The following is a 144,179-nucleotide window of genomic DNA, read 5'->3' as shown; positions in this document are numbered from 1 at the left end:
CAAATTTTATTTAATAATTAATAAAATTAAATTAAATTTTACTTATTAAAAATAATTATTATTACTTTCAATTTATGAGCCAATAAAATATTGTATTTTTTGTGTGTTGCGTAATAATTTTTTATTAAAAATTCAATAAATTTGATTTTAAACTATTGTAAAAGGTGATTAAATTAGCAATAGTAATAAATATGTTTTTGAAAATTCTAAAGAGCAGAAAAAAAATAGAGGGGAAAAAAGAATTAATTAGTGTTTGTATAGAGATTATATTTAACAGAAATGAAAGCGAGTATGTGAGTTTGAGACATTTTCCAATTAAATATTCATCTAAATCTTTAAGTTGAATCAAAGACAATTTTTGACATTTTATATATGTATCTTATGTTTTAATTCTTGTACTTAATAGAATTTCATTGAGTAATTAAAAGTGATATATTGACATTTTGATCAATACCTCCAAACTTTTCTAAGGTTTTTAAAAGTTAAATTTGAATATCACGTGACTTTCTAGAATATCAATAAACATTTACAGAATATATAAAAGTTTAGATTGAATACCTATAGATTTTTAAACTTCACAAAAGTCATTAAAAGTTAACAACTATTACGAGCTTAATGTGTTTAATTTTCTATAATTCACTTGTAATGATTATTTTTCGGGAGATCCATGAGCTCCCGAAAAACAGTGGGCATTGGGAGCGACTATGGCAGTCCAAGGGTTACCCGCAGCATAATAGTAAGAAGCAAACAATGTCAGCTGCAAAATTTTAGTTATTTAATTCTCTATAATTTACTTGTAATGGCTGTTCTTTTTTTAGATTATGGAACTCACTGTCATTATCTTTCAGGTGCGATGAGTAAATTCCAGATTAATGCAGCAGTTTACAAATCACATTATCTAAGTAAAACGTATTGGACAAACCATGTGCAACAGACTTGTCCAACTAAGTGTTTGTAGATGGTATCGAATTCGCGATCATTAACCAAATACTTACTCCACTAACTCAGACACTCCTGAAACCGGTCTTGTCGATGTTGCCCTGACCATTCTCTAGCTGCTAATTGGCAATTATTTTTCAGCTTTTTAAATAAATAAAATTTATGAAAACTTATGTATTGTCTCACATTTAAAAGCAATTGACTAATCATGGTTCGTTTTTTTACATTTTAAAATGATTTCACCTTTATTCAAATTTATTTGAGCCCAAATTTATACTACTGTCTATCTTCATTGTTGCCGCCCACATCTCTCCTGCCGACCCTGAAATTTAAATGGTACAACTCATATTTCTTGAAAATAAAATTTGTTATGATGAATATTAGATTTCATCTTTTTTTTTCAAAGAAAGTGTTGGGTGTTTATATTCATGAATAAAAAAAGGGATTCAAAATATTTTTCTTAAAGAAATAAGAATATTTATTTAAAAATATACATATAACAAAGAATAAGAATGTACCAAAATAAGCATTAGGGTTGATGGAATATATTATATATCATATGAAAGTTTATTATTCAAATGGAAAAAAATTTGACGATTTGGACAATAAATCTCATTATGTCGGAAAATTAAGGATCATTGGATGAATCAAAACAAAAATAAAATAAGATTAGAACATATAAAAAGAAATAATTGCATTAAAAATCATAACGACGTGAATCTTGAGAGCATAAATGTTTACAATGAGTTATATTCTAACTTGAATGGTATAACTCATATCTATTTATTTATATGGTGAGTTATTCAAATTTAAGTTATTTTTTTATGTGTGTTTGGTGAATACGGATAAACAGCAGAGTCCGAATACAAATATGTTAGTATGATATATTTCTATTTAGTTAAATAGTGAGGCATTCAAATTTAAGTTATTTTTGTTATAATGTTATTGTTTTTTTTTATGGAATGATGAATTTTCAAATTTTTTTTGTAATACAGGGAAAAACGTTTTCAAATGAGAAAAACTAGTGTTTTTGGGACTGGATAAAAACTCATGCTAAAGTGGATGGATATAAATGCATTCAAGTGGTTATAAAAGATATGAGTAAGTCTCATGTGAGACCGTCTCACGGATCATAATCTGTGAGACCGTGAGACGGGTCAACCCTACCCATATTCACAATAAAAAGTAATACTCTTAGCATAAAAAGTAATACTTTTTCATGGGTGACCCAAATAAGAGATCCGTCTCACAAATACGACCCGTGAGACCGTCTCACACAAGTTTTTGCCAAAAGATATTAAGCTGAGTGACGATAATTAATGTTAGTTGGAAAATTGAAGGCTAGACCAGTTTAATTTAGTTTGTTTGAAGACTTTCGTAAGTGTTGGTGTCTTATATTTGCGCAAATTATCTATGTCGATTGAATGCAAACTCGATTTTTATCCATGTCGATTGAAAGTATTTAGTGCAATTCATTTTTGATATAGCTTACTAGTTTCTTGAGTTGGTGGTTTTTTTTGTCAAAGAATGTGAATAAATTTTTGGCACATTACAAAAAAAAAATGTGTTTGGCACATTTGCTGGTGGGTTTTAACAAGGGTCCTTTCATCAGTATTGCAGCAGAAGACTTCTTATGTTTACAGAAAACTGATATGGACAAAAGTTTTAGCTAAAACTCCGAGAAGTTGTTCATTGGATAATTTGTATTCAGAATAATAATGAGATTTTTTTATTTTCAAATTACTAACCGATTGTTTGAACCTAAGTCTACTACCAAAATGCTCCATTGTTGCTAATGATTGTATGAAACATTAATTATAATAATTCCTATCTTCCACTAATTTTTCAAACAAATTTACATTTCATTTATCTCATTTTTGACCTATCATTCATCGAAAATCCAAAAAAACAAAAACAAAAAGTGAGTGCCACAAAAACAGTCATATTCGACAATAGTATGGGCATCAATAATTTCATGCTCATTCAATTATCACGATCATGTCCCTAAAAAATATAATTTTTTATGAGAAATCATTTTGTAAAAACGTTTAATTTTCTTGACAAAATATCTTACTTGTGATGAATGATGACTCCCAAATTGATACGAGAATAAATTCATCATATCACTTGCATAGAAGTTTGTATTGTCTTTCTGCAATTCAAATACAAAAATAAATATATGATATAATACACATTTTTCTGAAATAGTAAAAATGAAAGAAAACTCGATTACCATTTGATTTGAATACTGGAAAAAATGTTGATTGTGCCAAATTGAGATGGAAATTGAGGATATATATGCACACCGATATTGTGATAGTGAGACATTTTAATGTTGTCGTGATGATATATATTTACTTTCTTGTATGTTGATGGCATCTTGTGAACTTTGCTCCTTTCTTTTGGCTCTTTTTTTACGCCTGGCAAATACAAGAAAATTACAAACTTAAAAGTATATTAACTATATAGCAAGTATATGAAATGAAAAATTACTTTAGAATTTAGTTTTTCCCTTTTCTTTTCTTTTGTTTATCTTAGTATCCCAATATCGTGTGGTATTTGCACTTGTAACTCCTTTTGCTTTAGCAGTAAGTGGGTTACATACACATACTTTATTCATGTAACCATTACTTGTAATATCATCACATGATGTCTCATCATCTACACTCAAATTCTGGACAAGATGAGAGATTTCATCTTTTGCGATGTCAACCAATCTATATATTATTTTCTCGCATTCTCATGAGGTTTTCTTAGTTGAGTTAGATCATACATCGATCTCATTATTTGGTTGACAAACATCATCTCAGATACATGATCACCACCACCACCACTGCAACTTTCTTCAAAATCATATTTAACTCAATTTCTTATATTTTTCATCCACCTTTTCAAAATATAACTGTTGAGAAAAACAGTGACATCCATACATATGAACATCATCAAAGCATGCTTACACAAAATCCCCATTATCTCAAACTTATGACAACTACATTCATGACTCTGCTCATTGAACACCACGTGTCTAACCCTCGATTTTCATCATGAGATTTTACTTTGACCTCAATCCAATTCCAATCATTGCCAAAACAAGATGGTGGTTCAAAAAATTTGCAATTCAAAGAATTAACCAATTAAATTTCAAATAACTAGTATATGGAGATCGTGTAAACCTCAGCAGCATTAATCAACAATGGATGATTTTTCAAAATCTGTGCAGGCTCACCATGACGACAACGAGTATCCTATGTCTTTTTCTTATTCCGCCAATTATTTTGAATTTTTGCATAATTCATCACAAATTCATAAAAAGAACTCATTTTGTTCCATTCTTTTTTCAAAGTCATATATGTGACCTCACTCCTTGAAGTAGCCAAAAGTCCCGCACTAAACCTTCCATTACTAAAGGCAGTAGGCCATTTTCTCTGAGTCTGTACATCTCATTCAACCATCTATGATCATCCAAATTATATGTATCAATCATATATTCCACGTGGCCTCAAATTCATCTTCAGATTCACAATAAGTCATGCATTTATGCCATAGTTGTTTAAAAGCTGAATCTTTATTTGAACTCCCAAAGTGTGAAGGAGCATTTTGATTTATATGCCACTTACATAAACAATATGTGAATGTGGAAAAACTATTTTGATGGCATTCATAATGGCTTGACATTGATCTGAAAAAGTAGTTTGATGTTGCTTTCTGACCGACGATTTCGGTTGGGAGTAAATCTAGCAAGCGGACTAGGTCAAGTTATAGTAAATGGATGATGAGTCCAAGTATCGATCTCACATAGACTAATATTTAATTACTAGAATTTTTATCACTTAACTTAAGTTAGATAAAATAAAATAAAAAGATGGTATGTGATTATTAATCTAAATTATTAAATAAAATAATTGCAACTAAAAACGAGGGATTCAAATATCAAGGAGAGATTCAAATTCAAATAAATAATTAAGACATATAACGGTACCAAACTCTACTATGTTGACACGTGTTACAATTAAGTTAATTATTTAATTCTTGACAATCATGGTGAAATCTTCAATTTTATTTATTAAACGATTCCTCGAATTAATAAATATATTTAATCTAACAGTCCAATTATTTCTAATTGAATAATTAGATCTAAATGCATTAAATCTTCGTGGAATTTCAATTTTCACCTAAAACCGCACACTGAAATCGAATACCATTTCTAATTAGTTTAACCATGTGTTGATGACGTCTTTGTTGCTATATTTAACCAATCATCTTTCGATTCGTGATTAATTAACAAACATGTAAATAGTTGATCAGACTATTAACAAGAAATATTAAAACAACATCAATAACTAATTAAAGTTAAGAAAAATAATATATTGAAAATAAATCAAATATCATACAAAGTTTTGTTTGGTCCTGTCGTGGTCTTAGTCTAAAGAGAATTATTCCATAAAATCAAAACAAAGGTGAAAACGCATATTTAAGTTCATAGAAGGAAACAAAATTAAGAATGAGTGAAAGGAATTCTCGGTGATTTGTGGCGTGTGTTGAGGAATTTCTCATGCTTTTATCTCTGTCTTCCTCCATGTTGATGTCTTCATTGTAGACTTCTGTTCACTTCTTCCACGTAGTCCTTTGTTCTCTTCCTTCCCTGCTATTCACTTCTTCCACGTCTCTGCCCTCCTCTTTCTGCTCCCTTCTGTTCACTTATGTTCTCTTTCCTTTCTTCTCTTTCCTTTCTGTTATGCTATCTTCCTTCTCTCTCCTTTCTTCTCTCTGCTCTACCTCTCTCTTCTTTTCTCTCACTGTTCACGTCTTTGTCCTCCTCTTTCTTTGGTTCTCTGCCTCTCTCTCTCCTCACGTCTCTTCCGTACTGTTTTTTTTTCTTTTTTTGTGCCTCCTCTCTATTCTACCTTCACGCCTCCTTTTAATGGGCCCAATCCTTCAAATCTCTAAAGTCCATGTTAAGACAACAGATGTAGATAAAATTGTAGATTTTATTTTCAAATGTGAGATTTTATTTTTGTCAAGATCTACATAGATTTTTTCCAAAACTTCAATATTATCAAGGAATAAAATATAAAATATTTATTTTCTTTCTTTTGGTATTTTGCTTCCTTTGAAATCTTGTAAAATCCTCTTATCTCCAAAATTAGTCATTTTTTCTTTTTTATTCAAATCTACAATCATTATAAAATTAATTCAGATAAACACATATTTAGGGATAAAAATTCTAGATAAGAACTGTGGGGACCCGGACGCTAATCAAGTTCTTAATCATCATTGGGACTAATTAATCACTTATAAAACAGGGTCTAATTTTTTTTTAAAAAAAGTGCGGAACGTAGTGAAATTAAAACATATATACATATCAGTATATAAAATACAAGTCCTGTATTACAACACATTTATTCAAACTAGGGTTTGACAACTACTATCAAGTGTTCAACCCTATCTCTAGTCCAAGTCCGGTGCCACCACTCTAATCACGATCTCTCTCTTCATCTCCTGGACCCTTATCCTGTCCCACCTGTTGTCAAGTACACATACAGACAAGACAACAGTCGGATAAACCGGTGAGAATATACTCCCAGTATAAATCAACGAAACATGCAATCATATAAACAGAATAAAGCATGTAATCAGGTAACAGATATATGTAACAAAGTCTGAAACATAATCCATATCAAACTGTCGACAATACTTGTAGCTACATCATTCAGACTAGACTCAATCCTAGTCTAGGGATCCCGATTCCAGAAGTTGGCATGCGTATATCGACTAGCAGTAATAGAAAAGACTCCAGTTCTATCCACGCCGATATGGTATCGATCAACAGTAATAGAAAAGTCTTCTGTCCACACAAATGGAACATTCTTCTGAGTCAACTGTGTAATCGGTTTGGCAATACTCGAAAAATCTTTAATAAATCGGCGATAATATCCTGCCAAACCCATAAAGCTGCGTATCTCTGGTACCGATTGTTAGGATCGGTTATTGACTAAGGAGTGTTTAGAAGGGGGGGTTGAATAAACACTTCTAGGAATTTAAATGTTTTTCGAAAAAGGTAGTTCAGTTTTGTTACAAACTGAACTAAGTATCCCGTCGGTCAATATCAATCAGTTAAACTGAATAAGCAGTTGCGGAAAATAAACTGATTGAAAGATAGAATATCTAACTGGAAATAAAAAGCTGAAGTAAAGATAACACAATATGTTTCTGGATGTTCGGAGAATTGAATAACTCCTACGTCACCCCTTCTATCACAAGGATAGGATGTTCACTAAAAGACTTTGATCGAGTACAACGCTTGTACAGACCCACTTCAGTTAGGACTTATCTATTGCCTAAACTGAAACTCTTAGTATAATACAATGATCTCTGTAAGTAACTGGACTTAGCACTTATTGAATTATCAATATTTCAGAGTGCTAGTTTGCTCAATGTGTAGCCTTGATTGCTACGAATAGATCTAATAAGTGTGAGCTGAGATTTTGACAGAGTAATGGCAAGTTTGAGATTGGTCAATCGTATCACTGTCAACTGCTCTTTAGTCATATTTATAGATTTATCTTTCAACGGTAATTTCGAATTCTCGTATCCGTTGATTGCCACCTTATCATTTCTTGGACAAAGTTCTTGATTGCCGCTTCATCATTTATTGTAAGACGGCGTATTAATCTCAATAGCCGAAATACGTTTTTCTATGCAGTGCGGCTTTCCATATTCAGTTGCTGTCTGATATGTCTTTTTGTCTGTTGAATGATCTTTCCCGAGGTATCTTCAGTTGAGAAGCTTTAATGTTTTCGGCTGAATGTTTTAACTGATCAGTTCTCAACTGATCAGTTTGTGTCAACTGATTTTAGTTGAATGTTCAGCTGCCGAATATGCTTTCATGTATTAGTTGATTTTAAGTTTTGTCAAACTCCAGAATTTAGTTTCCAACAATTTCCTCCTTTATGGTGTTTGACAAAACCAAGAGATTTAACTCAGCTCTTTGTTGATAATAGATTATGCAACTGAATCATAAGATAGCAGAATTCCTTGTAGATAATATAAATTCTGAGAGAATAACATCAGTTGGAGAAAATAACATCAGTTGATAATAATCTGATTCATTCAGATAATTCTTTAACTGTTTCCCCCTTTTTGTCAAATACCTCCATTTTGTCCGATAGCTTTTTAACGTGAAGAGAAAGAATTTTGACATCTGATGTGATGCTTGAGGCAATAGTGGTGAAGGAGGTCTGTAGTAACTCCATTTGCTTTGAAACAAAGGTTTTCAGTCGCTGAAATCTTTGACTGTTTACATCTTGATCTGTAGATAAGGAATCGAGTAACCCCTGCTTTGTTTGATCCATAGTTTTGACAAGGGAGTCCATTTTGACTCTAAGAGCATTCATTTTCTCTAAGTTGGACTCATTTAGATGATCCAATTTTAGAGTATGAGATAGTTGCGTGTTCTGAATTTTAGAGATGGTAGAGATCATTTGCTCCATATTATTCTGTAAATGCTGAACTTCTTCCAGAATAAGATCAATATCTGAAGAATTTTGAGGAGGAGATTGGTAGGATGATCCTGCTTCTTTGGTGATGTGTTCAGAAACGACTAATGTGTGGTCAGTTGAGACTGGATCATCAACATTTTGAATCGAAACATCAGTTTCAATTATTTCTCCTTGAACTGTAAGTGGAGGAGATGAATTCTGTTCAGCAGAATGATTGGTCTTAAGAATAACAGATGGTGGAGAATTGAGCACCGGTTCCTGTAGCGGAGGATCTTGACAAGCAAGATGATCGTCTGTTGAAGTATTCATGTCAGCAGATGAAGCTTGCTGAATTGGTTCTTTTGCAGAGATAGGAGCCTCTTCATCGGTTTGATCAACTGGATGATCAATTTTGTCATTTGTAGATTTACTCAAGTGAGAATCCTGAACGATTACTGAAATGATCTCATCGATGTGAGCAAAGGAAAGCTCAGCTTCGGTGTATAGTTGTTGTTCAGTAGGAGGTGACTGAAGCTTTTCTAGAACTGGTACGTCAGTTGTAACAAGAGCCAGTTCAGACGATGGTTGCTGCTGTTCAGTGAGTGATTCGTCATCTTCGTTTTCATCATCAGTGTCTGAATTTCCTTGATGAATGACTAATTCCTGATCCATTTCCCAAAATTTAATCTGAGATAGCAACCCAACCAAATCAGAATCTAGCTGAGTGATCACTGCTTGATCAGCATAGGCAGTTGGATTTGTGGGAATATAGTTGTCCTTCAATTTGCTGATAATATGAGCCAACTTCTTTGCTCTCACTTGATCAAATAAGTAGGTTTTCCTTTCCATAGCCAGAGTAATGGAGGCTGCTTTTACTGTCTTCAGAACATAATCTTCCAGTTTAATAAATTTATTCAGTTGAGATTTGTTCTTCAGTTTCTTGGCAAAAATTTCAGTTCGGTAGGCCCTCCAATCATCATAGGCCTGAATTTTTGAAGCTGCAAAATCATTAACCTTTGCCCAAACAAGGTCAATGTGGGTTTGAATCGGATTTGTTGGTCGAGGTTTTTCAATCATCTTCCCCTTTCCTTTGTCAGAACTCATGAGGTGTGGAATTTCTAACCCAGTTCGAGTTGAATCCACCATTTCTACAAACTTGATGCCTTTTGGGCGTGCGGGTGTGACACCAATTGGCCGAGATATCTGAGTTAAGGGAGCTTTGGCCCTAACTGATTCCCTCTTTGTGCTAGCTGAATCGTCAGGTGGAATGATGTTCAAGGGAACAGCTTCTATCGGTTGCTGACTCTCAGTAGTCATTGACTGATCAGCAGCAATGGTGACTTCAATAACCGACCTCACTCTTTGAGTTCTTGTTCTCTTGACAATCTGAGGTGATGGAGTTCTCTCTGAATCAGTTGTACTCAGAATCAATTTTCTTTTAGTAATCTTTCGTTGAGGTAGAGTTTTGACTTTCTTCTCTGATTTTGTAGTCGCCTGATCAATTCCAATCTCCTTCTTAATCTTGACGAATTTGGCAGGAGAAATGTCCAGGTTGATTTTTGGTGGCATAGTGTTCTTTGCATTGAACACCTTGAATTTCGATAATCTTTCAGAATCAGCATCCACTAAACCTTTTACTTTCAAAAGATAACTGATTTGTACGGCAAAACCCTTGGATTGTTTTGACGACAAAAACATATTCTTCAGTATGTTGAAGATGAGCCGTTTCCAGTTGAATTTTTGATCAGTCATAATAGCAGTAATGGCTTGAAACTTTTCCAATGTAAGGGCAGCAAATGATCCTGCTTTTTCTAAGAGCCCTTTAGCAATTATATCAGCAAGCAACTGAATTTCATGTTTCAGTTCCTTCTTAGGATCGGAAACTTTAATTTTCCGTCCATCAGCAGATAAAAGGATTTGCATTTCATCAATATCAGATGCTTTGACATCCGAAAGTTGTGCTAATCCGTCACAAGGTAAAGAGAATAATTCCCCAAAAGAATCTTCAGATATATTCAGCGACTGATCATTGACAGTAGAATTTATGATACCTTCTGAGTCAACCTTGCCAGAGGAATAGAAATCTTGAAGTTCTTTTGGATATATATCCTGCGATGATTGTCCCAGAAATGTTCTCAGTCCAGCATTTTCGAGTTTTTGAAACACCTTTTTGACCTCATCATCTCCGAAAGATAAAATGGATCCAAAATTGATTGTCATAGAATTAAGCATGTAAGCGGGAATCTGAGTCGTCATTTCGTACTGGGTGATTTGCTGAAAGAGAAATTTAGAGAAGATATTTGTTCTTACTTTCGGCAGTTTGTGAATAATCAAAAAGTAGAACTGAAATGAAGCGGGCAATTGTACATATGTTCGTGACTATTCAAATTTTTGGACACGTGTCAGTCCGTAAATAATTTGTGTTTTTAAAAAAATAGTGTACGCGTGCCATGTGTGTGCAATTTTGAGCGGTTAAAAACGTGTACACGTTGTAAACTTAAATTCATCATGATTTAGCAGATAGTCACGTCATTTGATTTGGAATATAATATGTTTAATTTATTAACTTTGATGAGAAGATTAGTAGAATTTTCAACTGAACGATCAGTTAGGAAAAACTGAGTCCTTTCAGTTAGGAATTCACTAACAACTGTCTTCTCAGTTAATCTCTTAAACCATCATTCCCCCTAAATAAATGCATTAAAGAAAAATGACGGCAATAGACAGTAATGATTAAAGACGAGTATAGTGCTTGACATATCAAACGTCACAGAGAGAAGTGTCCTTTCGTTTTCCTTGTCCTGGCCTATAAATAAGACTGAAAAGTTAGTCACAAGTATAAGCAGAAAACTTTTAAGAAGAAATGGCAGGAGCAAGTAGTTCAAGCGTCGTTCCAGTTTCACTTGAGGCACAAAAAGCTGCGATAGAAGACAAGGTCTTCTATGCTAGTCTTCCCTACTGGGAAGAGTTACAAGAGCTAGAGCTCCTGTACAACTCAGGAAGGGTCACCACCTTTAGGCGGATGGCCCAGTTGAGAGAAGTGCGAGAGCACTTAAAAATTTCTGCAGAGGTGGATGCCTTCAAGGAGGGCCACCTTTATGAATTGATGTTGCGTAAGGAGTTGGAGACTCTTAACAGCATCGCATCTTCACATAGTTTCTGCAAAACTTCTTCCTCAGCACTAGCTGTTTGGATGAACATGTGGATAGCTAGTGTGAAGGAAACTTATGATCATGTAATCCTGTCAAATATTTATGGATGAATGAAATATTTATTTTGATTAATGTGTCATTTTATTTTGCTTTTGTGCACAATGATCTGTGATGAGATATAAACACTTAAACGCTAACTGATATCAGTTGTGATAAACAAATAAACTGATAAAGGATTAATTTTAATAAGTTGGTTATAAGATTCAAACTAATATGAGTTATTAATGATTAACTTATAACTTAAAGTCCTTGGTAAATAGGAAAGACATATTTAATGATTTAAAACTCTTCGGCTTCTTCATTTTCCTATAAATAGTGATCACAATGTGATATATTATCAGTAAAACTTTCAATATGTCTGATTCTGATACAGGCAGTAGCACTCATGTCCATGTGACTGATCAGTCAGCCCCTCGTTTAGCTGATATTAAAAGAAAAATGGAGAAATATGTCTTTCAAAAGGTATTGACAACCTGGGAAAAGATTCAAGAGTTGAAGAATGTGAGTGACAGTGGTGTCATTCCTACTCGTGCTCAGGAAAGGAGAGCACTGAAATATCTTGCTCGTTTTGAGGTTAGCCATGTTAGAGAGTTGGTTGAAGATAAATGTCTTTTAGAGGCACTGCTGTGGAAGGAGTGGCATGTTGTTGATAAGATTTCGAAGTCTAGGGCATTTGCCAGAGTTCGAATATATGAGTTGAATGATTGGGTTAGAGCATGGCTAGATACAGTTGGATCTATGATTTCTTCTGTAAATTGGGAACGTTGGTATTCTTAATGAAATATTATTCTTAATTTGTTGTGTTCTTATTTTCTGTATTTAATTCTGTTGAAGAAGTTATATTTTTAATAATATCTAAGATAAATCAATTAAACCAAGAATGTTTCGAAAATAAGAAAACTTAGCCTCTGGTAGTGGTTTTGTGAAGATGTCTGCTGCTTGTTGTTCCGTTGAGACATACTCCAATATGATGTTCTTCTTCAGTGCATGATCCCTGATGAAGTGATGTCTGACATCTATGTGCTTGGTTCTGGAGTGAAGAACTGGATTATATGTTATAGCGATTGTACTTGTGTTGTCACAGAATATCGGTGACTCCTTTGCATCAACACCATAATCTTTCAGTTGTTGCTGAATCCAAAGCAGTTGGGCACAGCAGCTTCCAGCAGCAAGATATTCTGCTTCAGTTGTGGAAGTTGCTATGGATGTTTGCTTTTTACTGAACCAAGAGATCAGTCTGTCTCCTAGAAACTGACATGATCCACTTGTGCTTTTCCGATCAAGCTTGTATCCTGCATAATCTGCATCTGAATAGCCAACTAAATTGAAAGATGAGTCTTTTGAGTACCATAATCCAACATTTTGCGTGCCTTTAAGATATCTCAAAATACGTTTGGCAGCAGAAAAATGTGATTGCTTAGGATTAGCTTGAAATCTTGCACATATACATACAACAAACATAATATCAGGACGACTAGCAGTTAGGTACAATAAAGAACCTATTAAACCTCTGTAAAGTGTCGTCTCAACTGATATTCCCCCTTGATCAGTGTCTAATTTAACTGATGAGCTCATTGGAGTACTTGCTGTTGAACAAGATTCCATGCCAAATTTCTTCAGTAATTCCTTGGTATATTTGGTTTGGCTGATAAATGTTCCTGAGTCCAGTTGTTTCACTTGTAAACCAAGAAAGAATGTCAGCTCACCCATCATGCTCATTTCGAACTTTTCCTGCATCAACTTAGTAAATTTCTTGCATAATTTGGGGTTAGTTGACCCAAATATAATATCATCAACGTAAATTTGAACAAGTAAGATATGATCATTTTTCGAGAATTTAAACAAAGTCTTATCAACTGATCCAACAGTAAAATCATGATCAGTTAGAAATTTTGATAAGGTTTCATACCAAGCCCGTGGAGCTTGTTTGAGACCATATAATGCTTTGTTCAAATGATAAACGTGATTAGGAAAATTATGATTGACAAAACCTGGAGGTTGTTCAACGTAAACTTCTTCTTGCAATTGGCCATTTAGAAATGCACTTTTCACATCCATTTGATAGACTTTAAAGTTCTTGAAGGATGCATAGGCAAGAAATATTCTGATTGCCTCCAGTCTTGCAACTGGTGCAAATGTCTCATCATAATCGATCCCTTCTTCTTGTCTATAGCCTTGTGTTACGAGCCTTGCTTTGTTGCGCACAACTGAACCGTCTTCGTTCAGTTTGTTCCTGTATACCCACTTTGTACCTATAACAGTTTTAGAAGCTGGTCTTGGAACTAAGTTCCAGACATTGTTATGAACAAACTGATTTAGCTCTTCTTGCATTGCATTAATCCAATTAGGATCAGCAAGAGCTTCGTCAGTTTTCTTTGGTTCGATTTGAGATACAAAAGCTGAATGAATAAATAAATTGAGCATCTGATTTCTTGTTCTTACTGGATCAGATGGGTTACCTATTACCAGTTCTGGAGGATGTGATTTCTTCCATCTAAATTCAGCGTTGGGTGCTTCACAGCCAGCAAATTCTTCATTAGGTAACTGAATGTTCTCAGTTTCAGTTGGAGCTGATTCAGTTGATAATTGATTTCCATTAGTTTGCTCCATTAACTGATTGTCAAGATTTGCTTCCAATTCAGCTGGTTGATCCAATATCTCAGGTTCAGGTGTAAGAAAAATATTCTGATTATTACAACTTTCGTCTGAGTCATCATCTTCCAGACTGATATCTGTAAATCGATCAGCTAGCTCAACTTGATCAGTTGGCTTATCGATTAGTGAAGTTTCATCAAAGTTAACATGTGCAGATTCTTCAACATTCAAGGTTTTCTTATTAAATACTCTGTAAGCTATGCTAACTGATGAATATCCAAGGAATATTCCTTCTGCTGATTTGACATCGAATGCTTTTAGATAATTTTTACCATTGTTATGAATAAACATCTACAGCCAAATATTTTGAAGTAAGTGATTATGCTTTTTCTTCCATGCCAGATCTCATATGGTGTTTTCTTGTGATTTTTATTATCATTGATCAGTTCTGAGTGTAGCATGCAGTGTTTACTGATTCTGTCCAAAATCTTTGAGAAATACCTGAATCAGCAAGCATCGTTCTAGCAGATTCCTTAAGAGTCCGATTCCTTCTCTCAGCTACACCGTTTTGCTGAGGTGTTCTTGCTGCTGAGAATTCATGCTTGATTTCAGTATTTTCTAAAAAGTTTGAAAGTGTTTGATTGATGAATTCAGTTCCTCGATCAGATCTGATTCGATCAATACCAACTGATTTTTCATTGAAAAGTCTTTTGAAGAGTTTAATCAGTTGTGCAGCAGTATGGTCTTTGGATTTGAGAAATATAACCCAAGTAAATCTTGAAAAGTCATCTACGACCACCAAAGTGTATTTCATTCCCCCTAAGCTCATGACTGGTATTGGACCAAAGAGATCCATGTGCAATAATTCTAAGCATCGGGATGAAGATTTACAGCCTTTGTTTTTGAAAGAGGATCGAACTTGTTTTCCATACTGACATGCTGAACAAAGTTTTTCTTTTGAAAAATTTATTTTGGGCAAACCAGTTACAAGTTCATGCTTACTCAGATAGGCAAGAGATTTAAAGTTTAAATGATTTAACCGTTTATGCCACAACCAGTTTTGAGATGATTTAGACGCAATAAAGCATACTGGTGTATAGGGTTGATCATTCCAGCTGACTTTGTAAGTGTTTCCACACCTTTTGCCAGCTAGAATAATCTCTTCAGTTGAGTTTTTGACTGAACAAGAGTGTTTGTCAAACTGAACTGAGAATCCATTATCGCATAACTGACTAATGCTTATCAGATTATACTTAAGATTTTCGACTAATAAAATATCATTAATGGTGAAGTTACCATGGATAAGCTTACCCTTACCCACAGTTTTACCTTTGGAATTATCTCCAAAACTGATGTTTGGACCATTGTATTTAACCAGTTGAGACAATAAGTTTGAATCTCCTGTCATGTGTCGTGAACATCCACTGTCCAGATATCATATTGATCCAATGCTTGTTCCTATTGCCTGTAATTAAACACAAAATAAGATTTTGGTACCCTTTTCTATTTGGGTCCAAAGTGATTAGTCCTTTAGGAATCCAGACTTGAATCAGTCTAACTGACCGTCCTGTTGCTGTATTCCATATGGTCCTTCCCTGTTGTGTGTGCTTGGTGTATGGTGTGTGGATGATACAACATGTGTTTTGTTCTTTTTCAACTGATTGTTCAGCCGATATCTTTTCTGAATTGGCTTACAGTTGTAGTAGTTTGAGTAGCCATATGAATGTTTTCTGCTGAGATTTTTTGGTTGCTGATTCCATGAGTCAGTCTTACCCTTGGATTATATCCAATTCCACATCTCATGCCTTTAATCATATTCTGATATGGCTGTTCAATCAGTTTGCTCGACTCTTCTTGATTTTGTACCATAACTGATTTTACAAAGTGAATATATTTCCCTTTATTCATATTCAGTTTGGTTGAATATCTTGGGAAGACAAATCATCTTTACTACAGAATCCTAAACCAGTTTTATCATCAACTGATTTCTGAGAATTCTGTATATTAGTTAAAGCTTTAGATGATTTGTTCCAAACTTGAATGAGCTCATTGAGCTTTGTATTTTCAAGCGACATTTTTTGAATCATTGATTGATTCCTGCTTCTTTCATCAGTGAGTTCAGCAATCTCCCTTCTCAGACTCAACATTTCAACTGATTCATCAGTTTTGTTTTATTGTCTTTGGGATCATCTTGCTTTGCTCTGAGTTTTTCAAATGATAAAGCAAGCTTTTGATACTCATTGACCATGTCATGAAGAGTTGAGATGAGTTCTTCTCGTGTAAAATCAATAGAGCCTAAAATCAAATACCTGCTCGCAGCTTGATTGAATCTTCTATGTTATCTGCCATTAGACATGTTACTTCTTCCTCATCCTCACTTGAACTGCAAGAACTTTCTGGATCTGACTCTTCGCTGTCAGTTTCTGCCCATTTGGCTTGCTGTCTTCAGCTAGGAATACTTCATGTTTCTTCTTGTAAGGCTTCTTTTCGTCCTTAGATCTTCTTTGTGCTCATACATCTTCTTCTTTCTTTCAGTTGAAGTTTGATTATCCTTTTTAGGCTTTGGACAGTTGGCAATAAAGTGACCGGATTTGCCACAGTTGAAACATACATTAGACTCTTCTCTGGAGTTGTTTCTTTGATAATTCTTCTGAAAATTTCCTTGATTTTTCCTCATGAATCTTCCAAATTTCTTAATGAATAGAGACATGGCATCATTGCTTAGCTGATCAGCATTTTTCTCAACTGAACCAGTTGATTCATTTCTAACAGCAGTCAAGGCAGTTAGTTGCTGCTGGAGTAGATGGTTTCTCCTTCTCGAGTTGAAGTTCAAACTCATATGCTTTTAGATCTGCAAATAAATCATGAAGTTCAACTTTGTTAAGATCTTTGGATTCCCTCATTGCCATAGTTTTGACATCCATTCTTTGGGAAGTCCTCTGATTACTACTTCAACGCTACTTCTTTATTTGTATAACACTTTTCCAAGTGCATTTAGTTCATTGATGATACATCTTGTTCTTTCATCATACTCATCCATTGTTTCTCCCATCTCCATTCTGATGTTGTCGAACTTCTGCATGGCAACTAAAAGTTTGTTTTCTTTTGTTTGATCATTTCCTTCACAAAGTTGAATTAACTTCTCCCAAATTTCTTTGGCGGTTTTGCACATTTTGATCGTACTGAACGTGACTTTGTCCCAGTGTCTTATACAATATGTCTTTTGCAACATTGTCTAGATTTGCCTTTCTTTTGTCCTCTGTAGTCCACTCATCTCGAGGCTTTTCAATTCGGTGAGGTGCCCCTTCAGTAATAGCAACAGCTGTGTTTGCTTTCAAAATTTTCATGGGTCCGTCAGTTATGACATACCACATGTCATCGTCTTGTGCAGCTAGATGAGCCTGCATTCTGATTTTCCAATCATCAAAATCTTCCCTGGGAGAACATTGGAATCTATTGAATGAAGACATAGTGATTAGATTGAGGATAGATAATCTTTGACAGGATATGCCTTGCTCTATGATACCACTTGTTAGGATCGGTTATTGACTAAGGAGTGTTTAGAAAGGGGGGGTTGAATAAACACTTCTAGGAATTTAAATGTTTTTCGAAAAAGAGTAGTTCAGTTTTGTTACAAACTGAACTAAGTATCATCCCGTCGGTCAATATCAATCAGTTAAACTGAATAAGCAGTTGTGGAAAATAAACTGATTGAAAGATAGAATTATCTAACTGGAAATAAAAAGCTGAAGTAAAGATAACACAATATGTTTCTGGATGTTCGGAGAATTGAATAACTACCTACGTCACCCCCTTCTATCACAAGGATAGGATGTTCACTAAAAGACTTTGATCGAGTACAACGCTTGTACAGACCCACTTCAGTTAGGACTTATCTATTGCCTGAACTGAAACTCTTAGTATAATACAATGATCTCTGGTAAGTAACGGACTTAGCACTTATTGAATTATCAATATTTCAGAGTGCTAGTTTGCTCAATGTGTAGCCTTGATTGCTACGAATAGATCTAATAAGTGTGAGCTGAGATTTGACAGAGTAATGGCAGTTTGAGATTGGTCAATCGTATCACTGTCAACTGCTCTTTAGTCATATTTATAGATTTATCTTCAAACGGTAATTTCGGAATTCTCGTATCCGTTGATTGCCACCTTATCATTTCTTGGACAAAGTTCTTGATTGCCGCTTCATCATTTAATTGTAAGACGGCGTATTAATCTCAATAGCCCGAAATACGTTTTCTATGCAGTGCGGCTTTCCATATTCAGTTGCCTTGTCTAGATATGTCTTTTTTGTCTGTTGAATGATCTTTCCCGAGGTAATCTTCAGTTGAGAAGCTTTAATGTTTTCGGCTGAATGTTTAACTGATCAGTTCTCAACTGATCAGTTTGTGTCAACTGATTTTAGTTGAATGTTCAGCTGCCGAATATGCTTTCATGTATTAGTTGATTTTATGTTTTGTCAAACTCCAGAATTTAGTTTCCAACACCGATGTTGGTCTCAGCCAAGAAATCACTGCCTCAACCTTACTAGGATCAACAGATATACCGTCTCCGGATATAATATGTCCCAGAAATACCACCTGTTTCAACCAGAACTCGCATTTCGACAGTTTAGCATATAATTTCTCCGCCCTCAAAATTCTCAACACAGTCCTCAGATGATTAGCATGCTCAATCATATTCTTTGAATAAATCAATATCATCAATGAATATGATAACAAAATCATCCAGATATTTCTGAAAGACGCGGTTCATCAATCCCATAAATACCGTCGGTGCATTCGTCAAACCAAAAGGCATGACAATAAATTCATAGTGTCCATACCTGGTTCTGAATGCTGTCTTAGAGATATCAGAGTCCCTGACTCTCAGTTGATGGTATCCAGATCTCAGATCGATCTTGGAATACACTGAAGAACCCTGCAACTGGTCAAAAAAATCATCAATACGAGGCAAGGGATATTATTCTTTACCGTTGTCTTGTTCAGTTGCCGATAGTCGATACAAAGTCTCATCGACCCGTCTTTCTCCTCACGAACAGTATGGAGCACCCCAAGGAGATACACTCGGTCTGCATATAATCCCTTGGCCAGTAAATCCTCCAACTGTTCTTCAACTCTTTCAACTTCGATCGGTGCCATTCGGGTATGGAGCTCTCGAAATCGTAAACTGTTCCTGGCATCAATCTATGCTGAAGTCTATCTCTCGATCGGAGGCAATCACAGGAATCTCTTCTGGAAAGACATCAGCAAATTCACACCACCACTGGCAAATCCGCCAACAGATGGGCTCGATTTCAGTTAATCAACGTGAAATATACCAGGAATCCAATCCGCTCCCTTTCTGCAATAATTCGAGTCATATTCATTGCAGGATAACAAAGGAATTCTAGGCACGAGAACCCTTACCATAAATTTCCCACTCCTCAGCCATTTCAGGTCTGAATCGATCTATCTTGTGGAAGCAATCGACTGTAGCTCGGTACTTGGTCAACATATCGATACCGACAATACAATCAAAGTCAGATATTCCAAGCACAATACAGTCTAACTCAATCTTATGCCCATCGTACTGCAGTATACAAAATTTCACAGACTTCACTGATATCAAACCTGTCCCTAACGGAGACGAGACAGATACTACAGTAGCTAAAGACTCAATAGGCAAAGAATGCATCAAAGCAAATCGCTCAGATATGAACGTATGGGATGCACCAGTATCAATCAATACATATGCAGGATAACCAGAAATAAACAGTTACCTGCCACCACACGTCATCAGGTGCATCCTGTGCCTGCTCCTCAGGCAAAGCAAAAACTCTGGCCTGCTGTCTCGGAGGCTGGCTCACTGTCTGGCCCCCTCCTGGCCTCTGCTGTGACTGAGTAGGCGATGCTGGCTGAAAAGTATGAACGGCAGAGGGTCGTCTACCTGCCTGAGCCACTGATCCCGATGACTCAGCTGCCTGTGATCCCTGGGCACCTCTCTGTGGACACACTCGAGCAAATGTCCATGCTGTTTACAGATGCGGCAGTTGCCGAACACTCCTCTGCATTGTTCAGTGGAATGCTTCCCTCCACAAGTGCTACAGTATGGTCCTGTGTAACTCTGCTGGCCCTGACTAGTCTGTCTAGAGCCACTCGAACTAGAGGAGCTACTCACTCAGCTTTCTTGAATTTCTTCCCCTTAGCCTTCAGGAAGTCTTTCTTCCCACTTCCACTACCACTTTCAAATCGAGGAAATGGTGGAGGCATCTGTGAACTCGGTGCTGAAGGCACAAACGAAACTTCTCTCTGTCTCATCAGACCGGCTTCGGCTCCCTTAGCTCGGTTCAAGGCATCGGTAAAATTGTTTGGCCTTCCGGTATTCACCAGGGTAAAGATTTCAGGATTTAGACCATTTATGAACTGGTCTGCAACGGCCTCATCATGTTCAGCTACATGGGGAGCAAATCGGAGCAATGTAGAGAACTTAGCCACATAGTCTTCAATGTTTAACTGGCCCTGTCTCAAGTTTGCAAATTCGGCTCCCTTGTCCTTCTTATAAGATACTGGAAAGAACCGTAGATAAAATTCAGTCTTAAACACATTCCAGGTAATGGCCGTACCTCATTGTTCCAATGCCCGTCTAGTCGTGATCCACCAGTGTTTAGCAACGTCGTGCAACTGGTGTCCGATCAGTTTCACCCTCTTTTCCTCCGTATATTCCAAAGATTCATACATCGATTCAATATCGTCCAACCAACTTTCACATTCCACGGAATTCTCCGTACCTTTCAAAGTCGGTGGATGGAAGGACTGAAATCTTTTCAACAATTTCTCCATGGGAGTAGCTGACACATCCATAGGAGGATTCGATGTACTCCCCTGTTCTGGTATCCTTCTCGGAGGCATATCTAAAATCAAAGAGGTTAGCAATCCCAACAAGAAAACAATCCATCCCTTAACCAAATATTACCTGTACTCCACTAACTCAGACACCCTGAAACCGGTCCTTGTCGTGTTGCCCTGTACCCGTCTCTCGGTGCTATTTGGCAATTTTTTTCAGCTTTTAAATAAATAAAATTTATGAAAACCTTATGTATTGTCTCACATTTAAAAGCAATTGACTAATCATCGTTCGTTTTTTTACATTTTAAAATAAAGATTTACTTTATTCAAATTATTTGCGCCCAGCAATTTTATCTACTGTTCTATCTTCATTGTTGCCGCACCATCTCTCCTGCCGCCCTGAAATTTAAATGGTACAACTCAGATTCTTGAAAAAATAACATTGTTATGTGAATATTAGATTTCATCTTTTTTGTTCCAACAGAAAGTGTTGGGTGTTATATTCATAATAAACAAAAAGGATTCAAAATATTTCTTAAAGAATAAGAATATTTCATTTAAAAATATAACAATAACAAGTAAATACAGAATGTACCGAAGAGATAGGTGGGTATGTGGAATCCCTCTTCTCTTCTTAATTATCTTCATTGAAAGTTTATTATTCAAATGCAAAACAATTTGCGATTTGGACATATAATCTCATTAATTACGGAAAATTAGGATCATGGTGAATCAAACAAAATAAAATAAGATTTTAGACATTATACAAAGAGAAATAATTGCATTAAAAATCATAACACGTGAATTTGCAGAGCAAATGTTTACATGCGTTTATTCATAACTTGAATGGTATAACTCATAATCTACTTTATTTATGGTGAGTTTTCAAATTTAAGTTATTTTTTTATGTGTGTTTGGTGCAACTACGGATAAACAGCACCGAGTCTCCGTACAATATGTTAGTATGATATATTTCTATTTTAGTTAACTAGTGAGGCATTCAATTTAGTTATTTTTGTCTATAATGTTATTGTTTTTTTTATGGAATGATGAATTTCAAATTTTTTTTTTGTAATAAGGGATAATACGTTTCAAATGAGAACAACTAGTGTTTTGTTGGGACTGGATAAAAACTCATGCTACCAAGTGGATGGCATATAATGCATTTCAGTGGTTATAAAGTATAGTAAGTCTCATGTTGAGACCGTCTCACGGATCATACATCTGTGAGAGCCGTTGGAGAGGGCATCCCATACCCTATTCACAATAAAAAGTAATACTCTAGCCACAAAAAGTAATCTCTTTTTCTGGGCTGACCCAAATAAAGAGTCGTCTCACCATACGACCCGTAGCCGCTCCACAAGTTTTTGCCAAATAGCTATTAAGCTGAGTGACGATGAATTAATGTTAGTTGGACAATATGAAAGCTTAGACCAGTTTAATTAGTTGTTTTGAAGCCTTCGTACGTGTTTTATTGTCTTATATTTGCGGCAACATTATCTATGTCGATTGAAGCAAACTCGATTTTATTTCCATGTCGGATTGAAAGTTTTAGTGCAATCATTTTTGCTATCTAGCTACTAGTTTCTTGCGTGTGGGGTTGGTTGATTTCAAAGAATGGTTAACTAAATTTTTGGCACAGTACAAAAAACAAACTGGGTTGGCACATGGGTTTGTGGGGTTTTAAACAGAGGGCCGTTGTCATCAGTATTGCAGCAGAAGAGCGGCATGGACAGAAAATGATATGGACAAAAGTTTGAGCTTAAAACTCCGAGAAGTGTTCATTGGCAATGTGGGGGTATTCAGACATAATAAGTGAGAGTTGGTCTATTTCAAGACTACCGATGTGTTGAACCTAAGGCGACGACACAAATTTGCCTCACATGGGTTGCGTGATAGTGATTTGTATGAAACATAATTTGATATTCTATCTTCCACTGAATGTTTCAAACAACTTTTACATTTCATTATCTCATTTGCCTATCTCATCGAAAAGCAAAAAAACAAAAACAAAAATGAGTGCCACAAAAACGTCAATATTCGACATCGTTAATGGGCATCAATAATTTACAGCTCATCAATTATCACGATCATGTCCCTACAAAATTATAATTTTTTATGCATAAATCCATTTTGTTAAAAACTTAATTTCTTGACAAAATATCTTAACTTGTGATGAATGATGACTCCAATTTATACGGAATAAATTCCTCATAATCACTTGCATAGAAGTTGTATTGTCTTCTGCAATTCCAAATACAAAATAATAATCTTATGATAATCACATTTTTCTGAAATAGTAAAATGAAAGAAAAACTCGATTACCATTGATTGAATAACTGGAAAAAATGTTGATTGTGCCAAATTGAGATGGAATTGAGAATAATGCCCAACCGCATATTGTGATATGAGACATTTTAATGTTGTCTATGCTATAATATTTACTTTCTTGTATGTTGAGCATCTGTGAACTTTGCTCCTTTCTTTTGCTCTTTTTTTAAACGCCTGGCAATACAAGAAATTACAAACTTAAAATATATTAACTTTATAGCAAGTATATTAATGAAAATTACCTTTAGAATTTGTTTTCCCTTTTTTCTTGCTTTTGTTTATCTTAGTATCACCAAGTATCGTGTGGTATTTGCACTTGTAACTCTTTTGCTTTAGCAGTTAAGTTGGGTTTAGCATACACCATACTTTCATTCATGTAACCATTACTTGTAATATCATCACATGATGTCTCATCAAGCCTACCTCAATTCTTGGACCAAGATGATAGATTCATCTTTTGCGAATGTCAACCAATCTCATTATTATTTTCTCGCATTCTCATGAGGTTTTCTTAGTTGAGTTTAGATCCATACCTGATCTCATTATTGGTTTGACAAACATCATCTCAGATACATGATCACACCACCCACTGCAACTTTCTTCAAATCATATTAACCTCAATTTCTTTATATTTTTCTCCACACCTTTTCAAATATACCTGTTGAGGAAAACATGACATCCATACATATGAACATATCATCAAAGCATGCTTACACAAAATCCCCATTATCTCAAACTATGACAACCTACATTCATTGACTCTTGCTCATTGAACACCACTGTCTAAACCCTCGATTTTTCATCATGAGATTTTACTGGAACCTCATCCACATTCCCATCATGCCATAACAGATGGTGGTTCAAAAATTGCAATTCAAAGAATTAACCATAAATTTCAAATAACTAGTATATGGAGCTCGTGTAAACTCGCAGCATTCATTACTCAACACTGGATGATTTTTCACAATCTGTCTGCAGCCACCATGACGACAACGAGTATCTATGTTCTTTTATTCTTTCCGCCAATTATTTTGGAATTTTTGACCTAACTTCATTCACAAATTCATAAAAAGACACTCACTTGTTTTCCAGTTCTTTTTTCAATCCCATATATGTGACCTCACATCCTTGAGTAGCCAAAGTCCCCGCACTAAACCTTCCATTACTAAAGGCAGTAGGCCCTTTCTCTGAGTCTGTACTCTCACTTCAACTCATCTATTGATCATCCAAATATATTGTATCAATCATATATTCCAACGTGGCCTCAAATTCACTTCATTCACAATAAGTCATGCATTTATCCAATTATTTAGTTTAAAAAGCTAAATCTTATTTGGAACTCCCAAAGTGTGAGGAGCATTTTGATTTTATGCCCACTTACCATAACACAATATGTGAATGTGGAACACTATTTGATGTGCCATCCTAATGGTTGACATTGATCTGAAAAAGTAGTTTTTGCATGTTGCTTTCTGACCGACGATTTCGGTGGGAGTATAATCTAGCAATGCGGACTAGTGTCACGTTTTAGTAATGGATGATGAGTCCAAGTATCGCTCTCACATAGACTAATATTTAAATTACTAGAATTTTTATCACTTGAACTTAAGTTGATAAAATAAATAAAAAGATGGTTGTGATCTCATTAATCTAAATTATAAATAAATATTGCAACTAACCAACAAACGCGGGATTCAAATATCAAGGAGAGGATTCAATTCAATAAATAATTAAGACATCATACGGTACCAACTTCTATTGTTGACCCGTGTACAATTAAGTTTCATTATTTATTTAATTCTGACAATCATGGTGAATCTTCAATTTTATTTATTAAACGATTCTCCTCGAATTAATAAATATATTTAATCTAACAGTCCATTATTTCTAATGAATAATTAATCTAAATGCATTTAAATCTTCGTGGAATTTCAATTTTCACCTAAAACCCAGAACTGAAATCGAAATAACCATTTCTAATTAGTTTTAACCATTGTGGTTTGAGACGTCTTTGTTGCTATCTTTAACCACATCATCTTTCTCCGATTCGGAATTAATTAACAACATGTAAATAGTTAATCCAGCCTATTACAAGAAAATATTAACAAACAACATCAATACACTAATTAAAGTTAATAAGAAAAAAATATATGAAATAAAATCAAATATCCATACAAATCTTTTTGTTGGTCTGTCGTGGTCTAGCTAAAGAGGAATTATTCCATAAAATCAAACAAAGGTGAAAACGCATTTTAAGTTCATAGAAGGAAACAAATAAGAATGAGTGAAAGGAATTCTCCGGTGATTTGTGGCGTGTGTGAGGAATCTCTTCTCATGATTTTAATCTCTGTCTCCTCACAGTTGTGTCGTCATTGTAGACTTCTGTTCACTTCTTCACGTACGTACTTGTCTTACCTTACCCTGGTATTCTCCTTTTCACGTCTCTGCCCTCTCTTTCTGCTCCTTCTGTCACTTTGTCTCTTTCCTTTCTTTTACTCTTTCTTTCTGTTATCTTCTTCCTTCTCGGTCTCTCCTTTCTTCTTCTCTTGTCTCTACTCTCTCTTTCTTTTCTCTCACTGTTCACGTCTTGTCCTCCTCTTCTTTGGTTCTCTGCCTCTCTCTCTCCTCACGTCTCTTCCGTACTGTTTTTTTTTTTTGTTTTGGTGCCTCCCTCTCTATCATACCTTCACGCTCTCTTTAATTGGCCCAATCCTCAAATCTCTAAAGTCCATGTTAAGACAAACAGATGTAGATAAAATTGTAGATTTATTTTCACAATGTGAGATTTTATTTTTGTCAAGATCTACATAGTTTTTTCCAAAACTTCACATTAACGGAATAAAATATAAATATTTATTTTCTTTCTTTTGGTATTGGCTTCTTGAAATCTTGTAAATCCTCTTATCCTCCAATTATATCATTTTTTTTTTTTTTCAAATCTACAATCATTATAAAAATTAATTCAGATAAACACATATTTAGGGATACAAATCTAGTTAAGAACTGTGGGGACCCGGCGTAATCAAGTTCTTAATCATTATGTGGGACTAATTAATCACTTATAAACAGGGGTCTATATTTTTTTTTAAAAAAAGTGCGTAACGTAGTGTACAATTAAAACATATATACATATCCAGTATATAAAATCCAAAGTCCTGTTTACAACAACATTTATTTCAAACTAGGTTTGACAACTACTATCAATGTTAACCCATCTCTAGTCCAAGTCCGGTTGCCAACCACTCTAATCACTATTCTCTTCTCTCATCTCTGGCCCTTATCCTGTCCCAACCTGTTGTAAGTAACACATACGACAAGACACGTCGATAAAACCGGTTGAGAATATACTCACAGTATAAAATCAACGAAAAATGGCACATCCATAAACAGAATAAAGATGTGTAATCAGGTAACAGATATATGTAACAAAGTCTGAAACATCATCCATATCCAAACTGTCGACAATCCTAGACTAATCATTCAACTAGACTCAATCCTAGTCTAGGATCCCGATTACAGAAGTTGAATGCGTATACGGACTCAGCAGTAATAGAAAAGACCCATTCTTCAACGCACGCCGATATGGTATCGATCTAACATGTAATCAGAACAAGTCCTTTCGTCCACACACAACTGGAAATTTTCTTCTGGTCAAACTGTGATCGTGTTTGGCATACTCGAAAAACTCCTTAATAAATCGCGATAATATCCTGCCAAACCCCATAAAGCTGCGTTATCTCTGGTACCGATTGTTAGATCGGTTATTGACTCAGGAGTTTTTAAAGGGGGTTTGAATAACACTTCTAGGAATTTTAAATGTTTTTTCAAAAGGTAGTTCAGTTTTTGTTACAAACTGAACTAAGTACCGCGTCGGGTCCAATCAATCATTAAAACTGAATAAGCAGTTGCGGAAAATAAATCTGATTGAAAGATAGCATATCTAACTGGAAAAAAAAAGCTGAAGTAAAGATACCAAATGTTCTGGATTTCGGAGAATTGAATAACTCCTACGTCTCACCCCTTCATCCAAGGATAGGATGTTCACTAAAAGACTTGGATCGAGTACAACAAGTCGTGTACAGACCCACTTCCAGTTTGGACTTATCTATTGCGAACTGAAATCTTCAGTATAATACAATGATCTCTGTAAGTAAAGGAACCTTAACTTATTGAATTTATCCCCATATTTCAGAGCGCTTAGTTTGCTTCAATGTGTGACCTTGATTGCTACGAATAGATCTAAATAAGTGTGGAGCTGGATTTTGACAGAGTTAAATGGCAAGTTGAGATTGGTCAATCGTATTCACTGTCCACTGCTCTTTAGTAATATTTATAGATTTATCTTTCAACGTGTAATTTCGGAATTCTCGTATCCGTTGATTGCCACCTTATCATTTCTTGGACAAAGTTCTTGCTTGCCGCTTCAGCATTTCTTGTAAGAGGGTATTATCTCAATAGCCGAATATACGTTTTTTCTTGCCAGTGCGGCTTTCCATCTTCAGTTGACTGTCTGATATGTCTTTTCGCTGTTAATGATCTTCCGAGGTATCTTCAGTGTGATTCAGCTTTAAGTTGGTTCTGGCTGAATGTTTAAACCTGGACAGTTTCTCACTGATCAGTGTTGGTGTCAACTGATTTGTTAGTTGAATGTTCAGCTCGCCGACTATGCTTTCATGTATTAGTTGATTTTTAAGTTTTGTCAACATCCAGAATTTAGTTTCCAACATTTCCCTTTTGGTGTTTGAACCAAAACCAAGAAGATTAAACTCACTCTTTGTTTAATAATAGAATTATGCAAGTGAATCATAAGATAGCAGAAATTCCTTGTTAGATAATATAAATTCTGAGAGAATAACATCAGTTGGCAGAAATACCTCAGTTGATAATAATCTGATTCATTCAGATAATTCTTACTGTTTCCCCCTTTGTTGTCACATACCTCCATTTGTCCGATAGCTTTTTAACGTGAAGGAAAAGAATTTGACATCTGATGTGATGCTTGAGGCATAGTGGTAAGGAGTTCTTGTGTAGTAACTCCATTGCTTTGAAACAAAGTTTTTCAGTCGCTGTAAATCTTGCTGTTTACATTCTTGATCGTAATAAGGAATCGAGTAACACCCTGCGCTTTGTTGATCCATAGTTTTGCACAAGGGAGTCCATTTTGACTCTAAGAGCATTCATTTCTCTAAGTTGACTCACTTAGATGATCCATTTTAGAGTATGAGATAGTTGCTGTTCTGAATTTTAGGATGGTCGAGATCATTGCTCACTTATTTGTAAGCTGCGACTTCTTCCATAATAAGATCATATCTGAAGAATTATTGCAGGAGGGATGTAGGATGATCCTTGCTTCTTTGGTGTGCTTGTTTCCGAACACGACTATGTAGTGGTCAGTGAGACGGATTCATCAACTTTGAATCGAAACACTCAGTTTTCAATTATTTCCTCCTTGAACGTAAGTGGAGGAGATGACATCTGTTCAGCAGATGATTGGTCTTAAGAATAAAAATGGTGGGAGAATTGAGCACCGGTTCTGTAGCGGCAGGATTTGACAAGCAAGATGATCGTCTGTTGAAGAGTATTCATGTCAGCAGATGAAGCTTGTGCAATTGTTCTTTTTGTCAGAGATAGAGCCTCTTCAATGGTTTGATCAACTGGATGACTCAATTTTGTATTGTAGATTTAATCAGTGAGCATCTAGAACGATTACTTGAAATGATCCATCTATGTGAGCAAAAGGAAGCTCAGCTTCGGTGTAATATTGTTTTGTTTCAGTAGGGGTGATGAAGCTTTTCTAGACTGGTACGTCCGTGTAACAAGAGCCGTTCAGACGTGGCTGCTGCTGTTTTCAGTGACGTGATTCGTCATCTTCGTTTCATCAATCATCAGTGTCTGAATTTCCTTGATGAATGACTATTCCTGATCATTTCCGTCAAATTTAATCTGAGATAGCAACCCAACCAAATCAAATCTAGACTGGAGTGATCACTGCTTGATCAGCATAGCAGTTGGGATTTGTGGCATATAGTTGTCCTTCCCAAGTTTGCTGATAATATGAGCCACTTCTTTGCTCTCCTACTTGCATACAAATAAGTAGGTTTCCTTTCCATAGCAGAGTTATGTGAGGCTGCTTTAACTGTCTTCAGACATAATCTTCCAGTTTAATAATTTATTCATTGAGATTTGTCTTTCAAACCGTTTCTGGCAAAAATTTCGTTCGGTAGGCCCTCCAATCATCATGGCCTGAATTTTTGAAGCTGCTCAAATCATTACCTTGCCCAAACAAGGTCAATGTGGGTTGAATCGGATTTGGATTTGTGGTCTAGTGTTTTTTCAATCATCTTCCCCTTTTCCTTTGTCAGAACTCATGAGGTGTGTGAATTTTCTAACACCTAGTTCGAGTTGATCCACCATTTCTACAAACTTGATGCCTTTTGGGCGTGCGGGTGTGACACATTGGGCCGAGATATCTGAGTAAGGAAGCTTTGCGCCTAACTGATTCCCTCTTTGTGCTAGCTGAATCGTCGGTTGCGATGATGTTCAAGGGAACAGCTCTTATCGGTTGCTGACTCTCGATTAGTCATTGACTGATCAGCAGCAATGGTGACTTCAATAACCGACCTCACTTCTTTGAGTTTGTTCTCTTGCAATCTGAGGTGATGGAGTTCTCTCTGATCAGTTGTACTAATCAATTTTCTTTTCGTAATCTTCGTTGAGGTTCAGAGTTTCTTTCTTCTTCTCGTATTGTTGTAGTCGCCTGATCAACTCCAATCTCCTTTTAATCTGACGAATGTGGGCAGGAGAAATGTCCAGGTTGATTTTTGGTGGCATAGTGTTCTTTGCATTGAACACCTTGAATTTCGATAATCTTTCAGATCAGCAGCCACTAACCCTTTTTACTTTCAAGATAACTGCTTTTGTACGGCAAAACGCCTTGGATTGTTTTGACGACCAAAAATATTCTTCAGTTAATGTTGAAGATGAGCCGTTTTCCAGTTGACATTTTTGATCAGTCATAATATGCGTAAGGGCTTGAAACTTTTCCAATGTAAGGGCAGAGCAAATGAATCCTGCTTTTTTAATAGCCCTTTAGCAAATTATATCAGCAAGCAACTGATTTCAGTTTCAGTTTCTTCTTAGGATCGGAAACTTTAATTTCGCCGTCCAATCAGCAGATAAAGGGATTTGCATTTCATCAATATCAGATGTTGACATCCGAAAGTTGGCTAATCCGTCACAAGGTACAGGAATATTTCCTCCCCAAAGCATCTTCATATATATTCAAGCGACTTGATCATTGGACCTAGTAGAATTTATGATCCTTCTGAGTCAACCTGCCAGATGGGAATAGAAATCTTGAAGTTCTTTTGTGATATATATCCGGCGATGATTGTCCCGAGAAATGTCTCAGTCCAGCATTTCGATTTTGAACCAAACCTTTTGTACCTCATCATCTCCGACAGATAAAATGGATCCAAACATTGATTGTCATAGAATTAAGCATGTATGCGGGAATCCTGAGTCGTCACTTTCGTACTGGGGATTTGCTGAAGAGAAATGTTCAGAAGATATTTCTATTGTTCTTACTTTCGGCAGTTTGATACTAATCAAAAGTAGAAACTGAAATGAAAGCGGGCATTGTACATATGTTCGTGACTATTCAAAATTTTGGGACCGTGTCAGTCGAATAATTGTGTGTTTTTACAAAAATGTGTACGCGTGCCATGTGTGCAATTTGAAGCGGTTAAAACGTGTACCGTTGTATGTACATATAATTCATCCTGATTTAGCATATAGTCACGGTCATTTGGATTTGGAATATAATATGTTTAATTTTTAACTTTGATGAGAAGATTAGTAGAATTTTCAACTGACGATCATTTAGGAAACAACGAGTACTCTTGCAGTTAGGAATTCACTAACAACGTCTTCTCAGTTTCATCTCTCTTAAACCATTCATTCCCCTAAATAAATGCATTAAAGAAACATGACGGAATAGACAGTAATGATTAAAGACAGTATAAGTGCTTGGACATATCAAAGTCACACGGATGAAGTGTTCTTTCGTTTCTTCGTCCCTGGCCTATAATAAGACTGAAAAGTTAGTCACAAGTCATCAGCAGAAACTTTTAGAAGAAATGGCACGGAGCAGTGTTCCAGCGGTCGTTCCAGTTTTCACTTGAGGCACAAAAAGTCTTGCGATAGAAGACAAGGTCTGTCTATGCTAGTCTTCCCTACTGGGGAGAGTTACAGGAGCTAGAAGCTCCTGTACCACTCAGGACGAGGGTCAACCCCTTTAGGCGGATGGCCCAGTTGAGTGAGAGAGTGCGAGAGACACTTATTTTTTTACAAATTTTGCAGCAGAGGTGTGATGCCCTTCAAGGAGGGCCACCTTTACCTATGAATGATGTTGCGTAAGGGAGTTGGAGGACTCTTACAGATCGCATCTTCAACATAGTTTCTGCAAAACTTCTTCCTCGCACTAGCTGTTTGGATGAACATGTGGGATAGCTAGTGTGAGGAAACGTTATGATCATGTAATCCTGTCAATATTTTACTGGATGAATGAAATATTTTATTTTAGTTGCATTTATTTTGCTTTTGTGCACAATGATCTGTGTGAGAATAAACACTTAACACGCTAACTGATATCTTGTGTAAACAAATAAAACTGATAAAGATTAATTTTTAAATAAGTTGGTTATAAGATTCAAACTAAATGAGTGTATTAATGATTAACTTATAACTTAAATAAGTCCTTGGTACATCGGAAAGACATCATTTAATGATTTTAAAAACTCTCCGCTTCTGTCCATTTCCTCTAAATATGATCACACTGGATTCATTATCAGTAAATCTTTCAATATGTTGATTCTGATACAGGCAGTAGCAGATCTCCGTCCCTGTGACTGATCAGTCAGCCCCTCGTTTAGCTGATTAAAAGAAAATGGAAATAATGTCTTTCAAAAGGTATTGACCACCTGGGCAACAGATTCAAGGTTGAGACAGTGAGTGACAGTGGTGTCATTCCTACTCGTCTCGGAAAAGGGAGACACTGAAATATCTTGCTCGTTTTGAGGTTAGCCATGTTAGAGAGTTGGTGAAAGATAATGTCTTTTAGAAGGCACTGGTGGAATGGAGTGGCATGTGTTGATAAGATTTCGAAGTTCTAGGGCATTTGCCAGAGTTCGAATCTATGAGTGAATGATTGGTGTTAGAGCATGCGCCGAGATACAGTTGGATACTATGATTTCTTCTGTAAATGGGACCGTTGGTATTCTTATGAAATATTATTTTAATTTGGTTTGTGTCTTATTTCTTGATTCTACTGTTGCAAGAAGTTATATTTTTAATATATCTAAGAATAAATCAATTCAACACCAAGAATGTTCGGACAAATAAGCAAACTTAGCCTCTGGTTAGTGGTTTGTGACAGATGTCTGTGCTGGTCTGTTCCGTGAGACATTACTTACCCAATTGATGTTCTTTCTTCATGCATGTCCTGATGAAGTGATGTCTGACATCTTGGCTTGGTTCTGGAAGTGAAGACTGGATTATATGTTGATGAGCGCTTGTACTTGTGTTGTCAAAGCATATCGGTGACTCCTTGCATCAACACATATCCTTCAGTTGTGACTGAATCCAAAGCAGTCGTGACAAGCAAGTTCCGAGCGCAAGATATTCTGCTTCAGTTGTGTGAAGTTGCTATGATGTTGGCTTTTTCTGAACCAAGAGATCAAGTTGTCTCCTAAACTGACATGATCCACTTGTGCTTTCCGATCAAGCTTGCATCCTCGATAATCTGCATCTGAATAGCCAACTAAATTTAAAATTGCAAGATGAGTCTTTTGACTACCATATCCAACATTTTGTCGTGCCTTTAAGATAATCTCAAAATACGTTTGGGGCGCAGAAAAATGTATTGCTTGAGGTAGCTTGAATCTTGCACCTATACATACAACAAACAAATATCAGGACGAGCTTGCAGTTCAGTACAATAAAGAACCTATTAACCCTGGTAAAGTGGTCGTCTCACTGATATTTCCCCCTTGATCAGGTCTAATTTACTGATGAGCTCATTGGAGTACTTGCCTGTTGAACAGATTCCATGCCAATTTTTCAGTAATTCCTTGGTATATTTGGTTTGGCTGATAAATGTCCTGAGTCCCGTGTGTTCACTTGTAAAAACCAAGAAAGCAATGTCAGCTCACCCACCATGCTCATTTCGGCAATTTTCCTCATCAAACTTAGTCAAATTCTTGCATAATTTGGGGTTAGTTACCCAAATATATACATCACAACGTAAATTTGAACACAGTAAGATATGATCCATTTTTTCGAGAATTTTAACCAACGTTCTACAACTGATCCAACCGTAAAATATGATCAGTTAGAAATTGTATCAGGTTTCATACCAGCCCGTGAGCTTGTTTGAGACCATATAATGCTTTGTTCAAATTAATAACGTGATTAGGAAAATTATGCTTGACAAAAACCTGGAGGTTGTTCAACGCGACTCTTCTTGCTCAATTGGCCATTAGAACTGCACTTTTCACATTCCCATTTGATAGACTTTAAATTCTTGAAGGATGCATAGGGCAAAATATTTGATTGCCTCAGTCTTGCAAGGTGTCAAATGTCATCATAATCGATCCCTTCTTCTTGTCTATAGCCTTGTGCTACGCGAGCCTTGCTTTGTTGCGGCACATGAACCGTCTTCGTTCATTTGTTCCTGTTATACTCCACTTTGTACCATAACAGTTTTTCCCTGAAGAAGCTGGTCTTGGAACTAAGTTCCAACATTGTTATGAACAAACTTGATTTAGCTTGCTCTTCTTGCCATTCATTAATCCAATTGATCAGCAAGAGCTTCGTCAGTTTCTTTTGTTCGATTTGAGATAACAAAAGTGAGATGAATAAATAAATTGGCATCTGATCTTGTTCTTACTGGATCAGATGGGTTCTACTATGCAGTTCTGGAGATGTGATTTCTTCCATCTAACATTCACGCGTTTGGGTGCTTCACTTCACAGCCACCAATTCTTCTTAGGTACTGAATGTTCTCAGTTTCAGTTGGAGCTGATTCAGTTGATAATTGGATTTTCCATTAGTTTTGCTCGCATTAACTGATTGTCAAGATTTGCTTCCAATTCAGCTGGTTGATCCAATATCTCAGTCTCAGGTGTAAGAAAATCTTCCTGATTATTCACTCTTCGTTGAGTCAATCATTTCCAGACTATATCTGTAAATCGATCCTCTAGACTCAACCTTGATCAGTTGATGCTTATCGTTTAGGGGAAGTTTATCAAAGTTAACTGTTGCAGATTCTCAAATCTCAAGGTTTTCTTTATTAAATACTCTGTAAGCTATGCTAACTGTGCAAATTCAAGGAATATTCCTTCTGCTGATTGACATCGATGCTTTTAGATAATTTTTTACCATTGTATTGAATAAAACATATCACGTCCAAATATTTGAAGTTAAGTGATTATGCTTTTTTCTTCCATGCAGATCTCATAGGTGTTTTCTTTGTGATTTTATCTTATCATTGATCAGTTCTGAGTGTAAGCATGCAGTGTTTACTGATTCTCGTCCAACAATCATTTGAGAATACTGAATCAGCCAAGCATCGTTCTAGCAGATTCTCTAAAGAGTCCGATTCTTCTCTCAGCTACAGTTTGTCTGAGGTGTTCTTGCTGCTGAGAATTCATCATGCTTGAGTTTCAGTATTTTCTAAAAAGTTTGAAAGTTGTTTGATTGATGAATTCAGTTCCCCGATCAGATCTGATTCGATCAATACCAACGATTTTTCATGAAAGTCTTTGAAAGTGTTTAATATCAGTGTTGCAGCAGTATGGTCTTTGGATTTGAGAATATACCCAAGTAAATCTGAAAGTCATTGCTCGACCACCAAAGTGTATTTCATTCCCCCTAAGCTATGACTGGTATTAAGGTAGACCAAGGATCCATGTCATATTCTAAGCATGGGATGACAGATTTACCCTTTGCATTTGTGTGAAAGAGGATCGAACTTGGTTTTTCCATACTGACATGGCTGAACAAAGTTTTCTTTGAAAAATTTATTTTGGGCAACCGTTACAAGTTCATGGCTTACTCAGATAGGCAAGAGATTTAAAGTTTAATGATTTACACGTTTATGCCACAACCCAGTTTGAGTGATTTAGACGCGAATAAAGCCTAATGGTGTATAGGGTTTGATCATTCCAGCTGACTTTGGTTAAGTGTTTCCCCTTTTGCAGCTAGAATAATCTCTTCAGTGAGTTTTTGACTGACAAGCGTGTTTGTCAAATGAACTGGAGAATCCATTATCGTCATAACTGCTATGCTTATCAATTATACTTAAGATTTTCGACTATATATTCATTAATGTGAGTTCCCTGGATAAGCTTACCCTACCCCAGTTTAACCTTTGGACTTATCTCCAAAATGATGTTTGCCCATGTGTATTTAACGCAGTTGGACAATAAGTTTTGAATCTCTGTCAATGTGTCGGAACATCACTGTCCAGATATCATATTGAATCAATGACTTGTTCCTATTGCCTGTAATTAAACACAAAATAAGATTTTGGTACCTTTTCTATTGGTCCAAAGTTATTAGTCCTTAGGAATCCAGATTGAATCAGCTCCTAACTGACCGTCTGTTGCTGTTTATTCCATTATGGTCCTTCCCCGTTTCTTGTGTTCTGTGTCGTGGTGTGTGGTGATACAACATGTGTTTTGTTCTTTTCAACTGATTGTTCATCGCATTCCTTTTCATGAATTGGCTCATTGTAGTAGTTTGAGTAGCATATGATGTTTCTTTCGCTGAGCATTTTTTGGTTGCTTGGATCCATGAGTCTACTTACCCTGTTGGATTAACCTATCCCATTCCACATCTCATGCCTTTTAAATCCTATTCTGATATGGCTGTTCACTCAGTTGCTCGACTTTCGATTTGTACCAAACTGATCTTTACAAGTGAATATATTTTTCCCTTATTATATCAGTTGGTTGAACTATCTTGGGAGAGACAAATCATCTTTCACTACAAAGAACAACTAAACAGTTCTTTCAATCAAGATTCTGAGAATTCTGTATCATAGTTAAAGCTTAGATTGATTTGTTCCAAACTTGAATGAGCCATGAGCCTTTGTATTTTCACGCGACATGTTTTTGAAATCCATTGATTGATTCCGCTTCTTTATCACGTGAGTCAGCAATCTCCCTCTCAGATCACATTTCAATGATTGCATCATGTTTTTGTTTTATTGTCTTTGGATCATCTTGCTTTGCTCTAGTTTTCAAACGTAAAGCAAGCTTTTGATACTCATGACCATGTCTATGACGAGTTGAGATGAGTTTCTTTCCGTGTAAACTCAATATAGCCTAAAATCAAATACCTGCTCGCAGCTTGATGATTTTCTAATGTTATCTGCCATTAGACATGTTACTTCTCTTCTCTCCTCATCTTTGAACTGCAAGAACTTTCGATCTCCTCTTCGCTGTCGGTTTCTTGCCCATTGGCTTTGCTGTCTTCAGCTGGAATTACTTCATTTCTTCTTGTAAGGCTTCTTTTCGTCCTTAGATCTTCTTTGGTGCTCATACATCTCTTCTTTCTTTCAGTGAAGTTGATTATTCCTTTGTTAGGCTTTGGACATTTGGCCATAAAGTGACCGGGATTGATTTGCCCACAGTTGAACATACCTTAGACTCTTCTCTGGAGTGTTTCTTTGATAATTCTTCTGAAAATTTCCTTGATTTTTTCCTCATGAATCTTCCAAATTTCTTACTAGAATAGAGACATGGCAGCATTGCTTAGCTGACTCAGCATTTTTCTCACGGAACCAGTTGATTCATTTCTAACCAGCAGTCAAGGCAGTAGTTGCTGCTGGAGTAGATGGCTTTCTCCTTTCTCGGTTGAGTTCACAGCATTGCTTTTAGATCTGCAAATACAATTCATACGTTCAAACTTTGTTAAGATCTTTGATTCCCTCATTGCCATAGTTTTTTGACATCCCATCTTGGGAGTCCTCTGATTACTTCTTCAACCGCTACTTCTTTATTTGTTACAACTTTTCCACAGTGCATTTAGCTTGTCATTGATTGATACAAAAGCTTGTTCTTTCATCCATACTCATCCATTGTTTTCCCATCTCCATTCTGTTTGTTGTCGAACTTCACATCCATGGCAACAACAGTTGTGTTTCTTTTGTTTGATCATTTCCTTCACAAGTATGATTAACTTCTCCCAAATTTCTTTTGCGGTTTGCAACATTTTGATCGTACTGAACGGTGACTTTGTCCCGTGTCTATTATACAATATTCTTTTGTCAAACATGTCTAGATTTGCCTTTCTTTTGTCCTCTGTAGTTCCACCTCTCGAGGGTTTTTCAATTCGTTGAGGTTGCCCACTTCAGTATCGCAACGCTTGTTGTTTGCTTTCAAAATTTTCATGGTCGTCAGTTATGACATACCACATGTCATCGTCTTGTGCAGCTATGATGAGCCGCATCTGATTTTCCAACATCAAAATCTTCCCGGAGGAAACATTGAATCTATTGAATGAAGACATAGTGATTAGTTGAGGATATAATCTTTGACAGGATATGCCTTGCTCTGATACCACTTGTAGGATCGGTTATTTGACTAACGGAGTGTTAGAAAGGGGAGGTTGAATAAACACTTCTAGGAATTAATTAAAGTTTTTCGAAAAAGAGTAGTTTCAGTTTTTGTTACAAACTGAACTAAGATCCCCGTCGGTCAATTCAATCAGTTAAAACTTAATAAGCAGTGCGGAAAATAAACTGATTGCAAGATAGAATATTAACTGGAAATAAAAGCTGAAGTAAAGATAACACCAATATGTTTCTGGATTGTCGAGAAGAATGTGAATAACTCCTACGTCACTCCCCTTCTATCACAAGGATAGCTGGATTCCTAAAAGACTTTGATGAGTACCAACGCTTGTACAGACCCACTTCAGTTAGGACTTATTCTCATTGGCCTGAACTGAAACTCTTAGTATAATACACATGATCTCTGGTAAGTAACTGGACTTATCACTTATTGAATTATCAATTTTCAGAGTGCTAGTTTGCTCAATGTGTAAGCCTTGATTGCTACGATAGATCTAATAAGTGTGGCTGAGATTTGACAGAGTAATGGCAGTGTGTAGATTGGTCAATCGTTCACTGTCAACTGCTACTTTGTCATTTTATAATTTATCTTTAAACGTAAATTTCGGAATTCTCGTATCCGTTGATTGCCACTCTTACATTTCTTGGACAACAGTTCGTGATTGCCGCTTCATCATTAATTTGTAGACGGCGTATTAATCTCAATAGTCCCGAATACGTGTTCTATGCAGTGGGCTTTCCATATAGTCCGTCTTTGATCGTAGTTCTTTTTTTGTCTGTTGAATGATCTTGTCCCGACGGTATCTTCAGTTTGAGAAGCTTTATGTTTTCTGGCTGACATTTTAACTTGATCATTCCTCAACTGATTCAGTTTGTGTCAACTGATTTAGTGAATGTTCAGCTTCCGAATATGCTTTCTGTATAGTTATGAATAGATAATCAAATTTAAAATAATTTCATTCATTTTAATACTTTTTTTTATTGAAAATATATCTAACAACAAAATAAATCAGAAAATTATTTATTCCTAAATATAAAATAAGTACATTAAAATATTTCAATTAATTTAACTTTATAAAATTTAAATATATTTATTCCTAAATACGTTGAAATATTTACAAATAATGTGACTTTATAAAATTTAATATATTTATTCCATGTTGGTTATATTTAAATGTGTGTGTGAGTGTTTGTTCGTAAATGTTGTAAAAATTTGTTATGAACACACACTATATATATTAGCGACCATTTGTGCACATTGTGTGGAAATATGTCGTATTTTCTGTGTTAAATGTTTTGTTAATTTTAATTTAATGCTTTCTTATATAGCAAATTTTATATTAGAAAATATAATTATGTAAAAATCCAAAAGTTTGGATAAAAATTTTAACAAAAATATTTTAGTTGTAAACCTTCATGATAGCCAATGAAGCTTTTACTGACAGAACTCCTCACGGCTCACACCTAGTTGTGGAGTACATGTCTCTCCGGATTTCGAACACAGACTTCTGTACATGCCATAAATACTTGGATTAAAGAGGCATGATTTCAATTGAGCTATCATGGGGGAGTACTTATGGCTTGGACATAAGTCTTGAGTTCGAAACCTAGAGAGACACGTATCCACGGGTCTATCTTTTTTGGGTCCTGCAATCACAACCTTCATGATAGTCTATAGCTCTTATTACTCCAGAACTCCCCACACCTGGTTGTGGAGTACGTGTCTCCCCAGGTTTCGAACCCAGATTTCTGTCCAGATCGTAAATACTTGGATTAAAGAGATCTGATGCCAATTGAGCTAAATAAATTCGCATGAGCTATCACGAGGGCCCCTCTTTTAGGTCCATCAATCACAGCCCTCATGAGTCTCAATTGATATCAGTTCTCTTTAATCCAAGTACTTATGACATGGACGGAAGTCTTGGGTTCGAGACAGGGAGGCACATGCTCTGCAGCCAGGTGTAAGGAGTTTTGTGAGTAAAGTCGCATGGGCTACTACACGAGGTATGTGATTGCAGGACCCAAAAAGGATACACAATGAGCCTTACATTAGTAGTTTTGAAAGGAAAACATAAATTACTAAAATAGATTTTTATAATATTTTTCATTAATAAAATAGAGTATTTTTATAATTCACAATAACCCGATCTCAAAATCAATAGTATAGATATATTCAAATCATATATATGAATTTTGAGTTATGAGTGAGTCTCATGTGAGACCGTCTCACGGATCTTAATCTGTGAGACAGGTCAACCCTACTCATATTCACAATAAAAAGTAATACTCTTAGCATAAAAAATACTTTTTCATGGATATTAATCCAAATAAGAGATCCGTCTCACAAATATGGTCCGTGAGACCGTCTCATATAAGTTTTTGCCTGAGTTATAATCAAAATTAAGTTACGGATTAGCTAGAATTATACAAAATTTTAAAACATCAAATTTTATTTAATAATTAATAAAATTAAATTAAATTTTACTTATTAAAAATAATTATTATTACTTTCAATTTATGAGCCAATAAAATATTGTATTTTTTGTGTGTTGCGTATAATTTTTTATTAAAAATTCAATAAATTTGATTTTAAACTATTGTAAAAGGTGATTAAATTAGCAATAGTAATAAATATGTTTTTGAAATTCTAAAGAGCAGAAAAAAAAGAGGGGAAAAAAAGAATTAATTAGTGTTTGTATAGAGATTATATTTAACAGAAATGAAAGCGAGTATGTGAGTTTGAGACATTTTCCAATTAAATATTCATCTAAATCTTTAAGTTGAATCAAAGACAATTTTGACATTTTAATATGTATCTTATGTTTTAATTCTTGTACTTAATAGAATTTCATTGAGTAATTAAAAGTGATATATTGACATTTTGATCAATACCTCCAAACTTTTCTAAGGTTTTTAAAAGTTAAATTTGAATATCACGTGACTTTCTAGAATATCAATAAACATTTACAGAATATATAAAAGTTTAGATTGAATACCTATAGATTTTTAAACTTCACAAAGTCATTAAAAGTTAACAACTATTACGAGCTTAATGTGTTTAATTTTCTATAATTCACTTGTAATGATTATTTTTCGGGAGATCCATGAGCTCCCGAAAACAGTGGGCATTGGGAGCGACTATGGCAGTCCAAGGGTTACCCCGCAGCATAATAGTAAGAAGCAAACAATGTCAGCTGCAAAATTTTAGTGTATTTAATTCTCTATAATTTACTTGTAATGGCTGTTCTTTTTTTAGATTATGGAACTCACTGTCATTATCTTTCAGGTGCGATGAGTAAATTCCAGATTAATGCAGCAGTTTACAAATCACATTATCTAAGTAAAACGTATGGACAAACCATGTGCAACAGACTTGTCCAACTAAGTGTTTGTAGATGGTATCGATTCGCGATCATTAACCAAATACTTACTTACTCCACTAACTCAGACACTCCTGAAACCGGTCTTGTCGATGTTGCCCTGACCATTCTCTAGCTGCTAATTGGCAATTATTTTTCAGCTTTTTAAATAAATAAAATTTATGAAAACTTATGTATTGTCTCACATTAAAGCAATTGACTAATCATGGTTCGTTTTTTTACATTTTAAAATGATTTCACCTTTATTCAAATTTATTTGAGCCCAATTTATACTACTGTCTATCTTCATTGTTGCCGCCCATCTCTCCTGCCGACCCTGAAATTTAAATGGTACAACTCATATTTCTTGAAAATAAAATTTGTTATGATGAATATTAGATTTCATCTTTTTTTTCAAAGAAAGTGTTGGGTGTTTATATTCATGAATAAAAAGGATTCAAATATTTCTTAAAGAATAAGAATATTTATTTAAAAATATACATATAACAAAGAATAAGAATGTACCAAAAAATTAGGGTTGATGGAATATTATATATCATATGAAAGTTTATTATTCAAATGGAAAAAAATTTGACGATTTGGACAATAAATCTCATTATGTCGGAAAATTAAGGATCATTGGATGAATCAAACAAAAATAAAATAAGATTAGAACATATAAAAAGAAATAATTGCATTAAAAATCATAACGACGTGAATCTGAGAGCATAAATGTTTACAATGAGTTATATTCTAACTTGAATGGTATAACTCATATCTATTTATTTATAGGTGAGTTATTCAAATTTAAGTTATTTTTTTATGTGTGTTTGGTGAATACGGATAAACAGCAGAGTCCGAATACAATATGTTAGTATGATATATTTCTATTTAGTTAAATAGTGAGGCATTCAAATTTAAGTTATTTTTGTTATAATGTTATTGTTTTTTTTTATGGAATGATGAATTTCAAATTTTTTTTGTAATACAGGGAAAACGTTTTCAAATGAGAAAACTAGTGTTTTTGGGACTGGATAAAAACTCATGCTAAAGTGGATGGATATAAATGCATTCAAGTGGTTATAAAAGATATGAGTAAGTCTCATGTGAGACCGTCTCACGGATCATAATCTGTGAGACCGTGAGACGGGTCAACCCTACCCATATTCACAATAAAAAGTAATACTCTTAGCATAAAAAGTAATACTTTTTCATGGGTGACCCAAATAAGAGATCCGTCTCACAAATACGACCCGTGAGACCGTCTCACACACAGTTTTTGCCAAAAGATATTAAGCTGAGTGACGATAATTAATGTTAGTTGGAAAATTGAAGGCTAGACCAGTTTAATTTAGTTTGTTTGAAGACTTTCGTAAGTGTTTTGTCTTATATTTGCGCAAATTATCTATGTCGATTGAATGCAAACTCGATTTTTCCATGTCGATTGAAAGTATTTAGTGCAATTCATTTTTGATATAGCTTACTAGTTTCTTGAGTTGGTGGTTTTTTTGTCAAAGAATGTGAATAAATTTTTGGCACATTACAAAAAAAAAATGTGTTTGGCACATTTGCTGGTGGGTTTTAACAAGGGTCCTTTCATCAGTATTGCAGCAGAAGACTTCTTATGTTTACAGAAAACTGATATGGACAAAAGTTTTAGCTAAAACTCCGAGAAGTGTTCATTGGATAATTTGTATTCAGAATAATAATGAGATTTTTTTATTTTCAAATTACTAACCGATTGTTGAACCTAAGTCTACTACCAAAATGCTCAATTGTTGCTAATGATTGTATGAAACATTAATTATAATAATTCCTATCTTCCACTAATTTTTCAAACAAATTTACATTTCATTTATCTCATTTTTGACCTATCATTCATCGAAAATCCAAAAAAACAAAAACAAAAAGTGAGTGCCACAAAAACAGTCATATTCGACAATAGTATGGGCATCAATAATTTCATGCTCATTCAATTATCACGATCATGTCCCTAAAAAATATAATTTTTTATGAGAAATCATTTTGTAAAAACGTTTAATTTTCTTGACAAAATATCTTACTTGTGATGAATGATGACTCCCAAATGATACGAGAATAAATTCATCATATCACTTGCATAGAAGTTTGTATTGTCTTTCTGCAATTCAAATACAAAAATAAATATTATATAATACACATTTTTCTGAAATAGTAAAATGAAAGAAAACTCGATTACCATTTGATTTGAATACTGGAAAAAATGTTGATTGTGCCAAATTGAGATGGAAATTGAGGATATATATGCACACCGATATTGTGATAGTGAGACATTTTAATGTTGTCGTGATGATATATATTTACTTTCTTGTATGTTGATGGCATCTTGTGAACTTTGCTCCTTTCTTTTGGCTCTTTTTTTACGCCTGGCAAATACAAGAAAATTACAAACTTAAAAGTATATTAACTATATAGCAAGTATATGAAATGAAAATTACTTTAGAATTTAGTTTTTCCCTTTTCTTTTCTTTTGTTTATCTTAGTATCCCAATATCGTGTGGTATTTGCACTTGTAACTCCTTTTGCTTTAGCAGTAAGTGGGTTACATACACATACTTTATTCATGTAACCATTACTTGTAATATCATCACATGATGTCTCATCATCTACACTCAAATTCTGGACAAGATGAGAGATTTCATCTTTTGCGATGTCAACCAATCTATATATTATTTTCTCGCATTCTCATGAGGTTTTCTTAGTTGAGTTAGATCATACATCGATCTCATTATTTGGTTGACAAACATCATCTCAGATACATGATCACCACCACCACCACTGCAACTTTCTTCAAAATCATATTTAACTCAATTTCTTATATTTTTCATCCACCTTTTCAAAATATAACTGTTGAGAAAAACAGTGACATCCATACATATGAACATCATCAAAGCATGCTTACACAAAATCCCCATTATCTCAAACTTATGACAACTACATTCATGACTCTGCTCATTGAACACCACGTGTCTAACCCTCGATTTTTCATCATGAGATTTTACTTTGACCTCAATCCAATTCCAATCATTGCCAAAACAAGATGGTGGTTCAAAAAATTTGCAATTCAAAGAATTAACCAATTAAATTTCAAATAACTAGTATATGGAGATCGTGTAAACCTCAGCAGCATTAATCAACAATGGATGATTTTTCAAAATCTGTGCAGGCTCACCATGACGACAACGAGTATCCTATGTCTTTTTCTTATTCCGCCAATTATTTTGAATTTTTGCATAATTCATCACAAATTCATAAAAAGAACTCATTTTGTTCCATTCTTTTTTCAAAGTCATATATGTGACCTCACTCCTTGAAGTAGCCAAAAGTCCCCGCACTAAACCTTCCATTACTAAAGGCAGTAGGCCATTTTCTCTGAGTCTGTACATCTCATTCAACCATCTATGATCATCCAAATTATTGTATCAATCATATATTCCACGTGGCCTCAAATTCATCTTCAGATTCACAATAAGTCATGCATTTATGCCATAGTTGTTTAAAAGCTGAATCTTTATTTGAACTCCCAAAGTGTGAAGGAGCATTTTGATTTATATGCCACTTACATAAACAATATGTGAATGTGGAAAAACTATTTTGATGGCATTCATAATGGCTTGACATTGATCTGAAAAGTAGTTTGATGTTGCTTTCTGACCGACGATTTCGGTTGGGAGTAAATCTAGCAAGCGGACTAGGTCAAGTTAGTAAATGGATGATGAGTCCAAGTATCGATCTCACATAGACTAATATTTAATTACTAGAATTTTTATCACTTAACTTAAGTTAGATAAAATAAAATAAAAAGATGGTATGTGATTATTAATCTAAATTATAAATAAAATAATTGCAACTAAAAACGAGGGATTCAAATATCAAGGAGAGATTCAAATTCAAATAAATAATTAAGACATATAACGGTACCAAACTCTACTATGTTGACACGTGTTACAATTAAGTTAATTATTTAATTCTTGACAATCATGGTGAAATCTTCAATTTTATTTATTAAACGATTCCTCGAATTAATAAATATATTAATCTAACAGTCCAATTATTTCTAATTGAATAATTAGATCTAAATGCATTAAATCTTCGTGGAATTTCAATTTTCACCTAAAACCGCACACTGAAATCGAATACCATTTCTAATTAGTTTAACCATGTGTTGATGACGTCTTTGTTGCTATATTTAACCAATCATCTTTCGATTCGTGATTAATTAACAACATGTAAATAGTTAATCAGACTATTAACAAGAAATATTAAAACAACATCAATAACTAATTAAAGTTAAGAAAAATAATATATTGAAAATAAATCAAATATCATACAAAGTTTTTTTGGTCCTGTCGTGGTCTTAGTCTAAAGAGAATTATTCCATAAAATCAAAACAAAGGTGAAAACGCATATTTAAGTTCATAGAAGGAAACAAAATTAAGAATGAGTGAAAGGAATTCTCGGTGATTTGTGGCGTGTGTTGAGGAATTTCTCATGCTTTTATCTCTGTCTTCCTCCATGTTGATGTCTTCATTGTATGACTTCTGTTCACTTCTTCCACGTAGTCCTTTGTTCTCTTCCTTCCCTGCTATTCACTTCTTCCACGTCTCTGCCCTCCTCTTTCTGCTCCCTTCTGTTCCTTATGTTCTCTTTCCTTTCTTCTCTTTCCTTTCTGTTATGCTATCTTCCTTCTCTCTCCTTTCTTCTCTCTGCTCTACCTCTCTCTTCTTTTCTCTCACTGTTCACGTCTTTGTCCTCCTCTTTCTTTGGTTCTCTGCCTCTCTCTCTCCTCACGTCTCTTCCGTACTGTTTTTTTTTTCTTTTTTTGTGCCTCCTCTCTATTCTACCTTCACGCCTCCTTTTAATGGGCCCAATCCTTCAAATCTCTAAAGTCCATGTTAAGACAACAGATGTAGATAAAATTGTAGATTTTATTTTCAAATGTGAGATTTTATTTTTGTCAAGATCTACATAGATTTTTTCCAAAACTTCAATATTATCAAGGAATAAAATATAAAATATTTATTTTCTTTCTTTTGGTATTTTGCTTCCTTTGAAATCTTGTAAAATCCTCTTATCTCCAAAATTAGTCATTTTTTCTTTTTTATTCAAATCTACAATCATTATAAAATTAATTCAGATAAACACATATTTAGGGATAAAAATTCTAGATAAGAACTGTGGGGACCCGGACGCTAATCAAGTTCTTAATCATTATTGGGACTAATTAATCACTTATAAAACAGGGTCTAATTTTTTTTTAAAAAAAGTGCGGAACGTAGTGAAATTAAAACATATATACATATCAGTATATAAAATACAAGTCCTGTATTACAACACATTTATTCAAACTAGGGTTTGACAACTACTATCAAGTGTTCAACCCTATCTCTAGTCCAAGTCCGGTGCCACCACTCTAATCACGATCTCTCTCTTCATCTCCTGGACCCTTATCCTGTCCCACCTGTTGTCAAGTACACATACAGACAAGACAACAGTCGGATAAACCGGTGAGAATATACTCCCAGTATAAATCAACGAAACATGCAATCATATAAACAGAATAAAGCATGTAATCAGGTAACAGATATATGTAACAAAGTCTGAAACATAATCCATATCAAACTGTCGACAATACTCGTAGCTACATCATTCAGACTAGACTCAATCCTAGTCTAGGGATCCCGATTCCAGAAGTTGGCATGCGTATATCGACTAGCAGTAATAGAAAAGACTCCAGTTCTATCCACGCCGATATGGTATCGATCAACAGTAATAGAAAAGTCTTCTGTCCACACAAATGGAACATTCTTCTGAGTCAACTGTGTAATCGGTTTGGCAATACTCGAAAAATCTTTAATAAATCGGCGATAATATCCTGCCAAACCCATAAAGCTGCGTATCTCTGGTACCGATTGTTAGGATCGGTTATTGACTAAGGAGTGTTTAGAAGGGGGGGGGGGTTGAATAAACACTTCTAGGAATTTAAATGTTTTTCGAAAAAGGTAGTTCAGTTTTGTTACAAACTGAACTAAGTATCCCGTCGGTCAATATCAATCAGTTAAACTGAATAAGCAGTTGCGGAAAATAAACTGATTGAAAGATAGAATATCTAACTGGAAATAAAAAGCTGAAGTAAAGATAACACAATATGTTTCTGGATGTTCGGAGAATTGAATAACTCCTACGTCACCCCTTCTATCACAAGGATAGGATGTTCACTAAAAGACTTTGATCGAGTACAACGCTTGTACAGACCCACTTCAGTTAGGACTTATCTATTGCCTGAACTGAAACTCTTAGTATAATACAATGATCTCTGTAAGTAACTGGACTTAGCACTTATTGAATTATCAATATTTCAGAGTGCTAGTTTGCTCAATGTGTAGCCTTGATTGCTACGAATAGATCTAATAAGTGTGAGCTGAGATTTTGACAGAGTAATGGCAAGTTTGAGATTGGTCAATCGTATCACTGTCAACTGCTCTTTAGTCATATTTATAGATTTATCTTTCAACGGTAATTTCGAATTCTCGTATCCGTTGATTGCCACCTTATCATTTCTTGGACAAAGTTCTTGATTGCCGCTTCATCATTTATTGTAAGACGGCGTATTAATCTCAATAGCCGAAATACGTTTTTCTATGCAGTGCGGCTTTCCATATTCAGTTGCTGTCTGATATGTCTTTTTGTCTGTTGAATGATCTTTCCCGAGGTATCTTCAGTTGAGAAGCTTTAATGTTTTCGGCTGAATGTTTTAACTGATCAGTTCTCAACTGATCAGTTTGTGTCAACTGATTTTAGTTGAATGTTCAGCTGCCGAATATGCTTTCATGTATTAGTTGATTTTAAGTTTTGTCAAACTCCAGAATTTAGTTTCCAACAATTTCCTCCTTTATGGTGTTTGACAAAACCAAGAGATTTAACTCAGCTCTTTGTTGATAATAGATTATGCAACTGAATCATAAGATAGCAGAATTCCTTGTAGATAATATAAATTCTGAGAGAATAACATCAGTTGGAGAAAATAACATCAGTTGATAATAATCTGATTCATTCAGATAATTCTTTAACTGTTTCCCCCTTTTTGTCAAATACCTCCATTTTGTCCGATAGCTTTTTAACGTGAAGAGAAAGAATTTTGACATCTGATGTGATGCTTGAGGCAATAGTGGTGAAGGAGGTCTGTAGTAACTCCATTTGCTTTGAAACAAAGGTTTTCAGTCGCTGAAATCTTTGACTGTTTACATCTTGATCTGTAGATAAGGAATCGAGTAACCCCTGCTTTGTTTGATCCATAGTTTTGACAAGGGAGTCCATTTTGACTCTAAGAGCATTCATTTTCTCTAAGTTGGACTCATTTAGATGATCCAATTTTAGAGTATGAGATAGTTGCGTGTTCTGAATTTTAGAGATGGTAGAGATCATTTGCTCCATATTATTCTGTAAATGCTGAACTTCTTCCAGAATAAGATCAATATCTGAAGAATTTTGAGGAGGAGATTGGTAGGATGATCCTGCTTCTTTGGTGATGTGTTCAGAAACGACTAATGTGTGGTCAGTTGAGACTGGATCATCAACATTTTGAATCGAAACATCAGTTTCAATTATTTCTCCTTGAACTGTAAGTGGAGGAGATGAATTCTGTTCAGCAGAATGATTGGTCTTAAGAATAACAGATGGTGGAGAATTGAGCACCGGTTCCTGTAGCGGAGGATCTTGACAAGCAAGATGATCGTCTGTTGAAGTATTCATGTCAGCAGATGAAGCTTGCTGAATTGGTTCTTTTGCAGAGATAGGAGCCTCTTCATCGGTTTGATCAACTGGATGATCAATTTTGTCATTTGTAGATTTACTCAAGTGAGAATCCTGAACGATTACTGAAATGATCTCATCGATGTGAGCAAAGGAAAGCTCAGCTTCGGTGTATAGTTGTTGTTCAGTAGGAGGTGACTGAAGCTTTTCTAGAACTGGTACGTCAGTTGTAACAAGAGCCAGTTCAGACGATGGTTGCTGCTGTTCAGTGAGTGATTCGTCATCTTCGTTTTCATCATCAGTGTCTGAATTTCCTTGATGAATGACTAATTCCTGATCCATTTCCCAAAATTTAATCTGAGATAGCAACCCAACCAAATCAGAATCTAGCTGAGTGATCACTGCTTGATCAGCATAGGCAGTTGGATTTGTGGGAATATAGTTGTCCTTCAATTTGCTGATAATATGAGCCAACTTCTTTGCTCTCACTTGATCAAATAAGTAGGTTTTCCTTTCCATAGCCAGAGTAATGGAGGCTGCTTTTACTGTCTTCAGAACATAATCTTCCAGTTTAATAAATTTATTCAGTTGAGATTTGTTCTTCAGTTTCTTGGCAAAAATTTCAGTTCGGTAGGCCCTCCAATCATCATAGGCCTGAATTTTTGAAGCTGCAAAATCATTAACCTTTGCCCAAACAAGGTCAATGTGGGTTTGAATCGGATTTGTTGGTCGAGGTTTTTCAATCATCTTCCCCTTTCCTTTGTCAGAACTCATGAGGTGTGGAATTTCTAACCCAGTTCGAGTTGAATCCACCATTTCTACAAACTTGATGCCTTTTGGGCGTGCGGGTGTGACACCAATTGGCCGAGATATCTGAGTTAAGGGAGCTTTGGCCCTAACTGATTCCCTCTTTGTGCTAGCTGAATCGTCAGGTGGAATGATGTTCAAGGGAACAGCTTCTATCGGTTGCTGACTCTCAGTAGTCATTGACTGATCAGCAGCAATGGTGACTTCAATAACCGACCTCACTCTTTGAGTTCTTGTTCTCTTGACAATCTGAGGTGATGGAGTTCTCTCTGAATCAGTTGTACTCAGAATCAATTTTCTTTTAGTAATCTTTCGTTGAGGTAGAGTTTTGACTTTCTTCTCTGATTTTGTAGTCGCCTGATCAATTCCAATCTCCTTCTTAATCTTGACGAATTTGGCAGGAGAAATGTCCAGGTTGATTTTTGGTGGCATAGTGTTCTTTGCATTGAACACCTTGAATTTCGATAATCTTTCAGAATCAGCATCCACTAAACCTTTTACTTTCAAAAGATAACTGATTTGTACGGCAAAACCCTTGGATTGTTTTGACGACAAAAACATATTCTTCAGTATGTTGAAGATGAGCCGTTTCCAGTTGAATTTTTGATCAGTCATAATAGCAGTAATGGCTTGAAACTTTTCCAATGTAAGGGCAGCAAATGATCCTGCTTTTTCTAAGAGCCCTTTAGCAATTATATCAGCAAGCAACTGAATTTCATGTTTCAGTTCCTTCTTAGGATCGGAAACTTTAATTTTCCGTCCATCAGCAGATAAAAGGATTTGCATTTCATCAATATCAGATGCTTTGACATCCGAAAGTTGTGCTAATCCGTCACAAGGTAAAGAGAATAATTCCCCAAAAGAATCTTCAGATATATTCAGCGACTGATCATTGACAGTAGAATTTATGATACCTTCTGAGTCAACCTTGCCAGAGGAATAGAAATCTTGAAGTTCTTTTGGATATATATCCTGCGATGATTGTCCCAGAAATGTTCTCAGTCCAGCATTTTCGAGTTTTTGAAACACCTTTTTGACCTCATCATCTCCGAAAGATAAAATGGATCCAAAATTGATTGTCATAGAATTAAGCATGTAAGCGGGAATCTGAGTCGTCATTTCGTACTGGGTGATTTGCTGAAAGAGAAATTTAGAGAAGATATTTGTTCTTACTTTCGGCAGTTTGTGAATAATCAAAAAGTAGAACTGAAATGAAGCGGGCAATTGTACATATGTTCGTGACTATTCAAATTTTTGGACACGTGTCAGTCCGTAAATAATTTGTGTTTTTAAAAAAATAGTGTACGCGTGCCATGTGTGTGCAATTTTGAGCGGTTAAAAACGTGTACACGTTGTAAACTTAAATTCATCATGATTTAGCAGATAGTCACGTCATTTGATTTGGAATATAATATGTTTAATTTATTAACTTTGATGAGAAGATTAGTAGAATTTTCAACTGAACGATCAGTTAGGAAAAACTGAGTCCTTTCAGTTAGGAATTCACTAACAACTGTCTTCTCAGTTAATCTCTTAAACCATCATTCCCCCTAAATAAATGCATTAAAGAAAAATGACGGCAATAGACAGTAATGATTAAAGACGAGTATAGTGCTTGACATATCAAACGTCACAGAGAGAAGTGTCCTTTCGTTTTCCTTGTCCTGGCCTATAAATAAGACTGAAAAGTTAGTCACAAGTATCAGCAGAAAACTTTTAAGAAGAAATGGCAGGAGCAAGTAGTTCAAGCGTCGTTCCAGTTTCACTTGAGGCACAAAAAGCTGCGATAGAAGACAAGGTCTTCTATGCTAGTCTTCCCTACTGGGAAGAGTTACAGGAGCTAGAGCTCCTGTACAACTCAGGAAGGGTCACCACCTTTAGGCGGATGGCCCAGTTGAGAGAAGTGCGAGAGCACTTAAAAATTTCTGCAGAGGTGGATGCCTTCAAGGAGGGCCACCTTTATGAATTGATGTTGCGTAAGGAGTTGGAGACTCTTAACAGCATCGCATCTTCACATAGTTTCTGCAAAACTTCTTCCTCAGCACTAGCTGTTTGGATGAACATGTGGATAGCTAGTGTGAAGGAAACTTATGATCATGTAATCCTGTCAAATATTTATGGATGAATGAAATATTTATTTTGATTAATGTGTCATTTTATTTTGCTTTTGTGCACAATGATCTGTGATGAGATATAAACACTTAAACGCTAACTGATATCAGTTGTGATAAACAAATAAACTGATAAAGGATTAATTTTAATAAGTTGGTTATAAGATTCAAACTAATATGAGTTATTAATGATTAACTTATAACTTAAAGTCCTTGGTAAATAGGAAAGACATATTTAATGATTTAAAACTCTTCGGCTTCTTCATTTTCCTATAAATAGTGATCACAATGTGATATATTATCAGTAAAACTTTCAATATGTCTGATTCTGATACAGGCAGTAGCACTCATGTCCATGTGACTGATCAGTCAGCCCCTCGTTTAGCTGATATTAAAAGAAAAATGGAGAAATATGTCTTTCAAAAGGTATTGACAACCTGGGAAAAGATTCAAGAGTTGAAGAATGTGAGTGACAGTGGTGTCATTCCTACTCGTGCTCAGGAAAGGAGAGCACTGAAATATCTTGCTCGTTTTGAGGTTAGCCATGTTAGAGAGTTGGTTGAAGATAAATGTCTTTTAGAGGCACTGCTGTGGAAGGAGTGGCATGTTGTTGATAAGATTTCGAAGTCTAGGGCATTTGCCAGAGTTCGAATATATGAGTTGAATGATTGGGTTAGAGCATGGCTAGATACAGTTGGATCTATGATTTCTTCTGTAAATTGGGAACGTTGGTATTCTTAATGAAATATTATTCTTAATTTGTTGTGTTCTTATTTTCTGTATTTAATTCTGTTGAAGAAGTTATATTTTTAATAATATCTAAGATAAATCAATTAAACCAAGAATGTTTCGAAAATAAGAAAACTTAGCCTCTGGTAGTGGTTTTGTGAAGATGTCTGCTGCTTGTTGTTCCGTTGAGACATACTCCAATATGATGTTCTTCTTCAGTGCATGATCCCTGATGAAGTGATGTCTGACATCTATGTGCTTGGTTCTGGAGTGAAGAACTGGATTATATGTTATAGCGATTGTACTTGTGTTGTCACAGAATATCGGTGACTCCTTTGCATCAACACCATAATCTTTCAGTTGTTGCTGAATCCAAAGCAGTTGGGCACAGCAGCTTCCAGCAGCAAGATATTCTGCTTCAGTTGTGGAAGTTGCTATGGATGTTTGCTTTTTACTGAACCAAGAGATCAGTCTGTCTCCTAGAAACTGACATGATCCACTTGTGCTTTTCCGATCAAGCTTGCATCCTGCATAATCTGCATCTGAATAGCCAACTAAATTGAAAGATGAGTCTTTTGAGTACCATAATCCAACATTTTGCGTGCCTTTAAGATATCTCAAAATACGTTTGGCAGCAGAAAAATGTGATTGCTTAGGATTAGCTTGAAATCTTGCACATATACATACAACAAACATAATATCAGGACGACTAGCAGTTAGGTACAATAAAGAACCTATTAAACCTCTGTAAAGTGTCGTCTCAACTGATATTCCCCCTTGATCAGTGTCTAATTTAACTGATGAGCTCATTGGAGTACTTGCTGTTGAACAAGATTCCATGCCAAATTTCTTCAGTAATTCCTTGGTATATTTGGTTTGGCTGATAAATGTTCCTGAGTCCAGTTGTTTCACTTGTAAACCAAGAAAGAATGTCAGCTCACCCATCATGCTCATTTCGAACTTTTCCTGCATCAACTTAGCAAATTTCTTGCATAATTTGGGGTTAGTTGACCCAAATATAATATCATCAACGTAAATTTGAACAAGTAAGATATGATCATTTTTCGAGAATTTAAACAAAGTCTTATCAACTGATCCAACAGTAAAATCATGATCAGTTAGAAATTTTGATAAGGTTTCATACCAAGCCCGTGGAGCTTGTTTGAGACCATATAATGCTTTGTTCAAATGATAAACGTGATTAGGAAAATTATGATTGACAAAACCTGGAGGTTGTTCAACGTAAACTTCTTCTTGCAATTGGCCATTTAGAAATGCACTTTTCACATCCATTTGATAGACTTTAAAGTTCTTGAAGGATGCATAGGCAAGAAATATTCTGATTGCCTCCAGTCTTGCAACTGGTGCAAATGTCTCATCATAATCGATCCCTTCTTCTTGTCTATAGCCTTGTGCTACGAGCCTTGCTTTGTTGCGCACAACTGAACCGTCTTCGTTCAGTTTGTTCCTGTATACCCACTTTGTACCTATAACAGTTTTAGAAGCTGGTCTTGGAACTAAGTTCCAGACATTGTTATGAACAAACTGATTTAGCTCTTCTTGCATTGCATTAATCCAATTAGGATCAGCAAGAGCTTCGTCAGTTTTCTTTGGTTCGATTTGAGATACAAAAGCTGAATGAATAAATAAATTGAGCATCTGATTTCTTGTTCTTACTGGATCAGATGGGTTACCTATTACCAGTTCTGGAGGATGTGATTTCTTCCATCTAAATTCAGCGTTGGGTGCTTCACAGCCAGCAAATTCTTCATTAGGTAACTGAATGTTCTCAGTTTCAGTTGGAGCTGATTCAGTTGATAATTGATTTCCATTAGTTTGCTCCATTAACTGATTGTCAAGATTTGCTTCCAATTCAGCTGGTTGATCCAATATCTCAGGTTCAGGTGTAAGAAAAATATTCTGATTATTACAACTTTCGTCTGAGTCATCATCTTCCAGACTGATATCTGTAAATCGATCAGCTAGCTCAACTTGATCAGTTGGCTTATCGATTAGTGAAGTTTCATCAAAGTTAACATGTGCAGATTCTTCAACATTCAAGGTTTTCTTATTAAATACTCTGTAAGCTATGCTAACTGATGAATATCCAAGGAATATTCCTTCTGCTGATTTGACATCGAATGCTTTTAGATAATTTTTACCATTGTTATGAATAAAACATCTACAGCCAAATATTTTGAAGTAAGTGATTATGCTTTTTCTTCCATGCCAGATCTCATATGGTGTTTTCTTGTGATTTTTATTATCATTGATCAGTTCTGAGTGTAGCATGCAGTGTTTACTGATTCTGTCCAAAATCTTTGAGAAATACCTGAATCAGCAAGCATCGTTCTAGCAGATTCCTTAAGAGTCCGATTCCTTCTCTCAGCTACACCGTTTTGCTGAGGTGTTCTTGCTGCTGAGAATTCATGCTTGATTTCAGTATTTTCTAAAAAGTTTGAAAGTGTTTGATTGATGAATTCAGTTCCTCGATCAGATCTGATTCGATCAATACCAACTGATTTTTCATTGAAAAGTCTTTTGAAGAGTTTAATCAGTTGTGCAGCAGTATGGTCTTTGGATTTGAGAAATATAACCCAAGTAAATCTTGAAAAGTCATCTACGACCACCAAAGTGTATTTCATTCCCCCTAAGCTCATGACTGGTATTGGACCAAAGAGATCCATGTGCAATAATTCTAAGCATCGGGATGAAGATTTACAGCCTTTGTTTTTGAAAGAGGATCGAACTTGTTTTCCATACTGACATGCTGAACAAAGTTTTTCTTTTGAAAAATTTATTTTGGGCAAACCAGTTACAAGTTCATGCTTACTCAGATAGGCAAGAGATTTAAAGTTTAAATGATTTAACCGTTTATGCCACAACCAGTTTTGAGATGATTTAGACGCAATAAAGCATACTGGTGTATAGGGTTGATCATTCCAGCTGACTTTGTAAGTGTTTCCACACCTTTTGCCAGCTAGAATAATCTCTTCAGTTGAGTTTTTGACTGAACAAGAGTGTTTGTCAAACTGAACTGAGAATCCATTATCGCATAACTGACTAATGCTTATCAGATTATACTTAAGATTTTCGACTAATAAAATATCATTAATGGTGAAGTTACCATGGATAAGCTTACCCTTACCCACAGTTTTACCTTTGGAATTATCTCCAAAACTGATGTTTGGACCATTGTATTTAACCAGTTGAGACAATAAGTTTGAATCTCCTGTCATGTGTCGTGAACATCCACTGTCCAGATATCATATTGATCCAATGCTTGTTCCTATTGCCTGTAATTAAACACAAAATAAGATTTTGGTACCCTTTTCTATTTGGGTCCAAAGTTGATTAGTCCTTTAGGAATCCAGACTTGAATCAGTCTAACTGACCGTCCTGTTGCTGTATTCCATATGGTCCTTCCCTGTTTGTGTGTGCTTGGTGTATGGTGTGTGGATGATACAACATGTGTTTTGTTCTTTTTCAACTGATTGTTCAGCCGATATCTTTTCTGAATTGGCTTACAGTTGTAGTAGTTTGAGTAGCCATATGAATGTTTTCTGCTGAGATTTTTTGGTTGCTGATTCCATGAGTCAGTCTTACCCTTTGGATTATATCCAATTCCACATCTCATGCCTTTAATCATATTCTGATATGGCTGTTCAATCAGTTTGCTCGACTCTTCTTGATTTTGTACCATAACTGATTTTACAAAGTGAATATATTTCCCTTTATTCATATTCAGTTTTGGTTGAATATCTTGGGAAGACAAATCATCTTTACTACAGAATCCTAAACCAGTTTTATCATCAACTGATTTCTGAGAATTCTGTATATTAGTTAAAGCTTTAGATGATTTGTTCCAAACTTGAATGAGCTCATTGAGCTTTGTATTTTCAAGCGACATTTTTTGAATCATTGATTGATTCCTGCTTCTTTCATCAGTGAGTTCAGCAATCTCCCTTCTCAGACTCAACATTTCAACTGATTCATCAGTTTTTGTTTTATTGTCTTTGGGATCATCTTGCTTTGCTCTGAGTTTTTCAAATGATAAAGCAAGCTTTTGATACTCATTGACCATGTCATGAAGAGTTGAGATGAGTTCTTCTCGTGTAAAATCAATAGAGCTAAAATCAAATACCTGCTCGCAGCTTGATTGATCTTCTATGTTATCTGCCATTAGACATGTTACTTCTTCCTCATCCTCACTTGAACTGCAAGAACTTTCTGGATCTGACTCTTCGCTGTCAGTTTCTGCCCATTTGGCTTTGCTGTCTTCAGCTAGGAATACTTCATGTTTCTTCTTGTAAGGCTTCTTTTCGTCCTTAGATCTTCTTTTGTGCTCATACATCTTCTTCTTTCTTTCAGTTGAAGTTTGATTATCCTTTTTAGGCTTTGGACAGTTGGCAATAAAGTGACCGGATTTGCCACAGTTGAAACATACATTAGACTCTTCTCTGGAGTTGTTTCTTTGATAATTCTTCTGAAAATTTCCTTGATTTTTCCTCATGAATCTTCCAAATTTCTTAATGAATAGAGACATGGCATCATTGCTTAGCTGATCAGCATTTTTCTCAACTGAACCAGTTGATTCATTTCTAACAGCAGTCAAGGCAGTAGTTGCTGCTGGAGTAGATGGTTCTCCTTCTCGAGTTTGAAGTTCAAACTCATATGCTTTTAGATCTGCAAATAAATCATGAAGTTCAACTTTGTTAAGATCTTTGGATTCCCTCATTGCCATAGTTTTGACATCCCATTCTTTGGGAAGTCCTCTGATTACTTTCAACGCTACTTCTTTATTTGTATACACTTTTCCAAGTGCATTTAGTTCATTGATGATACAGCTTGTTCTTTCATCATACTCATCCATTGTTTCTCCCATCTCCATTCTGATGTTGTCGAACTTCTGCATGGCAACTAAAAGTTTGTTTTCTTTTGTTTGATCATTTCCTTCACAAAGTTGAATTAACTTCTCCCAAATTTCTTTGGCGGTTTTGCACATTTTGATCGTACTGAACGTGACTTTGTCCAGTGTCTTATACAATATGTCTTTTGCAACATTGTCTAGATTTGCCTTTCTTTTGTCCTCTGTAGTCCACTCATCTCGAGGCTTTTCAATTCGGTGAGGTGCCCCTTCAGTAATAGCAACAGCTGTGTTTGCTTTCAAAATTTTCATGGGTCCGTCAGTTATGACATACCACATGTCATCGTCTTGTGCAGCTAGATGAGCCTGCATTCTGATTTTCCAATCATCAAAATCTTCCTGGAGAACATTGGAATCTTATTGAATGAAGACATAGTGATTAGATTGAGGATAGATAATCTTTGACAGGATATGCCTTGCTCTGATACCACTTGTTAGGATCGGTTATTGACTAAGGAGTGTTTAGAAGGGGGGGTTGAATAAACACTTCTAGGAATTTAAATGTTTTTCGAAAAAGGTAGTTCAGTTTTGTTACAAACTGAACTAAGTATCCCGTCGGTCAATATCAATCAGTTAAACTGAATAAGCAGTTGTGGAAAATAAACTGATTGAAAGATAGAATATCTAACTGGAAATAAAAAGCTGAAGTAAAGATAACACAATATGTTTCTGGATGTTCGGAGAATTGAATAACTCCTACGTCACCCCTTCTATCACAAGGATAGGATGTTCACTAAAAGACTTTGATCGAGTACAACGCTTGTACAGACCCACTTCAGTTAGGACTTATCTATTGCCTGAACTGAAACTCTTAGTATAATACAATGATCTCTGTAAGTAACTGGACTTAGCACTTATTGAATTATCAATATTTCAGAGTGCTAGTTTGCTCAATGTGTAGCCTTGATTGCTACGAATAGATCTAATAAGTGTGAGCTGAGATTTTGACAGAGTAATGGCAAGTTTGAGATTGGTCAATCGTATCACTGTCAACTGCTCTTTAGTCATATTTATAGATTTATCTTTCAACGGTAATTTCGAATTCTCGTATCCGTTGATTGCCACCTTATCATTTCTTGGACAAAGTTCTTGATTGCCGCTTCATCATTTATTGTAAGACGGCGTATTAATCTCAATAGCCGAAATACGTTTTTCTATGCAGTGCGGCTTTCCATATTCAGTTGCTGTCTGATATGTCTTTTTGTCTGTTGAATGATATTTCCCGAGGTATCTTCAGTTGAGAAGCTTTAATGTTTTCGGCTGAATGTTTTAACTGATCAGTTCTCAACTGATCAGTTTGTGTCAACTGATTTTAGTTGAATGTTCAGCTGCCGAATATGCTTTCATGTATTAGTTGATTTTATGTTTTGTCAAACTCCAGAATTTAGTTTCCAACACCGATGTTGGTCTCAGCCAAGAAATCACTGCCTCAACCTTACTAGGATCAACAGATATACCGTCTCCGGATATAATATGTCCCAGAAATACCACCTGTTTCAACCAGAACTCGCATTTCGACAGTTTAGCATATAATTTCTCCGCCCTCAAAATTCTCAACACAGTCCTCAGATGATTAGCATGCTCAATCATATTCTTTGAATAAATCAATATATCATCAATGAATATGATAACAAAATCATCCAGATATTTCTGAAAGACGCGGTTCATCAATCCCATAAATACCGTCGGTGCATTCGTCAAACCAAAAGGCATGACAATAAATTCATAGTGTCCATACCTGGTTCTGAATGCTGTCTTAGAGATATCAGAGTCCCTGACTCTCAGTTGATGGTATCCAGATCTCAGATCGATCTTGGAATACACTGAAGAACCCTGCAACTGGTCAAAAAAATCATCAATACGAGGCAAGGGATATTTATTCTTTACCGTTGTCTTGTTCAGTTGCCGATAGTCGATACAAAGTCTCATCGACCCGTCTTTCTTCCTCACGAACAGTACTGGAGCACCCCAAGGAGATACACTCGGTCTGATATATCCCTTGACCAGTAAATCCTCCAACTGTTCTTTCAACTCTTTCAACTCGATCGGTGCCATTCGGTATGGAGCTCTCGAAATCGGAACTGTTCCTGGCATCAATTCTATGCTGAAGTCTATCTCTCGAATCGGAGGCAATCCAGGAATCTCTTCTGGAAAGACATCAGCAAATTCACACACCACTGGCAAATCCGCCAAAGATGGGCTCGATTTCAGTAAATCAACTGAATATACCAGGAATCCATCCGCTCCCTTCTGCAATAATCGAGTCATATTCATTGCAGATAACAAAGGAATTCTAGCACGAGAACCCTTACCATAAAATTTCCACTCCTCAGCCATTTCAGGTCTGAATCGATCTATCTTGTGGAAGCAATCGACTGTAGCTCGGTACTTGGTCAACATATCGATACCGACAATACAATCAAAGTCAGATATTCCAAGCACAATACAGTCTAACTCAATCTTATGCCCATCGTACTGCAGTATACAAAATTTCACAGACTTCACTGATATCAAACCTGTCCCTAACGGAGACGAGACAGATACTACAGTAGCTAAAGACTCAATAGGCAAAGAATGCATCAAAGCAAATCGCTCAGATATGAACGTATGGGATGCACCAGTATCAATCAATACATATGCAGGATAACCAGAAATAAAACAGTTACCTGCCACCACGTCATCAGGTGCATCCTGTGCCTGCTCCTCAGGCAAAGCAAAAACTCTGGCCTGCTGTCTCGGAGGCTGGCTCACTGTCTGGCCCCCTCCTGGCCTCTGCTGTGACTGAGTAGGCGATGCTGGCTGAAAAGTATGAACGGCAGAGGGTCGTCTACCTGCCTGAGCCACTGATCCCGATGACTCAGCTGCCTGTGATCCCTGGGCACCTCTCTGTGGACACACTCGAGCAAAGTGTCCATGCTGTTTACAGATGCGGCAGTTGCCGAACACTCCTCTGCATTGTTCAGTGGAATGCTTCCCTCCACAAGTGCTACAGTATGGTCCTGTGTAACTCTGGCCCTGACTAGTCTGTCTAGAGCCACTCGAACTAGAGGAGCTACTCCCAGCTTTCTTGAATTTCTTCCCCTTAGCCTTCAGGAAGTCTTTCTTCCCACTTCCACTACCACTTTCAAATCGAGGAAATGGTGGAGGCATCTGTGAACTCGGTGCTGAAGGCACAAACGAAACTTCTCTCTGTCTCATCAGACCGGCTTCGGCTCCCTTAGCTCGGTTCAAGGCATCGGTAAAATTGTTTGGCCTTCCGGTATTCACCAGGGTAAAGATTTCAGGATTTAGACCATTTATGAACTGGTCTGCAACGGCCTCATCATGTTCAGCTACATGGGGAGCAAATCGGAGCAATGTAGAGAACTTAGCCACATAGTCTTCAATGTTTAACTGGCCCTGTCTCAAGTTTGCAAATTCGGCTCCCTTGTCCTTCTTATAAGATACTGGAAAGAACCGTAGATAAAATTCAGTCTTAAACACATTCCAGGTAATGGCCGTACCTCATTGTTCCAATGCCCGTCTAGTCGTGATCCACCAGTGTTTAGCAACGTCGTGCAACTGGTGTCCGATCAGTTTCACCCTCTTTTCCTCCGTATATTCCAAAGATTCATACATCGATTCAATATCGTCCAACCAACTTTCACATTCCACGGAATTCTCCGTACCTTTCAAAGTCGGTGGATGGAAGGACTGAAATCTTTTCAACAATTTCTCCATGGGAGTAGCTGACACATCCATAGGAGGATTCGATGTACTCCCCTGTTCTGGTATCCTTCTCGGAGGCATATCTAAAATCAAAGAGGTTAGCAATCCCAACAAGAATCCTGTTTCAAGCCTCCTCGGATCATCTTACAGCTGATCCATTTCAATAATATACAATACCATATCAATATCAGATAATTCAGGTAGCATATATTAAAACAGGAATCATGCTAGCAATCAAAAGCAAGAAAGAAAATCAATCTACCCCGCTCACTAGCTTCTATCTCAGTCTAAGGGATCTATCGCTCTGATACCACCTGTTGTGGGGACCCGGACGCTAATCAAGTTCTTAATCATCATTGGGACTAATTAATCACTTATAAAACAGGGTCTAATTTTTTTTTAAAAAAAAGTGCGGAACGTAGTGAAATTAAAACATATATACATATCAGTATATAAAATACAAGTCCTGTATTACAACACATTTATTCAAACTAGGGTTTGACAACTACTATCAAGTGTTCAACCCTATCTCTAGTCCAAGTCCGGTGCCACAACTCTAATCACGATCTCTCTCTTCATCTCCTAGACCATGATCCTGTCCCACCTGTTGTCAAGTACACATACAGACAAGACAACAGCCGGATAAATCGGTGAGAATATACTCCCAGTATAAATCAACGAAACATGCAATCATATAAACAGAATAAAGCATGTAATCAGGTAACAGATATATGTAACAAAGTCTGAAACATAATCCATATCAAACTGTCGACAATACTCGTAGCTACATCATTCAGACTAGACTCAATCCTAGTCTAGGGATCCCGATTCCAGAAGTTGGCATGCGTATATCGACTAGCAGTAATAGAAAAGACTCCAGTTCTATCCACGTCGATATGGTATCGATCAACAGTAATAGAAAAGACTCCAGTTTTATTCATATCGATATGGTATCGATTACCAGTAATAGAGGAAGCTATTATTCTATCCACATCAATATAGTACCGATTAACAGTAATAGAAGCAACTCTAATTCTATCCACATCGATATGACATCGACTAACAGTAATAGAAGAGCTACTAATCTATCCACATCGATACAATACTGATTAACAGTAATAGAAAAAGCCACCATCCTATCCACATCGATAGCCAAACATCCAGTGACAGTCTTTGTCACAACCGCCAATACACCATCTTATGACATCGTGCAATGTGCCCGTGGTAATCCCACCACTACCAGGCACTTCTGTCATAAGATTACTCTTCTAATACCTGTAGTCTATAACTCAAGAAAACAAGTATATCACTCAATCAATGCAAATATCAATGCAATAAAGTAAAGTATGTGATTTAGGAAACCCAAGTCTAAATCGACTCAAGTCCATCTCCCAATACCACATTGACTTATACCTTTCTTTCGTCGGTTTCTGGCTCAGTCAAAGTCCTGAACTCACAATCTGTCTGGTACTGACAATATCAATAATCTCATATCAATATACGAGTCAATTCCATAACAATCTGATCAATCTTGATTTAATTCCAAATCAACGGTATAACGGTACAATCTCAGTATTCCCGTCAATACAGTATCACTAGATATCAATTACAAACCATAACCCACATCCGGTATAATTTGTAATCAGTCCATCACTCAAATCTATTCGACTCCCAATCAATATAATCAGAAAATCGTAACAATTCCAGAATCAATCCGTTTTCTGATCTGATTTCGATTCTACGATGTCTAACATATCCAGAACATCATATATGAATTATATCAAATTCCTACAACATCATATTTTCAAATGACACCAGAAATCAATAAAACTTACGTCCAGTAGTAGCTGTCGACGAGAGGAGTACGGTACTGTGTCCGGATTTAATTTCTGATATACAATTCTTTCAAAACCACAAATTGAGCACACGAAGAAAACTTGAAAAGCTACTCTCGGTTCTCGGCTAATTTATCTGAAATGGTGGTAGCAATTAACACTTTAATATATATCACATGCATGGCCAAGTACGTGGCCTCCTCTCAATTTTCTCCCAATTCTCTCAAAAATTACGAAAATGCCATTGCCAATATTTACGAAAATGCCATTGTCATCCAATAATTACGAAAATGCCATTGTCATCCAATAATTACGAAATTGCCATCCCAATAATTTAAATCAAATATTTTTATTTTCGGGGTCTCCCAAAAATGATAATATCTCGGGCATTACAAGAACAATATTATAAAATCAAATCCCTATAAATCTTTATAAGATTTGGCCTTATCACTTTCCATTCATAGAATCAAGAAATGTTGTAAACAAACATTCAAAAGAACTTTCGGTTTCATCTGGCATAAAGGCCAAGCCAAACATCACATTCTACATATGGTGATTTATACCAACAAATGGAGCACATATCAAATTATACTTATTTGTTCTATATGTTGTATTTATCGAGAAGACTTCACCAAAATTTTCATAATCAACCACACTTCTATAGTCCTTAAAGGAAAAGTTTTATCACCCTATCGTTATCATCAATTGCACGTTCCAGTAAAATTAGTTCTCTTTAGTCACCGTATTTATAAAATATTTAATAAGTACAGTGGCATCTCTATTATCAACTTTGGTATGTTTTTTCAGTCGACTCGTGATCATATGCATCCTTTCTAATAAAACCAAAATTTTCTGACCCACATGCTTCGTTTCCATGAAAGAAACAACATCAGAGACATATATTCCAGCATTTACAATAGCTTCTAGAGTAGACTTTTTTGCATGTGATATATTGCATGCTGATCTTAACAAGTGAGTTTGATCGTGTGCAAACATCTCATGGTTATGCTCCTTCACAAATATACTCACGCTCCATTGACCGCCATTTTCTCCTGAAAGTTTCAATTTGGCTTTACAGTTAGTTCTAGTGAACAGTTTTTGATAAATTGGAATCTTGTTACTATATCTTTTTTTCATTTTTCAAACATTCACATTAGCAATTGAATTCTTTTGATTGAAGTTCATCAGTATGGGAAAAACATCGTTGTTCACCCTTCCTTACATTAAACATATTGGCATGTGCGTATTGATAGTACAATAAATAATTGCTTCTTCAAGAGTGTTCACAATCTTACCCACTTCTAGTTTGCAATTCAAAACATCGACAATGAAGTTTTCACACTACAAGAAAAATGATTTTCCACATCACGTCATCAACAGCATGCATTAAAAGCACGCTGCGAATACTACTTTTCACGGCGTGCACCCATATGTGCGCTTTTAATAGTGTTGCACTTCAAAGAAATAACGGCGTGAATTAAAAGCACGCTGCGGATAGTAATATCCGCAGCCTGCATTTATTTGTGCTGTTAATAAATTAATAAACGACAGCTTGCAGTTATATGTGAGCTGTTAATAACCTATGCAATTTTCGCAGCACACAATAAAGGCACGTCGTTAATAGTATTATTAACAGCGTGAATGTTTATGTGCCCTGTTAAAAGTAAATCATTTTTTTTAAAAAAAAATCGTGTTAAGACATTAACGACGTTTATTAATCGCACGCCGTCAATAGTATTATTCACAGCATGCATATTATTAGCACGCTGCGGAAAATGGGTCCGATTTTTTAAATTAACGACGGTTATGATAAACCGTCGCTAATATAGCGGCACCGTCGCAATATTTAGCGACAGTTTAATAAAAACATTGTTGCTTTTAACGACGGTTCCATTAAATCGTCGCTAATAGCTGTAAATCAGCGACGGTTTAATAAAAAAACCGTCACTAGTAGTCGCAAATTATCTATAAATATCCGATTTCCATTCCATTTTCCTCCAAACCACTTCACAACACTTAAAATTTTTTATCTTTTATACGATTTAGTTTCGATTTAGATACGTTTTTTTGCTTCAATTTTTAATTAATTTTTTAACTGTTAGTTAAGATCATGAGTATTCTTATCATAGTTGTATTATAGTTTTTTTAAAAATTTATTAAATTATAAAAGTAAATTTTTTTATTTCTACTAAAAATTTAGCGAACCGTCGCAAAATGTAGCGACGGCATTTCGCTACATTTTGCGACGATTTTAAAACCGTCGCTAAATTAAAAGACCGTGAATTAGCTACGGTGTTTTCGGTTTTGAACCGTCGCCGATTAGCGACGATTTTTGACTTTTAGATTTCCATGAATATTAACGGTGTACATTTCACGCTGCGGATAGTTGTATTAACAACGTACATATACATGCCGTGAATAATAGTATTAACAACATGCACATGTACGCCGCGGATAATCTTGAACTTTCAACACCTTGCAACTTTGCAGCGCACAATGAGCCCATATGCGCGCTGCAGAAAGCCATTTTTGTTGTAGTGTCACTTTGTACCTCTCCATTTTCTTGCATACAAAAATTAAGGAGTCCACATTGCGTTTTTGGAATCTGATCAATTTTTGATTCTTCACCATAGTCTTCCTCCAACTCTTCAAGTGTCTTTGATTTGTCATCTTCCATTTTAAAAAAAAAAAAGGACAAACTGGATCTAATTTTTTTTAAAAAAAACAAATTAGATAAAGGAAAGATACATGTATTCAAGTACCACATATTACAAAAATATGGACATAAACAAGATGTTAATCCACTGTATTTTACTTTAAAGGAAATCACATTCATTAAAACTTAATGAGTAAATATAATATAATATAAAATGAAGAAATGCATAAAAAATCCCCTTATTTGGCCCTTAAATCATCAAATACAACAAAAAGCAAGGAATAACAATACGTCAAAAAATTACCGACCTACAAAACCAGATTAACAAGGATAAAAAAAATAAAAATAAAAACCTAATCTAGGGCAGAAAGTTGCAAAACGGAGCAAATCGACATAAGTTTTGTTCTGTTTTTTTGATAGATGACGGTGGAAGAAATGAACGAAGGTCAGATGATTTTTTAAAAATAAATCATTTTAAAAATTGAACCATGGTTAGTCAACCGCTTTTTTGAGATAATACATAAGTTTTCATTATTTAAAAAGCTTGAAAATAATTACTACTTGACAGCTAGAGAACGGTTAAGGGCAGTGCCCCTCGAGCTGCGTCGATGAGACCCCCGACCGAAACCACTGTTGTTCTTGTTTGTACTAGGGATACACCTTCCGTGCATGGTTTCCCTGGTTTCAATAATAGCACCACATGCACGGTCTTTAACCTGAGAAGTACAAAAATCAACAACGTAAGAAATCAGATACGTGTGAAAAAATAACCATTTTGCCTTATTTGTTCCTTTTTTAAATTTTTTTTTAATTATGTTATTATATGAAGAGATATTATAATATCAAATATATCAAAGCCTTTCAAATCCAATATCAATATAATTTTATCCAAACCCATCAAAACTTATAAGCTTACAATATTTTTTAATAAATTATTTAAATTCAAACCTCTCATTTATTTTAAAAATATGCGAATTACACTTAATATCATTAAATTAAAAATATGATTACATCATTTACCATATATATACTAATAATTTCTTTATATATAGAAACGAGAAAAACGAAAGTATTTAGTCATGGTCAACAAATTATACAAGTGATTCGTGGATATGATAATGTGTACGCAAAAACCACTTTGGAGAAGCAACCAAGCAAGTTGAGTGCAAACAAAGAGTCCCACTGACGTATAATTTCTTAGCCTCAGTTTGACCAATAAATTCAATTACAAAAGTAGCACGTACGTTTGCCACATTAATATTTTCGATTAGAGCAGAATATCAAAATTCTTTCCTTAAAAATTATATTAAATTGAATCAAATTACATTTTCTTTTTCTATTAATTGACTCAATAATTAAAACTAAAAATATCTTCCATTATTATTAAACTTCCTTGAAATACATCTGACACTTTATCTTCACACATTGCCGCGTTATGCTATTCCTGGAAAGTTGCTTTAAGAAGATAGTTGAATTTTCAAAAGTTGAACCAAATTGTGGAACATTGAATCAGAGCAATCATCTAGGTAACATTTAGAGTAACACTCCTCTTACGTTCGATAGATCGTTTTGTGGGTCTCATGACATATTTTAAATTTGAATTCAGATGATCAGTTGAATATATAACATTAAAACACGGGAGAAATACTATTCGAAGTGTAACATAAACCGACCCGAAATCGTATATTCGTACAAACCAAATCGTAAGAAACTTCGACACGATGTGTGTGTGTGCATGCAAGAAAAGTTTGGACGAAATTTCTATAGCAGGATAGGAACATAAGACAGATCTTAGTTACCAATTTTATTTTTTAAATGTATATTATTTGTCAAAGTCCACGTTTGATTTTATGAAGTCAAAGAAAAATGTCGGCTTGGATTTGTTATAAAAATCTGGCTAGAGCTTCAGCATATTCTGTATGTAGTTTAAATTCAATCCTCTCAGAATTTGTGGGTTTACATTGATTGATTACTTGCTCCATGGGAACCGAAGCTCCTGCTGATATCCACAACCAATACTCCAACCATGTAAGTCTCCGTATATAATATATAATAGCTAGTGCGGCTTTCTGTACACGTTATGTACTTGTATAATCGATTTTTTTTTATTACGATCGTTCTGTTATAATATTTTTTGAGGTTAAGTTGGTTAATATATGTACAAATGACCAAGAATTGACGTTAAGTTTAAGGAAATTTAGGTGACTTTTTTTTTCTAAGAATGCTTATAATTAATTAGAATGACTCTTTTGAGTTGGGTTATTTTGGTTATTTCTAAAGTGTAATTATTTTGGGGTTATGTTGTAGTAATGTTGCCATAGGAACATTGGGTTAAAACATAATTGTGGTCGGAGTAGTTTGTGTGTGTGTTTTTAATAAAAAATTAGTATCCGTAAGAACGGGCGTTTGCCGTTTTAACAAAAATTGTAGCTAATGGTAGCTATACAACTTCAATATCACACAGGTGGACCGTAGAACTGAAGAAGAGAAGGCAATAGATGCATGGCTTCCAATCACCTCTTCAAGAAACGCAAAATGGTGGTACTCCGCCTTCCACAATGTTACCGCCATGGTCGGAGCTGGAGTCCTTGGTCTCCCTTACGCCATGTCCAATCTAGGATGGTACAAAATAAAACCAATTACTCGATCAAATTAAAAAATTTGAGAAGAAACATTGGAGATTTCACTTGTTGTATGCATAATTTTCAGGGGTCCTGGAGTAACAGTGTTGGTGATATCTTGGATAGTCACTCTGTACACTCTATGGCAGATGGTCGAAATGCACGAAATGGTTCCTGGGAAACGTTTTGACAGATACCATGAACTGGGACAGCATGCTTTTGGCGAGAAGCTCGGTCTCTGGATTGTGGTTCCTCAACAGTTGATTGTCGAGGTTGGAGTGGACATAGTTTACATGGTTACTGGAGGGAAATCGCTCAAGAAATTCCATGATTTGGTCTGCCAAGATTGCAAAGATATCAAGCTTACTTACTTTATCATGATATTCGCCTCTGCCCACTTTGTGCTCTCTCATTTTCCCAATTTCAATTCCATTTCCGGTGTTTCTCTGGCAGCAGCAGTCATGTCCTTGAGGTGTGTGAGAAGATTCTTTATCCTCAATCAACAAATTAATCTCAATAATACGTACATTTGAAAAGTTATGGTATTTCGTGCACAATCCTAATTCGATCATTTCTATGTCCTACAGTTACTCTACAATTGCTTGGGGAGCTGCGGTTGACAAGGGTAAGCAACCTGATGTACAATATGGCTACAAAGCCAAGTCAACAGCTGGTACTGTGTTGAACTTCTTCGCTGCCTTGGGAGACGTAGCTTTCGCCTATGCGGGTCACAATGTTGTGTTGGAAATTCAGGCCACCATTCCTTCTACACCTGAGAAGCCTTCAAAGAAACCTATGTGGAGGGGAGTGCTCGTCGCTTACATCGTCGTCGCCCTTTGTTATTTCCTGTCGCCCTTATCGGATACTGGATGTATGGGAACAAGATAGAGGACAATATTCTTATCTCTTTGGAGAAACCTGTGTGGCTCATTGCAATGGCCAACATGTTTGTTGTGATTCATGTTATCGGAAGTTACCAGGTGATCAGTCATTTCCTCTTATCATCTTCCCTATTTAGTTAGTTCGAAATTCTGAGTGACTTGGATTGATGCAGGTCTATGCGATGCCCGTTTTCGACATGATAGAAACTGCACTAGTGAAGAAGCTAAGATTCAGGCCAACTTGGTACTTGCGTTTCATCACAAGAAACATATACGTCGGTAAGTTTGTGCTATATCCAGTAAATGTTGTGCAACTTCGAACGAACCCATTTAAAAAATTGGTTGCTTCTCTTGATTTCAGCGCTAACAATGTTTGTTGGAATCACCTTCCCATTCTTTGGTGGGCTTCTTTCGTTTTTCGGAGGCTTCGCTTTCGCACCGACCACATACTTCGTAAGCAAATTCTCAGTTCCTTTACATAATTCTCATCTGTTTTCCACCTTCGAGTGGGTAACACGAAAACTTACACCGTGTTTCAGATCCCCTGCATCATGTGGCTAGCAATTTACAAGCCAAGGAAGTTCAGCCTGTCTTGGTTTACTAATTGGGTTAGTTTTGAGCTGAACTCTCTATTCACTTTTCTTGATATTTGTTTGCTTGGCATGTATTATTAAGCTGATGGTCTTTTCTGATTTTGGGATACAATTGATTTCAGATTTGCATAGTTCTTGGTGTTGTATTGATGATTGTGGCGCCAATTGGTGGGCTACGGCAGATCATAATCCAAGCAAAGACATACAAATTCTATTCATAAGCACATCCCAAGACCAACACAGAGCCAATAAATCATTTTGCAGCCGGCATTTGTTGTGTGGTGTGCGTAAAATTGTAACATAATTTATGTCTTCTGTTTTTTCAAAATTAGGTGATTGAAAAACGATACCCGTTAGCATATTCTTTTTAGAGTCGATGTCTGACGAGCCAACTGTGACTTTTTGTGATATCGGTTATATATAAATATGAGCTTTTGTATGTAATGTGACAAAATAAATTAGTTAATTTATGAAACCTTATTTTTGGGTGTTTATCAGATTCAGTCCCCAAATATTTATTTCATCGGTAGTATTTTCTCCCTCTTAGCTACATTTTCCTACTTTTATTATTTGAATGAATCGTTTATTTTTAATAATATCAAGTACTTGAATTTAAAATATAATTTTTTTTATTATAATATGATGTACACCTATATTTAATTTGTTTTTCGAAAGGAAAAAATTTACTTTACTATTAGTGAACAAAATATGGTGCAAATGTGGCAAAATTTGTTTACTATCATTTTAATGATTTTTAAAAATTGCATTTTAACCTCAATTTTCACATTAAGAAATAGAATCATTATATCATATTTATTTTCTCATCATTCTGAGCAATAATTCTATTATTATATTATGACAAAAACTTGTGTGAGACGGTCTCGCTGTCATATTTTGTGAGACGAATCATTATTTTTATGCTAAAAATATTATTTTTTATTTTGAATATCAATAGCGCTGACCCGCCTCACAAATAAAGATTCGTGAGACCTTCTCACAAGAGACACTTATGTATTATTCTTTGATAAAATTCCTAATATTTTTCAATTTAAAATAAAATATAATATTAGATTTTTCAGAACTAAACAGACAAAAATACGAAGTGCCAAACTGAAATATGTACAATTAAGTTTATTTAATTCAAAATTAATCTAAATCAAATCAAATATCAAATAATTAAAAAAAATATAAATATTTTCACCAGGTATTAAAAAAAGAATTAAATAATTATTTTTCTAATTGTAACACGTGTCAGCATGCAGGCGTTCTGTGTAAGAGTAGCCCTAGGTGTCCCCGAAGGGCAGTTGCTTCCTCAAACGCGAATGTCCATGGCGGCGGCGTAGAGGTGATCTTTTTCACGTTCTTTTTTATTTTTACCCTTTTGATCACTAAATATTTTTAAGAAAGCTTGAGATTTTGTGAAGTTTGTATTTTTTTTGCCAACAATTTATTGCCTCAAAACAGAGACGGGGATGAATAAATTGGGGTCAATTTTGATTTTTTATGTATTTAATTTATTTTGATTTTGATTTATGGGCGCCGCTGCAGGTAGTCTTGGAAGAATGAAATGATTGGCCCTAATTTAGTTCTCGTGATGGATTCATCTATGGCTGATTTTAAACCGTCCGCCGTTCGCGCTCTTCGTAATTCAATGATGGGTGCGATCCAGGTTGAATTTTTGGAAAAATTACACATAAAATTTCAAAACATTTATGCAAGGGGATTGCCCCTTGCGTGGCTTAGTTCGCCCTACTTGCGGAAAATCGCAAAGAGGATGCCTGGGCGAATGGCTGGTTTCCATAATTTTGAAGAGGTGGTTTTTTACAGCTATTTACTTCATCAACTCTATAATGTATCTGAATATTATTACTTTTCTCTGATCAGTGTATTTCAGTTACATATCCATCTCGCTATCATATTGTTTGTCGTAAATCCCCAAAAGTCTTCTGTGGTAAAAATAAGATAAACAAGATGATGGTTCAAAATTTCTAGTATCAGGCTTAGCAGGCATTCAAGCAGAATGTTGATTTGTGTCTGTGCACTTATTTAAGTTGCTGCGAGCAATAGAAAAAGAAGGCGAAATTGACTGTCCTCTTTCCGGTGTTTGTTGATGATCCTTTGTAAGCCAGGTGGAATATACTAGAATTACTTAGTGTGATGTTGAAAGTATTTTTCAGCAAATTTTAGCTCTAAACGATGGAAAATATAACCAACATGCAGAAACTCATAATAAAATGCATTTTTTAATTTTGAAAAACACTTTTAGGCTGCAAAGGATTATAGAAAGATAAATATTATTTTGTGAACATGAATAAGAAATGAATGTTGTCTTATTGCACCTTTTGTTGAATTTAGCTGTGCTCGCTTTGCATTCAATGTACAAATATGTTTTCTTGTTGGAAGGGAAGAAGATAGTGTTGATGTGCTTATGTCTTTATGTTTAAAATATGAAGGTATAGATGGGGGAATATTGGATAGTAATGTAAGGGTTCAATGTCAGGACAAAGAGTGGCTTGAACTGAAGCTTCCGGGGGTATCATGTCAACATTCAGATTTTATTGAAGCAAACCTTACGGGGGTATCATGTCTTTGAACCTAAGTATCTGATGAGATTTTCATCATGTGTGTACTTGAGTGCCTATCAAATGACACGAAAAGAAATAATCTTAAGTTTATTAGTTTAAATTCACTACAATATTATTGTGTTTCCTTTTTTATTTATCATACTTAATTTCAAAGTACACTTAAATAACCATCTTGATACTTAATCCGTTCAAGCATAGGCCTTTATAGCTAAGGGCATGCGTTTCGTCGGAGGGCTGCGTCTTATCTTATGTCAAGGTGTGATGGTCGAGCCTTCTCATGGTTAATGAACTACACAATCTTTTGGATGTGTAATGGTGTATGGATTATGATGAAGGATAGCTAAAGCATTTTTATTAGAGCGATTGGAAGACACATCTTTGATTAATAGATGAGGGTGAACAAGCCGTAAAGGTGTGAATCACATTTTCAATAATGCTGAGAAAGCATAGTTGGACCAAGCCTTCATGATTTGAAAGTTGGCCGGGTTGAGCTCATTATCCAAAAATGAGCTAGTAGAAATTCATGTGGATTTTGATCGTATAATTTATTCAAAAAGTATTGGTGACTAAATCTTATTACTAGCCTTAAACCTTGCCATTTCATGTTTCCCATTTGCTGACTTACCGGTATTTAATATTGCCTGCAAGCTTAGCTTATGGTTAGGAAAGACAATCAGAACTGATGTGTGATAATTGCTTGAGATTTTTCCTCGGTACATGGGGGCACAAAGATGGAGATGCAAAAGCATCAAAAAAATTTTAAATTATTTAGTTCACACAGATATATTGAAAAGTTTGAAGTGCTTTGGCCTTATGAAAACACGAGATATTACACTTAATTACAAATATATAAATATGATACACATATCCGGCAGTGCATAAATATCGATGGTTCACTGCATATCCCTAAAAGCAACAGATGACATTCTAAAAAAAATTAGTCGCAATAAAACTCAAATTGATTATTAATTATTTTACTTCTCATGATGTAGACGTTGGTGTAAGATGTTTGCCTGAAATTTGTTGGATATAGAGAAAAATATGTTCTGATATATTCATTATATTACAATCGGAATTCAATGTAAGAGGCCTCGGTAGTGGAATAGAACTTGACTATTGTTCATGTTAAAACCATACCATTCTAAACAAATCTGACCAAGTATGATTAACTTTTATTACATTCCTTATCTTTTTACTTTCTTATTCTTTTCGGACATACACATTTATCATTTTGTCAAGTTACGCTCTCAAAATCATATTTGGTCTGGTCTAAACCGTGGACGGTGTTAATTTATACAAGTAATGCTATGGAATTCTATTCTTATTAATAATCGTGTCAAATATTGCTTTTTATTGAACGAGAATTATTGCTATTATAATGGTAATAATCACTTATGAAAAACATATGTTAGTAATTATTCTACTTCTAGCCATAGTTCTAGTATTCGGTGGTAATATAGCTTCAAAAACTTGACACAATTATGGTGGAATAACTCCATATCTCAAGGATGGGCGGGATATAGGATGATGATGAAATTGAAGACAATGAAGGATGATATCAAAAATGGAACAAAGATGTCTATGGAAAGACAGAGATGAAAATGGCTGAATTATCGAACAAAATCAGAAGATATGACAGTTTAGAGGGTGAGGGGAAGGCTTCGGAACGTGTAGTGGCCGAGAGGATAGAAGCGAAGATGATGTTAGAAGAGATGATTAATCGAAAGAATCAAATGAATTTTCAGAAAAGCAAGATAAAATGGATCAAAGAAGGGGATCATAATTCTAAATTCTTTCACTCGCTTCTTAACCACCGTAAGAGTAAGGCAATCATTGATAAAATCGAAAGAAATGATGGTACAATTACAACTAGTGAGGATGAAATTGTTTCAATCATTTCAGAATTCTTCATGAGATTGTACAGCAAGTCGGGAGATAGATGTTGGGGTATTGAAGGCGTGAATTGGAGTCCAATTGAAGCCGTGATGAGTCGTCAACTTGAACAAAAATTTAGCGAAGAAGAGGTGAAAGAAGCAGTCTTCAAGTGTGATGGGGGCAAGAGCCCGGGACCTGATGGATTTACCCTCGCTTTTTTCCAGGAATGCTGGGAATTAGTAAAGACAGATATCATGTTGGTTTTTGATGAATTTTTCAGTAGTGGCATCGTCAATGGAATCACCAATGAGACTTATATATGCTTGATTAGAAGGAAAGCCGACTCGTTCAAGGTAAAGGATTTTAGACCCATCAGTCTAATAACAAGCATATACAAAATTTTATCAAAAGTCCTATCAGCAAGACTGAAGAGAGTCATGGCGTCGACAATTTCAGAATCTCAAAATGCATTTGTTGAAGGACGACAGATTCTCGACTGTGGCCTTATAGCGAATGAATTGCTCGAAGAAACTAGGATTAAGAAAACAAAAGGATGGGTTTTGAAAGTGGATTTTGAGAAGGCCTACGACAATGTGAGTTGGGAGTTTTTGGATTACGTTTTAATGAAGAAAGGGTTTGGAGACAGATGGAGATCATGGATGAGAGGTTGTGTATCGAAGGTAACTTTTTCAGTTATGATCAATGGCCGACCGAGAGGAAAATTTAGGGCTTTCAAAGGTCTTCGTCAAGGAGATCCATTATCTCCCTTTCTTTTCAACTTGGTTGTTGATGTGTTGGGAAGATTGATAGACAAAGCCAAGGAATCACATCTTTTAAAGGGGATAGAGGTAGGCAAAGAAAAGATTGAGATAACTCATATCCAGTTTGCGGATGACACGCTTTTTTTCGCAAGGAGCGACGATCACATAAAATTCTTGGCTAAAGTGGTGCATTCATTTTGTGATATATCGGGTTTAAAGATCAATTGGGAGAAGAGCTCACTGCTGGGAATTAACCGCGATAGTGATCAAATTGAAAGGTTGGCAAGTCACGTGGGATGTGGTACACAGTCATGGCCTATTACTTATTTGGGTGTACCCTTGGGTGGAAATCCTTTGAAAGAAGTATTTTGGCAGCCTGTGGTTGCTAAAATGTCCAGAAAATTGGCCACATGGAAGAAAGCATTTTTGTCGAAAGGAGGTAGATTAACATTGATTCTTTCGGTGTTGAATTCGATGCCCATTTATTACATGTCGTTATTCAAGGTTCCAAAATCTGTTGAGGTATCATTGGACAAGATATCGAGGGACTTTTTATGGGACGGAATGGATGGAGAGAGTCATTTTCATTTGGCCGCATGGGATCAAGTTTGCAAACCGAAGGAAAGAGGTGGATTGGGGATTTCAGAAATCAGATTCAAAAATACAGCATTGCTTGGGAAGTGGTGGTGGAGATTTTTTCGAGAAGAGGGCACACTGTGGAAAAAAATTATTGTGAGCAAATATGGATTACAAGAAAACGGTTGGGATGCGGGATTGGCAAGAAATGTAACATACCGATGTCCTTGGAAATTTATTTCCCGGATACACCCAATTTTTAAGAACTGGACTTTAATTAAGGTGAGAGGCGGGAATAAGGTTAGATTTTGGGAGGATAATTGGGTGGGCGACTCTTCTTTCAAGGTTTGTTTTCCAGCTTTATTTCAGCTTTCATCGTGTCACAACTTACCTATCTCTTACTATGCTCATGTCGGGGGTACAAATCGAGAACACTCTTGGGATTTTCATTTTAGGAGGGCAGTGAGAGATGTAGAGATTGATCAACTCACAGGGTTATTAGAAGTCTTAGAGCCTGTTAGATTGGTTGAGGGGGTGGATGATTTTATCCAGTGGAGAGGGGATCCGTCGGGTTTGTTTTCTGTTGGCTCTTTCTATGATTCATTTTTCTCATCAAACCTTCTCCCAAAATATCAACTCTTTGATAAAATCTGGAGAGTTCCTGTTCCTAGTAAGATTCAGTTTTTCTCTTGGACTACAACTCTGGGTAAGCTACCGACATCGGAGATGCTTCAAAAAAGATGCCCCGGCCTTGCGTTGTGTCCAAATTGGTGTGCTTTATGCAGACATGACTCGGAGTCTCAGGATCACATTTTCATACATTGCCCATTCTCGTCTTCTTTATGGATTAAAGCTTTGCAGGAGTTGAGGTTGTTTTGGGTTACGCCTAAATCAACTAAAGACTTATTCAGCATGGATTTGGGCCGGACAACAGGCAAGAGAGGAGGAATATTTTGGCGAGTAGTGGTTCAATGCATTTGCTGGACAATTTGGTTGGAAAGAAACCACAGAATCTTCGAAGAAAAAGAATCGGATGTCAACAAATGCTGGGAGAAAATCAAGCTTAATGTCGCCACATGGATTGGAATTAACAAGGAGTTCAAGAATGTTTCGGTTTTTGATTTGATAAGACAGTGGGACTATGTGTATCACTAGACCATTAGTGCGATAGATTATGAATTTTTAGGTCATCTGCTATAATCGATGACTGATGTAATCATTTTTATCACTTAAATTAAAATATTGTTTCCTATCAAAAAAAAAAAAAAATCTCATCATAATAATTATTGATATTTTTTCAGAACAATTGTTATCTTTAGGTATTGATAAAAATAGAACAATTGTTATCTTTAGGTATTGATAAAAATATACGTATGGGGGATGATATACCATGTCACTACATAATTCACTTATTGCTATTATTGGGCAACGTTTGACTCGAGTTTTAAAATAATTGGAGTTTTATATCCTTCTGTTGTTCCAATGTATTCATCCATTGATTATTCCATCCTATTAATCAAGAAGTGCCTTACTTAAGAAAAATCCAAACTTGTATACGCAAACCGGAATATCTTGTCCCATAGTTGCATTTTATTTTCAATCCAAATCTAGTGAAAACCGAGTTCCCTCAAATTTTAAACCAAAATGATGTTCAATGTTACAAAAGAAAATAGTATGGTCTTTTGATTCGTTGCAAGCTCTAAATGCACATGCCAGTTAGGGCTTAGATCTTGTAATATTTTTATGATGTTCTACGAAGTTCGAGTAAATGATGCAGGTCTGTGACTTGTATTAGTTGCATGAATTCGTTTCTTTAATTTTGACTTTTCTGCTTTCTTATACAATCTAACATAGTTGAGCAAAACCCAAGGACCCTAAGATTTCATGCTCTCTAATATGTTTGCTGCAAAAGCCTTGATGAAATTTATACAATAGTTGAGCAAAACCCAAGGACCCTAAGATTTCATGCTTTCTAATATGTTTGCTGCAAGTTTCTTGATGAAATTTAAAGAATAACAAAATTAACTGTAGACATTGAATGACGGGAATTTATAATGCATTTCATTAAAATGGGAGATTTGCCAGACTGATCTATGAGCTAAATTTAGATGGGGAAATTAAAAAGAAATTGATGAAAAGCTAGAAACTAACAAGGATTAATTGTTTATTTGTTGTGTTGTGGATCTTTCGTTGGTCAAAGCTTTTGTCTTTATAATTTATTACTGGATCGCCAGGTAACCTCGTCTTTTCATCACGCCTGATATTTCTTCCTCAATGCCCCACACGTGCTTTACTTAATAAGATGTCAGGAATACCCATTCTCTATGGCAAAAGGCTCCTTTTTAACTCTCGGTCCTCCCTTTCCCTCTTGAATAACTAATTGCGAATAGTTAATGTGCTAGTCAGATTTTTTCCATTTGACTTCTGAAATGATTTCTGGCATTTTCTCCTTTAACGGTCTTCTGTAATAACTTTGGGATTACCTAATAGTTTTATTGAATATCTATTACTATTTGTTAAGAATCTTAACAGAGACAAAAATAGTGTCATGGTTTTTTTTTTTTTTAGATTTCATCATCTTAAATTGTATTGTATTTCCTTCCCTTTTTTTTTCTTTTTTTCATTATTTCAAATTGTAGTTTAGTCCCTGATTAATTTTTGCTATTATGGTATACCTCCATTTAAATATAATAATTTAAAATTGCAGTATGATCATTTACTACCTTTTATTACCCCTACTTAAATAGAAATCAAATTAATTATAAAAAAAACTGTACAAGCACGCAACACGGGTGTTGGTGAACTAGTTTTAATAATATTAAAATATATTGGAAACATTTCCTATCAACGATTCTATTTATTTAGTGGTTATGTGCAATTAAATTATCGTGTCTAGCGAAAAATCATTGTCTTTCATGTGAAACAAAAGATTTTATTAGTGGGGAAAAGTCGTGATCTAGGTGAAATAGATATTTGCAACAAAATCAATTGATTTGCAAGCAGTCATACCTGTCTATGCCCTAATACTTCGTACAATTTAGCGTGAGCTGATGATGTAACACAAACTTTATTTCTTCCTCGTACAAAGTACCTCTGAGTAACCCCCTCTACGTTTGAAGATTCTTAGATACTTCAGCGTTGTAATCAACTCTAGCAAACTTAGAAACGTTGCTTGTATGCATTGAAGATAATTGCAAGGTTTCAGGATTTACTGGGTAAAAACACTGCCCCGTCCCACGCATTATTTGCAACAAAAGAAGTGGATATAGACCATAAGATTAAAGCGGGGTGGATGAAGGATGTCATCAGGAGTTTATGCGATTAAAGGATGTCTGCAGATTGAAAGGAAAAAGTTAAACAGACTATTGTTTTGAACAACTATGCTTTATGGCTCAGAGTGTTGGGCCACTACAATACTATATATGCATAAGATGACGGTAGCAGAGATGCGTATGTTAAGATGGATGTGTGGCAAAACGTGCAATGATAAAATTATGAATGAAATGATTATGAGCTATTTAGGTCTAGCGCTAAATAACCCCTATAGATGATAAGATTAAGGAAAACTGTCTAACATGATTTAGTCATGTGAAGAATGGTCCAAACGTGGTTTCAATCTGACATTTCTTAGATCGACAGGTTATTGGAAGAAGTAGAAGGTGGGGTATGTTTTGAAAACTTGGATAAAGGTGGTTAAGAAAGATATCTCAAATCTTGGTTTAAGAGGTGTCATTTGGGAAAATCACTTAGTTTGGAGAAGTAATATAGGGTAAAAGTAGATCTCCTTGGCAAGATGCTAAATTTCAAAAGCCAATCTGAAGCAAGAGGTCAGTGTGACTGTCCTGATATGGTGTTCCATCGATCTAGTTGTCTAAACTGATGGAATTTTTTAGTTTTCAGTTAGCATGTGCTAGAAGTCCCATAATTTGAATGATTTACTCTGTTTTTTACGTTTCCTCTGATTACTAAAATAGCTAGCGGGGACCATTGAAGAAAATATTTACCATTTAAGTCGTGGTTGGTCTTTGCAATTATGATTCATCTTTAATATACATTAGCTAGAATGCATACTAGTTTTTTCCCTTCAAATACATTTTCATTTAATTATTTTATTTGTTGGCATGTAGGTGGATATTGCACCTGCATACATTAGCGAACACCGTCAAAGATGGCATCTAACGATATAATAAATGTTCATGATCATGGCATTCCAATGGATCCACTAAAGAAGAATGTCAAATGTAACTACTGATGTAAAGTAGTTGGTGGTTTCCATCGCCTCAAATGCAATTTGGGAGCGGTAGGAGTGGATGCAATGCCTTGCCATGAGGATTCGTCGGAGATGGATGTAAAAAAAAGTGTAGGTAGGTTCTTCTATGGATCAGGACATCAATTTAAAGAAGTTGAAGAGACTTTCTTCCTGGAGATGGTCAGTTACTTTATTGGGCATGGGATGCATAATATTCCCAGTCTTAAGGAGTTGAAAGGATGGATCTTGGAGGATTCATTATTAAATATGCAACTATACGTCGAGGAAATGAGAAAAAACATGGGAAACTACTGGTTGCAGTATCTTGTCAGATGGTTGGATTGATTCAAGTGGTCGAAATCTCTTGAATATTTTGGTCTATTTTCCTCGAGGTGTGATTTATCTAAAATTAACAATTTAGTCCCTCTGTCTTTTTCCTCTTTTTTTTTCATCATTCAAATTTCAGTTAGCCTCTCGGTGATTTTTACAATGATAGTATGACCCCATTGGAATATATTAATTTAAAAGTATCACCTTTCACTATTTTTTACCATTATCGTATATTTTCATTTGAATAGAAATCAAATTGATTATAAAAAATATTGTGCAAGCATGCAATACTTGAATTGGTTAATATATTGCAAACAAATTCATAGTAAAGATTTATTTATTTAGTGGTGATATGCAATTAAATCATTGTGTCTAATGAAAAATCATTGTCTTCCATATGAAATGAAAGATTTTATTAGTGGGAAAAATCATGATCTGGGTGAAATAGATATTTGCGACAAAATCATTTGATTTGTGAGCAGTATGCACTAATACCTCGTACAGTTTATAGTGAGCTGATTATGTAATACAAACTCTTATTTCTTCCTTGTAAAAAGTACCTCTGAGTAAACCCCTTCACAGTTGAAGATTGTTAGATATTTCAGCATTATCATCAACTCGAGCGAACTTAGAAACATTGCTAGTATGCATTAAAAATAATTGCTGTTAGATACTTCAGCATTATCATCAACTCTGGCAAACTTAGAAACATTGATAGTATGCATTGAAGATAATTGCAAGGTGTCAGGGAGACCCAAAAAAACTACCCCATCCCACATTTGCAAAAAAAGGAGTGGATTCTCGAGCACCCGTACCAGTTTGTTCCTTGATACTTCATACAGTTTAGAGGCCACTAATGATGTGATACAAACTATATTTCTTCCTTATATAAAGTTCCCTTGAGTAACCCTTCTCCACATTTGAAAATACTTAGATACTTCAGCATTATCACGAATTCTAGAAGACTTGGAAACATTTTGTAGTATGCATTGCAAATAGTTGAAAGGTGTTGGGGGACCGGTTTCAAAACACTTCCCCATCCCACGCACCCACCCTCAAAGGCATCCTCCTTAAGTTTGTTTTTGTGGCTCTCACTTCCCTTCAATAACTAGGGGAATTGGATTTTAAATATATGCTTGCTTTCCATACCAAAACTTAAAACTCCTTGACCTCCAAACAATCCTAATTCCTATCGTGAATTACTCGGATCGTAAAAAATCACATGGTGTGATTTCATACATAGTGATTACACCCAGAGCATATGAATCTTTTTTTTGATGGAAAACTAATTTTATTATAATACTTGGATAGTACACCCAGAGAATATGAATCACATGGTGTGATTTCATACATCGTGATTAACACCGAGAGCATACGTCGATACAATCAAAATCGATATTCTTGGTTTAACATGAAACTTATTCATTCTATTGCCAGGCTCTTTATCGGTAACCTCTACATTCAAGATTTCACCATAAGCTCCATTTACGTCACTAGTTCAGTTATCATAGTGATAGGTCAACTCTTCAGAAATTTTCCATAACTAGGGATACTTGAAATCTAGCTAAAGATATACCAGGGAATTGGTTGATTCTTGTTGAGTAAATGGCTCCTGATACATGAATTCAGTTTTTCTTCATATTTAAAATCGTATATAAAGCAATAGAGATTAGGTTAAGCTTGTTGATGTTATTTTTCATTGAGTTGAAATTATTTAAGACTGTTTAGACGAAGCACTGAAAAATATTAAGGGCATGAAGTACCTGAAGCTCAATGAAATTGTACATGTGTGCTTTCATTGTATGGCCTCAAGTGTTTCATTTTGTTTTTCAGAACCTTAGTGCTTAAAAAATATTAAGCAAATCTATGATGAATTTATTTGCGGTTTTTCGGTTTTAGATGAATTTAGTGATATCTTTTGTAGGAAGTTGAGATGATGCCAATGTACGCTCATGCTAAAAAAATATGCAGTGTCAGTGTATAAGAGATTTGTGACTGTTCAAGCAAAGTTTTAAAGACATTTTATTGAAAAAAAATTGCCTTACTTTAGTGTTTTGCTAGACTTTGTTTTCGTCTCTTTATTTCTTTAAATTTTTTTTTCATTTCAAACTATTTTTTGTTGTAATCTAAGAAATGTTTATCAGTACATAGATATTGGAAAAATTGTCTTTTCCGAAGAAAATTTTGGTGCGTTAATGATGATATGACCTAATCGTATGGTGAAACAAGTTGGAGAATGGATTTGGCAAGTACTTTGTGGTTATCAAAATTTTATTCATATGTAGATCTTGCCTCTTCGATCGTGTAAAATTAATATTTCCACTTTCTCTATTAGGATTGGATTATCTTTCTTATTGGAGTTCGTCCATTTTCAGTTTAACAATATAATTAGAAATGACAGCTTAATGATTCTTGTATATCATTGTATTTTCTTACCTTCATAGTTCCAAAGGAGTTGTGGCGCTCTTTTTTAAAATATGATTTTTTAATGGTTGTTTGGGGGAGTGAGGGGACTGGACTAAACACCTCTAGTGTATTTCTTTGTTCATTGCTTAGCCCATTTATTGTTTTAAGGCCCAAAATCCAAATCCTAATCTTGCTTGTAAATTAATGTTGAACTGGCAATAAAAGGCAACAATTCTACCTCACATTTCGACACATGTTGGATAAGTAATAGACAAACAGATTTACGTTTAATCTGTTTAAGAGGTGATCCTTAGAAGGTGGGGCATGTCTTGAAAACTTGGATAAAGGTGGTTAAGAAAGATATCTTAGATCTTGGTTTAAGAGGTGACATTTGGGAAAATCACTTAGTTTGGAGAAGTAATATCTACGTGATTTTTTGTGGCAATTCACTTACATGTGGGAAAGACATTGTTTGCCAAACTTCGCCTACCTTTTTGGTGGCAATTCACTAGCATGTCTTTGTTTTTGATAAAGTTGTTTTAGGTGTTAAAGAGGTTTTGCAAATGGGGGTGAGTTGTGTGTTTGTATTCCATATTCTCGTGTTTATATCACTTATTCTCATGTTTATATTGTGTAGCCTAGGTGTCAAAAGTGGGTGTCAAGATAGTCCGAGGCCTTTCTGTCTACTTGTAACTTTGATTCTTTGATAGTTTTTTCTCAACATGCAACAGAAGCCCAAATGCCTCCATTCCTTATCATCTCTTCATGTTCCTCCATTTCTGCGTTGTTTTTAATTTGTTTTGTTCATTGACGACACTGTCATCTCTATTGATCTTGCATCAACCTAGTTTGTGCTTCCTTGAATTAATTATGGTTATACTCTTCATGGATTGAGTTTACAAGTAAGAAGTCTTTATGCGTGTCCTTGGTATCTCTATGGGAAATGTCACTCCCTTTATGTTCTTCGCTTGATTTGTATTCAACTTGTCTAGTGTTGATATAAGCAGATATTATCCCAAGAGCAGGGGTGGCATGATTTCACAGAAAGTATGTCAGAGGTTCATTTGTAGCGCATTTATAGTTCCTTCTAGAGCATTGCAATGTGTTAAATGTGCTAGATTCCCAGCCTGCATATCCTTTAGTTATTTCATTCCCAAACACATATGATACATTATAGGGTAAAGTAGATCTCCTTGGCAAGATGATAAATTTCAAAAGCCAATCTGAAGCAAGAGGTCAGTGTGACTGTCCTGATATGGTGTTCCATCGATCTAGTTGTCTAAACTGATGGAATTTTTTAGTTTTCAGTTAGCATGTGCTAGAAGTCCCATAATTTGAATGATTTACTCTGTTTTTTACGTTTCCTCTGATTACTAAAATAGCTAGCGGGGACCATTTAAGAAAATATTTACCATTTATGTCGTGGTTGGTCTTTGCAATTATGATTCATCTTTAATATACATTAGCTAGAATGCATACTAGTTTTTTCCCTTCAAATACATTTTCATTTAATTATTTTATTTGTTGGCATGTAGGTGGATATTGCACCTGCATACATTAGCGAACACCGTCAAAGATGGCATCTAACGATATAATAAATGTTCATGATCATGGCATTCCAATGGATCCACTAAAGAAGAATGTCAAATGTAACTACTGATGTAAAGTAGTTGATGGTTTCCATCGCCTCAAATGCCATTTGGGAGCGGTAGGAGTGGATGCAATGCCTTGCCATGAGGATTCGTCGGAGATGGATGTAAAAAAAAGTGTAGGTAGGTTCTTCTATGGATCAGGACATCAATTTAAAGAAGTTGAAGAGACTTTCTTCCTGGAGATGGTCAGTTACTTTATTGGGCATGGGATGCATAATATTCCCAGTCTTAAGGAGTTGAAAGGATGGATCTTGGAGGATTCATTATTAAATATGCAACTATACGTCGAGGAAATGAGAAAAAACATGGGAAACTACTGGTTGCAGTATCTTGTCAGATGGTTGGATTGATTCAAGTGGTCGAAATCTCTTGAATATTTTGGTCTATTTTCCTCGAGGTGTGATTTATCTAAAATTATCAATTTAGTCCCTCTGTCTTTTTCCTCTTTTTTTTTCATCTATAAATTTCAGTTAGCCTCTCGGTGATTTTTACAGTGATAGTATGACCCCATTTGAATATATTAATTTAAAAGTATCACCTTTCACTATTTTTTACCATTATCGTATATTTTCATTTGAATAGAAATCAAATTGATTATAAAAAATATTGTGCAAGCATGCAATACTTGAATTGGTTAATATATTGCAAACAAATTCATAGGAAAGATTTATTTATTTAGTGGTGATATGCAATTAAATCATTGTGTCTAATGAAAAAATCATTGTCTTCCATATGAAATGAAAGATTTTATTAGTGGGAAAAATCATGATCTGGGTGAAATAGATATTTGCGACAAAATCATTTGATTTGTGAGCAGTATGCACTAATACCTCGTACATTTTAGATTGAGCTGATTATGTAATACAAACTCTTATTTCTTCCTTGTAAAAAGTACCTCTGAGTAAACCCCTTCACATTTGAAGATTGTTAGATATTTCAGCTTTATCATCAACTCGAGCGAACTTAGAAACATTGCTAGTATGCATTGAAGATAATTGCTGTTAGATACTTCAGCATTATCATCAACTCTGGCAAACTTAGAAACATTGATAGTATACATTGAAGATAATTGCAAGCTGTCAGGAGACCCAAAAAAAACTACCCCATCCCACATATTTGCAAAAAAAGGAGTGGATTCTCGAGCACCCGTACCAGTTTGTTCCTTGATACTTCATACAGTTTAGAGGCCACTAATGATGTGATACAAACTATATTTCTTCCTTATATAAAGTACCCTTGAGTAACCCTTCTCCACATTTGAAAATACTTAGATACTTCAGCATTATCACGAATTCTAGAAGACTTGGAAACATTTTGTAGTATGCATTGCAAATAGTTGAAAGGTGTTGGGGGGCCGGTTTCAAAACACTTCCCCATCCCACGCACCCACCCTCAAAGGCATCCTCCTTAAGTTTGTTTTTGTGGCTCTCACTTCCCTTCAATAACTCGGGGAATTGGATTTTAAATATATGCTTGCTTTCCATACCCAAAACTTAACTCCTTGACCTCCAAAACAATCCTTAATTTTTCCTATCGTGAAATTACTTGGATCGTAAAAAATCACATGGTGTGATTTCATACATAGTGATTAACACCCAGAGCATGTGAATCTTTTTTTTGATGGAAAACTAATTTTATTATAATACTTGAATAGTACACCCAGAGCATATGAATCACATGTTGTGATTTCATACATAGTGATTAACACCCAGAGCATACGTCGATACAATCAAAATCGATATTCTTGGTTTAACATAAACTTATTCATTCTATTGCCAGGCTCTTTATCGGTAACCTCTACAGTCAAGATTTCACCATAAGCTCCATTTACGTCACTAGTTCAGTGATCATAGTGATAGTCAACTCTTCAGAAATTTTCCATAACTAGGGATACTTGAAATCTAGCTAAAGATATACCAGGGAATTGGTTGATTCTTGTTGAGTAAATGGCTCCTGATACATGAATTCAGTTTTTCTTCATATTTAAAATCGTATATAAAGCAATAGAGATTAGATTAAGCTTGTTGATGTTATTTTTCATTGAGTTGAAATTATTTAAGACTGTTTAGACGAAGCGCTGAAAAATATTAAGGGCATGAAGTACCTGAAGCTCAATGAAATTGTACATGTGTGCTTTCATTGTATGGCCTCAAGTGTTTCATTTTGTTTTTCAGAACCTTAGTGCTTAAAAAATATTAAGCAAATCTATGATGAATTTATTTGCGGTTTTTCGGTTTTAGATGAACTTAGTGATATCTTTTGTAGGAAGTTGTGATGATGCCAATGTACACTCATGCTAAAAAAATATGCAGTGTCAGTGTATAAGAGATTTTTTACTGTTCCAGCAAAGTTTTAAAGACATTTGATTGAAAAAAATTTGCCTTTAGTGTTTTGCTAGACTTTGTTTTCGTCTCTTTATTTCTTTAATTTTTTTTTTCATTTCAAACTATTTTTTGTTGTAATCTAAGAAATGTTTATCAGTACATAGATATTGGAAAAATTGTCTTTTCCGAAGAAAATTTTGGTGCGTTTATGATGATATGACCTGATCGTATGGTAAAACAAGTTGGAGAATGGATTTGGCAAGTACTTTGTGGTTATCAAAATTTTATTCATATGTAGATCTTGCCTCTTCGATCGTGTAAAATTAATATTTCCACTTTCTCTATTAGTATGGATTGGATTATCTTTCTTATTGGAGTTCGTCCATTTTCAGTTTAACAATATAATTAGAAATGACAGCTTAATGATTCTTGTGTATCATTGTATTTTCTTACCTTCATAGTTCCAAAGGAGTTGTGGCGCTCTTTTTTAAAATATGATTTTTTAATGGTTGTTTGGGGGCAGTGAGGGGACTGGACTAAACACCTCTAGTGTATTTCTTTGTTCATTGCTTAGCCCATTTATTGTTTTAAGGCCCAAAATCCAAATCCTAATCTTGCTTGTAAATTAATGTTGAACTGGCAATAAAAGGCAACAATTCTACCTCACATTTCGACACATGTTGGATAAGTAATAGACAAACAGATTTATGTTATTAATCACTTCTGTTGTACTTAGCACACTAATAATTATCGTGTTACTTTCACATTGGAGTCTTATTCCCTTTCTTCATCAAGGGCAGAGAAAAAAAATTATCTAAAGATTTTGATCCACATTCGGAGCCGGTAATCGAAATTAAACTTGGTGGAATGAATTCTTCATTTCTTGTATTTGATACTCAATTTGAATGAACCTGTTTGCATTTCGTTCTTGTTTGTTATTCGGCCTATATGTTTTTATGTTTATGAACTGTTTTTGTGGGCGTCCAATTGCCAGAGCTTAATTGGAGGTTCTGCTTTTGTCCCTTTTTTTTCTCTTGAAGAGATCAAGGGTGATCTGTAATAATTTTTTATTGCAGGCAATTAGGGTTATATATCTTAACAATAGCCCATGGATCTGACAAAAATCTGCAAATCTTGTGTAAAGTTATTTTTTAAAAAAATTGTTATTGAATAGGTATGAGTTAGAGATGTAGATTGCTATTTATATCTGATTGAAATCATGAAATATTCACTACCAAATCAATGCTGACAATTTACGCTTGTGTTTTTGTTACTAATGAATGCAGAACAGAGACTGTGGGATGCAAGTACGCAATTGATTATTGGTTTCAAAAGGTTACTTGGATACTAAATTCGGAAATACCGAAGCACTAAGTGGAATCTTTTAATATGATATTTAAAGGTCTTTGTTGGTTAATTTTTGATGCAAGCATTCGTACAACAATTTTATTTCTTGTTTGGCACTTGTGGATACGATTGGGGAAAAATAAATGAGGCGAACTTAGGTTGAGATTTTGATGGAGTAAACATTGATTCACCCAAATTTCGTTTTAGTTTATTACAGTTCTAGACAAGGTTCATTTTCCCCAATTCGTAGACCATGTCCCTGAGAACTATATCGATAAAAAACATTGTTTGCCAAACATCGCCTACCTTTTTGGTGGCAATTCACTAGCATGTCTTTGTTAATGTTGTCTTAGGTGCTGATTGTTCTGCAAATGGGGGTGAGTTGTGCGTTTGTATCATCTATTCTCATGTTTGTTTTTTTGCGTAGCCTAGGTGTCAAAAATGGGTGTCAGGATAGTCCGAGGCCTTCCTGTCTACTAGTACCTTTGCTTCTTTGATTTTTTTTTTTGTAAATATGCAACAGAAGCACAAATGCCTCCATTCCTTATCATCTCTTCATGTTCCTCAATTTCTGCATTGTTTTTAATTTATTTATTCATTGACAACACTGTCGTCTCTATGGATCTTTACACCAACCTAGTTTAGGCTTCTTTGATATAATTATGGTTGTACTCTTCATGGATTGAATTTACACCTAAGAAGTCTTTACATGTGTCCATGGTAGCTCTATGAGAAATCTCTCTCCCTTTGTGTCCTTCACTTGATTTGTATTCAACTGGTCAGAGACTCAAGAGTGTTGCTATAAGCAGATATTATCCCAAGAGCAGGGGTCATGATGTCAATGAAAGTATGTCTGAGGTTCATTTGTAGCGCATTTATAGTTCCTTCTATATCATTGCAATGTGTTGGATGTGCTAGATTCCCAGCCTGCATATCCTATAGTATTTTAAGTCTCAAACACATGATATGCTATCAGATAAAATAGATCTCCTTGGCAAGATCTTAAATTGCCTAGCCAATCTGAAGTAAGAGGTTAGTGTGACTGATATGGTGTTCCATCGATCTAGTTGGCTAAACTGACGGGATATTTTAGTTTTCAGTTGGCTTATGCTAGAACTCCCATACTTTGTTGAAGATTCTCACTGATTATTTACTCTGTTTTTTTACTTTTCCTCTTGCTACTAGAAATGCTAGCGGTGCCCATTGAATAAAATATTTACCGTTTAACTTAACTTATGAGTTGGGCTTCGCAATACGATTCATCTTTAATGTATATGAGCTAGAATGTTATGTTTTCATGGAATTATTTATTTGTTGGCATGCAGGTGGATATTGCAGCTGCATACATCAGTGAACATTTATCTTCAATGATGGCATCTAACGATATAATAAATGTTCATGATCATGGCATTCCGATGGATCCACTAATGAAGAGTGTCAAATGTAACTACTGTGGTAAACTAGTTAGTGGTTTCCATCGCCTCAAATGCCATTTGGGAGCGGTAGGAAATGATGTAATGCCTTGCTTGAAGGTTCCAGCCGATGTGAAAGAAGTATTTGAGGCAGTCTTGCTTGAAAAGAAAATAAATAATTTGAAGAGAAGTTTGAGCGCTTCGAAGGGTAATGTCAACATTAATAAAGCTAAAACCCAAGTCGATATATCTGAAGGGGACTGTCTATTAGAAAATTCAGGGTTTAAAAGAGCTTCTTCCTCTAAGAAAACAAAGTTTTCTGAAGTTGGCACCAGTAGCCATGAAAATTCGTCGGAGATGGAGGTAAAAAAAAGTGTAGGTAGGTTCTTCTATGGAACAGGCCATCCATTTAAAGACGTTGAAGAGACATTCTTCCTGGAGATGGTCAGTTGCTTTTTTGGGCATGGTCCAATTATGAATAATATTCCCAGTCTTAAGGAGTTGAAAGGATGGATCTTGGAGGATTCATTATTAAATAATGCAACTATACGTCGAGGAAATGAGAAAAACATGGGAAACTACTGGTTGCAGCATCTTGTTAGATGGTTGGATTGATTCAAGTGGTCGAAATCTCGTCAATATTTTGGTCTATTGTCCGCGAGGTGTGATTTATCTAAAATCATCAGATATATCATCTTTTGTGGGCAATGTTGATGCCATGCAATTATTCCTTGACGAAGTTCTTCAGGATGTTGGAGTCGAGAATGTTGTTCAAATCAGTTACATATTCAACATCTGTTTCTATGAAATTAGTTGGCAAGCGACTAGTGGAAAAGTACAGGCATTTATTTTGGACTGTAAGTGCATCCACTTGCATCGAGTTGATGCTAGAGAAATTCAAAACGATGAGTTGCATTGAAAATGCATTGGCGAAGGCTAGAGTTATCATAGAGTTTGTTCGGAATCATGCCAGTGCTTTAAAACATTTGACAGATTTTGTTTGCATTCAGAATCTAGTCAAACCATCCAAAATCAAGTCAATCGTTCCATATTTAACACTTGACAGCATCGTTTCAAAGAAGGAACTTTTGAAAACATTCTTTGTTTCTAGTGACTGGAAAACCTCGGGAATGTCAACGTTAACCGAAGGCAAACAAGTTGCTGGCTTGGTAAAGAACACTTTCTTCTGGAAAGAGGCGACGATGGCTTTGAAGGCATCGATGCCTCTTGTATGTGCATTAAACTCTGTGTATAATACCAATAAGCCGCAAACTGGTTTCATGTCCAAAATAATTTCTCAGGCGAAGGGAAAAATCAGAGTGGGGTTTAACCACATGGAATCTCAGTACCTGCCGTTTTGGAGAGAAATAGACGAGATTTGGAAAAACCATCTGCACGTTTCCCTTCATTCTGCTGGCTACTTTTTGAACCCGAGATACATGGAGTCCAGTAGCTCTGATCCAAACATTGTCGAGGATATGAACCTTTGCATGATGCTTATGGGTAGAGATCCCTGCGTTCGAGATTTGGTACAGCACCAACTTAAAAAGTACCAAACAAAACTAGAGCTCCAAATTGAAAAGCACCGGAAAAGAAAACAGATTTCTGGTGAAAGTACCAGCAACCCCCTAGTGAATTTTCCTCCAGGTCTTTGCGATAACCTTCTGTGTACTGATGCCATTTTTCCACTAAAAGTCAATCTGCCTAACTTCCAAACGTTTTCTGCAGAAACTTGGTGGTCAATTCATGGTGTAGAATATCGTGAATTGCAGAGATTTGCTATTCGCATTCTTAGCCAAACTTGTGACGGTGCCTCAAAGTTCAACCTCACGAGGAGCTTTGCAGAGCTGATGCTGACGAATGGAGATGAGCAGATAGAGATAAAAGCTTTGACTGATTTGACGTATGTTCATTACAACATGCGGCTTCAAAATTTTGATGACAGTAGAGAAAAAGGGATCACCATTGATGAGATTGATCCACAGAGTGGTTGGAAGTATGATTTGGAGGGCCACAAATGATTAAAGAGCTTAACTGAACTTGATTATGAAATTTAGATATTATGTTGTTTTTCTTTTGTTTTTATTTAATGATGTTTTAATGTTGATTTGGTGTTTCTTGGGACCAATTGATGAATTAATTGATTGTTTAATGATTTATGCTTGGTGACAGTTATGTTGAATTTGTGGCACTGAATTTCTTGGCAACGGTGTTTGCTTCAGTATAGTGTGCAGTTGGAAGTAACTTTTCTCCTCCTACAAAACCCACCTATAACTTCCACATATTCTCTCTATTCCAATTTTTCATTCTCGTTTTCTTTATTCCAGTGCTAACGTACACATTTTCTCTCAGTTAGGATTCTATCAACATATACCGGGGCTTCACTTGATGTAAAGGAATTCAACGTTTAAATTTTACCTATAATTCTTTTTTCATTTGTCTTCTGCTAGAACTAGTTTATGAAAATATTTTTTGGCTAAATGTATAGTTATTTTTAATTCTTTTCAGTTTCAATCTTAAAGTTGGGTAGTGTGACTGCTTCGTATATATGATATAAAGTTGTGAAGACATCTAATTAATCAAGAGCAAGTTATTAACCAATGCCATATTACAAATCTATTAAGTTGCTAGTGTAACATTAAAGTTGGACTTAAATAGAGACAAAATGTATCATGGTGTATTTTTTTAAAATCCCTAAAATAGACATATTCTTATAAAAATACCTTCAAAATATTAAATTTTTAACCGATAAAAATTTAATTGATATAAAAATCTGTTTTTTTTTTAAAATAAATAAAAATTAGAAAATTTTAAGTTTGATTTTTAATTTTTTCAAATTTAATTTCTAATTTTTTTTAACAAGAGTATTTGAATTATATATATATATATATATATATATATATATATATATATATATATAGTTTTGATATGCTGCACACCTATGTGAGCACCGACCTATGTGAGCACCGATGAGGTGTCATATATTGATATGCTGCACACCTATGTGAGCACCGATGAGGTGTCATATATATATATATATATATATATATATATATATATATATATATATATATATATATATATATATAAGCACACAATAGGAGAGTCTATGTTGCGGATGCTTCGACCCCTAGAGGGGTTAATAACCTCACTGCAGGAGAATGACCCAGATTTGGTCATACATGAATTTGTGCAGACGTTTTGTGCAACCCTAGTCGATTTCATTCTCCGGCTCGCCTAGTGGAATGAGAGTCTTTTCAACTAGGATGACATTCAAAATCGGAGCAGCAGGTGTTCTAGTAGGTGTTGTGGGAACAAGAGTAACATCCTCCTGTATCACATCTCGCTATGAATATCATGTGGATCATATCTCTTTCCTACAATTGCTAATATTTAGAGACGATTGAGAGAAAATGAAAGAGATTTCAGATAGAGGTGCTTCAGAACGCAGAAAAATTTACGCCAAAATAACAATATCAATTTTTAGTGAACGAGGCTTAACAAACAATTGGTGGGCCACAATCAGTCCCAAAGGAAACGTTTTTAAAAAATCCGAAAATCAAGCCAAGAAATGGGACTCCAATTTAACATAATTGTTCCCCAGAAATTGTTTCCAGATTTAAACTTCGCATTGGTTAACACCACTAAATCATCAGAAATCATAAATATTGGATTTCTAGTAAAATCGAGTTTTTCGCCGTATTTTTTTGTAGAATACTCGTACACTCTTGACTCAACAATATTCACAATACTATGTATATGCATGATCTAATTATGCCTATCAACATAATGTAACAGAAATAGAAACATTAAAACAAATATGTGATATGTTTACAAATGAAATGTTTTTACTGATGTTGACAACGCGTCCAATTCCTAAAGAAACTTTGATTTTTCTGCAAACTCAGAGGCTTGTAAAAAATCTGAATATAGAAGTTGTAATGACCCGAATTCTTATTTGAATGAAGTATTAATTAAGACATAATTAATGAGTTGTTAATTAAGTATTATTAAGGATTAATAATTCGGGATCAAGTTGTTGGTATCCACCGAATTTTAAATGGATAACCCGACCTACTTCGGATTACATTATCTCGAGAAATCCAACTAGACCAATGAGATTCTGACACGTGGCAGATAAGATTGTTTCGGATTTTGTGAACTAGTCCAGATTCAGCCTATAAATGGAAGCCGATTCTTTTGTTTCCTTCACCGCATTCTTCAGAGAGGGTTCTAGTTATACCATAGTTTCTAGTCAGTTTCGAGGGCATTTTGGTGTCGGGAAGTTTCGGAGCTAGTGTCGACTCGAGGAGGGGTCGGTGATCTGAGATCGAGATATCATCAGCGGGCTGACGACGGACGCAGGTATAATCTTAAATCCTTAGATAGTGATTTAAGGATCATTAGGGAGATCTTTGTAGCATGTTTGATCTTGTTTGTTAGTGATTTCTTTATGTTGGTATTGTCTAGGTTTAGAGCTTTCTGTCAGATTGTTTTAGTGAGGTACGTGATGTACTGACTGAGATATCCAAGCGTAGTATACACACTTATATTCTGCATATTTATCTGTTGCATGATACATGTTTTACTGCTTTGGCATATTATGCATGACATATCATGTTGAGCCTGATATCTTTTGAGATATACCTCATTTGTTGGGGCCGCTCAGCCCTATTCTGTATTGTGGACGATGGGGCATCGAGAGCTACAGTGTCCGACGGGACCCGCGGGCTCTGATGACCTGGACATTGCAGGTCCACGTCTTGATGATGAGTGTGGGAGCCAAAACATGCCTAGGACAGATCAAAACTACACACTCAGGCGCCTCTAGACTGAGCATGAGATTCTTGACTTGATCCTTGATATCCGAGCATATTGCATTTTGCATGCATCATATCAGTTTGTATACTCGTACATTCTCGTATTGGGCGATTGTCGCTCACGTCCTTGTTTTCATCTTGGGCACCCCATTCCACGGGGCAGGTCTTAGGTTGGACGGTTCGGGCGACCAGGGCAGTGGCTAGAGCAGTTGGGTTTCAGTGGTGATCCAGTGGAGGTTTCTATGGTTTATCATTTTCTCGCTCAGGGTTATGTTTTGTTATGGTTCTATTAATGTTTAAGACTGATGTTATTGTTTTGTTTTCGTTTGGGTTGTAAGATGGTTAAGTATTTGGTTTCCGCTGTTTAATTATGGTTATTAAGTTTAATGTTGTATGTTTATTAGTCTGTTTAGTAGTGGCTCGGGTAAGAGCGCTACATTTGGTGGTATCTTCCACACTAGAAGAACGATCTTCTTAGGACTCCTTTAGGTAGCTTTTTTCATTTTCTTCTATTTGATTTATGTATTTAATTCAGAAGAAGTAGCTCTAACACTAAAAACACATTCTTCATCGGACTCTTTTAGATAGTTTTTTTCATTCTTTTTCTTCTGATACAGAACACAATATAATTTAATTTTCTTCTTTTCTTAATCTTCTCAAGTCAATATCACATGGGAAAAGATCATGGTATGGTGTACAAGAAAATCCCTCAACTACTTTGTGACTTGGTCAGAGGATATATCATGTCCAAATGTGTTCATTTAAATAGAACAAAGGAATTGTAAGCACGTCCAGAAGATTATGCAACACAGTGCAAACACAACATATAACAATATGAGTGCAAATACAGAATGCCTAAATCCTAAAAATCACATGCATATTAGGTGTTGTCCGAGATGTTGTAATATCTAAGATAACATCCATGAAAGATCAAGATGCACACATTCTGAGAGATCCTAAGGTTGGATAATCTCTCAAAATGTAATGCTTTTGTGAATATGTTCGTAAATTGGCTATTTGTACCAACAAATTTCAAGCTGATCAAACCGTTCTCTACTAAATCTCGAATAAAATGATGTCGAATATCAATGTGTTTTGTTCGAGTGTTGTACTGGATTTTTTGAAATGTCAATTACGCTAGCATTATCACAGTACACAATTAGAGTCTCACTCTTAAATCCGTAATCGTCTGCCATCTGATTCATTCATAAGAGTTGGGAGATCTGCCACATATTCGGATTCAGCAGATGAAAGCGATACACAATTTGGTTCCTACAATACCATGAGACTAAGTTATTGTCAAGGTAGAAACATTCTGTTGTTGTGCTCTTCCTATCATTTAAGCTCCAGCCGAATCGGCATCAGAAAAACCTTCCAGGTTGGTATTGGTTTATTGAGTGTACCATAATCTAAGTTTATAGTTTCAGCTATGTAGCATAGAATACGCTTAACAGCTTTTAGATGAGAAATTTTAAGATTTAATTTGTATCGAGCACACAAACAGACATTAAACATAATGTTAGGGCGAGTAACAGTCAAATACAATAGGCTTCCTATGATGCTGTGATATAAGGTGTTGTCAACATTTTCAGCAACATCATCCTTGCAAAATTTCTCACTCGAGCCTATAGGTGTTTTGATGTGTATAGTATTTTTGTTTGCAAATTTCTGAATCAAATTTTTAGCAAATTTACTTTGGCATAAAAATATCATCACATATTTTCTTAATTTTCAATCCAAAAAAAAAAAATTTAACTCAGCAACCATGCTTATTTCAAAAGAAGAAGACATACATTCAACAAAACTATTACCATGTTTTTGAGAAGATGCATTGAAAATTATGTCATCCACATAAACTTGACAGATAAGTATTTCACCTTTTGACATTTGAATAAAAATGGTTTGTCTACCACGTCTCGTTTGAAGCCAATTTAGAATAAATACTCGGTCAGTCTACCATACCATGTACGTGGTATCTGCTTCAAATCATAGAGATCCTTTTTTAACTTGTAAATATGATCCAAGTAGTGTGGATCTTCGAATCCTTTGACGTCACTTCCTCACACAAAATGTCATTCAAAAATGTATTTTTTTACATCCATTTGATAGAGTTTGATATTTATATAACATACAATAGCTAGCAAAAGTCGGACTGACTCAATGCAGGCTACAGGAGAAAAGGTCTCATCATAGTCAATACTCTCTACCTAGGTGTACTCTTGAGCAACCAGCTTTACTTTAATCTTAATGATGTTTCCCGACTCATCGGTTTTATTTTTAAAAATCTATTTTGTACCAATTATGTTTCCATCGTCAGGAAGTGGAACTAAGAACCGCACATCATTTTGAACAAATTGTTCAAGCTCATCATGCATCGTATTGATCCAAAAATCATCTTTCAATGCTTTCTCGATAGTTTTTTGTTCAATGTTAGATACAAAAAAGGAATGTCTAACATGTGAGTACATGGAACTCATGCACACTAACCCGACCATTTGTGGTAGTCAACCTTTTCTTCCTTTCGGGTTTGTATGTCTCCACTCACATTTCCAATGATTTGGGATGAATGATGATTTTTCTGAATTTTGTTTGGGATGTTCTTTCCATCTTTGATTGCATCCTCATCTATTTGATGTTCATCCTCGGGTTCAATCACTTCAGAGTCACGTGTTGTGCTCGAGGTTGCAACATCTAGGACAACATCAGGATTTTCTAATGAGATGAAAATTTTCAGCAGGTCATCCACGTCATCCTCGACAGTTTTCCTTTCGAGATCTGCTTCATCATCAAAAGCAACATTAATAGACTTCATAATAGTCCTAGTTCTTAGATTAAACATTCAACAATCACGACTATTAGTGGCATATTCAAGAAACAAACACTTATCACTTTTCGAGTCAAATTTTGCTAGTGATCTCTATCATTCAAGACATAGAAAACACAACAAAAAACATGAAAATATTTAAGATTTTATTTCTTTCCCATTATTATCTCATAGGGTGTCATTGTTGAACCATTTCTTAAATACACACAGTTTGCAATATGGCATGCAGTGTTTAGGGCCTCAGCCAAAAACGCTTTGAAATGTTCTTTGAGCTCAGCATCACCTTCTTCATTTCTTGTAGTGTTCTATTCTTGCATTCGGCTATGTCATTTTGTTGTGGATTTTTTGGAGCGTAGAATTCATCTGAAATACATTTCATATCTCAAAAAGACAAGAACAAAGAATATTCAAATTCCTTACCATGATCAGTCTTGATTATCCCCACCTTCAAATTATGGAGATTAGTAATTTTTTTACTACATTTTTGAATGCGTCAAAGGTGTCCGAATTTTCTCTAATAAAACTTACTCATGGAAAGCGTGATAAGTTATCGGCACAAAAAAAAAATCTTATATCCAAAGCTTTCCACTTTCATAGGACTCATAAGGTCCATGTGTAACAACTCAAGGCAACGTGTTGTCCCGAAATGTGAAAACACGAGGTATAAGACGCGAGTTTGCTTACCTTTTGGCAATCTCCAAACACATATGATATACCATATGAAAAATTAGGCATACATCGTACAACATCATACTTACAGAGATTCTTCAGGGTTTTGAAATTTGCATGCCTCAATTTTTTATGTCAAGTTAACTTATCTTTGCACGTTTGAATGTGAGTTCTTCTCCTAATTGATAGCAATTATCCAAAGATCTTGTACATGTCATCATGCATGCATTAGTATCGTCAAAAACTTCACATGTATGTTTATCAAACTTAACATGTAAATTATAATCACACAATTAGCTAATGCTTATCCAATTTGAGTTTATTCCCTCGACATGTAGCACACTATGGAGTTTCGACAGTCCTTCAACATTCAGTGCTCGTTTTCCAACAATCTTTCCTTTTGATCTCCTTCTACATGTAAATTATCATCACACAATTAGCTAATGCTTATCAAATTTGAGTTTATTCCCTTGACATGCAAGCACACTATGGAGTTTCGGCAGTCCTTCAACATTCAGTGCTCGTTTTCCAACAATCCTTCCTTTTGATCTCCTTCTATATGTTACTCTACCACCTTTTTGTTCAATGTAATCCTTGAAGTGTTCTTTTGAACCTGTCATGTGATGTGAGCTTCCACTATCAAATAAGCAGTTATCTGCAGTGTTAGTTTTTAATGATGTATACACAACATTACAGTGAATTTTTATCTTTGGTACCAAAATTTTCCTTACTGTAGATCGATGGTTGGAGGTGTTGGGGGAGGTGTTGGGCAACATATTATTTACTTTGTTGTTCATGTGGTCTTCTCTAAACTTAAAACAGTAGGGTTGGATATGAACATGTTTAAAATAGTAGCGACCTACATACTTGCGTTTCCTTGGCTTAGGCTATTGAGTAGCATGTTGTCTTTTTTGTGGAGATTTCTTAATCGTAGATGTATCTTGGGGCTGTTTAGACGTATCGGATTTTTCTTTCACAAAAAAAATTGGTTTAGATGATTCTCCAACTTCAAAGACACTATTTTTGAAGCCTAATCCAGTCTTACTGTCTCTTCCCATCATGATTATGGAATCAAATTTAGATGTATTCGAGTTTAACTTGGCAAGTGTTTTAGTCGTCTTCTTAAGCTCATCCTTGGTTTTGCACAAATCCAGATCCTTTTTGCTTAATATCACTTCGAGTTTGGCAACTACAGACTTCAGCTCTGTATTCTCCTTTGTGAGAGCTGTGTTCAACTTGTTTCTCTTAATCCAGCCATCATACAATTCTTCATATAGTTTTTGTGTACTCTCTAGAGTGATTTTTCATCATCAGCTTACAAATTTTCATCTACTCTTAAATTTTTAGAAGTTAATGAATTGAGACATAATGATTTTGAGCAAGGTGTTCTGGCCAGGTGTGGCAAGCACCGAGACAACACCTAGTGGATTCACTTGTAACCAACTTTTTTCTTCCAGAAGTACTCAGGAAGGTGTGATTATCTTATTCATTGGATTCCTCCTCCTCATAATATTCCTCGTCACTTAAGAAAACACTTAGTCATTTATTCTTGATAGATCTGTTCGTACATTCATTGACATAATGTCCAAAGGCATTGCACTCTCAGCATTGCACATAGTAATATATTTCGGATTAAACTGGTTCTTGCCTTCATTTTTTTACTGAAACTATCGTTGGGCAGGAAACTTCTATGGTTTTTTAGAAGCAGTGATACTGGGTAATTTGGATGGTTTTTCAGTCTTTTTTTGTCTCTAATCATCTTCAAATAATCTCCAAACTTCTCTGTGTTATAAGAGATAGAGTTCTCACAAAGATCCTACTCATTAAATTCTTGTGACAGTTAAAAAAATCATTAAATGAGTCATTTGATACCTGGAAAGCGATCCTCTATCCTTATCTTTCTTATGCATATCCATATTCATCTTGATGGTGCGAAGTGAGCTATCAGATCTTCCAGTGCAAGTTGAGTTGTGTCTTTTGCTTCATCAATTGCACAAATTTTGATATTAAATCATTCGGGAAGTGATCTGAGTACTTTACTAATGAGATATTCATTCGAGATTGGATCACCTAGACTGAATGCTTGGTTGAAAATCTCTCTGAGGCATCGATAATAATAAATGATTGCTACAGTTTCTTCCATCCTCAGATTCTCAAATTTGGACGTCAGCCGTCTTAACTTCATTCTTCGCAAACTTCATATCCTTACAATGTTTCTGAAGATTTCCCACGTATCTTTAGCTAATATGCAGTTTGTAATCAAGCTGAACATTTTAGGTCGACTAAGGTAAAAATGACATTTAAAGCCTTTGAATTGTCATTCGAAACTTGTACTTCATCAGCTGTTCATTCGTTTTCAGGCTTTATCAGGCTATCATCATCTTCATCTATTCTTTTCGGTGGATTACAACCGCTGACAACTCGTTGTCATACTCTTTCATCAATGGGTTTAATATATATTCTGATCTTGGCCTTCCATAGACTGTAGTTGGATCCATTCAAAACAGATGGTTGAAGTGCTACATTTGCAAATGATGCGTCCATTAATTAAGCGAAATGTTAAAAAAATAACCAGAATAAACACTTAATATATCAAGCGTAGGCTTTGATACCACTTGTAAAGTTTTGTTCCACATAAAAGTATAGAAACTATTGAATTGGTGTATATCATATTTAGGCGTTGTGCGAAGTGTTGGCAACGCCTATCCACGATATGCAGCGGAATATTTCAATTAAGCACACAATTCAACTTCAATAAACAAAGTATGCTGGATTAGAATATGCACAAGTATTATAAATACTTGTGTGGTGTCTTATAGAAAAATAATTAAAAGCAAACCAACTTGAGTTTAAAAAACTAACACTAGTTATTTTAACGAAAACTATTTTCTCAACATGTTGAGAAAAAAATTGCTTTCTAAAACAAATAATCAAACTAAAACGTATTCAAGAAAGCAAAACATGATGTCAAAATTGGAGTCATAAAAACATGATCTTCAGTCGACACTTCCACGCGTGTTGTCTGCAGATGTCTCACAATCACAACAACACGTATAACAACATTATTCAAAAAAGCAATGTCCATGTGAATTTTTTGCCTCTTAAGTTTATGGCGTGCAAAAGTGCAAAGGTGTGAAGCCACGAAAAGTTTTTGCCTCAGCTGATTTCTCTTATTTATAGCCTCCTTGTCTCATTGGGTTTATGTTAAAAAATAATTCTACAAAATATGAAAACAAGAATTTTGTCAGAAATAAACTCTTTTTAATAATGATTTCATATCATAAAATTCTTATCATAATTATCACATATCTAGAAAGGAAAAGCTCATAATTAATTATTTTACACAATCATACAAATAAGGAAAAAATAATATTAGAAAATAAATTTAATCTTGGAAACCAAGAATTATTTTTCCTTGGAGTTAATAGATTGGGTTGATCCGTAACTGATCTGACATAACCCGTTCAATATGGAACCAGTTAATGTGGTTTAGGGTCGGACAAAATCCGATATTCTAATTGAATTTGATTGGTTTTAAACCTTGATTCGGAATCGGAACCAATATGGTTGGATAACAAGATTCGGTCCATTCTGATCCAGAATCAGCTCCAATCGGGTCCTGGTCTTTTTAAAAGAATCTTGAATACTTTTTTGTTTAATAAATGTCACTTGCAGTTCTATATATAACAAATAATAATATTTAATTTTCAAATATGTTGCTTAATACGTGACATTGTAAGACCGACCGCTTATCATTTTAGCAAGAGCTATAACTACTACTAACGAAGCAATTAAAATCTTTTAAACCATACAACAGCTCAAGCACGACAATTATTGCACTCAAAAATCTTTCTCCAAATAATTGCACTCTTTGCAATCAATGTGAGTGGAATACATGATCTTGGCTCTGATACCAATTGTAAGACCGAGTTGTTACTGCTTTACCAAAAGATATAGCTAGTGGTAATAGTGCAACACAAATATTTTAAATCGTACAGCAGTTCAAGCACCACGTTTGGATTTCTCTACCAAGTCGGGATAATTATTACACACAACACATATATTGAAAACAAAAAGTTGATTTCAATCCGATTTCAACTAGAACTATTCCTTCTTAGTTCGGTCAACCGTCCGGTCAAATATTGTCCAACCCATTTCTTTTTGAGTCGGTTTTAGATTGGATTATATACACAATCCGAAAAATCTAGAACCATTTTATTCTGATATGCTATGGATTGGTTTGATTCCATTATTTTATAAACCGGAACCGATAAAATATCTACAGTGTAAAACATAATTTACTATTAAAAATACCAATAAATAAGAGCATATGTCAAATAAGATATATATATAAAAAAACTATTTTAACACAAATAAGATATTTTATATTAAAAATGAGGCTACATGAAATTCTTAAACTACTCGTTAAATCAAAGCTAAATTCCAATTCATCATTAGCCTTCACTAAAAAAATACAAGAAAATTTTTGTGAGACATATATTCGATTCGGATCATCCATGAAAATATATTATTTTTTATGTTAAAAATATTATCTTTTATTGTAAATATGGGGAAGATTAATTCATCCCACTAATGAAAATTCGTGAGATCGTCTCACAAAAAAGCTATTTTAAAAAATATTAGCCAATATATTTTTCCTATTTTAATAGTCCTTCAACTATCAAAGGGATTTTTTAGAGAAAATTACACTCTCATCTTTTTCTTAGAATGCAGGTATGACATGGTTCCAATATAAAATATGAAGTAACTGTCAACATTATTGACAAAATTTGAGCGTGAACCCAAGACTTTCTTATCTCGGGCAATGAAAAGTACAAATAAACAAATAGATCAAACTAAATAAATTAGGAAAACTACCCGCAGTCAATGAAAGTTGAACATGAAACCAACAAGTTTCAGGGCCTCAATAATAATCATTAGTTCAAGGCCTCATCGACATTATCTCTCATCTTTATTCGTGTTTTCAAATCACTACTTGGTCTAAAAGACGAAAGATTTGCGGGGAAAATTTGTCCATAACAAACACGCTTGTCAAAATACCTTAAAGCTGCCTATATAAAAATTACGAGTTTTACTTAACATAAATTTCATCGATAAAAAAATAAAAATAATAATAATAATAATAAATAATCATTGTATATAAAAAATTTCGGATAATTCAAATTGGATAAGTAAACTATGAGTTTCATGTATGTTAGAACAACAATTTATTATAGTAGCCTTGTTTATAAATTTGGGTAACAGGTCATGATATTAATTGAAACTGATCAGTCATTATATATATATATATATATATATATATATATATATATATATATATATATATATATATATATATATTATGATTGAAAGAATTTTATGATACTATAATATGTTTAATATGAAAATATATAATTATGATTTTTTTTGTTAAGGAATTACTATTTTATCTAAGAGTTTTGGTGATCGACAAAATCAGAACAACACTTAACTGTTTCAGGAAACAACTGCAATCTATTGTGTATAACAAGAACCAGTTCAACCATCTAAACTTACAACCGCCTAGTCTTCAACCGCCTGAATTTCAGACTGCCTACCATTCAACCGTTTGAAGCAGAAGAAGTTCAAACTTTTAAAGAACTTCCCAACCGACTGTTCAAAGATTTTAAATCGAGTCATTAAAGAGCTATTTATTGCTCACTTAATGAAAGACGTTCTTAGACCGGTTCAAGACATTCAATGGTTTGGTACCGCTACATGACAACCATGTCCTGCACCAGTCCCAATATTGATCTGCATTTATGTCACTATCTCAGAAAAGAAATATTACTTATATCCTACAAGTTCAGATGGTAAAAACAGTTGTCATAAAAGAATACTCAGCAGTAACTCTTCAAGAAACGTGATTCAAAGATGTGCTAGCAAAAAGAACATTAAATGTTTTACTGAAAAACATTTAATGTATTTGCACCTGATAGTGACACATCATTCCAAATATACATGTTAATGTTACTCATCTCTTTTTGACCATTGGAATGACATCTTATATAAGAAGAGTTGGAAGTATGCAAGAAATACACACAATCATCAAGCTTTCAACAGTGCGATTACTGTAAGCCTGCATACCTAAAGAATCTGAGTGCAATCAAAGATCATATATCTCATCGTTAATCAAGCACGCACTCAACAGAAAGATATCTGATCATTCAAAGATCATATTCGTATTACTAAAACATATTGTTTTAATTACATCGGTAACATTTGGTCATTTGATTAATAGTGGTGTCTAGTGAACCGATAGTTCTTAAATTCCAGAAGTGTAAAGTGATCACAACGAGTTCCACAACAGGTAGTGTGATAAGTTCGGATTGGAGTGGGCTGTTGCAAAAAATTTTTAGAGTCAAAGTTTTTTAGTTGAATCCTTCCTACAGAGAAAGAAGGGTTGACGTAGGAGTCGTATCTCCGAACATCCATAAAAATTTCACGTCTTTACTTTTCGCAAGATTTTACATTTCAAACCATATCTTGTTGATTAGACTGCCAATTGATTGAAATTATCATTGGAAATATTGAACATTTTTTTGCACGTTTCAAGTAGATCAATATTTCTAACTATTTGAGAAAAAGTTTTGATCGCCTAAAAACAATTGAAAAGAATTTTTAAAAGCAAATATTTTCAAAAAGTTTATCCATCCCCCTCTAAATTATTTCTCGATTCAAACTTTTTTGTTATTAATAGTATTTAAATTAATAGTTTTTAAATGATGGTCATATTTTTTGGTTACTAAATATTATTGATATAAAAATGAAAAATAACTTTGATTTATTAATTTTTAAACACTTTACTATTATGTAGTGATTATTATTAAAAAATTATAATTTGAAAAAACTTTTTTTAAAAAAACCTGCCTCATGACACCCACTCTTTTCTTATCTCTAGATAAAATTTAACTAAAATACCAACTTTAATTTTAAAAATATTTATTATATCATATTATATTACGATAACACGTAAATAATTGTAGATAAAAAATTGATAACTATTTTAAATTTAAAAATTATTTTTTATTTTTTAAATAAATTAAATCCATTTTTAAATCAACCATATTCTTTATACTTAAATTTTTCATCATATTTAATGATCTTTTCACTTAACTAAAATATTAATTGGACTAGAAATTACTTTTTTTTAATATATTTTTTAAAAAACGCATAATGAGATATTTGCAAAGTATGTACAAATAAAATACTTAAATAGTTTTAGAAAACTAAATTTATAAATATAGAAAAGAAATTAGTTATTTATAATTTTTTAAATAAATTTTCCACTCAACTATAAATTCTTTATTTGAAGCTTGATTAGATTCTTATTATTTTATCATAATTACTATTTATTTAAATATTTTCCTAAAATAAAAATAGAAATTTGCAAAGTATATGGATAAAAAAGTATGTAAATAGTTTTAAATAACTAAATAAAAAATTTGATATTTTTTTTTCATTGTAAAAAACTTTTAATCAATCTTCAATTTAACCATGACGTGTTAACATACTTGTACTATTTTAACTATTCTCGATCGATTTATGACCGTATTGCACGGGGTTTTGATAACTATATATATATATATATATATATATATATATATATATATATATATATATATATATATATATATATATATATATATATATATATTGCCTATGAATGCCTACTAGCTATGGGTGGATTTAGTAATGGACACTGAAAACTCAATGTCATTTTTTAAATTCCCCGTGAGTTGTACTGGTGGAAATTAAATGTACGCATCAAAATCTTAGATACATACATACATAGACTACTCATGTAATCGTCGTATTAACGTCCACTCAGTACCATATCAGAACAAATACAAAAATAATAGAGTAGATCTTTTGTGAGACGATCTCACGAATCTTTATCTGTGAGACGGATACCGATATTCACAATAAAAAATAATACTCTTAGTATAATAATATTTTTTCTTATATGACCCAAATAAGATATCTGTCTCACAAAATACGACCCACGAGACCGTTTCACACAAGTTTTTGGCAAAATAATTATGATAGTAAATTAATATTGAAATATAATAACTTATAGACCAAAATATCAATATACAAATATACATGACCAAATATCGTTAATAGTTTTATCTCACTATCGTTAATATTTTTAAAAATTGTGAGCTCTATCTTTTAGTCCTAATTCTAGTCCAGATCTTATAGTCCTAATTTTAGTCCTAATTCTAGTCCAGCTCTTATGGATACGATTAAGACTATATTGACTATTCCTGTCGTCCATTAACATGACCTCTATTTGGTCCTACCCATGATATTAATGCGGAGTAAAAGGCTCCAGTTCAATTATTTGTGTGAAAGAATGGTGGAAAAGAATCCAAGGTTGGAATCATAAATGGTTCTCTAGCGGAGGTAAATAGGTTCTGATCAAATCTGTCCTACAAGCGATTCCTACATTTGCGATGTCATGCTTCAAAATGCCTATTAGGGTGTGTGAGGATATTGAAAAAGAATGTGTGAATTTCAGGTAGGGTTTAGATAAGGGTAAACGAAAAGTGCATTGGCGATCTTGGGATTTTCTATGCAAACCAAAGGGACAGGGGTGGCATGGGCTTCAGAAAATTGACTGAATTCAATAAGGCCTTGCTTGCCAAACAGTTTTGGCAGCTCATTCGATTCCCAGATTCCTTGGTGGCCCGTGTTCTCAAAGGCCGATATTTCAGGCACGTGTCAGTGTTGGACGCGAGGTTGGGTAATAATCCTGTCCTACATATGGAGATCTATCATCTGGAGTAAAGAACTTTTGGAGAGTGGACTGCTTTGGAGAGTTGGCGATGGCAAATCTATTAAGATTTTTAAGGATAAATGGATCCCTACCATGCAGTCTACGATTGACGAGCCATTGGCTATGTGGGACAATGATGCTTCGGTGAATGAATTAATAAATCAAGGAGAGTGGAATGCTGATTTAATCTATACCATTTTTAACCCATATATAGCAGGAGAAATCCTTAAGATTCCTCTCCCTGCGACAGGTGTGAGTGACTCTGTTTTTTGGAGGTTTGATGCCAAGGGCAAGTATATGGTGCACGATGGTTGTCGTCTTCAACAAGGGCTGTTCTCCCCACCGGAGCATCAATCGGAACATCCCATCGAATCTTGGTGGGAGTTTATATGAAGTCTTTCAGTTCCACCTAAGGTGCGGCTATTCTGGTGGAGTGTTTCTCATGATTGTATTTCTACTAACCATAATCTGTTGCGGCACCATGTCCCGGTTAGCGAATCCTGTTCCCTGTGCAGTTTTCCCATGGACTCGACCTACAACGCATTATTCTTCTGTGCTGCAATAAAACACTTATGGAAGAAATCACCTTCTGCATATATTCTTAGAGGAGCTACTCAAACCAACACTCTTGATATATATACATGTGGTTGAAACAACAATTATCCAAGGAGGAGTTTGAGAATCTTGCGGTTCACACGTGGGGCATCTGGAAAGAAAAACAGAATTTTATCCATGGAGATCGGAGCAAACCCATGGCTGAAAATATATGCTGGAGTTCCGCAATGCTTTGTGAGTTTCGAAAGACTCGAAAATTAGTAAATATTGCTAATCAGTCGGTGGTGGCTAACTCTGAAAGAAAGTGGACACCGCCAGGTAGATGCACCCTAAAGATGAATGTGGATGCAGCATTCAATGAGGATAAGCAACAGTACAGCGCTGGGGGTGATTCGGGACTTACAAGGCCGTTTGTTGCTAGCATTTGAAAAACAAATCAATCAACCATTATCGGTATTGCATGGTGAGATTTTAGCAATATGGGAAGGAATCAAGCTTCTTCATGAAAAAGATTTTCAAGATGTTCGAGTGGAGTCAGATTCTCTGTTAGCAATGCAAGTAGTCACAACCCATCAAGAGGATCTCAGCTACATTGATTCTCGTGCGGCAGATATCAGAGCTCGAATTCAGGCACCTATTATTTCTGAATTAATTCATGTTCGACGATCGGCTCATTATTTGGCTCATTTTATTTTTTCTTCTCCCCCATCTTTTGTGTGAATGAATGAAGAATTTCTATCTTGATTGATTAATCTTGTAATTGAAGATTCTTTGCAATAAAATTACGAGTTTTATCAAAAAAAAATTTATTTAATTAAAAATTAATCCAAATCAAATAAAATATAAAATAATTTAAAAAATATGAATTTTTTCACAAGCTATTAAAAAAAGAGTAGCCCTAGGTGTCGCCTGAGGGCAGTTGCTTACTCAAACGTGAATGTCCATGGCGGCGGCGTAGAGGTTATCTTTTTCACGTTCTTTTTTATTTTTCCCATTTTGATCACTAAATAATTTTAAGAAAGCTTGAGATTTTGTGAAGTTTGTATTTTTTTTTGCCAACAATTTATTGCCTCAAAACAGAGACGGAGATGAATAAATTGGAGTCAAATTTGATTTTTTATGTATTTGATTTGTTTTGATTTTGATTTCTGGGCGCCGCTGCAGATAGTCTTGGAAGAATCAAATGATTCGCCCTAATTTAGTTCTCGTGATGGATTCATCTATGGCCGATTTTAAACCGTCCGCCGTTCGCGCTCTTCGTAATTCAATGATGGGTGCGATTGAGAGATGGAAGTCGACCAGGTTGAATTTTTTGGAAAAATTACACATAAAATTTCAAAACATTTATGCAAGGGGATTGCCCCTTGCGTGGCTTAGTTCGCCCTACTTGCGGAAAATCGCAAAGAGGATGCCTGGGCGAATGGCTGGTTTCCATAATTTTGAAGAGGTAGTTTTTTACAGCTATTTACTTCACCAACTCTATAATGTATCTGAATATTATTACTTTTCTCTGATCAGTGTATTTCAGTTACATATCCATCTCGTTATCATATTGTTTGTCGTAAATCCCCAAGTCTTCTTTGGTAAAAAAAATATAAACAAGATGATGGTTCAAAATTTCTAGTATCAGGCTTAGTAGGCATTCAAGCAGAATGTTGATTTGTGTCTGTGCACTTATTTAAGTTGCTGCGAGCAATAGAAAAAGAAGGCGAAATTGACTGACCTCTTTCCGGTGTTGATGATCCTTTGTAAGCCAGGTGGAATATACTAGAATTACTTAGTGTGATGTTGGCAGTATTTTTCAGCAAATTTTTGCTCTAAACGATGGAAAATATAACCAACATGCAGAAACTCATAATAAAATGCATTTTTTAATTTTGAAAAACACTTTTAGGCTGCAATGGATTATAGAAAGATAAATATTATTTTGTGAACATGAATAAGAAATGAATGTTGTCTTATTACACCTTTTGTTGAATTTAGCTGTGCTCGCTTTGCATTCAATGTACAAATATGTTTTCTTGTTGGAAGGGAAGAAGATAGTCTTGATGTGCTTATGTCTTTATGTTTAAAATATGAAGGTATAGATGGGGGAATATTGGATAGTAAAGTAAGGGTTCAATGTCAAGGACAAAGAGTGGCTTGAACTGAAGCTTCCGGGGGTATCATGTCAACATTCAGATTTTATTGAAGCAAACCTTCCGGGGGTATCATGTCTTTGAACCTAAGTATCTGATGAGATTTTCATCATGTGTGTACTTGAGTGCCTATCAAATGACACGAAAACAAATAATCTTTAGTTTATTAGTTTAAATTCACTACAATATTATTGCGTTTCCTTTTTTATTTATTATACTTAATTTCAAAGTACGCATAAATAACCATCTTGATACTTAATCCGTTCAAGCATAGGCCTTTATAGCTAAGGGCATGCGTTTCGTCGGAGGGCTGCGTCTTATCTTATGTCAAGGTGTGATGGTCGAGCCTTCTCATGGTTAATGAACTACACAATCTTTTGGATGTGTAATGGTGTATGGATTATGATGAAGGATAGCTAAAGCATTTTTATTAGAGCGATTGGAAGACATATCTTTGATTAATAGATGAGGGTGAACAAGCCGTAAAGGTGTGAATCACATTTTCAATAATGCTGAGAAAGCATAGTTGGACCAAGCCTTCATGATTTGAAAGTTGGCCGGGTTGAGCTCATTATCCAAAAATGAGCTAATAGAAATTCATGTGGATTTTGATCGTATAATTTATTCAAAAAGTATTGGTGACTAAATCTTATTACTAGTGACAATCTTATTACTAGCCTTAAACCTTGCCATTTCATGTTTCCCATTTGTTGACTTACCGGTATTTAATCTTGCCTGAAAGCTTAGCTTATGGTTAGGAAAGACAATCGGAACTGTTGTGTGATAATTGGTTGAGATTTTTTCCTGGTTACATGGGTGCACAAAGATGGAGATGCAAAAGCATCAAAATTTTTTAAATTTATTTTAATTCACACAGATAATATTGTTAAAAGATTTGAAGTGCTAACATTGGCCTTTCATGAAAACCACGAGATATTATCACTTAATTTAACGAATATTGATATAATATGCACTATATAGTGAGTCACATTGTTATCCTGGCAGTGCATAAATATCTGATTGAGTTACCGCTTGCATACTCCCTAAAAGCAACAGATGACATTCATTTATTTCTAAAGAAAATTTAGTACGTATATAAAACTTCAAATTGATTATTAATTATTTTACCCTTCTGAAATGATTGTTAGGCAGTTTGGTGATAAAGATGTGTTGCCTGGAAAATTTGTTGGATATTAGAGAAAATAATATGTTAGTGATATATTCACTTATTATCTCACCAAAGTCGAGAATTCAATGTAAGAGGCCTCGGTAGTGGAGTAGAACTTAACTATTGTTCATGTTAAAACCGTACCATTCTAATCAAATCTGACCAAGTCGAATGATTATCTTTTATTACATTCCTTATCTTTTTACTTTCTTATTCTTTTCGGACATACAATTTTATCATTTTGTCAAGTTACGCTCTCAAAATCATATTTGGTCTGGTCTAAACTGTGGATGGTGTTAATAATGTATGGAATTCTTTTCTTATTAATAATCGTGTCAAATATTGCTTTTTATTGAACGAGAATTATTGCTATTATAATGGTAATAATCACTTATGAAAAACATATTTTGTGGTAATTATTCTACTTCTAGCCATAGCTCTAGTATTCGGTGGTAATATAGATTTAGATTTGAATGAATAAATGTAGTTCGATAATTTTAGACCTGGTACAGCAATAACTTTTACAACTTGTATTGGATTATTACTTCAAAAATGATTTGGCAATATTGCGTAATGCAGAATTATTATTTAAGTCAATGTTTCAAAAGCTAAAACTAATACTTCTTATCTAAAATTATTGATATTTTTTCAGAGCAATTGTAATCTTTAGGTATTGATAAAAATATACGTATGGGGGATGATATACCATGTCACTACATAATTCACTTATTGCTATTATTGGGCAACGTTTGACTCGAGTTTTAAAATAATTGAAGTTTTATATCCTTCTGTTGTTCCAATGTATTCACCATTGATTATTCCATCCTATTAATCAAGCAGTGCCTTACTTAAGAAAAATCCAAACTCGTATACGCAAACAGGAATATCTTGTCCATAGTCGCATTTCATTTTCAATCCAAATCTAGTGAAAACCGAGTTCCCTCAAATTTTAAACCAAAATGATGTTCAATGTACAAAAGAAAATAGTATGGTCTTTTGATTCGTTGCAAGCTCTAAATGCACATGCCAGTTAGGGCTTAGATCTTGTAATATTTTTATGATGTTCTACGAAGTTCGAGTAAATGATGCAGGTCTGTGACTTGTATTAGTTGCATGAATCGTTTCTTTAATTTTGACTTTTCTGCTTTCTTATACAACAGTTGAGCAAAACCCAAGGACCCTAAGATTTCATGCTCTCTAATATGTTTGCTGCAAAAGCCTTGATGAAATTTATACAACAGTTGAGCAAAACCCAAGGACCCTAAGATTTCATGCTTTCTAATATGTTTGCTGCAAGTGTCTTGATGAAATTTAAAGAATAACAAAATTAACTGTAGACATTGAATGATGGAATTTATAATGGATTTCATTAAAATGGGAGATTTGCCAGATTGATCTATGAGCTAAATTTAGATGGGGAAATTAAAAAGAAATTGATGAAAAGCTAGAAACTAACAAGGATTAATTGTTTATTTGTTGTGTTGTGGATCTTTCATTGGTCAAAGCTTTTGTCTTTTATAATTTATAACTGGATCGCCAGGTAACCTCGTCTTTCCATCACGCCTGATATTTCTTCCTCAATGCCCCACACGTGCTTTACTAAATAAGATGTCTGGAATACCCATTCTCTATGGTAACAAGGCTCCTTTTTAACTCTCGGTCCTCCCTTTCCCTCTGAAATAACTAATTGCGAATAATTAATGTGCTAGTCAGATTTTTTCCATTTGACTTCTGAAATGATTTCTGGCATTTTCTTTTTTAACGGTCTTCTGTAATAACTTTGGGATTACCTAAGAGTTTTATTAAATATTATTACTATTTGTTAAGAATCTTAACACTTAACAGAGACAAAAACACTGTCATGGTTTTTTTTCTTTTTCTTTTTTTATTTTATCATCTTAAATTGTATTATATTTCCTCTCTCCTTTTCTTTTTTTCATTATTTCAAATTGTAGTTTAGTCCCTGATTAATTTTTACTATTATGGTACACCTCCATTTAAATATAATAATTTAAAATTGCAGTATGATCATTTACTACCTTTTATTACCCCTACTTAAATAGAAATCGAATTAATTATAAAAAAACTATACAAGCACGCAACACGGCGTTGGTGAACTAGTTTTAATAAACGTTGTTGAACCCCATAATATTAAAATATATTGGAAACATTTCCTATCAATGATTCTATTTATTTAGTGGTTATGTGCAATTAAATTATCTTGTCTAATGAAAAATCATTGCCTTCCATGTGAAACAAAAGATTTTATTAGTGGGGAAAAATCGTGATCTAGGTGAAATAGATATTTGCAACAAAATCAATTGATTTGCATGCAGTCATACCTGTCTATGCCCTAATACTTCATACAGTTTAAAGTGAGCTGATGATGTAACACGAACTTTATTTCTTCCTCATACAAAGTACCTATGAGTAACCCCCTCTACGTTTGAAGATTCTTAGATACTTCAGCGTTATCATCAACTCTAGCAAACTTAGAAACATTGCTTGTATGCATTGAAGATAATTGCAAGGTTTCAGGATTTACTGGGTAAAAACACTGTCCCATCCCACGCATTATTTGCAACAAAAGAAGTGGATATAGACAATAGGATTAAAGCAGGGTGGATGAACGATGTCATCAAGAGTTTATGCGATGAAAGGATGTCTGCAGATTGAAAGGAAAAAGTTTAAAAGAGTATTGTTTTGAACAACTATGCTTTATGGCTCAGAGTGTTGGGCCACTACAGTACTATATACGCATAAAATGACGGTAACAAAGATGCGTATGTTAAGATGGATGTGTGGCAAAACATACATTGATAAAATTATGAATGAAATGATTATGAGCTATTTAGGTCTAGCGCTAATAGCCCCTATAGATGATAAGATTAAGGACAACTGTCTAACATGATTTAGTAATGTGAAGAAATGTCCAAACATGGCTTCAATCTGACATATCTTAGATTGACAGGTTAATGGAAGAAGTAGAAGGTGGGGTATGTCCTGAAAACTTGGATAAAGGTGATTAAGAAAGATATCTTAGATCTTGGTTTAAGAGGTGACATTTGGGAAAATCACTTAGTTTGAAGAACTAATATCTACGTAATTTTTTGTGGCAATTCACTTACATGTGGGAAAGACATTGTTTGCCAAACTTCGCCTACCTTTTTGGTGGCAATTCACTAGCATGTCTTTGTTTTTGTTAATGTTGTTTTAGGTGTTAAAGAGGTTTTGCAAATGGGGGTGAGTTGTGTGTTTGTATCACATATTCTCGTGTTTATATCACATATTCTCATGTTTATATTGTGTAGCCTAGGTGTCAAAAGTGGGTGTCAAGATAGTCCGAGGCCTTTCTGTCTACTTGTAACTTTGATTCTTCGATAGTTTTTTTCTCAACATGCAACAGAAGCCCAAATGCCTCCATTCCTTATCATCTCTTCATGTTCCTCCATTTCTGCATTGTTTTTAATTTGTTTTGTTCATAGACGACACTGTCATCTCTATCGATCTTGCATCAACCTAGTTTGGGCTTCCTTGAATTAATTATGGTTATACTCTTCATGGATTGACTTTACATGTAAGAAGTCTTTATGCGTGTCCTTGGTATCTCTATGGGAAATATCACTCCCTTTATGTTCTTCGCTTGATTTGTATTCAACTTGTCTAGTGTTGCTATAAGCAGATATTATCCCAAGAGCAGGGTGGCATGATTTCACTGAAAGTATGTCAGAGGTTCATTTGTAGCGCATTTATAGTTCCTTCTAGAGCATTGCAATGTGTTGAATGTGCTAGATTCCCAGCCATGCATATCCTTTAGTTATTTTCAGTCCCAAACACATATTATACGTTATCGGGTAAAAGTAGATCTCCTTGGCAAGATGCTAAATTTCAAAAGCCAATCTGAAGCAAGAGGTCAGTGTGACTGTCCTGATACGGTGTTCCATTGATCTAGTTGTCTAAAGTCTAAACTGATGGAATTTTTTAGTTTCAGTTAGCTTGTGCTAGAACTCCCATAATTTGTTGAAAATCCTCACCAATGATTTACTCTGTTTTTACATTTCCTCTGATTACTAAAATAGCTAGCGGGGACCATTGAAGAAAATATTTACCATTTAAGTCGTGGTTGGTCTTTGCAGTTATGATTCATCTTTAATATACATGAGCTAGAATGCATACTAGTTTTTTCCCTTCAAATACATTTTCATTAATTATTTTGTTTGTTGGCATGTAGGTGGATATTGCACCTGCATACATTAGTGAACACCGTCAAAGATGCATAAATGTTCATGATCATGGCATTCCAATGGATCCACTAAAGAAGAATGTCAAATGTAACTACTGATGTAAAGTAGTTGGTGGTTTCCATCGCCTCAAATGCCATTTGGGAGCGGTAGGAGTGGATGCAATGCCTTGCCATGAAGATTCGTCGGAGATGGATGTAAAAAAAGTGTAGGTAGGTTCTTCTATGGATCAGGCCATCAATTTAAAGAAGTTGAAGAGACTTTCTTCCTGGAGATGGTCAGTTACTTTTTTGGGCATGGGATGAATAATATTCCCAGTCTTAAGGAGTTGAAAGGATGGATCTTGGAGGATTCATTATTAAATATGCAACTATACGTCGAGGAAATGAGAAAAAACATGGGAAACTACTGGTTGCAGCATCTTGTCAGATGGTTGGATTGATTCAAGTGGTCGAAATCTCTTGAATATTTTGGTCTATTTTCCACGAGGTGTGATTTATCTAAAATTATTAATTTAGTCCCTCTTGTCTTTTTCCTTTTTTTTTCATTATTTCAAATTTCACTTAGCCTCTCGGTGATTTTTACAATGATAGTAGGACCCCATTTAAATATATTAATTTAAAATTACAGTATCACCTTTCACTATTTTTACCATTATCATAGTATTTCATTTGAATAGAAATCAAATTGATTATAAAAAATATTGTTCAGGCATGCAATACTTGAATTGGTTAATATATTGCTAACAAATTCGTAGTAAGGATTTATTTATTAAGTGGTGATACGCAATTAAATTATTGTCTAATGAAAAATCATCGTCTTCCATATGAAATGAAAGATTTTATTAGTGGGAAAAATCATGATCTGGGTGAAATAGATATTTGCGACAAAATCATTTGATTTGTGAGCAGTCATACCTGTCTATGCACTAATACCTCATACAGTTTAGAGTGAGCTGATTATGTAATACAAACTTTATTTCTTCCTTGTAAAAAAGTACCTCTGAGTAAACCACTTCACATTTGAAGATTGTTAGATACTTCAGCATTATCATCAACTCTAGCGAACTTAGAAACATTGCTAGTATGCATTGAAGATAATTGCTGTTAGATACTACAGCACTATCATCAACTCTGGCAAACTTAGAAACATTGATAGTATGCATTGAAGATAATTGCAAGGTGTCAGGAGACCCAAAAAAACTACCCCATCCCACACATTATTTGCAAAAAAAGGAGTGGATTCTCGAGCACCCGTACCAGTCTGTTCCTTGATACTTCATACGGTTTAGAGGCCTCTAATGATGTGATGCAAACTATATTTCTTCCTTATATAAAGTACGCTTGAGTAACCCTTCTCCACATTTGAAAATACTTAGATACTTCAGCATTATCACGAATTCTAGAAGACTTGGAAACATTTTGTAGTATGCATTGCAAATAGTTGAAAGGTGTTGGGGGACCGGTTTCAAAACACTTCCCCATCCCACGAACCCACCCTCAAAGGCGTCCTCCTTAAGTTTGTTTTTGTGGCTCTCACTTCCCTTCAATAACTCGGGGAATTGGATTTAAAATATATGCTTGCTTTCCATACACAAAACTCCTTGACCTCCAAAACAATTCCTAATTTTTTCGGTCGGGAAATTACTTGGATCGTAAAAAATCACATGGTGTGATTTCATACATAGTGATTAACACCCAGAGCATATGAATCACATGGTGTGATTTCATACATAGCGATTAACACCCAGAGCATACGTCGATACAATCAAAATCGATATTCTTGGTTTAACATAAAACTTATTCATTCTATTGTCAGACTCTTTATCGGTAACCTCTACATTCAGTATTTCACCATAAGCTCCATTTACGTCACTAGTTCAGTTATCATAGTGATAGTCAACTCTTCAGAAATTTTCCATAACTAGGGATACTTGAAATCTAGCTAAAGATATACTAGGGAATTGGTTGATTCTTTTTGAGTAAATGGCTCCTGATACATGAATTCAGTTTCTCTTCATATTTAAAATCGTATATAAAGCAATAGAGATTAGATTAAGGCATTAAGCTTGTTGATGTTATTTTTCATTGAGTTGAAATTATTTTAGACTGTTTAGACGAAGCGCTGAAAAATAATAAGGGCATGAAGTACCTGAAGCTCGATGAAATTGTACATGTGTGCTTTCATTGTATGGCCTCAAGTGTTTGATTTTTTCAGAACCTTAGTGCTTAAAAAATATTAAGCAAATCTATGATGAATTTATTTGCGGTTTTTCGGTTTTAGATGAATTTAGTGATATCTTTTGTAGGAAGTTGTGATGATGCCAATGTACACTCATGCTAAAAAAATATGCAGTGTCAGTGTATAAGAGATTTTTGACTGTTCAAACAAAGTTTTAAAGACATTTGATTAAAAAAAAATTGCCTTACTTTAATGTTTTGCTAGACTTTGTTTTCGTCTCTTTATTTCTTTAAAATTTCTTTTTTTCATTCCAAACTATTTTTTGTTGTAATCTAAGAAATGTTTATCAGTTCATAGATATTGGAAAAATTGTCTTTTCCGAAGAAAATTTTGGTGCTTTAATGATGATATGACCTAATCGTATGGTGAAACAAGTTGGAGAATGGATTTGGCAAGTACTTTGTGGTTATTAAAACTTTATTTATATGTAGATCTTGCCACTTCGATCGTGTAAAATTAATATTTCCACTTTCTCTATTAGTATGGATTGGATTATCTTTCTTATTGGAGTTCGTCCATTTTCAGTTTAACAATATAACTAGAAATGACTGCTTAATGATTCTTGTATATCATTGTATTTTCTTACCTTCATAGTTCCAAAGGAATTGTGGCACTCTTTTTTAAAATATGATTTTTTAATGGTTGTTTGGGGGCAGTGAGGGGACTGGACTAAACACCTCTAGTGTATTTCTTTGTTCATTGCTTAGCCCATTTATTGTTTTATGGCCCAAAATCCAAATCCTAATCTTGCTTGTAAATTAATGTTGAACGGGCAATAAAAGGCAACAATTCTACCTCACATTTCGACACATGTTGGATAAGTAATAGACAAACAGATTTACGTTATTAATCACTTCTGTTGTACTTAGCACACTAATCATTATCGTGTTACTTTCACATTGGAGTCTTATCCCATTTCTTCATCAAGGGCGGAGAAAAAAAATTATCTTAAGATTTTGATCCACATTCGGAGCCGGTAATCGAAATTAAACTTGGTGCAATGAATTCTTCATTTCTTGTATTTGATACTCAATTTGAATGAACTTGATTGCATTTCGTTCTTGTTTGTTATTCGGCCTATATGTTTTTTTATGTTTCTGAACTGTTTTCGTGGGCGTCCAATTGCCAGAGCTTAATTGGAGGTTCTGCTTTTGGCCCTTTTTTTTCTCTTGAAGAGATCAAGGTTGATCTGTAATAATTTTTTATTGCAGGCAATTAGGGTTATATATCTTAACAATAGCCCATGGATCTGACAAAAATATGCAAATCTTGTGTAAATTTTTTTTTTTCAAAATTGTGATTGAATAAGTATTGAGTTAGAGATGTAGATTGCCATTTATATCTGATTGAAATCATGAAATACTATCTACCAAAGCAATGCTGACAATTTACGCTTGTGTTTTTGTTACTAATGAATGCAAAACAGCGACTGTGGGATAAGTACGCAATTGATTATTGGTTTCAAAAGGTTATTTGGATACTAAATTCGGAAATACGGAAGCGCTAAGTGGAATCTTTTAATGTGATATTTAAAGGTCTCTGTAGTTTAATTTTTGATGCAAGCATTCGTACAACAATTTTATTTCTTATTTAGCACTTATGGATACGATTGGGGAAAATAAATGAGGCGAACTTAAGTTGAGAATTTGATGGAGTAAACATTGATTAACCCAAATTTCGTTTTAGTTTATTACAGTTCTAGACAAGGTTCAGTTTCCCCAATTCGTAGACCATGTCCCTGAGAAATATATCGATAAAAAACATTGTTTGCCAAACATCGCCTACCTTTTTGGTGGCAATTCACTAGCATGTCTTTGTTAATGTTGTCTTAGGTGCTTATGGTTCTGCAAATGGGGGTGAGTTGTGCGTTTATATATTCTCATGTTTTTTTGTGTAGCCTAGGTGTCAAAAATGGGTGTCAGGATAGTCCGAGGCCTTCCTGTCTACTAGTACCTTTGCTTCTTTGATTGTTTTTTTTGTAAATATGCAACAGAAGCCCAAATGCCTCCATTCCTTTTCATCTCTTCATGTTCCTCAATTTCTGCATTGTTTTTAATTTATTTATCCATTGACAACACTGTCATCTCTATTGATCTTACACCAACCTAAGTTTAGGCTTCTTTGATAAAATTATGGTTGTACTCTTCATGGATTGAATTTACACCTAACAAGTCTTTACATGTGTCCATGGTAGCTCTATCAGAAATCTCTCTCCCTTTGTCCTTCACTTGATTTGTATTCAACTGGTCAGAGACTCAGAGTGTTGCTATAAGCAGATATTATCCCAAGAGCAGGGGTCATGATGTCAATGAAAGTATGTCTGAGGTTCATTTGTAGCGCATTTATAGTTCCTTCTAGATCATTGCAATGTGTTGGATGTGCTAGATTCCCAGCCTGCGTATCCTATAGTATTTTCAGTCTCAAACACATATGATATGCTATCAGATAAAATAGATCTCCTCAGCAAGATCTTAAATTGCCTAGCCAATCTGAAGTAAGAGGTTAGTGTGACTGATATGGTGTTCCATCGATCTAGTTGGCTAAACTGACGGGATATTTTAGTTTTCTGTTGGCTTATGCTAGAACTCCCATACTTTGTTGAAGATCCTCACCGATTATTTACTCTGTTTTTTTACTTTTCCTCTGGCTACTAGAAATGCTAGCCGTGCCCATTGAATAAAATATTTACCGTTTAACTGTGAGTTGGGCTTTACAATTCGATTCATCTTTAATGTACATGAGCTAGAATGTTATGTTTTCATGGAATTATTTTATTTGTTGGCATGTAGGTGGATATTGCAGCTGCATACATCAGCGAACATTTATCTTCAATGATGGCATCTAACGATATAATAAATGTTCATGATCATGGCATTCCGATGGATCCACTAAAGAAGAGTGTCAAATGTGACTACTGTGGTAAACTAGTTAGTGGTTCCATCGCCTCAAATGCCATTTGGGAGCGGTAGGAAATGATGTAATGCCTTGCTTGAAAGTTCCAGCCGATGTGGAAGAAGTATTTGAGGCAGTCTTGCTTGAAAAGAAAATAACTAATTTGAAGAGAAGTTTGAGCGCTCCTAAGGGTAATGTCAACATTAATAAAGCTAATACCCAAGTCGATATATCTGAAGGGGACTGTCTATTAGAAAATTCAGGGTTTAAAAGAGCTTCTTCCATTAAGAAAACAAAGTTTTCTGAAGTTGGCACCAGTAGCCATGAAAATTCGTCGGAGATGGAGGTAAAAAAAAGTGTAGGTAGGTTCTTCTATGGAACAGGCCATCCATTTAAAGACGTGGAAGAGACATTCTTCCTGGAGATGGTCAGTTGCTTTTTTGGGCATGGGCCAATTATGAATAATATTCCCAGTCTTAAGGAGTTGAAAGGATGGATCTTGGAGGATTCATTATTAAACATGCAACTCTACGTCGAGGAAATGAGAAAGACATGGGAAACTACTGGTTGCAGCATCTTGTTAGATGGTTGGATTGATTCAAGTGGTCGAAATCTCGTCAATATTTTGGTCTATTGTCCTCGAGGTGTGATTTATCTAAAATCATCAGATATATCATCTTTTGTGGGCAATGTTGATGCCATGCAATTATTCCTTGACGAAGTTCTTCAGGATGTTGGAGTCGAGAATGTTGTTCAAATCATTACATATTCAACATCTGTTTCTATGAATTTAGTTGGCAAGCGACTAGTGGAAAAGTAAAGCATTTTTTTTGGACTGTAAGTGCATCCACTTGCATCGAGTTGATGCTAGAGAAATTCAAAACGATGAGTTGCATTGAAAATGCATTGGCGAAGGCTAGAGTTATCATAGAGTTTGTTCGGAATCATGCCAGTGCTTTAAAACATTTGAAAGATTTTGTTTGCATTCAGAAGCTAGTCAGACCATCCAAAATCAAGTCAATCGTTCCATATTTAACACTCGACAGCATCGTTTCAAAGAAGGAACTTTTGAAAGCATTCTTTGTTTCTAGTGACTGGAAAACCTCGGGAATGTCAACTTTAACCGAAGGCAAACAAGTTGCTGGCTTGGTAAAGAACACTTTCTTCTGGAAAGAGGCGACGATGGCTTTGAAGGCATCGATGCCTCTTGTATGTGCATTAAACTCTGTGTATAATACCAATAAGCCGCAAACTGGTTTCATTTCCAAAATAATTTCTCAGGTCAAGGGAAAAATCAGAGTGGGGTTTAACCACATGGAATCTCATGACATGCCGTTTTGGAGAGAAATAGACGAGATTTGGAAAAACCATCTGCACATTTCCCTTCATTCTGCTGGCTACTTTTTGAACCCGAGATACATGGAGTCAAGTAGCTCTGATCCAAACATTGTCGAGGATATGAACCTTTGCATGATGCTTATGGGTAGAGATCCCTGCGTTCAAGATTTGGTACAGCACCAACTTAAAAAGTACCAAACAAAACTAGAGCTCCAAATTGAAAAGCACCGGAAAAGAAAACAGATTTCTGGTGAAAGTACCAGCAACCCCCTAGTGTATTTTCCTCCAGGTCTTTGCGATAACCTTCTGTGTACTGATGCCATTTTTCCACTAAAAGTCAATCTGCCTAACTTCCAAACGTTTTCTGCAGAAACTTGGTGGTCAATTCATGGTGTAGAATATCGTGAATTGCAGAGATGTGCTATTCGCATTCTTAGCCAAACTTGTGATGGTGCCTCAAAGTTCAACCTCACGAGGAGCTTTGCAGAGCTGATGCTGACGAATGGAGATGAGCAAATAGAGATAAAAGCTTTGACTGATTCGACGTATGTTCATTACAACATGAGGCTTCAAAATTTTGATGACAGTAGAGAAAAAGGGATCACCATTGATGAGATTGATCCACAGAGTGGTTGGAAGTATGATTTGGAGGGCCACAAATGATTAAAGGGCTTAACTGAACTTGATTATGAAGTTTAGATATTATGTTGTTTCTTTTGTTTTTATTTAATGATGTTTTAATGTTGATTTGGTGTTTCTTGGGACCAATTGATGAATTAATTGATTGTTTAATGATTTATGCTTGGTGACATTTATGTTGAATTTGTGGCACTGAGCTTCTTGGCAATGGTGTTTGCCTCAGTATGGTGTAGTCTACTGCATACGCAACTAAATGAAATTTTTTGTTCTATTTTCTGCAATATGGTATAAGAATTTCAATATTATGTAGATTCTTGCCGCAACAATTTTTTATACCATAGGGTGAGGAATATTCTTTTTAAACTTTATTTTTAACTTCCCACACCCACATTACTGAGATTTGATTCAAACTGCTATTATAGTAGTAGTTAAATATGAAAACATAAAAAATATGAAAACGTATAATAAGTTAATGACGTTATTCTTTAGCAAAAACTCACGAGTTCCCATCGAGAAGCATGTTTTTTATATATACTAATGCATTTTTTAAATTAATTTGATTTATTTTTAATAAAAATAATATAGTCATATTGTAATTGAAGTAATTATATTCACATAAGATTCATGTCATAGTTATAAAAACTAATGAATAGTCATAGTTCAATTTAAAATAATATAATAAAAAAGAAAAGAAAAAAGAAATAATCATCGTGTCTCTATTTTTTGTCTGGATTATATATTCTTAATATATATATATATATAAATATATATATAGTCTTGAGTAATATTGGTTATTTTTTTCAATATATATATATATATATATATATATATATATATATATATATATATATATATATATATATATATAAAACACATTTATTTGGTTACTAATAATGCTAATTATGAGAGAATTATCAGAGTTTATCTTCCCAATCTATTAAATTTGGAAAGAAAAAAAATAACCAATATTACTCAAGTCCCAATATATATATATATATATATATATATATATATATATATATATATATATATATAATTGTACTGTGCAGTTGGAAGTAACTTTATATATATATATATATATATATATATATATATATATATATATTATATATATATAGTACTGTGCAGTTGGAAGTAACTTTATATATATATATATATATATATATATATATATATATATATATATATTATATATATATATATATATAATTGTACTGTGCAGTTGGAAGTAACTTTCTGCAGAACAGTTTCTCCTCTTACAAAACCATCTATAACTTTCACATATTCTCTCGATTCCAATTTTTTCGTGTTCTTTACTCCAGTGCTAACTGTTAGAAACAATGCTAATAACAGTAGCGTAGAAACGAATTCGTAAAGATAAAACAGTAATAGAAACAAGTGTTATGTTTACAGTAAGAATATCGTGCCAAGGAAATAAAAACCAAACTAAGGCCTGTAGCATGTACAGTTTCCTTAAAACAGATTCGCCCCCTCCGGTGTGTGCTTCGAGATTTCAGCGGACGTCTGTTTCCCAGGATACAACGGAACAACCAGAAGTGACTTAGCACGAAGCACTACTACGGCGAACTGAAAACATACATTTATTTTATCACCGAGATTTAACGGATGCCAAATAGAAAGATAACAATATGTAATGCAAGAGAGTGCTTGAAAGAAATAAAATTTTCATGTGTTTGAAATGAGGAAATTAACACACTATTTATAAGCCCAAAATGCACACCAAGATCGTGCAAGATTAATTAACTCAATTAATCTTCTCATTAGCTCAAGAATATGAAGAGCCAAAACTCTTCAATTAACTCAAGAATGTGGAGAGCCAAAAGACACTCCCACATTCATGAGACATAATTTTTATTCAACCTCTAAATTTTATTAAAATTTTCAGCAATCCCCCACATGAATGAAAATTGATACAAATCTTAGTGGCAAAGTTCTATAGTTGAATCCTGCATATGATAGGTGGTTGTTACCCTTTTGAACCTTCCCTCATGAAATATATTTGCTTTACTAGCTGACCAGTAGACATGAAGCCCTTGAACTGTTATTCTGTTTATGTAAATTAAGATATACTTCACACAAGACTCTCTCTGATACTATTCAGTTCTCATGATTGTGTTCGTTTTGGCCATGAACACACGCCTGGTTCTCAAGAGAGTCTAGAATTGAGCCCTGCAATTCCTTCGAAGCGGCCTCACTTCTCTCTCACATAGGTGATTCTATATTGCTTCTTATCAGAATCATTAAAAGGCGTAAGCTTATCCTCAACATTCACTGTTTCATAATAGGAATGGACTAGGGATAACCCCACAGTGATATACCAAATCAGTGCGATTAGGTTGTCCCATTAAACCTAGTTCTTGGGATCTCCAGTCAGCGTAGGTGGGTTTTCCTTCGCACCAATTTATACTATAGGCTTGAGCCTCATTCCCCTTGACGATTTCGCAACTAACTCTCTGTTTAACCCCTTGGTCAGAGGATCCGCTATATTATCCTTTGACTTTACATAGTCAACAGAGATAACTACAGTTGAGAGTAGTTGTCTAATGATATTATGTCTACGACGTATATGCATAGACTTACCATTATACATATTATTTTGTGCTCTTCCAATCGTAGATTGGCTATAACAATGTATACATATAGCCGGCACTGATTTTTCCCATCCATGAACATCTTCTAATAAGTGACGCAGTCATTCAGCCTCTTCAGCACACTTGTCAAGAGCTATAAACTCAGATTCCATCGTGGATCTGGATCTTACAGTTTGTTTAGAAGATTTCCACGCAATTGTTGCACATCCTAAAATGAATACAAATCCACTTGTAGATTTTGATTCTTTCATATTAGATATCCAATTTGCATCATTGTATCCTTTAATAACAGCAGGATATCTGGTATAGTGCAAGCCCATGATCACGAGTGAACCTTAAGTATCCTTAGCAATCTGATAATTGCTTTCCAGTGTTCAACTCCTGGATTACTCGTTAATCTACTCAATTTGCTTACTGCATAAGCTATGTCTGGTCTTGTACAACTCATTAAGTACATCAGACTTCCAATTATTCGAGAGTATTCTAATTGAGACATACTCTCACCTCGATTTTTTGATAGATGTTGACTGGTATCTTATCGAGGTTCTAGCCAATGCAGAGTCATCGTTATTGAATTTTTCAAGTATTTTATCAACATAATGTGACTGACTTAGGACTAGCCCTTCTGATGTTCTATGAATTTTAATTCGAAGGATTACATCGGCTAAGCCCAAATCTTTCATGTCAAATCTTGAGTTCAATAACTTCTTGGTGGATTTGATTGTCGTCAGATTCCTCATCGCTTAGAGAAACATTAAGTCCTTTATTCTTGAGAGATCTGTTCGTACATTCGTTGACATAATGTCCAAAGGCATTGCACTCTCTCCATTGCACATAGTAATATCTTTTCGGATTAAACTTGTTCTTGCCTTCATTCTTTTGCTGAAACTATCGTTGGGCAGGAAACTTCTATGGTTTTTTAGAAGCAGTGATACTGGGTAATTTGGATGGTTGTTCAGTTTTTTTTGTCTTTAATCCTTTTCAAATAATCTTCAAACTTCTCCGTAATATAAGAGATAGAGTTCTCACAAAGATCCGACTCATTAACTTTTGGTGCAGTTGAAAAAAAACATTAAATGAGTCATTTGATACCTGAAAAGCGATCAGTCTTATCCTTATCTTTCTTCTACATATCCATATTCATCTTGAAGGTGCGAGAAGTGAGCTATCAGATCTTCCAGTGCAAGTTGAGTTGTATCTTTTGCTTCATCAATTGTACAAAGTTTTGATATTAAATCATTCGAGCAGTGATCTGAGTACTTTGCTAACGAGATATTCATTCGAGATTGGATCACCTAGACTGAATGCTTCGTTGGAATCAAAGATTGTTACAGTTTCTTTCATCCTCAAATTCTCAAATTCGGATGTCAGTACTCTCAACTTTGTTCTTCGCAAACTTTCATATCCTTTACAATGTTTTTGAAGGATTTCCCACGCATCCTTAGCTAATACACAGTTTGTAATCAAGCTGAACATATTTAGGTCGACTGAGGTGAAAATGACATTTAAGGCCTTTGAATTGTCATTTGAAACTTGTACTTCTTCAGCTATTCATTCGTTTTCAGGCTTTATCAGGCTATCATCATCTTCATTTATTCTTTTCGGTGGATTCCATCCGCTAATAACTCGTTGTCATACTCTTTCATCAATGGATTTAATGTATATTCTGATCTTGGCTTTCCATAGACTATAGTTGGATCCACCAAAACAGATGGCCGAAGTGCTACATTTGCAAATTATGCGTCCATTAATTAAGCAAATTTTTTAAAAAATAACCAGAATAACACTTAATATATCACGCATAGGCTCTGATACCACTTGTAAAGGTTTGTTCAACATAAAAGTATAGAAACTATTCAATTGGTCTATATCATATTTAGGCGTTGTGCGAGGTGTCGGCAACGCCTATCCACATATGCAATGGAATATTTCAATTAAGCACACAATTCAACTTTAATAAATAAAGTATGTTGGATTAGAATATGCACAAGTATTATAAATACTTGTGTAGTGTCTCATGGAAAAATAATTAAAAGAAAACCAACTTGAGTTTAAAAAACCAACACTAGTGATTTTAACGAAAACTAATTTCCTCAACATATGGAGAAAAAAATTGCTTTCTAAAAAAATAGTCAAACTAAAACTTATTCAAGAAAGCAAAACACGGTGTCGAAAACTGGAGTAATAAAAACACGATCTTCAGCCGACACTTCCATGCCTTGTTATCTGCAGATGTATCACAATCACGGCAACACGTAAAACAACATTATTCAAAAAAGCAAAGTCCGTGTGAATTGTTTTTCCTCTTTAGTTCACGGCGTGCAAAAGTGCAAAGGTGCGAAGCCACGAAAAGTCTTTTTCCTCAGCTGATTTCCCTTATTTATAGCCTCCTTGTCTCCTAGGGTTTATATCAAAAAAGAATCATACAAAATATGGAAACAAAACTTTTGTCAGAAATAAACTCTTTTTAAATAATGATATCATATCATAAAATTCTTATCATAATTATCACATATATAGAAAGGAAAAACCCATAATTAATTATTTTACACAATCATATAAATAAGAAAAATATCATATTAGAAAATAAATTTAATCTTGGAAACAAAGAATTATTTTTCCTTTCAGTTAATATATTGGGTTGATCTGTAACTGATCCAACATAACCCGTTCAATATGGAACCAGTTAATGTGGTTTAGGGTCGGACCAAATCCGATATTCTAATTGAATTTGATTGGTTTTAAACCTTGATCCAGAATCGGAACCAATCCGGTTGGATAACAAGATCCGGTCCGTTCTGATCCAAAATCGCCTCCAATCCAGTCCTGGTCTTTTTAAAAGAATTTTGAATACTTTGTTGTTTAATAAATGTCATTTGCAGTTCCATATATAACAAATACTAATATTTAATTTTCAAATATATTGTTTAATACATGACATATTGTAAGACCGACCGCTTCTCATTTTAGCAAGAGTTATAACTACTGGTAATGAAGCAACTCAAATCTTTTAAATCATAAAACAGCTCAAGCACCACGTTTTGATTGATTTACTCAGTAAAGACAGTTATTGCACCAAAAAATCTTTCTCCAAATAATTGCACTCTTTGCAATCAATGTAAATCGAATATGTTATCTTGGCTCTGGTATCAATTGTAAGACCGAGTTCTTACTGTTTTACCAAGAGATATAGCTAGTGGTAACAGTGCAACACAATTTTTTTAAATCGTACAATAGCTCAAGCACAACGTTCGATTGCTCTACCAAGTGGGGATAATTGTTATACCCAACACATATATTTAGGTATATATTGATTGAAAACAAAAAGTTGATTTCAATCCAATTTCAACTGGATCTATTCCTTTTTAGTCCGGTCAATTCTTGTCCAACCCATTTCTTTTTTATTCGGTTTTAGATTGGATTATATACACAATCCGATAAATCTAGAACCATCTTATTCTGATATGTTATGGATTGGTTTGATTCCATTATTTTATAAACCGGAACCGATAAAATGCCTACAGTGTAAAACATAATTTACTCATGTTAAAAATACCAATAAATAAGAGCATATGTCAAATAAGATATATATATATATATATATATATATATATATATATATATATATATATAACAATTTTAACACAAATCACATATTTTATATTAAAATGAGGCTACATGAAATTCTTAAAGTACTAGTTAAATCAAAGCTAAATTCCAATTCAGCATTAGCCTTCACTAAAAAAATACAAGAAAATTTTTGTGAGACAGATATTCGATTTGGGACATCCATGAAATGTATTACTTTTTATGCCAAAAATATTATCTTTTATTGTAAATATGAAGAGGATTAATTCATCTCACTAATAAAAATTCGTGAGATTGTCTCACAAACTTTCTATTTTGAAAAATATTAGCCAATATATTTTTCCTATTTTAATAGATTCCTTCAACTACCAAATGGATTTTTATGAGAAAATACCCAACACTCTCATATTTTTCTTTGAATGCAGGTACGACATTGTAACTGTTAACATACTGAAATTTGAGCGTGAACCCGAGAATTTCTTATCTCGGGCAGAGAAAGTACAAAGAAACAAATAGATGTAACTAAATAAATTAGGAAAACTACCCGTAGTCAACGAGAGTTGAACCTGAAACCAACAAGTTTCAGGGCCTCAATAATAATCATTAGTTCAAGGCCTCATCGACACTATTTTTCATCTTTATTCGTGTTTTCAAATCACTATTTGGTCTAAAAGACGAAAGATTTGCGGGGAAAATTTGTCCATAACAATACGCTTGTTAAATTACCTTAAAGCTGCTTATATAAAAATTACGAGTTCTACTTAACATAAAGTTCATCGATAAATAATAATAATAATAATAATAATTGTATATAAAAATTTCGGATAATTCAAATTGGATAAGTAAACTATGAGTTCATGTATGTTTAAAACAACAATTTATTGTAGTAGCATTGTTTATAAATTTGGGTAACATGTCATGGTATTTAAATATATATATATATATATATATATATATATATATATATATATTGTAGTAGCATTGTTTATAAATTTGGGTAACATGTCATGGTATTTAATAAACCTGATCAGTCTACTATATATATATATATATATATATATATATTTATTTATTTATTTATGAAAATATATAATTATGATTTTTTTGTTAAGGAATTGCTATTTTATCTAAGAGTTTTGGTGATCGACAAAATTAAAACACCACTTAAATGCTTCAAGAAACAACCGCAATCTTCTGTGTATAACAGGAACCAGTTCAACCATCTAAACTTACAACCGTCTAGTCTTCAACCGCTTGAATTTTAGACCGCCTACCATTGAACCGTTTAAAGTAGAAGAAGTTCAAACTTATAAAGAACTTCCCAACCGGTTGTTCGAAGACTTGAAATCGAGTCATTAAAGAGCTGTTTATTGCTCACTTAATGAAAGATATTCTCTGACTGGTTCAGGACATTCAATGGTTTTGCACCGCTACAAGACAACCATGTTCTGCACCATGACACTTTCTCAGAAAAGAAATATTACTTATATCATAAAGTTTTGATGGTAAAAACACTTGTCATAAAAAAATACTCACCAGTACTAACTCTTCAAGGAACGTAATTCAAAGCTATGCTAGCAAAAATAACATTAAATAATTTGCTGAAAAACATTTAATGTATTTGCAGCTAATAGTGACACATCATTCCAAGATTACAAGTTAACGTTACTCATTTCTTTCCGACCGTTGGAATGACAGCTTATATAAGAAGAGTTGGAAGTATGCAAATAATACACATAATCGTCAAGCTTTCAACAGTGCGATTACTGCAAGCCTGCATACTTAAATAATCTGAGTGCAATCAAAGATCATATATCTCATCGCTCATCAAGCACACACTCAACAGAAAGATATTTGTTCATTCAAAGATCATATTCGTGCTACTAAAACAGATTTTTTTACTTACATCAGTAACCTTTGGTTTTTTGATTAACATTGGTGGGTTCTTAAAATCCAGAAGTGTAAACTGATCAAGAAGAGTTCCAAAACATGTAGTGTGATAAGTCCTGATTGGAGTTGTTGCAAAGAGTTTTGTAAAGTCAAAGTCTTTTAATGGAATCCTTCCTACAGAGGAAGAAGGGGTGACATAGGAGTCTTATCTCCGAACATCCATAAAAATCATGTGTCTTTACTTTTCACAAGCTTTTACATTTCAAACCATATCTTATTGATTAGACTACCAACCGGTTGAAACTGTCATCAGAAATATTGAACCGTTTTTCGCAATTTTCAAGTGATTCATATTTCTAACTATTTGAGAAAAATTTTCAATCGCCTAAAAACGGTTGAAAACAATTTTTAAAAGCAAATATTTTCAAAAGGTTTATTCACCCCCTCTAAACCTTTTCTTGATCCTAACATTTTTGTTATTAATTGTATTTAGATTAATAGTTTCTAAATTGTGATAATATTTTTTGGTTACTAAATTATATTGATATAAAAATGAAAAATAACTTTGATTTATTAATTTTTAAACACTTTATTATTATGTAGTGATTATCATTAAAAAATTATGATTTGAAAAAAGTAGAAAAAAAAAAAAAAACATGCCTCATCATACCCACTCTTCTGTTTTCTCTAGATACCTACTTTTAATTTTAAAAATATTTATTATATCAAATTATATTACGATAACATGTAAATAATTGTAGATAAAAAATTGATAACTATTTTATATAAAAAATTATTTTTAAATTTTTTATAGAAATTAAATCCATTTTTAAATCAACCATATTCTTTGTACTTAAATTTTTCATCATATTTAATAATATTTTCACTTAACTAAAATATTAATTGGACTAGCAATTACTATTTTTTTTTTTGAATATATTCTAAAAAAACGCATAATGAGATATTTGTAAAGTATGTACAAATAAAATACTCAAATAGTTTTAGAAAACTAAATTTATAAATATAGAGAAGAAATTAGTTATTTATAATTTTTAAATTAAATTTTCAACTCAACTATAAATTCTTTATTTGAAGCTTGATTAGATTCTTATTATTTTATCATAATTACTATTTATTTGAATATTTTCCTAAAATACAAAATAGAAATTTGCAAAGTATATGGAGAAAAAAGTATGTAAATAGTTTTAAATAACTAAATAAAAAATAGATATTTTTTATTTTCATTGTAACAAACACTTAATCAATCTTCAATTTAACCATGACGTGTTAACATACTTTTACTATTTTAACTATTCTCGATCGATTTATTACCGTATTGCACGGGGTTTTGATATATATATAAAATATGTCTCCATGATTGCCTATGAAGAACATCAACTAGCTATGGGTGGATTTAATAATGGACACTGAAAACTCAATGGCATTTTTTAATTTCCCCGTGAGTTGTACTGGTGGAAATTAAATGTACGCGTCAAAATCTTAGATACACACACACACACACACACACACATATATATATATATATATATATATATATATATATCATGAAATCTATATAAAATTTAGGAAATTGTAATTTTTATGGACTACTCATGTAATCGTCACATTAACGTCCAGTAAGTACCATATCAGAACAAATACAAAAACAATGGAGTAGATTTTTTGTGATATGGTCTCACGAATTTTTATCTGTGAGACGGGTGAACCATATCGATATTCACAATAAAAAGTAATACTCTTAGCATAAAAAGTAATATTTTTTCATGGATAGATCCGAATAAAATATCAGTCTCACAAAATACGACCCGTGAGATATTCTCACACAAATTTTTGCCAAAATAACTATGATGATAGTAAATTAAAATTGAAAATTAATAACTTATAGACCAAAATATCAATAGACAAATATACATGACAAAAAATACAATTTTATCTGAGTATCGTTAATATTTTTAAAAATTGTCCATTGTATAATTGCCTTTCAAAACTAAAATTAAAACAGATTAATCACCTGGAGAAATCAGGATCATGTTTTGATCTTCATTGGAAAGACCTTAAACCCAGCGCAGTGGTTACATCCAGTTTCCATGCAAACCCTTCGTTTTCCATTCTCCACACGTCGCATACCACAGTTGTCGACCTCTTGGATCCCTGCTGCATCAACCTCACTCGACATGCAAACGACGGCCAGAAATGGGGAAGCTTCTCCTTCACAACCAACCTCACCGCCGTCGCATCATCTTCGCCGCTCTGGATCATCTTTCTGCACGCTTCATTCACCCACACCACCTTGTTGGTGCAGTCAGAAACGAACCCGGGACACGCGTCTATCTCCAGGTTATCGATCTTTTCTCTGTCCGAAAACCCTAAACCTAATCCTGCAGCAGTGTCTGCGTACGCTTCCGTTACACACTCGACGATTATCCACGTTTCGGCCACGGAGCGGGCTCGCTCGGCTGGTACGGCCCTGGAATCTACAGCCTTGTGATTTACGACGCTGTTACATAACTTAGACGACGGATCTGAATCAGGATACATGAATATCGACGTATTTTCCTCCCTTTTCTGAAAACTTATGGTACCGAAAGAAGAATTATCACGATCTTCTGATCTCTCAGGTGCCGGTAGCAGTTGAAGAGTCACCTTATCTTTTCCCTGGGATTCATCTTCGACTCCTGATTTTTCCCCGTCGCTAGTTTTTCTCGTCACCAGTTGCTTGTTTTGCCTACCCCGAACTCTAACGTACCTTCTCTTGGTTCTTCCAGTAGTTTTGGCGAAGCCGTTTCGCCTGTTCTGATCCACCACGCAGCCGGAGATCTGCCGATCATCGGCGACTGGCTTGGGAGCAATTGGCCTGAACCTCAGCATTAGCCAGTTGTTCACCGAGTACTCATCATCCTCCCTCGATTTCGAAGCTTTTCTTGCCTCAAAACCACGCATATATCATTCAATATATCAGCTCGATCGATGCTCAGATATGAACAACGGGAATCTGAAGAAAAGAGAAAGATTAAATGGTGCTACAAGGCCGCAGCAGCAGCAACAAAAGCCAAAAATAAAGGTTGCAATATAAGGACACGTGGGAGGCCATGAAAGGAGAAGATTGATGCAGGAGTGGACCAATAGGAAAGGAAAAAAGAGGACAGACACCTTAGCTAACTCAAGGAATCATCAGAGTGTACTGTCAACGTTCCAGAAATGAGACAGGTGTGTGTTTTCAGTTTGATCTCCATTAATCAAACAAAACTTTGGACGTACCACATTATATAAACATATATTATCCGTTTTATTTATTTGTCCGATCTCTTTAAATTCAGACATATCATGCCGGCGATATGTATGTTGACATAGTAGTATTCCGGTTAAAACCACACTAAATACTCAAAATTAATCGTTAAGATTAAATTTTGAGTAATTAGTGGACAAAGACCTATATAATTAACAAACTCACATGATTGATCCAACCTCGAGTTTAGTTTGGAGGCATCCGTCATTGGTTGTAGAATGATGCGGGTTATGATAAATATGTTGGATTTGTTGGAAATTTGAATCAAAATTATGTCTCATGAATGCGACAGTGTCTTTTGACTCTCCATATTATTGAATTAATTGTGACTCATTATTGTGTAAGTGTCTTTTCACTTTCTACATTCTTGAGTTAATTGAAGAGTTTTGGCACTTCATATTCTTGAGTTAGGAAGATTAATTCAATTAATTAATCTTGCATTACTCTTTGTGTGCATTTTAAGGCCTTATCAATAGTGTGTTCATTTCCTCATTTCAAAATCATGAAAATATTATATCTTTCAAGTATTCTCTCGCATTTCATATTGTTAGTTTTTCATTTGGCATCCGTGAAATCTCGGTAATAAAGTAAAGGTACGTTTTCAGTTCGTCGTAGTAGTGTCTCATGCTAAGTCACTGCTAGTTGTTCGATTGTATCCTAGGAAAACAGACGTCCAAGACGATCCTCGAAGCACATTCAGAAAGGGACAAATCTGTTTTAAGGACACTGTACTGGGTACAGGCCTCGGTTTGGTTTAATTTAAACTTTGTTCTATTGTTTTCTCTTCATCATTTAGTTCATTGATTTTTACAAAAGTTACTGTACTTTATCATTGGATATATCTTGCTACAGGGTTAATTTCAATTACATGTAAAAATTATCATGTGATATTTTGTTTATTAAGGTGAAACTCAAAACTTAAATGGTCGGTCAATGTTTTGGTGAATTAGCTTTAATGTGTCTTATTGACCATGAGTTTTTAACGTGTAAGACAAAAATATATTTATTGTTTTTATGATGGAGTAAAACAAAAATATCATAAGATAACGATGATCATAATCGACTTGTCATTTCTTTATGGACAAAAACTTGTATGAGACGGTCTCATATATCGTATTTTGTGATACAGATATCTTATTTGTATCATCTATAAAAATTATTATTTTTTTTATGCTAAGAGTGTTATTTTTTCTGATGAATATCGATAAAGTTGATCCGTCTCACAGATAAATATTCGTGAGATCGTCTCACAAAAGATATACTCTTCTTTATAACTAGCGTGATGGAGTTAACAACTGGTCATTTCTTTGTTTATGGATTTTATGAAGAACGTAATGTTTAAATCTCTCATGTTAAAGGATCAGATTTCATATCGATCCGTTGGCATCGTCTGTCATTGAGATAAAATAACTTAAATTTGGAAATTCAATGCATGTTTTAATAAGTATTATCGACCGGACAAAGTAATAATTAAGGAGAACGAATGAAAAACATCGTGATGTGCGTGGTATAAAACCATTGGCTATGGAGAGATGTGTGTATCTTAGAAATTGGTTGGGTTGTACTAACCAATAACAGGGTGAACACGTATGTAAAGAAGTGGAAATTGTAGGGGGTTTGCGTGTCACTTTATGCATATTTTGAAATTAGGGTGTACCTTTCATCCATCATATCTACTTCAAAATTATTAGGGAAATTGAAAATTTTATATTTTAAAATGAATAGGTTTTTTTGTAAGATGATTTCACGAATTTTTATCTGTGAAACAGATCATCTCTATCGATATTCACAATAAAAACTAATATTCTTAGCATAAAAAGTAATATTTTTTCATAGATGACTCAAATAAGATATTCGTCTCACAAAGTATAACCTGTGAGCTTAGCCGAACCTTTTGTGAGGCCCCAACCAAAGCGGTTGCCTCAGGGCTCGGCCCAATAAGGAGCCCAAATTTAACGCACTCTAAATTTCAACACTGATTTTTGTTCACATTCAACAAATAAAGTTTACGGTCCCCTACTTCTATTAAGCGTGAAGGTAAGTAATTTTTTTCATGAATTATGCTTTATTTCCATTTCAAATCTTCTTTATAATTACACATTTATATTTATATTTGTAGATTAATATATCAAATGATACTCACTGAAAATTAAATTTACTTGCGATATAGGCACCGTAATGTGCTTAGAGATCGTATTAATTAAATATACTAAACACACATCGCATTATTTAAATTTTTTAATGAGTTATAATTGAATTATGAGTTTTATATAAATTTAATGTGCTACTTGTGTAATTAATAAGTTGATAGTCTAAGAAAATAAAATAAATTGTGAATAAATTAAAGCTTGAATGTGTGGACCGTTGAAAAATGAAATTCATTATTTTTTGGGATTTCTTTGTCCTTTCATTTTGTGGTTTGTTATTTCGACTCAAAGAATTCTTTGATTTGGTAGTTTTTACAATCATAGAGAATAAAAATATAGTTTTTTACAAGAATTATCTCCGATTAACAATGTCGCAAGATAGACTAAATATCCTAACTATATTGTCGGTTGAGAAAGAAATGATCTGATAATTAGATTACACAGATTTAATAAATATTTTCGCCTAATAAATATTTTTGCCTCTAAAAAACTAGACGAATAGTAGTTATGTAGCTATTTTAAATATTTATTGAGTTGTTATTGATGTAATATATTGGTTTTGATATATTTATGTATTTATTCGTATATTTGTTATTTGCAAATTGAATTTTATATTTATTACTGCAATATGAAGACTCATTTTTCAATTTTCGTTTCAGACCTCATTCAACACAGATACGGCTCTGCTCGTGAGACCGTCTCACACAAATTTTTGTCTTTTAAAATTTAGTTGAAATGTTATAAAGGGATATGATTTACTCGATGTGGTATGAGGAAGCTGGATGGAAAATTATATATTACACTTATCAAACATTTGTGACAACATAAATGGTATTGTAAAGTTAAAGTTATTTTCAGTCTCACACAAATTTTTTCTTTTTAAAATTTAGTTAAAATTTTATAAAGTGATATGATTTACTCGATGTGGTACGAGAAAGCTGGATGGATAATTATATATTACACTTTTATCAAACATTTGTGACAAAACATAAATGGTCTGTAAAGTTAAAGTTACTTTCAAATCCTGGCTTTTAAAAAAACATTCACCTATTCCTATTTACAGAGGATTTTACGCCTAATTTTTTTTTTTTTGAAAAAAAATTATTTTAAAATATCATTAATTTTTTTAATGTACTTTTATGTATTCTTTTGGGTTTCACGTGGAGTTAATACTATTTGTCCCACTTTTGTCACACAAGATTTCAACGTCCATTTGGGCCATATTCAATCTACTTTACTATTTGAGCACACAAATTATAGCTCCCTTCGACTGTTCTACACGTAAAAAGGTAGAACCAGTGGCTAACTTACCAGTAATATGGATGTAAACGATTCAAATCAAAACAAATAATAGCAGGCTTGAGCTTGGTTCGTTTAAGATTGTTTGAGGCTCGAGCTCGGATCGAGCTCGATTCAAGTTTCTATTATCAGGCTCGAGCTCGGTTTGTGTTGAAATTATTAAGCTCGAGAAAAGCTCGAGCATGACTCGTTACACTACAAAAAAAAACGGGATTAGCGACGGTCAAAACCGTCTCTAAAACCGTCGCTAATCCCTAAGGCGACGGTTGTAACGACGGTCAGTCAACCCGTGACCTGATGCGGCGTCGCCATAAAAAAGTCACGGTTTAAAACTCCCGTCATTATATAGCGACGGTTTTTATGAAGAACACCGTCTCTATATTTGCGACGGTTTTGAGAACCGTCGCGAATATAGCGACGGTGTTTATATAAACATCGTCGCTACTTTAAGCGTCGGTTTTTTAATAAACCGTCGCTATATTAAGCGACGGTCCTAAAAAATCCGTCGCTATATTAATCGGCGGTTTTTTAAAAAAATCGCCGCTTAATTAGCGACGGTGTTTATCGATAAAATTCATATACAAAAACTACTGAATAGTTTGGGAACGAAATATCGTACCGAAAAATTTCTGTAAAAAACTACTAAAAATTTTTCTGTTAAACAAAAACTTTAATACCTAATTTGAGCGAAGACATGTAGTTTTACGTAACGGAAGATCGCACAGACGAAGAAATCTACAAAATAAATACGAGAAAATGTTAGTACAAAACAAAAAAATCGAACCTTTGAAAAAATAGATAAAGTTTCGCTACTACCGTGAACAATCGTTAAGAAAATTTTCGCGAACCTTCGTATATATAGAATTATAGCGACGATTTTTGGAAAAAACCGTCGCTATATAGCCACGGTTATATTAAAACCGTCGCTATATAGCGACCGTTTTAGAAAAACCGTCGCCGATCCAGATCGGCGACGGATTTTGCATAACCTTGGCTGATCTAGATCGGCGACGGGTTTTGTGGTCCCGTCGCTAGTATAGCGAGGGTTTTTCTTTAACGTCGCTATATAGCGACGACTGTGGCAAAACAGTCGCTTATTAAATTAAGCGACGGGTTTTAATAAAACCGTCGTCTGTTTAATTGAGCGACGGTTTATGAAAATTTGTCGCTATATTAGCGACGGTTTGATACAAGACCGTCGCTTTTGTTTTACCCGTTGAACAAAATAGCGACGGGTGTGTGGAACAGTCGCAATAATAGCGACCGTTTCTTAGAAACCTTCGCTAATATAGCGACGGGTTTTATAAAACCGTGGCTATTATAGCGACGGTTTTATAAAACCGTGGCTATTTTAGCGACGGTATTATAAAAACGTTGCTATAATTTAAAAGGCGACGGTTTATATTAAAAATGTCGCTATATAGCAACGGAAAGTAAAAACCGTCGCTAAATGAGCGACGGTTTTTATAAAATCGTCGCTAATCCTTCCGTTTTTTTGTAGTGTTAAAAGCTCGTTTATCAAGTTAATCAAGCCTGGCTCGAGCGTGATTCATTAATAGCTCGTTTATAATGTTTAACAAGCCTGACTTGAACTCGGCTCGTTTTCGAGCTCGTAAAGCATAGAATTGAGCTCGAGTTTGAGCTTGATTCGAGCTTGTTAAAAATTAAATATATCTATGAACTAATTTTAAATCATACATAAAATATAAATTTATTTGTAAATAACCAAAACGACAAAAATAAAAACTAAAAAATATAAACTCATTATATTATTGAACATCCCAAAATAATACATCTAACATCCAGATAACAAATATTCGTCATACATTGATATCATCATATAAATAACATTGTGTTGGAACATTTCATGTTCGCAATCTTATTTTTGTTGTGAACAAAATTTGTTTGTTTGTTTTTAATAATCTATCTTAGTGTGCAGATAACTGAAACTGAAATAATCAGTTACGAGGCAAAACTGAAGCTGTCGAAGACGTCAACTGAAAGTATCAACTGATCAACCAAATAATTAGATCAGTTCAACTGATGTGTCGTAAATGAGTTAAGCTGATTGTTCAGTTGATATGTGGTTCAGCAGGAGAACCTCAGAAGCCCGACCAGCTGAAGGAGTGTTCAACTGATGAAGAGCTCAAATGAAGATCAGTTCAACTAAACAAAAATGAAATCAGTTTAACTGACGAGTCAACTGATTTCATCTGCCTAACTGAAAACCAGTTCAACTGACCAGTTCAGAACATCGGTTTGGAGCAATCAGTTGCAGATCAAGACAAGTTGAACTAAGTGGAATCCAGCTGTGTGCAAAAGTACGAAATAATTTGTCCAGTCAAAGGACAATAATGGACATTGCAGAGCTTAAAGACAAAAGTGTTCCAGAAAGAACAAGACAAATTTCGAGGAACAGATTCAAAATGCAACATGTACAATAATTGAGTCTCATTGTACGATCTAACTTCGCGCCTATAAATAGAGGGTGAAGATCATTGAAGATATATACAATATACAAGAGAGAAAAGAAAAGAGCACGCTTCAAAGTCATATCAGCTTAAGAGAGAAGCATTCAGCCTAGTCGAGAGAACACTTAAACGTTTATCAACTTTAGATTAGAAGCATATTTCCCTCAGTGTGTGAGAACACTTTCGGGTAGTTTTCAGAGATCAGTTCTCTCTCACACACCACCACTCAAATACAGTCTTGCACTGGAAGGTTATGCCTTCAGTCTAGTCTAGGAGTTCAGTTAAGGCAGTTGGTAAGTCCTAAGCTGGGTGAGTTTGTATTTGTATCGATCAAAGTCTTCTAGTGAATCCTACCCGAGGTGGTAGAAGGGGTGACGTATGAGCAGTTGAAGTCTCCGAACATCCATAAACATATCTTATGAATTTAACTATTATTTTCAAACTGATTTAACTAGTTAAAGCATCCGTTGGTTCAGTTCTCACCATAACTGAACTAATGAATGCAAAAACTAATCTAATCTTTTGGTTATTCAGTTACACAAGATATACAAATATATCAGTGTTTCTTAACGAATGATTATTTCGAGTGTTTTCCGTTTGGTTCTATACCAAACCCGATCTAATTCATCGTTGTATACATTCTTAGAACACGAGCTATTGCAGTTTTTGGAGAATATTTTGTTTGAAGCACTTCAAAATGCTCTGCAAACGATCCTTCACATTACAATAACTTCACTCCTTTAGTACTTCATTCGCTGTATTCCAAATAAATTTTATTTTTTAATCAATATAAATTCATTATATTCAATTTAATATAATATTTTAGGATAGTAGTTTGTAAAGTTACTCAACGTGTATATGACTTGGTGACATAAATTTTTTGGGGAAAAAAAATAAGTTGGTGTATTTCTGTTAATTTATTATGGTTTAAAGAAAATTTTAGTATAATGATATGCAAGATAAAAAAAAATATAATTGTGACTATGTAGTGTAAATTCATCTTTTTTTCAACTATGTTTTGTGTTCAATTCATTTCATTGATATTAGTACTAATATTTTTATTTGTCAACTCAACAAATGAGCCAAGTTCGAGCTTACGAGCCACCTAAACGAGTCGAGCTCGAGCTTACGAACCACCTAAACAAGCCGAGCTCGAGCTCGAGAGCCTATTATCGAACATGTTTGCGAGCTCACGAACTGAATATCCTTAGGCTTGAGCTTGGTTTGATTGAATTTTCGAGCTCAAAATCGAGCTTGAGCTTGGCTTGATATGATTAACAAACGAACTCAAACGAGCTTTTATCAAGCCGAGCTTCGAATAGCTCGTAAACGGTTTGGTTCATTTACATCCCTACTTACCATAGTCTTATGTAATACGAATTAAATTAATTTATATTTACAATAAAATAAAAATATTTTTGTAACATAAAATATTTTATTTTTCATGAATCGGATACGGTTAAAAATTTGTCTCAAAAAATTAAACCAAGAAAAAATCTCATAAATTTTTTATTATATATATTATCCAAGGCTTACCACTAAATTAATTTTAATATATTTTAACGCCTTAATAAATTAATTTTGGTAGCCTGGGTATCTTAAATTAATATTTTTAAGATTATAAAAAAATAAAAAAAGGTTTGCTAAATATAGAAAACAGTGGCATTTTGATTGCGGACTCTGCCAGATGAATTTATTAATATAGAATTTTATTCAATAAATTTTACATGGCAACAAAATTTTGCTTACATTTTATGAATGAATTTGATACGTCGGTGATGTTTTTTTTCTGTGTAATAAATTTTTATCGTAGATTAAAATAATAAAATTTAGTGTAGTAAAATTACTTAATTAGCATAGTGGAAGAGTCAGACTTGAGTCTCTCACATTTTGTAGGGTATATGATGCCACTAACCTGAATTGAATTGGGCAAGTTTTGGATATACCTACTCTTCACATGGATAATTAAGTATCAAAACCCTCGTGACAAATACTAATAACAATCTTTTTAGGTGTAGCTTGATTCGTGCGATAGAATAAATAAATGATGGATAATAACAATAATTATAAAATATAAGTTTTATGTGTTTGGAATAAGTTTAAATTGTTTGAATATTTTGTTAATTATACCGTAATTAACAAAATCTCATCATCATATTGAGTTATATATATTTTTACATCTTTTTTTTTTATAATGCAACATTTGAGGTACCCTTAATGTATCCTCATAACAGTACTTCTATGCTCCGTCCAGGATTCGCCATATACAGACTAACTGCTCTCACTGCTTGAGCAATGTACGGTCTTGTACAGATCATGGCGAAAATTAAACTTCCTATTGCTGATGGATATGGTACTCGAGACATCTTCATCCTCTCTACTTTACAGCTAGGACACATCTCGGATGATAATTTGAAGGTAACATGAAGAAGAGTCTAAATTGGCCTACTATATTGCATGTTGAAGCATTACAAAACTTTATTCAAATAATTTTTATGGGAAAACCAAATCTTTTTGTAACTTTTGTCTCGGTGAACTTGCGTCTCTAGAATATTGTTTGCTAGTTCCAAGTCCTTCATATCAAATTCTCTAGCCAATTGTGCCTTCAATTCTTGAACTTTGTTAGGACCTACTACCAACATGTCATCCACATACGACATTAAAATAATATAATCATTACCAAACCCCTTGAAATATGTACAAGGGTCTGCACCCAGTCTGTTGTATCCAAGACTTGTGATATAGTAATCAAATTTCTTGTATCAACACCTCGGCACTAGTTTGAGACCGTACAGGGATTTTTTCTATTACAAACCAAGTTTTTTTTGTCTTTTTCGCAAAAATTTCTGGCTGGAGCATATAGATTTCTTCTTCGAGATCTCTATAAAGAAATGTAGTTTTCACATGTAGCTGTTCTAGATGTAGGTCAAACACAACACACAATGCCAACGCAACTCTAACTGTTGTAAGCCGAATCACGGTAGAAAATATCTCATTGAAGACAATGTCTTGTTTTTTATCATATATTTTATTACCAATCTAGCACGATACCATTCCACTTGATTATTGTCATCATGTTTTATCTTATAGACCTATACGTTACCAATGGTTTTCCTATCTGGGGGAGCATATAGATTTCATCATAACCCTTCTCGATAGGAAAACTATTGGTACAAGTTAGGTCTATAAGATAAAACATGATGACAATAACCAAGTGGAAGCACTCTTTTTCACCAGTGCCTAAAATATTGACCACATTTCCTTCATAAACCTTCTCAATACTATTGCACTCTTTTTGAAGTGTTCTTTACCGCCACATTTAAAACAGTAAATATTTTCTTCTTACTTCTTGACTTTGATCTACCACCCCTTTGGTTGCCACTGGAGTCACAATCCATAAATCTCTCTCTTATCATCGGTAAAGTTTATGTCTGCTTCGAAGTTATCAACATATCTTTCTTATTCTTGCTTCGACTTTGTTCTCCAATAAATGCAGTTAAGACATCTTCGAAGTTTAAATAGTTTGTGAGGATATTGTTGGTTAAATTGATAATAAGTTGATCATATAAATCTGGTAGACTTTAAAGTAGAAGCTTCACATATTTTTTTCCCCTCTATTCTAATCCTCATAGAGGTGAGTTAGACAAATAGAGTATTTAGAGTGTTCATATGATCGGTCATTGATGAGAATTACGTCATCCGAAGAGTATAAAGTATTATCTATACAAAAATCTTATATGTAGTGACTTAACTTCGTACATTTTTGTTAGAGTATCTCATATAATTGTTGTCGTCTTTATCTCAAAGATACTTGATAATACTTTGTATGCTATAGCCAAATGTAAATTGACAACCAACATTATCATTCATCTCATTCCACTTTTCATCGTATATCTCCAATAGCCGCCAAAAAATTCTTTTTTCTTAAAACTGCTTGTATCTTTATTTTCCACAACATAAAATTGTTCTAATTGAACTTTGTTATCTCGTACTTGTTCAACATTATATCTACAACGATTTAGTAGACTAGACAAAATAATCTGGTCTCAGTAAAAAAATATCAAAAAATTCTTTTTTGTTGTGTAAGACTAAGGAGAAGGAAAGTAATTAAAGTACGTGAATGATGGCTCTTTGTGCGACTTATTTCTTGCACACTGATTTGGGAGAAGTGTACACACTTTCATGTCATACGTCTCTAAGCAAATCCAACCAGGGATTGATTCAATTGTATTTTGATGCAGCACCTGTGGTTTAAATTTTGTCTCCATTCACGGTTTTTGTCTGCATAACTCATTAGTTATGTTTTCTGTTCAAATGAATTTGCATTAATTTTACTTAAATCGGCACTCTGTAAATCTTATAGACCCTGTTTTCTGATGTTGCTGGTTTTTTTTTTTAATTGAAGATCATATCCAACCCGATTCACAAAATTTATGAATCTCAAAATATCATCTATCAAACTATATATATATATATATATATATATATATATATATATATATATACTAGAACAGTGCACGTGCGTTGCACGTGGAAACGATTTTATTTGAGATAAAATTAGTTGATATAATAAATAAAATTGAAAATTATATTTTTTATAAATTCATATTAATTACATATATGAAATTTACATGTTTTCACATGTTTATTTTAAATAATTTACTTTTCGTTATGTAATTTTGTTTGTTATTTCTGTGTACATGTCAAGTTTTAATAACAAGAACAGATATCGTCCGAAAAAACTTGATATATTACAAATCTACATTAAAAACAATTCTTTAATTAACTTGAACAAAAACTTGAATAAATTAATAAACTAAATTGAAATTAAAATAAAAGGATAAAACAAACACAATTTAAATAATTTAAATTAAAATAATTAATAAACGACTGTTCAAATATCGATTAATGCACATATCAATTCTTAAGCAATGATTTTGAAG

The 144,179-nt window shown here is 34.5% G+C and overlaps 5 protein-coding genes across 14 annotated transcripts; 4 read left to right on the top strand and 1 right to left on the bottom strand.

Annotated features, from left to right (window-relative positions):
* The first annotated feature begins 67,824 nt into the window (after positions 1 to 67,824).
* On the top strand, positions 67,825 to 70,556 carry LOC140840499 (lysine histidine transporter 1-like). Its single transcript, XM_073207685.1, is given in 9 exon segments — positions 67,825 to 67,992; positions 68,429 to 68,586; positions 68,674 to 69,057; positions 69,173 to 69,426; positions 69,429 to 69,565; positions 69,640 to 69,745; positions 69,828 to 69,919; positions 70,006 to 70,074; positions 70,182 to 70,556. Coding segments are annotated over 9 exon segments (1,347 nt in total). The 5' UTR covers positions 67,825 to 67,944; the 3' UTR covers positions 70,281 to 70,556.
* A 750-nt stretch (positions 70,557 to 71,306) lies between these two features.
* LOC140841490 (uncharacterized) lies at positions 71,307 to 91,758 on the top strand. 2 transcript variants are annotated; one of them, XM_073208963.1, is made up of 5 exons: positions 71,307 to 71,404; positions 71,608 to 71,872; positions 72,560 to 72,637; positions 89,490 to 91,223; positions 91,305 to 91,758. In XM_073208963.1, exons 2-4 carry the CDS (start codon positions 71,627 to 71,629, stop codon positions 90,189 to 90,191), a joined length of 1,026 nt encoding a protein of 341 aa, XP_073065064.1. In that variant the 5' UTR covers positions 71,307 to 71,404; positions 71,608 to 71,626; the 3' UTR covers positions 90,192 to 91,223; positions 91,305 to 91,758. The 2 variants fall into 2 exon arrangements, with proteins under 2 accessions (XP_073065064.1, XP_073065063.1); XM_073208962.1 differs by lacking the exons at positions 71,307 to 71,404; positions 71,608 to 71,872; positions 72,560 to 72,637 and having other exon boundaries at positions 90,076 to 91,223.
* LOC140841491 (uncharacterized) lies at positions 89,965 to 122,219 on the top strand. Of its 5 annotated transcripts, XM_073208966.1 has the most exons (5): positions 108,127 to 108,225; positions 108,430 to 108,712; positions 114,803 to 115,301; positions 119,843 to 121,572; positions 121,654 to 122,219. In XM_073208966.1, the coding sequence occupies exons 4-5, from the start codon at positions 120,810 to 120,812 to the stop codon at positions 121,944 to 121,946; spliced, it is 1,056 nt and encodes a 351-aa protein (XP_073065067.1). In that variant the 5' UTR covers positions 108,127 to 108,225; positions 108,430 to 108,712; positions 114,803 to 115,301; positions 119,843 to 120,809; the 3' UTR covers positions 121,947 to 122,219. The 5 variants fall into 5 exon arrangements, 4 of the variants coding, with proteins under 4 accessions (XP_073065066.1, XP_073065067.1, XP_073065068.1 ...); XM_073208965.1 differs by lacking the exons at positions 108,127 to 108,225; positions 108,430 to 108,712 and adding an exon at positions 89,965 to 90,076 and having other exon boundaries at positions 115,141 to 115,301; XM_073208967.1 differs by lacking the exon at positions 114,803 to 115,301.
* LOC140841492 (uncharacterized) lies at positions 96,790 to 133,255 on the bottom strand. Of its 5 annotated transcripts, none has more exons than XM_073208970.1 (2): positions 132,045 to 133,255; positions 96,790 to 97,171 (listed from the first exon to the last, which is right to left on the bottom strand). In XM_073208970.1, the coding sequence occupies exon 1, from the start codon at positions 132,971 to 132,973 to the stop codon at positions 132,074 to 132,076; it is 900 nt and encodes a 299-aa protein (XP_073065071.1). In that variant the 5' UTR covers positions 132,974 to 133,255; the 3' UTR covers positions 96,790 to 97,171; positions 132,045 to 132,073. The 5 variants fall into 5 exon arrangements, with proteins under 5 accessions (XP_073065071.1, XP_073065073.1, XP_073065074.1 ...); XM_073208972.1 differs by lacking the exon at positions 96,790 to 97,171 and adding an exon at positions 100,288 to 100,408; XM_073208973.1 differs by lacking the exon at positions 96,790 to 97,171 and adding an exon at positions 123,492 to 123,509.
* Positions 120,034 to 120,765, top strand: LOC140840867 (uncharacterized). Its single transcript, XM_073208028.1, has one exon. It carries the CDS (start codon positions 120,034 to 120,036, stop codon positions 120,763 to 120,765), a length of 732 nt encoding a protein of 243 aa, XP_073064129.1.
* Positions 133,256 to 144,179: the final 10,924 nt, after the last annotated feature.

This window comes from Primulina eburnea, chromosome 9, assembly GCF_022965805.1.
Source record: "Primulina eburnea isolate SZY01 chromosome 9, ASM2296580v1, whole genome shotgun sequence".
NCBI classification, from domain to species: domain Eukaryota; kingdom Viridiplantae; phylum Streptophyta; class Magnoliopsida; order Lamiales; family Gesneriaceae; genus Primulina; species Primulina eburnea.
This window is presented reverse-complemented; position numbering and strand designations above follow the sequence as displayed.

Bases quoted from the DNA above. Each gene is read 5' to 3' on its own strand.
- LOC140840867 (XM_073208028.1), top strand. From the start codon at position 120,034: ATGCCTTGCTTGAAAGTTCCAGCCGATGTGGAAGAAGTATTTGAGGCA.
- LOC140841490 (XM_073208962.1), top strand. From the start codon at position 90,284: ATGTTGATGCCATGCAATTATTCCTTGACGAAGTTCTTCAGGATGTTG. The intron at 91,224-91,304 runs GTCTTTGCGATA...CGTTTTCTGCAG, and splicing joins CCTAGTGAATTTTCCTCCAG to AAACTTGGTGGTCAATTCAT.
- LOC140841492 (XM_073208970.1), bottom strand. From the start codon at position 132,973: ATGCGTGGTTTTGAGGCAAGAAAAGCTTCGAAATCGAGGGAGGATGAT.
- LOC140841491 (XM_073208965.1), top strand. From the start codon at position 120,810: ATGCTAGAGAAATTCAAAACGATGAGTTGCATTGAAAATGCATTGGCG. The intron at 121,573-121,653 runs GTCTTTGCGATA...CGTTTTCTGCAG, and splicing joins CCTAGTGTATTTTCCTCCAG to AAACTTGGTGGTCAATTCAT.